This window comes from Typopeltis vanoorti, chromosome 4 (genome assembly GCF_054136105.1).
Source record: "Typopeltis vanoorti isolate ZY-2024b chromosome 4, IOZ_Tvanoo_1.0, whole genome shotgun sequence".
Taxonomy (NCBI): domain Eukaryota; kingdom Metazoa; phylum Arthropoda; class Arachnida; order Uropygi; family Thelyphonidae; genus Typopeltis; species Typopeltis vanoorti.
Window position 1 is genome coordinate 101,093,512 of NC_143552.1, and position 144,179 is coordinate 101,237,690.

The 144,179-nt window shown below is 34.9% G+C and overlaps 1 protein-coding gene across 8 annotated transcripts; it reads right to left on the reverse strand.

Annotated features, from left to right (window-relative positions):
- Window positions 1-17,282: 17,282 nt before the first annotated feature.
- Window positions 17,283-120,748, reverse strand: LOC150107553 (serine/arginine-rich splicing factor 12-like). 8 transcript variants are annotated; one of them, XM_090391952.1, is made up of 7 exons: window positions 120,584-120,722; window positions 101,760-101,867; window positions 86,333-86,693; window positions 71,572-71,667; window positions 49,278-49,422; window positions 33,216-33,311; window positions 17,283-17,581 (listed from the first exon to the last, which is right to left on the reverse strand). In XM_090391952.1, the coding sequence occupies exons 3-7, from the start codon at window positions 86,358-86,360 to the stop codon at window positions 17,566-17,568; spliced, it is 381 nt and encodes a 126-aa protein (XP_090248078.1). In that variant the 5' UTR covers window positions 86,361-86,693; window positions 101,760-101,867; window positions 120,584-120,722; the 3' UTR covers window positions 17,283-17,565. The 8 variants fall into 8 exon arrangements, 7 of the variants coding, with proteins under 7 accessions (XP_090248078.1, XP_090248073.1, XP_090248074.1 ...); XM_090391947.1 differs by lacking the exons at window positions 86,333-86,693; window positions 101,760-101,867 and adding an exon at window positions 101,047-101,153 and having other exon boundaries at window positions 71,572-71,673; window positions 120,584-120,748; XM_090391948.1 differs by lacking the exons at window positions 86,333-86,693; window positions 101,760-101,867 and adding an exon at window positions 101,047-101,153 and having other exon boundaries at window positions 33,204-33,311; window positions 71,572-71,673; window positions 120,584-120,748.
- Between the last annotated feature and the right edge of the window lie 23,431 nt (window positions 120,749-144,179).

Here is a 144,179-nt window from a genome sequence, read left to right on the forward strand (position 1 = left end):
TTTTGCAAGCAAAAGCAGTTTGTGTTTGTAAGATATGCAATGACAAAATCACCATGTAGTTGGAAAGAATTACCTGAAAGAGTTAAAAGAAGAATTTAAAAAAATAATATATAAACGTTAATTGTACTAGAGATGCGAATTTTCGGGTCTCGGGAGGGAGGATATAAGTCATGAAAAGACCCATTGAGTTTTGCGCTCACCTAAACATATCACTACAGTCTAAAGTTTTAAATGTTTGGAACTTTGTAACATAGAAATTAACAAAGTTTACTACAGAGCTAATATTCATTTGAAATATTAAGAAATAATTATTTATTTCTGCTGGCAAAAGAATTTTCTAATAACAAATCGCTAACTGAGAGTTTCAAACCCAAACAAAGGAAGTCACACATACCCATGACAAAAACACGTAGCAACCATGGGAAAGCATCCACAATGTGAGAAATCATCCCCTTTGAACAGCAGCACAAATTTAACAATAAGAAGATTAAGGAACATAAAAATAGAGTGTATTTTTCGCTTGATTTATTTTCTGTATGTTAGATTCAGTAAATACAATATTGTAAATAATGTCACTCAAATAAAATGTGTAAATTTAAATGAACAACTTGGTGTGTCCTTGATATATATATATATATATATATATATATATATATATATGTGGGTTTTTTTTTTTTTTTTTTTGAAGTCACTGTGAATTCACACACAATTTATTTATTTATTTTGCTCAGTTATTCTGGTTAGAATATGTAGTTAAACTGAATTTTAAAAGTAAAATTGAGAAAAACAACCAATCAGCTTGAAAAAAAAAAAAAAAAATATATATATATATATATATATATATATTATGCAAATTTTTTTACGTAAAATCGAAGTTACGCGAATTGGGATATCAAAAATATTTTTTAAAGCAATTTTTATTCACTTTTATGCGACCGACCTAAAGTCTAAGTTAGAAAAAAATCCGTAATTCAAGAAAATTCTGAGAATTTTGTAGATTTGCATTCTCGTTTCAATTAAGAAAATTCTAGAAGTTGAAAGTTTATTTTTCACTTGGTTAGAGTATAATAAATTTAGTTTAATCCTTTATCCAAGTGTGAGCACTTGGATAGTATCTGAAATAGCGCCTGAAAGTATCTTCAGGACTGGGGTAAGGTGGTACAACACCAGGCAACTCGTTGCAAAGGTGGAGCAAGCTACCAAAACTCCTATCTCAGTATCTCCTATAATGCAAAACACATCTCCTTGCGGATATGTCTAATGTTATGCATTAAGGGAAGGGTGGCCCTTCCTTTAATACTTTCAGGCGCAAACTTTGTTTGCTCACACTTGGATAAAGGATTAAACTAATTTTATTATAAGAAAATTCTAAATTCTTGCGAATTTCATTTATTGGGAATTCCCCGAATTACATAACTGACTGCGTATAAAAAAGCAGTTCTTAGCAGTTTGAATTTGATGTTTGAGTAGACAACACAGTTACTGCATTTTTTGTATTTGCAATTTTTAAGTGAAATCAAAATAAAAATCGCGTTATAAAATTAATAATTTTGCCAAGAAATAATAAATGGTAAGCTATATGTAATTTTCAAACTTTCATTTCATTAACCGAAGATTTTAATCTAGTCCTCACATGATGTTGTCGATAACCAAAAAAAAAAAAAAAAAAGGAAAGCCATTTCCTTGGATATAAAAATTCAAAGTTTAGATCGTCTTCAAACTGGGAACGGTACGACTGCTGTGGGTAAGCATTTTGGAGTCCGTGAATCAACTGTCAGATCTATAAAGAAAAATGAAGAGGCTATTAGAAAAGCGGTATGTTCTGGTACAAAATCGAATGCGAAATTATCATCATACACAAGAGATGTTGTTCTAGAAACGGCCGGAAAAGCTTTAGTGATGTGGATAGAAGATAATGTACAAAAAACAATGCCAGTTGACGGAAATTCCATCAAGCAATCAGCATTGAGATTTTATGAACAGATTAAAAAATTGCAGCCAGATACTCCATCTCAATCGAGGAAAAAATATGAATTTCATGCAAGCAATGGTTGGTGGCTAAGTTTATTAAAAGACATGCTCTTCATAATATAAAAATTAAAGGTGAAACGGCTTCTGCTGATGAAACAGCTGCTAAAGCATTTCCACAAAAACTTGCTAAAATAATTGAAGATGGAGGTTACACTCGTGAACAAGTTTGGAATATGGATGAAACCGGCCTTTTCTTGAAAAAAAAAAAAAAGCCAAACAGAACTTACGTATCAAAAATGCAAAAAACTGTTGGTGGGTTCAAAGCAGCAAAGGATTGCATAATACTCCTATTTGTTCGAACACTTTAGGAGAGTGGATGTTAAAACCACTGCTCATAGATCAATCATTAAGACCACGGCCAATGAAAGGCATAGATTTTCAAAAATTGCCAGTTCATTGGCTGGCCAACAAAAAAGCTTGGGTGACCATTGATATTTTCACTGAATGGTTCCACAAACATTTTGTGCCAGAAGTTAGACGCTATTTGAATGACAAGGGTTTCGAATTTAAAGTGCTTTTGATTCTTGATAATGCACCCGGTCATCCTGCCATATAGAACACCCAAATGTTCAATTTTTTTTCTGCCGCCCAATACCACATCATTGCTACAACCTCTAGATCAGGCTATAATTGCGACTTTTAAAACATATTATGTCAGACGAACATTTCAGTATGTTTTGAACAAGCTAAATGATGATGAAACACTATCAGTTATGGATGTGTGGAAAAAATTTTCAAGTATGGATTGTATTGATCAGGTTCGATTATCGTTATCTGAATTGAGACCAGAAACTATGAATGCATGCTGGAAAGCTATTTGGCCCGCATTTGTTAAAAAGAGAATGCTCCTGTTCCGTTCAATCATACCGCAGAATTCCCAAATATAATAAGTTTGGCATGTGAAATTGGCAGAGAAAGATTCGATGATCTTACGTCGGCAGATATCGAAGAATTGTTAATTGATAAACTTCTTAGCGAAGACGAAATAGTGGAGATTGTTTCTGAGACTCCTGAAAGCGAAAAAGTTAATGATAATGATCAAAATAATCCTACTTTTACTGCTGATATAATTAAAGGTCTTAAACTGGCGAGTAATTTAGGCAATTATTTTGCCCAACATGATCCAAATGAAGAACGTGCTGGGCAATTTTCATGTGAGCTTAAGTTGTTAATGTCTTCATGCAGAGAATTATATCGCGACTTATCTAAAGCATCAATACAGCGATTAATAACTGAGTTCATGCCTAAAACTACTGAAACAACCAGTGGTCCTTTTGTTCAAGACATGACAAGAAGAATTCCACAAGTTGAGGCGGAAGTCGATGACGATACCATTATTAGTCTCACGAAAACGAAAGCTGTCGCGTTTATTGTCAGAAACTAATAGCGAATAACATAATTTTTTTATAGAATCCTTAGCAAACAACTGAAATGAATGTTTTTTTTTAAAGTTATTAAAATTCATTATATGTATGGGTGTTCTCCATGAAATGTAAATAAAAATCTTATGATCCTAATGAATTTAATGTTTGTTTTTTTCATTATTTTGCTTATATTTCAGGTTTGGAACCAATCTTCACTTTTTCTATGGAGACAGTAGTTCTTTTTACGCGTAAATTTTAGGAACGTATCAATCGCGTAAAAAGAGGTTTAGGTGTGTGTGTGTGTGTGTGTGTGTGTGTATATATATATATATATATATATATATAGAACCATATCAAAAGTACGCATCAAGAGTAGCGAATTTTCGGCTCGTGGGAGGGAGGATATTAGTCATGAAAAGACACATTTTTATGAGTTTTACGCTCATCTAAACATATCACTATAGTCTAAAGTTTTAAATGTTTGGAACTTTGTAACATAGAAATTTACAAAGTATACTACAGAGCTAATATTCATTTGAAATAATAAGAAATAACTGTTTATTTGTGCTGGCAAAAGAATTTTCTAATAAGAAATCGCTATCAGAGAGTTCCAAACCCAAACACAGTAAGTCACACATAATCACGACAAAAACGCGTTTCCAATTACCGTGGGAAGAAAACATAGCCATTAGCCACAGTGCGAATGAAATTAACGAACGGACAGAAACCTAAAGGAACAAGAGTCAACTACATTTTCAGGTTATTTATTTACAGCAATTTCGCTCTTTCTGCCGCTGTGTTTGGGTGTGTTGTGCTGTGAATATATGGTTATAATTCAATCATTTTGGAATATCTATTTGCATTCAGAACTTCATAGTTCCAAGAAGAGCCATTCTGGAGAGAAAGTAAGTTAATCTAAATTATCATTAGAATTTTTTCTAGACAACATACAAAAGTTCTTGTAATTCATTTTTATCTATTTTTATTTAAAAAACAACAACTGCCATTTAGTTTTTCATTCCAAAAAGAACTAATTTTAATCTCTAAACGCTGATGCCATCTCTTGACTAAACTAAAAATTCCAATGGCCAAAAATTTTATAATAAAGATAATATTAATTAGAAAAAGTAATGAACTCTAAGATCTTAAAATTTTAGGATGAATTATGTATATGGGGAAAAAATGTGTGTGTTTGAGGGGGACAGCAATGATACTCTATCATCAATTATTCAGAAAAGGTCTAAATGCTGCTGTCATCTCTTGACTCTAAACTAAAAATTTCCATATGCAATAACAGGTATGAAATACCACAAACCCATATTTATTGGAAAAATCGTGCTGGTAAATATAGAAAACCGAAACCACAACGTGACGTCAATGACAGATGGGGGACCCCAGCGATATTCCAATCATTCCATACTCCATCTTATCTCTAACCATCGCCCACAATTCCATACACAAACCGTTCACTTATCTACATCTCATAACAACAGACACACCCATGACACTGACGTCACTTCCCCTAACACTATTTGGTTTAAAGTGTCCCACCAATCATGACACGAATCCTTATCCACTACTATAACTTTCTTTTCCATTCAAATCCATGACGTCACTTATCTACATCTGATAATATATATCCAAGACACTGACGTCGCTTTCCCCATTCACCCTACCCCTATTTGGTTTAAAGTGTCCCACCAATCACGATACGATTTCTTATCTCTAACCATCACCGACAATTCCATATGCAAACCAAAACAGATGTGTCATTGACGATGTGACGTCATGACACTCTTCCCCCCCAGGGAAATTCCAAACTCATGACGTCAAGCACACAATCAGACACAATGACATCATGATCTTATCATCCAATCACGTCACGATTCCCTATCTTGATCTGGTTTAAAGTGACCGGTATATTACTGGCAACATTTCACGTGAGTGGAGTAATCAACAGACACAATGCAAGGGTCTGGGAATCTGAAAACCCATATGCCATAAGAGAACACATTCGAGCTAGTTCAAAATTCAATGTGTGGTGTGGACTAATGCATGATCGAGTGATTGGTCCTTTTTTCTTTCTTGAAAAAGAAATTAATGGAAATGTGCACTTAGACATGCTCAATAATTATGCCATTCTCCAGCTACAGGAGATGCAACCAAATGTTATCTTTCAACAGAATGGAGCTCCTCTCCCCCATTGGTCTCGTGATGTTCGATATCGTCTTAATCGAGAATTCCCGAATCGCTGGATTGGCAGAGATTGTCCAATCCATTGGTCCCCGAGGTCACCGGACATTACACCCCTAGATTTTTCTTTGGGGTTATGTTACAGATCTTGTTTACGCAACACCAGTTCCAGCCTTTGTGACAGTGCATCAGAAATGCAGTTGGAGTCACACAACAAATGTTGGAGAATGTGTGGCTTGCTATTAATTACCAGTTGGATATTTTACGTGTTACCAGCAGTGCACATGTTGAAGGTGTTCATTGACTTTTTTTCTATATTATGCATTGAAATCTAATTTTGTGTTCCATTTCAAGTATCCACTGAGGTTATATTATAATCAGGTTAAACATATGTGGACACCTTGCATGTGTGTGTGTGTGTATATATATATATATATATATATTCTACATAAGCTTTGCCGCTTTGTTGTTCAATTGGCTTCGTGAAACACCCTTGGGATTTACACTCAATGGAAAAAAACATTGGATACCTAACAGTATGTTAGTCATCCTCTAGAGCAGCATTTCCCAAACTTTTCCCATAATGGAACACTTCACAAATCCTGAAATTTTAACAGAACACCTTGGTCAGAGTTGAGTATCATCAGTCTTGTATTCAATGTAAAGCTAAGCGCACATGTATTGCATCACAAAAATGCAACAGCGCAGACTCCAGGCATGCTGCATCGCATCGACCTTGCTTGTGACCACACGTTTCCTAGAATAGATACCTCTGTAGCTCACTCGTGCTTGGAGGTGTCGACAACTGCGGGTGGCCGAGTCAAGGCCAGTACACGTGGCCCTTAATAGCACAATCCACTCGCAGAGTGAGGAGCTCCTAATTTCCAAACATGTTTGAACTTTTCACAGCATTTAAAACCATTCCAGGGAACACTTATTCACTTTCTGTAGAACATAGTTTGGGAAACCTGCTCCAGAGCAAATAACAGCATGTGCTTGCTGAGACATTGACTCCACCAGATGCCATAAGTAATTCCAGCAATGCCTGTTGTAGTTGTCCACAAATGTACATGTTGGTCCTGGATCACGTCTCACTCTATGGCATCCCAGAGAGAATCAGACTTAAATCCAGGGACCTTGGAGTCACTGGATGTCCCAAACACAGATGAGTCTCTTGAGCCATGTCTGGGTGGATGCAACCCAGTGGTGGCAGCACATCATCCTGCTGAAACAGATCGCTGATTGCAGGATGTGCAAAGGCCATGAAAGTGTATAGGTAATCACCCAGTTGTGTAGTTGTCCACAACTGTACATGTTGGTCCTGGATCACGTCTCACTCTATGGCATCCCAGAAAGAGAGAATCAGATTTAAATCCAGGGACCTTGGAGTCACTGGATGTCCCAAACACAGATGAGTCTCTTGAGCCATGTCTGGGTGGATGCAACCCAGTGGTGGCAGCACATCATCCTACTGAAACAGATCGCTGGTTGCAGGATGTGCAAAGGCCATGAAAGTGTATAGGTAATCACCCAGCATATTCTGGTAGCTCACAGCATTTAAGAACCTCTCTAGACACACACCAAGGGACACAATGTGTCACGTTGGGACCCTTAGCGAAGTATGGAGTGTATAATTCCAGTGCATGCTATTTCAAGGTAGAAACAATATCATAAAGCCAGGAACCCATACTGCTTGGTCACAATAACGAAACATGGATGGGAAATGGTGTGGAATATGCTAACATCATGTATTATCCCATCAGATAATGTTATCTTATTCAGATAAACTGAGGAGAATCAGCAAAGTATTCATTCTCTTGCACAATATATTCAGATAAACTGAGGAGAATCAGCAAAGTATTCATTCTCTTGCACAATATAAGAACAGCTGCACTATCTCGGCATCCCAACTCTCACTCTAATATGAAAGGTATTAATATGGAGTCTATGCAACCTTTGCTGTTACATTAATCCCTCTGCCCTTTTCTGCAGTCAACCCTGGTCCAAAAATATTAAATGGAAAATTCCAGAAATAAACTGTTCTGAGTAGCATGATAAAATCTTGCAGGGTTCCATCCATTATCCCTTTGTTCAGTGTATCCACCCATTAGTCACTTAGTAGCTGTCTTGGTTATGGGATCGACTGTCGCTGTATTGGTGTTTGTGTTCAATTAACTCTTACAGTATTTTACTTTTATTCCAGTACATTGGTATAGTTGTTCTACTTTATTATGTGACACCCCCAGGGTGTGTCCAAGTACTCACCACGTAAGAGGACACTCTACTTCGCTCATCTCACTTTCTCTACTACTACCATCAACACCAACATTATTTTTTGCATGTAAATTGAGTATTCTGAAGGCTGATTTGTCTGCATGCAGGATGAAAGACTCTTTTCTTCTGGAAAACTCGTGTTTTCCGTATGAGAACACATGGAAACCTACGAGAATTGTTATTGTTGTTAATCTCTTATTGTGCATAATTTATAAATTAAACTTTATCAGAGGTATGTATGTAGGTATAGGGAAAAAACAGTATATCTAGGGTTCGGTACTATCGATGGGAGGGGGGGGGGGGAATCTTGGAATGTAATCCCAGATAAGGAGGGGGACTACTGTATAAGAGCCTTCAATCTTACACTGCTACTGTAATTCCCTTTCCACCCTTCTATAAGTGCATTACTGAGGTCGGGCACTGATGTAGGATTTGGTCCAACTCACAATTGGCATTTCAATTTATTCCACAGGAGTCTGATAGGGATCAGGGCAGTCAAGTTTTTAAACACTCAAAGCATTCCTGCACAGACTTCACTTTGTCTTATTGATACAAGGGGCCTTTACCAAACTGTTGCCATTAAGATTGAAGCAGAGAATTGTCTAGTCATTAGAGACCAGTGTTGATTCCCAGTCAAACCAGGGGTGGGGTGGGGTGTATGTGTGTGGGGGGGGGGGGAGCCAAAATCACAAAAAAAACAGCACCAGACCAGAATGTCCACTCTATCAAACTTTCCAATTGGCACAATACATTTGGGAAGGTAATATTCTCCTGGCAATCTACCAAACTTTAGACTCATCCACTGGATTGCCAGTTGGTGAAGCATGATTCACCCTGGAGTCCAATGGTGGCAAGCTTTACACCACTTCACCTGATGTTTTGCACTGCCCTTACTGATTGTAGGATTATTTGCAACAGCATGGCAATAGAAATCCACGGTCTTCAGCTTCCGATGAAGTCGTGGTGCTGGTGTTGCTTGTGGGGGCATTTCAGAACTCCAAAGTGAATGTTTCAACTAAGAAGCAATTTTTTGTGCTATGCACTTCGGTATCTTACAGTTACACTCAGTGATTTCGTGAGGCTTGCCAGGTTGCTACTGCAAGGTAGAAATTTCCCAAACTGAGCTGTTGCAAACTGTCACTAATCCATGATACCACATTGAAAGTCACTGAGATCTTCAGTATGGCACACTTTACTTTTAATTTAATATTTATCAATGAAGACTGCAAGACCATGTGCTTTCTTTTATACCTGTATATGAGCCAGGATTGTGATGTCAACCACTACAAATGGATGTCTGAATATTTTTGATCAGATAATGTATCTGAACTGTCCTATTCTGGACAGCATTCTAAAGTTTAAAGTATGCAGTAATTAATTGCAGTTCATGTTATTTCAAGCAGATGGAAGGGCAAGGATATGGCAACAACACAAGCACAAAATGAACTATTCACAAGTCACACTTGGTCCCAGCAAATGCAATGGATATTTGCAGTATGCCTTGACAGCATATTGTCTAACAAAATAACTTGCTATGTCATGACATGTCATCAAAGCAGGGATGAAACTTTAAAGAAAATCATTGACAAAGCAAAGAATTTAGCTCATTATACTTAAATTTATAGATTTTGCCAAAGCATTTCACAGTATTGACAGCGAGAGAAACATTACAGATAATTATTAGAAGCTATGGAATTCCTGACAAATATGGGAAAATAATAAAATAAATAAATGTATAAAGGAAGTAAAAGTTATGTTATCACATAGTAAACATCAGAATAGTGTGAGAATGGGTTATGTAATCTGGTCAGCTGTTTAACTGTCTGATCAGATCAGAAGAAAAGATACAGGTGTAAGAGGAATTATATGGAATGCTATGTCACAGTTTGAAGACCTAGTTATGCATGTGACATAGTTTGATATCAAATATACTGGTGTACAAGCAATTAAAATCAGAGGGATTGTATAAATCAGCTGATCTTAAAATAAATATGGCTAAAATAAAATTAAATTGAATAGCAAATGCCACAAAGAAATTAAAATTGATCAACATACAGTAGAAGTTACGAATTTTGCACTTAGGAGGTAATGTTAATACTGAAAATATAATACAAAGATTGACAAAAGCACATTTCAGAAAACTGAACATATGGAAATCATTGAAATATTTATTAACCAAAATAGTAATATTAAAGCTCTATTATATGGATCAGAGAGATGGAAATTAATATATATACAGGGCTGCGTCAACCCAAAGGTGCAAGGGACTGCACCCAGGCGACAACATTGATAGGGCGGCATTTTATGTAGCTAATATCAATTTGGATTATATAATGCAATATTGGGGCAACCGATAAATTTAAAAAAATATAAATTACCAAAGGTATTTGCCGGGCTGCAAATACCCTTGGCGTGCCCCTGTATGTATATGTGTGTGTGTGTGTATATATAAAACAGGGAGCTAAATTAGTTTTCAAACAAATTATATAAGCTGAGTAAAACATAACACCAGTGGAGAAGGAAAAAAAAAAAAAAAAAAAAAAAAAAAAAAAAAAAACAGTCTGAAATGTACTGAAACCGAACAGCAGACATTCAAAGAGTAGCTCTGAAATGCATTCCAGAAGGGAAAAAAAAAAAGGAAAGGTCTAAATTAACCTAGCAGAGAATGACAGAAAAAGAAAGAATTGCTGGTTGTAGAAAGCTGGAGAGAGAGAGAATTAGTGCCACAAGATAGAGATATATCTGGAAGAAATGGAACTCAGCCTTATGTGCCATGAAGCAAGAAGAGGATAAGTAAGGGTTCCAACTGCATAATAGCAGTGACCTTCCTTATCTTACTGGTTGAATGCAAATTTATTAACCATTTTGCCTTTCTTCCCCACCCCTTTAACATTTTACAATATAATATATTGTAAAATGTTAAAATGTGTCTTCTGAAGTAAAAGATTCTGTTATATAAGTCTATGCTAACCAAATGGCTGAGTGAACAGAATACCCATACGAATACAGAATACGAGTTGAAATCCTGCTGTGGGCACTGATATCTTGGAATGTCATGAGATGGGAAACTACCTATGTATGAGATAACCACCTCACTTACTCAAGGAATGAAGTGGCTTGAAAAAGATCTAAGCAGGGTTTCAAATTTTGTAAAAAAAAGTTAAATTAAGACTATCACACTCACAATACCTACATACTATAAGTTTACAACCTTTCATAGTGGGAGTCGCAAAAAAAATATTCACCTAGATCATGGTCTTTCTCACACCATCTTGGCATTGAATAGGTTTTGCAAATATTCCTTTTTTTTTTTTTTCCTGCATAAATATCCCTAAGAGTAACTCTGCTCACATGTTCCAGAATGATAATAGCTACTGTCCTAGTCTGGCAATGTGTCAAGAAGAGTCGATTCGTGCTGAAAGGGACAAAGAAATAAAGGCTGTACGAATTGGTCACCAACATGCGAAATCATGTGCTTTATGTGTGAACTTTTCCAACTGTCATACAAGCAAAATAATTACCACTTTAAAAACTACAATGGTCATAAAAGAAAAGTTAATTTTCCAACATGTAATAATAAACAACTCATCCCACAAGATGTAAGATGTATTGATTTCCCTATTATCGGAATGGATTCTCCTTCTGACATGTGCAAAAGTGTCGAAGGGTCTCGCATCTGTGGGCGTACAGTAGTACCTTTCCGATATCATTTTTAATACAATTCTGTCAGTGATGCAGGCATAACAAAATTATTAATCATAAATTTTTCACCCTAGTATCTAGCTTGGTTTCATCAGTATGACCTTCAAATTATACAAGTACAACAGATGGAAGACTCAACAATGAAAACGAGCTACGTGTACATGATGTGACAGAATGGCGCAGTCTAAAATACACTTAGATAGTAACTGCATACACCGTTTCATCATCATAATCAAATTCCTGACACGTACCCTTGAGGGATATACAGGATATGACAGTACAACATGAAAATTTTACATCATTACTAACCTGCTATCTACAATTTTCTTCCAAATCAGTCTGTTACCTGTTAAGATTCCAACATTATCAGAATTTATACATTTCTATCTTCTAAGACACTCTTTACCGTACCAATCCACCTATATCTCAGTCTTCCTCTGGGTCTTTTTCCTGCCAACCTGGCAGAGAACACTTGTTTCGCTAATTTTTCCTCTCATTCTGTTTAAGTGACCAATACCACCTGAAATTAGCTCTGCTAACACATTCCTGGATGCTAACAATGTCAAGTTCTTTCTTAATATCGTCGTTTTTAATATACTGCCATTGATGCCATCTGTTCACGCCCCTAATCTTTCTCAGGACTCTCATATCAGCAGTCTCTAGTCTCTGGTCAAGTATTTTACTTCTAACCCAGCTCTCAGATCCATAAGTTAAAATTGGTTTGAACACTTGTGTTATATATACAGGGTGTTCGGGATAAATTTGACAGTTTCGTAAGGAAAAAGAAAATCTTCTTTGTATCTATTAAATTTAATGAATTGACAAAAAAACATTACAGGCAGAGTTAATTACAATACTATCAACAAGATTTACTCAAAATAACCACCATTAGCATCGATCACAGCTTCAATTCTGCTTCGGAACCTCGAACAAGCTGATGCTACAGTCTCCCTGGGAAGGGCCGCAAAAACTGTTTTAATTTTATCCATTAACTGGGCTTTTGTATTACTGGAAGTGCGATTGGTGTCTTTTTCAACTGCGCCCCATACAAAATAATCCATGGGGTTAAGGTCTGGGGAGTTTGGAGGCCAAACATTTGGACTGGTGAAGTCGTAGAAATTTTCAGACAACCATTTTTGACTTTTCCCAGAGGTGTGGCAAGGGGCCGAATCCTGCTGCCATACATACGGCCTACCATTGGCTACCCTTGTTATCCAGGGCTTGACTACAGTTAGCAACTCCACGAACAAAGCCCGAATTCCAATGCCAGGGTTCTTCAACACCTGTTCCTGCAGATTTGCGAGGAATTCTGCTGTACGAACGCAATCAGATCGTCTGCTAGGGATCTTTCTTCTTGCTACATCCTCGTAGTCACCATTGCAAGTCTCTAGTTCATGCCTGATTGTTTTTACTGTATTCAGGGAGCATTGGGCAGCAGTCGTAATATCCTTATTTTGATGGCGGGCACGAATCATCATGATACAAGTTATTCTCTTCCATGATTCAGGTGGGTTCCAGCTATCCATCCTTTCTGACATCTTGTATATGAATGAAGAAGGGTCCAAACTTTTAAATGAAGAGAAGTGTGTGTTAATGCATGTAACTTACGGAAAAATATAATTAATTATAAATATGTCAAATTTATCCCGAACACCCTGTATATATATATAGCTAATTTAGTGTTTTGACTAATTTCTCTCATTCCATATAAATTTATTCAGTTGACTTCCTAAAATATCAGGCTTTGATGATTCTGTTGTCTATTTCCATATTTAATTTATCATCTTCACTAAAAATTGTACCTAAGCAGTTGAAATGTTTTACTTGTTCTAGAGGTTCTCCACAATTCAGATGATATTTTCAATGCTTCTGCCTATTTTCATTGTCTTTGTTATTGCCTAAATGTAACAAGATAAATTAAACCTCTTGACTATGGAATGTGTAGGAAATAACTATTTCCCACAGGAGGGGTAACTTCAGACCATTATTTCTGTTCAGATTTGGATGAAGCATTTCATGAGATAGCTGCTTTTGAGTAGGACCTTGGTGGAGGTGGTGTGTTCTATTAGTCTGTACTGTTATGGCTCATGGAATTTAATGTAATATATGTCTTCATAATGAATAGCTTGCTCATTTATCTGTTTGGCCAAATTTCTTACATTCAATGACCTTCCCATCCTTTCATTCTATTAAAATATATGTATTTTTTTTTTAATCTGCAAAGGATATACTTCCACCTTTAGCCCACCATGGAGTCTATCAAATACAGTTCCAGTATGTGCTATCATACTTTAACCAAACAGGTAGATCAGCAATTGTTTGTCTTTAACATATTAAATTCTAGTCTGGAGTAGCAGAAAATGTCATTCTCCACTAAATGTTTTCTGGAGAGAGAGGGGGGGAGGTAAAAAAAAAAAAAATAAAATAAAATATATATATATATATATATAGTCGATTCTATTTAATTAGGGTAGCCGCTTTTTTGGGCCAAATCTCAAAGAACGGAAACCAAACCAACATATTAATACATAATTTAAATGCTTAATTGGGACAGTAGCTGAAAAGGAATTTAGGCAATTTTTGATATATTTTATGGATTTTTCGAAAATATGGCAACACTACGTACACTAATATTTGGCAACACTAGCGTGATGCGAATCAGTTATCTTTCGTCGTGTGTCTGGCAAGTACGCGTCTGCTTAAGAATCTACCCCTACTATATACTGTACCTAGCGATATCAATTTATTGTGTCAATTTTATTTAAAATTTTTAAATCTTTGCCAAGATGCCAAGAAATGATTTTACACTTCCAAGTAAAATTGCTTTGCTGGATAAAATTAAAAGCCAGTCATTAAATACAAGCCATCGTAGGCTTGCTGATATAACTGGTGTACCAAAATCTAACGGCTCCCTGTGTTATAAGCACATTGCACTGTCAGGGTATAAAAAGGCAATGGACCGCATTACTGTGTTATGCTGTGCAAATATGTTGGGTACGGACAAACGAAAACTACTAATTGTAGGAAAAAATGCTAAGCCTTGATGCTTTAAGGGGTTAAGAATAGAGAGTTTACCTGTAGAGTACCACGCCAATAGTAATGCGTGGATGACTTCTGAAAATTTTCGGAATTGGCTTACGAGTTGGGACGTAGAATTACAACATAAGCGGAGGAAAATTTTGTTGCTTCTCGATAATTGTGCTGCACACCCTCATTTAGATAATCTAAAAAATATAAGGCTGGAATATCTTCCTCCTAATACAACATCCTTAGTGCAACCAATGGACATGGGGATAATAAAAAATTTAAAGACGTATCAAGGAAAATTGGTTAATTACATACTGGAATCCATTGATGAAAACCTATTAACAAGTTCATCAACAGCCAGAGAGATCAGTGCAAAAATTTTCATTTTGCAAGCAATAGTTTGTCTCTGACAGTTGGCGAGCTATAAAAATCAGCACAATACAAAACTGCTTTGTTATTTGCAGTTTAAAACCTTTGGAGGTTCTTGAAATTTTGAGTAGTGATGAAAATGAAAACATACTGTACTGCAAGCTCCTATCATGAATAATTTTCAACAATAGATGACAATTTACCATGTTACGATGAAAATGAAAACTTTGAAGATGCAATTGTTGAAGTCATTAAATCCAAAAGTCAAAAATTTGACGAAGAACGCAATGATGACCCACCTGTGCTTGTAACTAATCGTGAGGCAAAAAATTTATAGTCGGGTTACAGCGTTATTTTATGCAGGAAGCCCTACATCGGCACTGAATATCTGTGCTGATTTTGTAGAACTGCAAAATTTCAAAAGCAAAAGACAGACTACATGCATTTTTGCAGAATTAAAATTTGAAAATGTAAAAGTTATGTATGCATTATTTTTTCTGCGCAATTTGTAGTACAAATATTTTCTGTATTTTGTTCAATAAACCATTAAAATAGGTACCTAATTATTATTTTAGAATTTATTATTAGTTTGTTTAATTGAGGCCAAAATGGATTAGTCGCAACGTGTCCCATTTAAGCAGAATCGACTGTATATATAATAAAAACAATAATTAAGGTCCTTCCCAAAAGCAATTACCCATGAAATGTTTAAACAAAAAAATGCTGTAAAACATTGCTTTACTGCCTAAATATGAACAAAAATGGTTTGAAGCTATCCCTACTATGGCAAATAGTTCTGCAACACATTCCATAAATTTTTTTTTTTTTTTTTAAATCGCTCTCTAATTTCAATTTATGCAATTAGGACCTTAGCGTATTTTAGACCATGCCATGTACATGTAGCTTGTGTTATTACTGTTAGCTCTTCTGGTTATCTAATTTGAGTCATACTGAAGATGCTGTAGATACCACAGCAAAACTTTTAAATAAAATGCTTTACTTTGTATATATTATCTGTAGTTAATCATTTAGTCTGTATTTTCAATTCATTTTCAGATCCACAAGTTAAATTTGGGTTGAAAACATAAAACACACATATATACTGGTAATTTGATCACCATACCAGCTTTGCTTATCTATTATCTACATCCATATTTGTCATCTTCACTAAAAATACCTAAACATTTTACTTGTTCTGACATGTACCCACTGAAAAGGCAGCTAACGCATTACACATTTCTGCCCGTCTGCAGGTTTTTCTTGATGTTAATTCTCACACCAAATTTGTATGAACTTGATAACAATCACCATATCTACTATGTTCTGAAAAGCCACAGTACATTTATTTAGAAGTATATAAACATGAACACATAGCTCTTATGTGAATCATGTTACATTTCATGTCGTAAACAATGCAGTTTCTGCAGTTATCTCTAACTAAAAAAGAAAACTTAGTTGTAGCATTTTGACAAACTTCTCTCGTGGCACCATATTAAATTACATTCAGATTCTTTACATATATCTAATACTGCAAGTAAAATAAAAAATGAATATGCAAAAATCGCTTTACCGAACGCAAGCAGTATACTGCGAGGGACGTCCAGAAAGTAGTTCTGTTTTTAAATATTTTTCACTGCAGTGCTGCGATCGCAATGGTACGCATGCATGCTGAGTTTGATTCCATAGCAAGGCATTGGTGCCATTTTCAGACATTCTCCCAGTGCATGCACTGCGAGAATGAATTTATGTCTCTGCCCCATGTGAAATGAGGTCAGTTATCCATTTTTTGAATGCAAGGAATGTTAAAGCATAATCCCTGATTCTAATCAATGTTTGTGAATGTCTTTCAATTGGAGATCTCACATAAAGTGACTTATGTAAGACCACCACACTGCTTAGTAAAAGTCTGAAGTGACTTGAAAATTTCATGTTTATTATCTATAGCAGGGTTCCATAGCATTGATATTAATTCCACCCACATACCATGATACATTGGTATCATGCATGATACCAATGTATCATGGTATGTGGGTGGAATTTATGAAGTTAGCAGTACAAAAATACTGCTAACTTCAGTCGACATGATGTGGTTTCAGTATTATCTGGTCAGATACCCACTATAACAAGATACAACTGAGAGCAAGCAAGGATGCAGGAGTCAAAAGTTTATTTTTCACATTCCTTACAGGCTACGTGGGGTCACTTCCTAGTTAGAGCCTTGACCCTTAAGCAGCCCTTATTAGGAAAGAAAATATTTTTCTTTTTTCTAGCTATGTATAATCAAAGGTAAGATTTCAGTGATTTCAAAAGACCACAGCATACTTTGGATAAGGTTAATGTTTATTTCCAAATGTATAACAAAAGACTACATAACATGAACAGTGCAGAAGTAATGGCTACAGTAATGTGTAATGGTTAATTTACAGTTTGGCAAAAGATTACTAAAAACTGCTACTTTGGTTTAAAAATAAATTTTTGCACCTAAACAAAAAAAATATTCTTAATTACTAATACCATCCATATTTGATTTTTTTGGAGAATAGTAATATATCTTTCCTGAATGATTCTTATTGTGTTTAAAATGTTGGGACGAACTACATGAATGTCATCTGGAATATGACCTGCAAGAAAAATATATTACTTAGAGAAACCAAAGTCGGTGAACTATAATACATTAGAGTAAACTGTACTTTAAAAAATAGGAACACTGCTGAAGTAATGAACATTTCTATTGTTTTTGATAACATTAAAACCTTGATTCCATACTGATTTATTTCTAGTTCCATTCACAGATCATAAATAAAAATCTTAAATTAGAATAAATTAATTTCAATCTTTCTAACTAAATTAGACTACAATTTTCCTTTGTGAGCTGGCTGTACTGAATTAAAAAAAAAAAAAAAGCTGAGAACTTAGTTTTATGCACATCACACTATATAGTCCATAGATTATTTCCAATGTTTAAAAATTGAGTTTGTGCAACAGACTAACCAGAAGAGATTCAACAAATGAGATTGTGAAGTATTTTCAGCAAAGGCGGAGTATAATGCACAGTAAAAAGACAGTTATATGCAACTAAAGAACATAATTATCCTGTCTTTATAAAGCCAATTTTCCCACTTACATGAGTTTATAATCTAATAACCTTTATTATTAACCCTTGTGACCAAAGTTATACACAGAACTATGTGTTTGTGCATTGACTGCCTATTTTACAGGAGTTAAAAAAAAACCTCTAGCACTAACCAAGTGCTAAAGGTTTTTAAAAAGGCCCAATAAAGTCCTCCCTCCCCCCTTCATCTCACTACAGATCAAACTTGAACAGTAGGTTTCTTTCCTGGGTAAGTGTATTGAAAAATTGCTATGCCTCAGAGAGATTTAAAATGACTTATAATTCACCAGTTATGTCGATCATTTGTGAAGGAAATTTAATTGTTACATTTCTCCTTCAGAATAGTGAAAATTATCCTATATTCCAATTTCAAAAAAATCAGGTTTATCTTTGTGGACAATTTCATGCTGAAGAATTTATAAGAGAAAGTTTGCATTAATCTTTATGCTGGATTCACAAACTGAAAGCAAAGTATCAAGAGATCCTACACTAATTTTGAAAGGGCTAACAGCAAGAAACTTGAATCATGACCAAATAGAAATCATGCTTTCTCATTTCAAATAGAAATCATGCCCCCCTTCCTCAGGACTGCTCCTTTAATTTATCGTGTCCATCACGGTGTTCTTAGTCTGTATCCTGAGCAGAAATCCAGCAGACACTTATTATTGTCCTACCCTTTTCACTAATTTCCCAAAACATTTCTGTATGCCTGGTGAAATTAATTTTTTACTTTGCTGTTTAAATCACAATTCCTCTACTTCTTCCTTAGGGAGAATCATCTGTGGAGCTATAGGCACAAATAAGTTCCATTGTCCATTTCTTAATTTTAAAGTTTGCATAACTACTTGAAACTGCATTCCAACCAAGAAGTTTATCTTCATGTTTGGTGTTGAATGCTATTGCTACTCCTTCCTTTCCCTGATCATTACATTCTATAATTTAGTAAGATGCACCTGTTTTTGCCTTCTTTATGCCATATGTCTGTGTGATACTTTTTCCAGTTCTTTTGCAACATACTGATGTTTCTTACCTATCATTTCTTCTGATGCTGGGTTTGTTCTTCCTCTAGATGCTAAGTTGGAGTTCTAGTAGCTGATGTTTCACTGGGTCATGCCCCAGCCAGCATGAAATCTCATGTTGATTATGTATTTCTGGTTTAAGTCAATATGAAAATACAATTTGGTCAGCTAAGTTGCTTAGTTCCAAATTGCCAACCTACCCTTGTTTTTTCAGTACTCAGTAGATATCTACTAACCAGACATACCATGTGAAGATAAGGATTAGACATTAGATAATAAGTAATGATCATGGGATACTAATTATCTGAACAAATTACCTAGTGATGAAATCTCACAAGATGTTGAATTTACTGAACTACTGTGCAGCAACTTCCTCAAGCAGCACAGAACAGAGAAATGAAGATCAGTATTAAACCTGATTATTGTCAAAGGGGGTTTTTCAAGTTAGAGATGTGACTGCTCTACCACCAGTTAAGTATACGGATATCTTGTTCAGAAAAGGTTACAAGCAAAATTACAAAGCAGGAAATCATGACTAGCTGAAGAGAATACTTGGTTTAGTCTTATGGTATCAGCTGTCAGATGGAAACTTACTGGAAGTGCATGGGAAGTATTAAAAAACAGCTGAATGCTGCAGTGTCAGAATGTGTTCCTAAAGTTCAATTCCCCCCCCCCCCCATGGTGTTATTACACCAGATCACAGAGGTCAAATTCATGTATTTTATACAACACCATTTCTGGGTTGTTATATTCAAAAACTAAATAGGGTCATTGTGAAATGGATTTGCAATCTTGCAAAGGAAGCAAAAGATTCTTAAGAAGAGATGTGGAAGGATATGGGTATAATGATGACATCAGTTATGAAATATTGCAAAGCTCAGGCCAAGAAACTTATACATATCATATAGCAGTGGTATTCAACCTGTCGATCCTGATCGACAGGACGATCACGGAGAGATTTTTGGTCGATCTCTTGTTTATTTCTCCTTACTTACAAATTTAATTAAAACTGAAACATAGCATTTTATTTATCATTATTTTGTGTTATTTTTAAATTCTCTTTAAGTGTATTGCTATTGTTTATTTATTTTTTCTTAAAATTGTCAAATCAGTAATTTTCTTATAAGTCCAGGTAAATGAATTAATTTGGATCAGTGGAAGTCAAACAGCAAGCTGAGTGAATACGATCATAAGCAAAGCACATCGTATGCTTTTCATTTATAATCGTGTTTACTCGTAACTACATCACACACTTCCCACTGTTAGAATTTCGGTTGAGTTTCAGTTGCTCTAAATTTATCGTTGGATTTACCATTATTTTGTTTGCTAACTGATAAGTTATAAACATTTTTTATTTTAATAAAATATTTAAAAGTTATTTTATTAATGAGGATAATCATGAGTGTATCAAAGACATATCATTTTCACAAGGAATGAGAAATGGATTATTTCTTTACAATGGTAAATGGAAAGTGTTGTTGTTTGATTTGTAATTCATCTGTAGCAATTCCAAAAAAAGATAATATTGAGACATTTTCGATCGCTACATGCAAAATATGATGAAGATTTTCCCCAAAATTCCGAAATACGTGAATCAAAAATTATAAAATTAAAAGCAGAACTTTCTGGACAACAAAATATGATTTCGAAAGTAATAAATAAACCAATATCAGCCACTATTGCATCTTTGAAAGTGTGTCATTTAGTAGCAAAAGCAAAAAAGGCTTTTACTGATGGAGAGTTAATAAAAGATTCGTAGTATTTCGATTTCTTGCAGTAGCAAAATCTTTAATTTCTGATTTTAAAAATAAAAATGAAATCATTTTGAATATTAAAGATTTACAACTTTCAAGAACAATGGTTATGAGAAGAGTTGAAATTTTAAGTGCCAATCTGAATACTCAGTTAAGGTCAGACATTCACCAGTGTGTTGCGTTTTCATTACAATTTGATGAATCAAACGACTTCACTGATTCTGCTCAGTTAATGGTATTTATTCGCATGGTATTTCAAGATTATTCAAGTAAAGAAAAAAATAATGGTACAATTTTGAGAATTGTACCATTATTCGGAAGGACTAGGGGAGAAGACTTTTTTTGGCATTTGATGAATTTGTGAAACAACACAAACTTCCGCTTTTTAAACTTGTGTATTATTACTGATGGTTCTCCTGCAATGATAGGTAATAAATCAGGCTTCATTTCATTATGTAAAAACCATGACAAATATCCAGATATTTTAACCTACTTGTATTATCCACCAACAAGTACTGTGTAGTAAAAGATGTTTTGGATATTACATTTAAAATTGTAAATTCTGTTCGAGGAAAAGCCCTGCATGGCGGTTATTTAAATTACAAGCAGATGATGATAGGGAACTTCTGTCGTACAATAATGTTCGCTAGCTAGCAGAAGTAAATTGTTACAAAGATTTCTTGTATTAATTAATGATATAAAAATTTTTCTTGATGAAAAAGGAGATATTTATCCACAATTGAGTGATAAAAGATGGTTGTTACACTTATCATTTTTAGTAGATTTCTGTACAAAATTAAGCAATTTAAATTTAGAGTTACAAGGTACAGATAAAAATTTAATTGACATGTTAAGTTCAATAAAAACTTTCCGACAATACTTACTTTTATTAAAGAAAAATAGAAATGACCACGAATTTAGACATCTCCCATATTTATTAAAATTTTTTGAACAAAATCAAGAAATGCTTCACTGTAATTTAAAAGAATTTTTATTCGTGAAATAGAATAAGTTGAGGAAGAAATAAATTCAGCATTTAAAGATTTTAATAAAACTGAAATGATTGTATCTTTTATCAATAACCCATTTCAAGAAAACTTGAACATCACAGAAATTTCAAATAAAATTAGTGCCTTGTTTGATATGAACTAAGCTGAAGTAGAACTTGAGATAATAAACATTCAGAATAGTTGACATTTAAAATCAATAAACAATGAAGTCATTTGGAAGTATACACATGAAAAATTTCTAATATTAACTGATATTGCGCGAGAAATTCTGTCGTGTTTCGGATCGACATACTTGTAAGAATCCGCTTTTTCAAATATAAACGTCATAAAAAATAAATTAAGAAACCAAATACAAATGATCATTTGGATGATTGTCTGCGATTGGCCACTTCTTCATATCAACCTGACTATATTGCGAGGTCTAAAGAATGCCAAATTTCACATTAACTTTTTTTTTTTTTTTAATCAACCAGCATTTCCTGTAACTTATGAGTTTGTAATCAATATGTTGTTTTTTCTAAGTTTGGTTTTCCAAAATAGAGAAATAAATATTTTATTCCAATATATTTGTTTTATAAGGTTTTAGGCCTCCGAAGTGAGTGAGTGCATTTAACTACATAGTTGTGCGTAATCAGATATCATGTTAGGGGAATGTGATCTATATAAGAGAGTAGATCGCCGAATAATAACCTAGTATAGAAAAGAAGCTCACATAGTAAAAAAGGTTGAACACCACTGTCATATAGGATGGCAAAGATACCCCCCCCCAAAAAAAAAATGTTGCAAGTAAAAGATAATTACTGTGAAAGAATAACTTTACTGAATGCAGATGGTAGATTTAGAAGAGAATTTCTGGCTAATGAGTGCCCACTTTAGCAATAATTATTTACCTAGAGTAAGTCATATTGAGCTCAATGCTACAACTACACTGAACAATGTGACTGAAATATATGAGACAGTGGTAGTACAGCTGTTGCATTTGGATTTAGGGGTGTTATGGGATTTTAGTAGGGACGGTATGGGAGCGAATGCAGATGGTAGATTTAGAAGAGAATTTCTGGCTAATGAGTGCCCACTTTAGCAATAATTATTTACCTAGAGTAAGTCATATTGAGTTCAATGCTACAACTACACTGAACAATGTGACTGAAATATATGAGACAGTGGTAGTACAGCTGTTGCATTTGGATTTAGGGGTGGGATGGGATTTTAGTAGGGACGGTATGGGAGCGTTCAGAAGAACTGGCTGTACACTCAATCTGTTTTCTAAACTTAGTCTCATCCAAGGGAAACTCCACAACCCCATTACACAAGGGAGCAAAAACTGATATAACTATTGACCTATTGGTATCTCCGGGGTGGTAATGAACAGGGGCTCAACAAATTATGCAAAACCTCACTTGCACATAAAAAATTTACTCATCTCATACAACATGTCCCAATAAGTCAATAGGAGTTCTATAAAGTGATTAGTCATGTTACATCTACTTATTCTTAAAAAGTTTTTGTTTTGAAAGTTATTTTTCTAAATAAAAATATTCTATGTTGTGCAGCGACTCAACATGGCCAAGAGTATTTATCAAGTCCTGGTAACAAAGATACTGGAAAAGTTGGTAAGATCTTGCATACAGTAATAGATTAACAGAGAATCTATACTTTGCAATGAACAGCAGAGGTTTATTAAGGTAAGGACATTTTTAATGTTATGATTGAATTAAATGAGGAAATAGATTCATATTACTGCAGTCTGCTAAGGCTACTGACAGATACAGCAAGGAAGGCTGCTGCATAAGTTGGAGGAAATGGGATTGGATTCTAAGTTATTAGCGTGGATAAGAAAATGACGACTGATATCAGAAAAGTGGTACATGGGGATGGCGAGTATGCAAGATTTGACCAGTGATGTAGCCAAAGTATAGGTTCTAGTCCATTACAACAATGGGAGGATTTGACAAGAGACAGTATGGCATGTTTAGTCACCAACTGTAAAAGACTACTTATTAAAAAAGACAAAGTTTTCAGAACAATAAAATTTAAATAACAAATGCTAGTTTCATATATCAATGTTTTGAACAATGATTTTCCCACTCTATCTACTTTACTGAATTTTAATAAAAAAGGAAAAAGTACAGAATAGAAAATATATAAACCCTGATAATACAATTATACATATGTTTAGTTTCAATTAAATTGCACTGTATTCACAGATAGGTCAAATATGGGAAACAATGTTGTTTGGAATTACGGCGAAACCAAATATGAAGCTGGTGTATGTAAATTGCATGTTCTTCAATCAGCAATAAAAATAAAAAAAATTTTTTTAAAAATTGAGTTTTGGGAAGGAAAAACTCACCTGCAGATGACAAAAAAAAAAAAACCTTTACGAATGCTTGCAACCCAGATAAAATTCAAATGTAGGTGAGTGCTACAATCATTTAACACTGAAATTATTAATAGTTAAAGGGTCAAAGCTGTATAACTGAGAGGAGACCTCCACATAACCTTTAAAGGAATGCAGAGAACCGACCAGGGCTTCTTACCTAATGTCCAATTCTCACCTTCTCGTGGTGCACCCAGTTGGGTATCTACCTGGATACTGAATGAACGAGGATGGACTGGCAATTTCGGATTTCGCCGACCAAATTGTATTCTTATTGGCTTAAACCAATATCCAAAATGATGGTACAATATGACAAAATTTCATGCTGGTTGTGGCGTTGCCCGGTTACACAAGGCCCCTGTTGTTTTCGCCAGGGAACCAGTGCGAACAGCGAAAAGTCAACTACTGGAACAAATCTGAAAACACACCCCAACTCAACATCACCAGATTTAAAGATCAGTACTATCAACATAAGAAGCCTGAATGGCAAAGAAATGGAGCTAGCTGAGGAATTAGATAAGTACCAAATCAACATAACAGGGGTGAAACAAAAACTGATGAGATCTTTCTGAGCAATAAATACAAAATGTTATATTCAGGCAATGACAGTCAAGAAAAAGAAGGAGTAGCTAAATATGAGGCTAATTTTCTTGAATGGCAGGCGGTCTCAAGTAGAGCGATGTGGGCAAATATCAGAATGGGGAATCGGACATTACTTATTTGTGCCTATGGTCCCACAGAAGGTTCCACTAAGGTAGAAATGTAGGAATTTTTGATGCTTTAGAAAAAGCAACTGACACAATGAAAAAGGAAAAGTTGGTCCTTGTTGGGGATCTAAATAGCAGAGTAGGAAATGACTGTGAGACATACAAAAATATTTTGGGAAAATTTGGAGAAAAGAGCGAAGATAATAATAATGACAAATACCTGTTGGATTTCTGCTCAGGACATGGACTGGTTATTACTAACACCATGTTCAAACATAAAAATGTTGCACAAATTCACATGGAGAGAAAAGAGGCAGGGAATAAGAAAAGTCTCATTGACTATGTTATTGTTGATAGTGATGTTTTCTCCCTGGTGCAGGACACCAGAGTGTACAGAGGATTTGAAAATGGAAATAATCACTATTTAGTCTTGACCAGGATAAAACTGAATTTCATATTGAAAAGAATAACACGTAAGAAAGTTTTAAAGCAAATAAAAGATGAGCAACTCTCAGATGTGAACTGTAGACTAAAATACACAAAGCTTATTGAAGAAAAAATGAAGGAGTTTGAGAACAGGAACCAAATCTTGGAGATTCAGTAGCAAGCCTTGAAGAAAACCCTGATTGATTCAGCCAGAGAGGCATGTGGGAAGGTTGTCTGCAAGGATAGAAAAATCAGAACTCCATCGTGGACACAGGAAGTTAAAAAGGCAGTGAAGGAAAAGAAGAAAGCATATCAAAAGTTCCTGGCAAATAAGTCAGCTTGTGCTCTTAGAAAATACAGAGACAAATGTAAGAAAGCTAAACACTGTGTAAAACTAGCTAAATAAAAGTCATGGGGAGGACTTTGGCAAGAACATAGAAAATAAACATCAAGAAGGTGGCAAAATATTCTGGAGGTTGTTGAAGAAGGCTTAGAATGGAGGAAAGAGTGCTGTAAAAGGAGTTAGAGATGATAAAGGTGACATGAAAACTGGAGAAAATGATATCCTTGAAGTATGGAGTAACTACTTCGAAAAATTGCTAATGAAAAAAGCAGTGATATAGCACAGTGGTAAAAAAACACTCAACAGGCACACACATCCATACTTGAAGTAGAAAAAGCCATCAAAGGCAGCAGGAGTAGATGATATTCGACCAGAAATGCTTAAATATAGTGGCATAAAAGTCTTACAGTAGCTGCACTGCATAGTTCAAAAGGCCTGGACAGAGGAGCAAATTTCTGATGATTGGAGTAGAGCTCTCATAGTACCCATATATAAAAAGGGAAATAAAACTGAATGTGAGAATTACAGAGGTATTTCCCTACTGAGTGTTCCTGGTAAGATTTATGCAAGTATACTTGAGAAACGGTTGAGAAGAATTGTGGAAGAAAAGCTTGGTGAAGAACAAGCTGGATTCAGAACAAATAGAGGCTGTCAGGATCAGATCTTCACTTTATGACAAATAGTTGAGAAAGCATGGGAATATAACAAAAGATCTGTATTTAAGTTTTGTCAATCTGGAAGAGGCATATGACAATATGCCAAGAGAGAAGCTATTCAATACTCTACATTTAAATGGTGTCAATGCGACATTATATCAAGCAATACTTAGTCTTTATTTGAGTTGTAAGTCAGCAGTTAGAATTGAAGCAGGAAGATGGTTTAATGTTAAATCTGGTGTGAGACAAGGATGTACATTATCCCCTCTGTTATTCATTATCTATATGGATCACATTATAAAGGAAAGTGGCATTAAAAATGATATCAGAATTGGAGATGTTAATGTCAGTTCTTTGCTTTATGCGGATGATGTTATACTTCTAAATAAATCCGCTACAAGTTTGCAAGATTCTTTGACTAAATTGAATAACTGTTGTAATAGATATGGTATGAAGGTCAGCAATAAAAACACAAAGACAACTGTTGTGAACGGAGAACCTGTGGAACAAGTAAAACATTTTAGCTACTTAGGCACGATTTTTAGTGAAGATGGTAAATTAAATATGGAAATAGATAACAGAATCAAAGCTGGTATGGTAGGAAATCAATTGAATAAATTCATATGGAATAAGAGAGAAATTAGTCAGAACACTATAGCTGTATACAAGACAGTGTTCAAGCCAGTTTTAACTTATGGATCTGAGAGCTGGGTCAGAAGTAAAACACTTGACCAAAGACTAGAGACCACAGACATGAGAGTCCTGAGAAAGATTAGAGGCATGAATAGATGGCATCAATGGCAATATCATATAAAAAACGAGGATATTAGGAAAGAACTTGACATTGTCAGCATTCAGGAATGCGTTAGCAGAGCTAATCTCAGGTGGTATGGTCACTTAAACAGAATGGGCAAGGAAAGATTAACAAAACAAGTGTTCTCTGCCGGGTTGGCAGGAAAACGACCCAGAGGAAGACCAAGATATAGGTGGATCGATGCAGTACAAAGTGCCTTAGACGACAGAAATATAAGATCTGATAATGTTGGAGTCCTGATAAGTAACAGACTGATTTGGAGAAAAATTGTAGATAGGAAGTTAGTAATGATGTAAATTTTTCATGTAGTACTATCACATCCTGTACCCCCCTTGAGGGTACCTGTCAGGAATTTGATGATGATGAGTTATAATTTAAAACTTCCCCAGAAAAAAGATAGAAAAATTGCAATCTGAAACCTTAATTGAAAGTCAAACAGGTAATCAGTAAAGAACACAAGAGTTTTCAAGAAAATCAGGAATAAACAGATGGTATCAATGGCAGAATCTTATTAAAAATGAAGATAGAAGAAATGATGTCAGCATTCTTTTCTAATAGCTTCATTATGAGAGGACAGTGTAAGAATGTGTGAGTAGCACCGATTGGCATGGTGACTTAACAGGATGAGATGGGACAGCTTAGCAAAACAAGCATTCAGTGTCAAGATGAGAGAAACAAGACCCAGAGATCAGTGGGATCTTGATGGACTGATACAGTAATGTAACACTTCAGATCAAAATGTATAATCTAGAAGAAAACTGGTGATGTCACAGGATGGCCCATAAGTCACAAAAGGTTTAAACATTTAATAGCTTTTCTTTATTATTTTCATTCTCCTCTGCTATAATGAGATTTTTTTTATTTATTAGTTATGAAAAACCACACCAAAGACAGGGCCCTTTTCACGGCATGTTCCATGACATGCTGTTAATGTTATAAGTTAGATGTCAAGAAATATTCTTCGTTTCATCCTTTATCCAAGTGTAAGCAAACAAAATTTGCCCATCTATACTATTTGTATATATAGCTAATGACTTTACATCAATTTGAATACTAAGGCAGTCGATGTGAAGTCATTAGCCTCTATATACTAGTAGTCCAGTCGTAAAGTTACTTCATGTGTAAACTTTGTTTGCTTACTTGGATAAAGGATGAAACCACAAATATAATTTCTTGGCATCTTTAATTTATGGTATGGAAACCAAGTGCAAAAACTTGCAACACCTGTTAATATTTCTGGCAGCAGCACCCTAATTTCTGCATTAATGTTCTCCTTCAGTTCTTGGATTGTCTGGGGGGGGGGGGGGTGTTCATATATACATTTTCCTTCAGGTAACTCCACAAGAAGAAATCAGGAACAGTCAGATCTGGAGAATGTGATGGCCAATTAATTATAGATCTTTGCAAAACTTGTGCTAGAATAATCAAATAGATTCACAATGTCATGGGTAAATACATCGAATATGGTAAGGGAATAATATTAGATATAAGCTGATTGAGCAAATTCAGAAAAAAAAAAAAAAGCCAATGAAGAAAAAAATTTAGGTACTTTGGTTAACCATCTTCCCAACCACTATGTATAGGTAACCCTCGTATAACGCAGTACTTATACAACGCGGTCTACAAATTGTGGTAACCTTGTTGAACGCGGTTTCGATATAAGAGGTCTACAAACTGTAGTAACCCTTTATCTTTTCATATATTTTTCAACGCACAACTTAAAATCAAATTTTATCTTCGTTAAATTTGCATCTGCCTGTATCGTGCATGCAGTTATAAGTAGCGAATTTATATTAGGGGAAATACCCTTTAGCAAGCATGTACGTCAACTGTTTACTGTATAAAGTATTTATTGTTGAAAATTGTCTTCATTTTCTGCCAGGAAAGTGCATTAAAAATCATAAGTGTGTTAATCTCAAGCTGAGCACCTTATTTTATGGTGAGTTACATATAATATGTAATGCTTCTTTTTACGTAAATTTTTTTTTTTATAGTAATGGCCACTTAGAGTGCTTTTGCTATATACGTGTTTGTTAATAGGGATAAACCACCCCCTGTAAACTGCCAAGGTAACAACTGAACAAGACTTAAGATACATTTGGTATCGATCGGCAGATGAGACAACCTTCATAAGCTTCTTCATAAGTGCTCCAATTTCTTCAATATGAAATTAATTGATGGGGAAATAGATTTAAATGAGAAGGAACTGGTACAATTAATATATGACGTCAAACCAAATGGCAAGGAAAGTTCTGCTGAAGATTCTGATTATGATGAATCCATTAAAGAAATTAGCAAGGACTGGACTTGGCAAGAAAGTTATTTTATGGATAATGATCTCTCAATGGAGCGCTCTGGAAAATTAATAAGGCAATTGGCTATTTGTTAAGCTCCGTATTATGAATTTAATAAAAAAATTACAGCATAGTGGTAAGCAAGGTCTTATTTCTTGATAACTAAACCAGCCGAAGAATGCAATGAGAATTATACTAATGATGTTCAAGAGATTTCAAGTGATGACGACTTCTGGCCACTTGTAAATAAAGAACATCTACGAAATGTTAGTTTTGAAGAGAGTGATGACGATTAAAATATACACTTTATTTTATTTTGCCTAAAACATTTATGTATTATGTGCAATGAATTTACGTACAATTTATAATTTTATACTATCTATATGTTTTCTTAGCTTACATGAATTACCTGAATTAAATAAAAATGTATTTTTGTTGGATATGTAATTGTTTATATAATCTTTAAAAAAAAAAAAAAAATTTCGGAACCTAACCCTACTTTTTCTATGTGATCCGAGTCTCGCATAACTCGATTTATATAACGCGGCATTTTTGTAGAACCTAACATCCGCGTTATACGAGAGTTATCTGTATTTTCATACACAATAAAATGGAGTTTTATCTTTGTAACGGGGGGGGGGGGGGGGGTAGTGATGTGTACAGAAGTGGCTGTATTTACTGATTTACTGCACATAAATCTTGTATCAGTTTGAAAGAGCAATTTCTAATTTTTTTAGATTAACTTTGCCCAGCTATGCTTAATGACCATGCTTTTGTTATCAAATAACTTTTATGAAACAGTTGTGAAAAAGTTTGCTGTTTGTTCAAAATTCAGTATTCTTTTATTCATGATCCTAGTTAGAGATCACTTCACAGAATGTTTACCATTTCCACACTTCTGCAGTTTTACTTGTTCATGGGGCCAGTTTGTTTGTTTTGGGGGGGATGAAAAACCAGTTTCTGGGTGAAAAACCCCTACCTCCATATGAGATCAGATAAAAGTTCCTCGCGTCACTGACAGGAATCGAACCCGGGTCTTTCTGACTGAAAGGCTTCGTCTATACCGAATGAGCTACAGTGGCTCATAATATCATTTTTAAATTTTGAAAATAATTATGACGACAAAATAGTAAGAAAATAAGCTTGTGCAATTTGTCTTGAAAAAAATCCTATTGAAGATAATATTGCATACCCAAAAATATATGTTTATGATAGCCATATTTTTACCACTGTTTCACATGAAAAATGTAATACATTTTTAATTCTCCTGTGAACAATTATAATTTAATTTTTGGTAATGATCTTGAGGTTATTAGGAAAATTATTTTTGACAAAAATACAATATCATTGTATTTTTACAATATTGAATAAACAGTAAGGAAATCCCTCAAATTCCCAATTGCTTTTTTCCTTTAGTATCATGAAGGCTGTATTCCAATCATCCGGAATTTGAGCTTCTGAATTATGAAATGAATTGAATTGCTGCATAAATTGGAAAAAATGGGTTTGGGGTTATAGAATATTAGCATGGATAAGAGGATGGCTGACTGACACACATCAAAAAGTGGTATATGGGGGATATAATCTGCAAGATTTAAAGTAACTAGTGGTGTACCATAAGGATCAGTGTTTGATCCACTGTTATTCAAACTGTACATTAATGATATTTGGAAGGATTTGACAAGCGATATACAGCTATTTGCTGATGATGCAAAGATAAGGTACGGTAATCAGGAATGCTGCTGATATGTAGTACTTGCAGAATGATATGAATAGGCTGCAACTGTGGGCATGGGAAAATGGATGTCAGTTCAATATCAGTAAATGTAAAGTCATTCACTTTGGCATGATTAGATATCCAATGTTGTATTATATTGGTGGGATTAGGCTAGGGATCTTGGAGTGTTAATTGATAGGAAGTTGTTCAGGGGCCATGTGGCAAAGATTGCAAATACAACTCAAAAGATAATTGCAATGCTGAAATAAACATTCACATGTAAAGATAAGGATGTTATTTTGGCTCTTTACAAGGCCTTGATAAGACCTCACTTGGACTATTGTGCACGGGTCTGGTCTCCTGGTTTCCACTGTGATTCTGATATTGGAGAGAGAGAGAGAGTATAAAGGAGTGTGTTAAAAATGATATCAGGAGATTGTGGGATTATGAAGACGTAGACTGCAGACACTAGCAAACAAGAGAAAGAGGGGAGATATGATTGAGATTTACAAACTTCTGAAAGGGTCACAGGATTTCAATTGATGGAATTTTTCAATTTATGAAGAGTAGAAAAAGGATGAGAGGGCATCCGTGGAAGCCGAGAATGAAGGCCACTAAAGGGGGGGGGGGGGCTAGATTTTTATCTCAGAGGGTGGTGAGTGAATGGAATGGATTGCCATTGGATGTTGTGAGTGCAAGCAGTGTGAATGAATTCAAGAATAAGTATGATAGCTGGTGTGTGTAGTATGTGGCCTCCCTCAATGAGTCTGACTCCCTGGAGGTATCTCTTAATAATAATAACATTCTTACTGAAGTCTTCCCATTACTTCTGTTTATAGAGATTTATGATTCAGATTAACTCTCTTACATTTTTCATGTATTCTCTTAGAACACTGCCAACTAACTAATAACTTGGAATTTTCAATATGCTTTATTCTCCAGAACTGCCTAAAACTGCCCATGTACCTAAAACTAAGCATAATGGCAATCCATATAATAGAATTTTGAAAGGAAAGAAAATATGTTGAAATCCTATTAATAAATTAATTTTGAACATGAGTATTCAAAACTAGCACCAAAATAATTCCTACAGAATTTTCATAAAATGGCAAACTTGACATTGTGTCAGGAATGTGTCAGCAGAGCTAATCTCAGGTAATATTGCCCTTTAAACAGAATAGGCAAGAAAAGATTAGTAAGAAAAAAGATCCAGAGGAAGACCAAGATGTAGATGGATTGATACAGTAAAGAGTGCCTTAGAAGACAGAAATATAAGATCTGATAATATTAGTTGTTGATGTATAACAGGCTAATCTGAAGGAAAATTGTTGATAGGAAGTTAATAATGATGTATCTTTTCATATAGTATACTATCATAAGATCCTGTACATCCTCCCTTCCCCCTAAGGTATATGTCAGGAATTTGATGAAAAAAACTTTTACTGCACCAATTTGGAAAATAAGATGGCAAATATTACATTAGTAAATAAATTTACTGCAAAGATATCCTGTAATATTTGAAAACAGATGCAATTTTTCACATGTGAAATTCAATTTATCTCTTGAAAAAAAATTATAAAGTAAAATGCTAAATTACTGAGAATTACAATTTATAATAGAAATTTCAAGCAGAACAATGGGAGCCAGACCTAGCAGAGAAGACCTTCAGTATGTTCCTGGAGACTATTGGAAACAGGAAAGAGTATTGTAAAGGACTGCAAATATAAAGATACAAGAAAACTGAAGATATAGATATTTGGAGTAATTACTCTTGAATAATTGTGGTCTCTAGTCTTTAATCAAGTGTTTTTATTTCTAACCTAGCTCTCAGTTCAATAAGTTAAGATTGGTTTGAACATTCTTGTATACTAGTTTAGTGTGTTGACTAATTTCTTTTATTCCATATAAATTTATTCAGGGAAAGGATTATATCAATTTTAAATTGTGCCAAAACATACAGCTCAGAGAAATATGAATAAAACTAAGAAAGAAAGAAAAATAATTTCGTTACCCAGACATTCACCTCCTTGGAGAAATGCTGTGATGGTATCTCTCTCTGGAATGAGATGTTGATCTTGGTGTATGAGATCTTGATCTGCTGTAAGAATATCGGCTCCTTCTAATAATGAAAAAATCATACATATTAAAATTCGCATTTCTGTACTACCATGCATTTTTTTTTTATATATCAATCCCACTCACGAATGCTTAGTCAATGACCTATAGTACCAGCATTTTTCATATGGGTGTGATATGGATAAGATAATTTGGAATGCTGTGCTAGAGACCAAAGGATGAAACTTTAATCCAATTTAGACATCCAAGTAAGAAAAGTGATAGTTAATCAACTGCAGCAACTACCATGCCTTGACAGATTACTTGCAGCATATAGGTTGAAGAGCAGGGACTAGCAACTTGGTGATGAAATGTTCAAGTGTGTAGTGTACATACACGACCTGTAAATTTGTGTTCTTCCTATTACATAACATGCTAGTTGTTAAACAAAAAACACATTCTGACTCACAAACAGAAGTTAGCTCACTCAGTGCATCAATCCATAATATTAGCACTGCATTTAAGGATCTAAATTAATTTAGACATTTTTGCAACAATTTCTAGTGATTAACATCACAGTAATTATTAAACTTAAATATGTTTTGATGCTAAAGTCCCAACAGCATTAATGCTACTTTTAAAAGAACTTACTATATTTAAGTATTACATTACTAAGTTCATTATAGTGAGAGTTCACTGCATCTTTAGCATGTTTATTCAAGTTGAATTTTATTAAAATATGTTGAAGATTAGATTTTAACAAATCATGGTCATTATTACATTAAAAAGCAAATTTATCTGAAAACGACTTATGGCATTAGTTAAAAGATATCAGTATAATTATAAAACTTGATGCATGGTTAATAATTACAGGTGTAAATTAAAAATTCACTTTTTTTTTTTTTTTTTTTAACAATAAGACTGAGCTTTTGGTTTTATAGACTTAGACCTCCAAAATGCAATAAAAGGGAATAATAATCAATTTTAATATTAAAATTTATGGCATTAAGTTTTAACAGACTGAGTTAAAGTACTACAGTGGGAATGAAATCAAAATTATATGATAAATGTTAAAAAAGTAAAATGACAAAAATAATTGCATCTTTTAATTTTTAAGATTAAAACTTTCTTCGGCAGATTGTTTTTAAACATTTCTTTTGACAAACTGGTATCTAAAAACACCAACATTAACATCCTGGAACTATAATACATTTTCTAAGGATGAAAATCATCTAATGCCATTAAGAAATGATCTGGCAAGATCTGTTAGAAGTAAATGAAACTTCCGTTTTGAAAAATTGATTTAAGAAATCCCATGAAGTCTTATCCAACTTTCCAAATTTCAATAAAACTGCATGCAAATTTCTGGGTCACAAAAAATTATCTTTTAGTATTTCCCAATAACCTCAAATTTATAATTTATTCTCAATGTACAAGCTATTCCAGTAGATGCTTATCACTAATAATTATCTACCGAAAAACAATTAACTCGATAATGAATTAAATTGGATGTAAAAAAAAGTAAAATGGCAAAAATAATTGCATCATAATTTTTTCTTTTTTAATTTAGCTGTTCTTTCAGTTTAGTTACATGCTCTTAACTAATGACCAAAAATACTTATTGAGCCTAGCAATTCCGACCACTGTAAATGAAAAATTAACCGAGCAAATCATTCAGTTGCCAAACAGTCTACACAGTAAAATTTTGAAGACTATTTTTCTGATGTTGAAAGTTGTAAGGGATAAGTTGAAACTGGGGTAAGGTGTTGTACCACCTTACCCCAGTCCTGAAGATACTTTCAGGTGTAAACTTTGTTTGCTCACACTTGGATAAAGGATTAAACTAAATTTATTATACTATTTTTCTGAACTTTTACTTCTGCATTTTTTTTTGCCAAAAAATTTAAAAAAAATAAAACTTTATATTTCTCACTTTTTTTTTTTTTTTTGCCTAGAGTACAAAACATCTGTGCTTTTAAAAGATTTACCAATTTCTGTTACATTGCTGGCCAGGTAAATACCATATTGTCATTAATCTTTGCTGTTTCAGTGAAGTATGTAGCAAGTTTCAACAACTAGCTATGACTTATGTATATTTCAATATCATAGTGGAAAGATCAATATATATTGTCTAGGATCAAATTTTTTTTCTTTTGAGCTCAACTTATCTTTGTATTTATACTTCAACTACTCAATTTTATTCTAGTAATTGTTTCAATGTAAGATTTATAAAGTTTAAAATCATACTGCACAGTATGACATTCCTCAATGAATACTGTGAAATATTACACATGAATTATCTTGTTTTTGTTCCTCACAAATGCTGTTTCTCAGAATACAACTGACAATTTATTCTTCAATCAGGATGTAGAAAACTGACTTATATGAAAGCAGATTTGTAGCAGCAAATAATTTATTATTTTTGGATATAGCATTGGATGCACGTCAAGGATACCTAGATGATACATATAAAAATTGTGCGAGAGATTAAAATCATACGCAATCTGCTTGCATCAAATCTACCAACAGCCATTGGCAGATGTACAAATACCAAGCACCATTAACTGTTTGCTAGCAACACAATTATCAATAAATGTTCTTTATGTAGATGTTTGGTAATAGGCTATGTACACTAAGGCATAGTTAATGCAAACATAGCACTGTAAGATTGCACTGAATAGTATAACAAATGTATTATTATGAAGTGAGACTGATTAACAAAAGACTAGGGTCCTAACTAGGTAGAAACCATCTGTGAGTGCTCATTGGAGGTCTTGGTTATAATCTGAGATCTCTAAGGATTCAAGTTACTCATATTTTGGGAAATTTTATGCATCCAAATTTATTCAGACCAGCTGAAGATTCTAAAAAATTCTTGCACTTTTATATTACTGTGATGAAGCATTGTGGGATTTCATCCACTTGATTCTGTGTGTAATGTATCCAAAGAGTAGTGGTTACCAACCAACATAACTTCGAGCCATTAAGTGTATATTCTGACACTGAATAATAGTTCTGAATGTTTATTATAAAATATTTCCAGTACTACATTTTTATAAGCAATACTGCCAAATAATATGAAATGGTTATCAAGTATCTACACAATGATTTCTGAGAATGAAAAAATAGTATGGAAAACACAATATCAACTAATTATAAGCAATAAAGCCATTAAACAATATTAATTATGTAGTTATAAATTTAATGTGATCGAAGGGTTTGTTTAGCTGAATAAAGTGTAGCGTCAACTTAAGCAGAACCTGAGATCTAGTTCTGCATCAAGTTGAAAAAGCTCTTTTGCACTATATAGGTAGAAGAAAATGGCAGAATTTTCAGATTTTTCACTATGGAATGGATATTGTTTTTAATCCAAGCTAAAATTTATAAGATTTTCAGTGAATAACATTGCAGGCATGGATAGTCCTCATCTCCAAAATATATACCAATGTAAATCAAAGTGATGACAAATTTTACTACAAACCACTGGAGGCTTTGCAAATGGGGGAAAAAAAATATATATATATATATATCTGTGTTTCCTCTTTAATATTCATTTTCGTGCCAGTATTTTAAACAGCTCTATGAAGTATCTGTAATTTTTGAGAAGCTGAATGAATTTTATGGGTTGATTTTTTTTTTTTTAAGGACATCTTAAACGATGACTTCTAAGGCCGGAACAGGCCATGCTAAATCCTTGATACGCATAATGATCTTGAGATGAATTTGTTTTCATGCTCCTTGTTATACTTCAACATTGTTTTTTTATGCTTCCAGTCCTATGAATTCATATTGAAAGCAATGTAACTATATAACATTCAAATCTAATAGTGCAGTGAAGCTACTAGCAACATATAGGAGGTTAACATGTGATGATACACTGGCAATCATTTCTCCCCCCCCACACACACTAAAATCATGGCATGTATGCTTATTTATGTAGCACCACAACCTAATATAAATTTCAACTGAACCACAAAGTATTAAACTCTTGTAATTTACAAAAAATATGCCAATGTAAATCCAAGAAGTAACTACAGAAATTTTACTACAAATACCCTTGGTTGCAATCGCTGGTTGGGAATATGCATTGTCTACTAGCTCTGATTTAGTCATGATTGCACATGTATTTATGTTCTTCTGGATGGATGATCTTCCTGTATGTCCACAGCAGACCAATTTGCAGAAACAAGGAACTCTATACACTTCACGAAAAGAAAGAGAGAAGATGAAGTTGGTCGTTACAGGAATGGATAAAAAGTGGACAGTTTCAAGTGAGACTTTTGCTCTTTTTTTTTATTTTTAACTCTGGCTATTTTTTTAATCCCCTTATGTGTTGGGGAATGATAATAGCACTCACTACTAAAATCTCTAAAGAGAAGGTTGTGGAAAAAAAAGAAATTTTTTTTTTTGATTCTGTCTGTAGGAATCAGACATTGGATGTCCGTGCAATTAGCCTAGTGGCCGTGCGCTTCGCAACCATATGACTGGGGAGGAGTATCCCAGGTTCACTTCCTGTCGAAGATGTGAGGAATTTGAGGATCTTCCTCAGCCATAGCCAAGTTAGCCGGTCTTGGACACAGGCAGTAGGTTTTTTTCCGCCAGTTTATCTGGCGTTTTTCATCCCGCAAGCAGGCAAACCGGCCTCATGAACACACACACACACGGATCTACAGCCATAAATACCTAACCCCCCATGAGGGGGCTCAACTCGTCCCAATAGGGACAGGGGAGGAAACTCCATACAAATAAATAAGACAGATGGGAAAGTGTGACATATGGATGAGTTCTAATGCAGGGGGGGGGGTCATTAGAACCCAAAATATGGGAAACAATCCTCCAAAATCCCAGATTACAACTGGGTGCATCCACACAGGATGTAACACCTAGTAAGTCTTGTCCGTATGTTTCACTTAGTTTTGTGTTGCCAGTATGGATTACAAGTTCATACTATACTCTCTGAAGATACCACTGTGAATATTTCGATCAGAAACTGCTCATCAGCATAATTACAAGGTGAAGCTAGAACAATTAGGATTAACATTCATTGTCCTAGCTTCACCTTGTGATTACTGATGACCAGTCAGTTTCTGGTCAAAATATTTACAGTAATTCTTGTGAATACATGTCATCTAATAAACATTATTCCACAGGTGCCATTTAAAAAATGGCCTTTCTCAGTGCTGTTTTACTCCATTAAGCTTCCAACATGAGTTCCACCCAGCATTAACACATTAATATTTTCTGAAAATTCTCATGGTGGTTCAAAAATTCACACCCACAGTATATATTAATGTAAGGCATTTGATAGGATACCACTTGAAATGCTGTTGCATGAACTAGAGAATGTGGAATCAGAACAAACTATTGGACTGAGGCAACTCATGGTAAAGGTGGACCAAGCTCTTATCACTCGTCTCAGTATCTCCCACAAGCACATCTCCTTGTGGACATGCATAATGCTAAGCATTAAGAGAAGGGCCACTACCCAGACCAGTTTAGACTTTTATTGAGGTCTTGTCAGTGGGAGCCAGACCCAAAAGTGGTGTCCACACTTATAGCCTATTCAAATCACCCTGTAAATGTGTATATCAACAGCATCTGATTGCCCTGCCTATCTTTCATCATCAGCAAACAACTTATCTGCCAGCACCTTTCCAATATCATTAACGTATAGCTTAAACAACAATGGTCCAAGGACTGATTCCTGTCCCAGGAATCAGTCCTTGGACCATTGTTGTCTTGTCACTATTTCTGGGTCTGGCTCCCACTGACGAGACCTCAATAAAGGTCAAACCCGGTCTGGGTAACGGCCCTTCCCTTAATGCTTAGCATCATATATCCACAAGGAGATGAGTTTTGCATTATGGGAGATACTGAGACAAGGAGTGATGAGAGCTTGGTTCACCTCAGTCCTGAGGATACTTCAGGTGCAAACTTTGTACACTTGGATAAAAGATTAAACTAAATTTATTATAGTCTAACCAAGTGGGGAAAAAAAAAAACTCTTCCAATAAACTACTGGCTTGGATTAGTGGATAGGTATCGAAAGTGGTTATATGGGGGATGTGAATCTACCAAATTGAAGTCAACAAGTGGTGTGTCCCAGGAATCAGTCCTTCGACCATTGTTGTTTAATCTATACATTAATGATATTGGAAAGGTGCTGACAGATAAGTTGTTTGCTGAAGTAGTGGACAAACAACAATGGCTGTCAATTCAATGATAATAAGTGTAAAGTTGTGCACTTTGGCATGATGCAATATCCAACAGCATAGTATATCGGTGGAATTATGCTTGGAGTAAACTGACAAGGCTACAGGTATTTGAGTTATGGTGGATAGGAAAGTTGAAGTTCAAAGGCTACACAAAAAAAAACCTTTATAAACCAACAAAAATTGTAAATACAACTCAGAGGATATGGAAGTCCTGTTTACAAGGTCCTAATATGACTGCATTTGAACTGTGTGCCGATTGTATCCTAGGTTTCAGAGATAAAGAAACTGTGGGAAGGCTGCAAACAAATCTACATTCCATATCCCAAAGATATTGGGATATGGAATGTAGATTGAGTAGATTGAGAGTATGTGGACACTACAGATTCAAGTAAACAAAAGGGTGAAATAGGTCTAAAAACGTTTGAAAGGGCATTATAAGATGTTGGCTGATAAAATTTCATTATATGAAAGGTGAAGAGAGGACAAGAGGGCATCAGTGGAAGTTGGTATGCAGTTAAAGAAAGGGGTAAGAGCTAGATTTTTCTCTTAGAACCATGGGTGACTGGAACAGTTTTTTGAAATAGTCAGTGCATCTAGTGTAAATGAATTTACAAAAAGGTATAACAGCTGGTGTGGGTGATGCATAGCTTCCCTCAATGAGCGACTCCCAGGAGGTCAAATAACATGTTAATACAAATGAATAAATGCACTTTTCTTCACTTTGGGTTTCAAATTATTGTATTCCATGCTATCAGTCATTTTCTCTTGAGTACCTCAGATCTTTTACTGCATACTTAACTAGTTCTTTGTTCCTTTAACCTTTCTTATTTAATTATCTTTCACCCAAATCATTTTCTAGTAGTTTCACTTGTGATCATATGCATTCAGAAAATTTTCTATGATGAAATCATTGTTTTATCATTTAAAATTAGATTGATTGTCACAATGAAACAGGACTTCATCCACATGCAAACAGAACTTAACAGACTTCATGAGTGGTCTGTTAAGTTTGCTTACAAACTTAACTGTTTCAGTTGGAAACAGTTAAACTTCAACTTTCCTAACTGTGCACTCTTAACATAAGTTTTTAGCAAACTTATCTGTTAAGAGTGCACAGTGAAATTTGAATGTATTGCATTCATATTAGAAATTCAAGTTTCATACATGCCAAATTATTTGCTTGAGTAGAAAAAGTTATCACAAAAAACCATTTGCAGTCTACTGGATGTTATTTTCATTCACCACTTCAAAATCCAATGTTTTCTGTGAAATCAATTCATAGAATTATGTTCATGCATTGTTTTGATTGATGTTTAGAATATCAATACTTCACATTAATCATGCAAAAAGCCTCTTTCAAAAATACTTAATAAAAACACAAGCCACCCCTAAGAACTACAGAAAAGTGATTACTTACTCATGTAAAAATATCATTTCATTTCAGATATTTTGACCTATGTTTAGAAGTAACTATATGCACAAATTAGATATGATTTTCTGGCACTTATTCAAAAGCAATGCACCAGATATCACATATAGGCCAACAATATTTCATGACAATGATGCATCCTATCCATGAAAGATCATCTCCCCCCCCCCCTACATCATCACACTAGGCTTATTGCTGTGGGTGAACCTTTTCAAGCCATTTCAGGATTCCAATAAGCAATGTATATCTATACCAAAAATTAGACCAGTGTGGGAAGAGGTTCGAGAAAGTACAAGACAGTTGGCAGTGATCAGATGAATTTCAACCACAGCCTCTATTTCCTCTCCAAATAATGTGCTTTCTTTGGTCAGATAGTGTGCACTAGACATTGCAAGCTAGAGAATTGTAAGCACAGTACAAAAGTGCAGAATGAGAATATGTGAACTGTCATTAGACCAAAGAAAATTCAAGGGAATATTTCTGCTACATGACAAGAAAGAATTATGAAAGGACAATACAGTGTGGTAGGGTGAGTAGCAAAGGATGTAGTGGAATAATTTAATGAGCACTATCAGTATATATTGGTTTCATTGATAATACACAAACCTCAAAAGGAGGGAAATGAGAGGGAGAAGAGGTATCAAGTACTTATTGGGTTAGATACTAAAACTGTCAGAATGGATGATATTTACCAGTTTTTTTTTAGTGAATGTGCAAGAGTTGCCTATGCTCCTGACCTAATTGTTTATGAGTCTTCAGTAAGAATTGGTTCCTAAGGCATGGAGAGAAGGCAAAAATAGTGCCACTGCATAAGTATGGTTGTAGGACAGAACTTCTCAATCACAAAATATTCTTTATTTGTTTGAAAGATTGTTAGGAATAGAATGCAAAATGATACAAGCTCATATCACAATATGGCATACTATATTTAAGAATGTCATTAGGTGAATCATTGTATCCACCCAGCATTAGACAGCCACTTAGGTCTTGCGAGTTAAGCTTTCAAGATTATAGGTACCATAGGTCTGCATCCTTTCATGAGCAAAATTAAAAAAAAAAAAAATAATGTGCCTGGTAGTACAATTAACCTATGGAAAGTTGCATAGATTCGTCTTTTTATTACAGATATTAGTAGGCAATTAATTTTAAGCTTCTTAATGGTGTCATTTTTTTGAAGTAATGACAGTCTAGTCAACTTGCACCGTAACTAACAAATGGACTTTCTCAACCAGTCCAATAGGTAACTGCTATTCTAAAGCAATTCACTATAACAAATTCCTGGGTTCCCTCAAGGTTTGCTATAATGACAGCTGACTGTATAGTCACACAATTTCATTTTTAACTAATTTTGCTGATACTGTGATCTCCTCCAGAAACCAACTATAAAATTGAGTTGACATTTTGTAAGTACAAGTGTATAAATTTAACACAAAGAACTACTGTTAACTGGTTTAGTTATTAAATCAATATGCACCATGTGTGAGATTTCAACTGTCAGTTTTAGCTAGAAGTTCATCATAAAGATTAATCGCATACAGCTGAGAATTATACTGTGGGTCTCCACACCGAGTGATATAATTATGCTATTCAAATGGTAGTTCTTCGAACTTTCAACCATAGCCTCTATTGTATGGCATGTTCCTCTCCAAATGTGCTTTTCTTTGGTGGGATAGTGTGCCAGATATTATCTTCTTTATTTTTGTCTAATGTGACTAACAATTATGCATGAAAGGATTTTTTTTTTTTTTTTTTTTTTTGGCACTTAATTTAAGCGATGCACATGATGCTTGTGATTTCACTGTTCATAAGGATAGGATTTGATTTGATTTAGTGGAAAGTGAATTTTATACTGGTTAGTTTTCAAGATTTGTTCTATTCTTTATAGATATATATATAAAATATTCCATGTGAATTTATCATAATTATAAATGAATACATTAGGTATAGAAGAGATCTGTCTACTTTTAAGTATTAAGAATATACTTCAACAATTAAATTCACTTCAGTAGTCATATATATATATATATATATATATATATTAGGGTTACCAAGTAATTTTATACTTAGTTATTTTACACCCAATCCCAAATAATCAAACAGTTAAGTTTGTGCCTGAAATGTAGTTCAAGTCTAAAGGTGGTGCAACACCAGGGCAACTCATTATAAAGGTGGGTAAAGCTCTGATCACTATTCTTAGTATTTTCCATAATGTAAAGCACATCTCACTAAGAGATGTATACTGCAATACATTATGGGTGGGGTCACTACCCAGACCGGTTTCAACCTTTTTTGAGGTCTCCTCAATGAGTAGCCAGACCCTAAATACTAAGGTTTTAGTAATACAGAGCCTTATCAACTTTACCTATACAAGTTGCTATAAGGTGTTTTTATTTTGAATAATCTCTTGAGGAGATACAGATGTAAATAAGTTTTTACCTTGTGAATAATGTATATTAGGGTTACCAAGTAATTTTATAAACTTGGTTATTTTACTCCTAATCCCAAGTAAGCAAACAGTTAAGTTTGCACCTGAAACGTAGTTCCAGTCTAAAGATGGTGCAACACCAGGGCAACTCATTATAAAGGTGGATAAAGTTCTGATCAATATTCTTAGTATTATCTGTATCTTTCCAGTGATTATTCAAAATAAAAACACTTTGTAGCAACTTGTATAGGTAAAGTTGATAAGGCTCTGTATTACTAAAACCTTGGTATTTAGAGTCTAGCTACTCACTGAGGAGACCTCAAAAAAGGTTGAAACTGGTCCGAGTAGTGACCCCACTCATAATGTATTGCAGTATACATCTTAGTGAGATGTGCTTTACATTATGGAAAATACTAAGAATAGTGATCAGAGCTTTACCCACCTTTAGACTTGAACTACGTTTCAGGTGCAAACTTAACTGTTTGCTTACTTGGGATTAGGAGTAAAATAACCAAGTTTATAAAATTATTTGGTAACCCTAATATACATTATTCCCAAGGTAAAAAAACTTATTTACACACACAAAACCACTTTTCTAAACCCTTTCATTAATCTTATGCCGGTTTCTAGCTTAATTCCTCGTATACCGTATTCATCATGCTGTTCCTACGCATCACTCCATGTGTCTTATATTGCTTGAGATAGATAAGGCCAGTCAGAGAATTCCAATGATTTCTGTTTTTAGGATGGTGGTGGTGTGATGTAGTAGCATGTAGCTATAACTCTGTGTCCTTTCTATGTAAATTTATCATGATTATAAATTAATATACCTAAGTATGGAAGAGATCTATTTACTTTTAATTTAATGTTCAAAATATATTTGGACAATTAAATACTGCAGTAGTCTAAATGTAAGTAGCTGAAGGTAATTTAATCCTTGGTTCGCCCACAGAACTGTAATTTGTCAGTTGAATGAACCTCCCACAATGAGTCTATCAACTCCATGGTGGGTGTAATAATAATATAGGCTTACAACTTTCATGAGTGGGACTCATTAAAAATTACCATACTATGAAGAACACCCCTATATCCTATCTTTTCATGATTTCAAAAGCAAATACTGTTCTAAATGGTTTAAGAATAATAAACTGGAAAGTTGGAGTAAGAGTGAGGAGCCCTTGGCTAGACTAATTTTCTGTTCATATATTCATTTTTTTGAAACTGAAAAGATTCTGTAGGTTATTTTCTCATCTGTGAATATGTTTAGGAGTAAATTTACTACAACAAGAGTAACAATTAATTGATTAAATTAACTAGAAAACTAATGGGTATTCTGTTTATTTAATGAAATTCAAAAACGAATTTTGCATCATACAGTAACATCTAATCACCGTCTCCAAATGGACACTATAATTTGTAGAAAAGGCTTGGCAAAGTGGTATACTTATATAGATGAATGGTATACAAATCTATGCAAAACTGTTCTAAAAGGTGTACTAATCTATGCAATGTGCATTATTACAGCAAAAAGTGGAAAACATGGATAACTTAAGGGAAAAACCCCAATAAGGCTCTGTATGCAAATAGTTGAGCCTTGCATAACTATAGCAAACTCATGAATAGTTTATAGTGACCACCTTGTCAAAATGGTGTTTGCCTGTTGTTTTTTTTAACAGAAAAAAAGACAAACAGCATTCTAGAACCTCTGGACATGAGCAATTACATAATGCACACCCATGGTACTGATCTAATTTTGAAATCCTTTGTGGGTGGGCTCCATATAAAAAAATACAGTGTAATAAGAGATCTGCAGATTAGTCTAAAGATATAAATTATTATTTCCAAAGCATTTACTCCTACCAAAAGTTTCTACAACTGTTGTACAAATTGAAGGTCCTATTTTCAGCTGTGCTGGATTCCCAGCCACACTGGAATTAAGGGAAATGAGACTGTAGATGCAGCTCCTAGATTAGCTCATATTTTTCATGTACTGTTGACTATTCACATATACTGACTACAGACTGTATATAAGATTGAAACTGAAGATGCATAAAAATACAAGTACAAATGAATCTGGTAATGAGTACCAAAATTCAATTAACTGTCCAAGTAGACTAAACTACTTGTACACATCATTCTTTATTAGAGTTTGTGAAAGTTTATAACAAAAGCCATTGATATGACTGTTAGTCTGAATGTGGCAAGTTTATATATTCAGCATTGACTTCTCATCCCAAAGCTTTTTTTTTTTTTTACTGGACTTAAGCAAATGAGCACTAGCATTTTACAAATTCAAAAATAAATATATAAATAGAAACAGGTCCAACTATATAGCCCTCATTTCTCAACTTGAAAATTGCACAGTGAGCATCTATAATTAAATTAGGTTTAATGCAATGAATACAGCATAGAAATAATTAAATACAAATTTAATAGTTATTTCTTCAGATTTTATTCATTCCATTAAACATAATTATCAGTGTAAACCAGCAGCTAAGCCTATATACTTGTACACTGAGCATTTTGAACACCCAACTAAGTACACTTGGATATGCTTATAATATATAATATGTTCTGTGCTACAACAGAAGAACTATAACACATTTTATATGAACTCAATGAATTTGAGCATTCAAAGATGTGCTTTACCTTCAAATTAGAAGTAGATGGATTGCTCCTATACTTGGATGTGTTATAAATTTTTTTACCATAATATATATTCACATATGAAGTTTACAGAAAGAAGGATAACTGGAGTTAAATGCATGCTACATCACATCACCCTACTCTCAAAGGAAATAACTCTCAGAGAGAGCTCACACCATTGGCCAACATAAAAAAAGAAAAATACTTTCATAAATAATGGTCATAATTCAAGATCAGTATAATAATTTCTAGTGATGTCCATCCAAAATGATTAGTAAAAAAGTTACTGTTAAGATTTTTCAAAAACAGTAATTGTAAGCATTCCTAATCTCTTGTCACGTTATTTAAGCAAAAGATTTCACATTTATCACATCACACAAACTCAATAATACTTTGTTGAGAATTATGTTTCCACCTTTAAAAAGAAACCTGAAAATTTAAGGACTGACTTTTGTGTTTAATCTATTTAATTCTTGAATGTTTCCTGAGAGAATCAAGCAGATGCACTGCTGATGGGATATTCATAATGTTATTTCCTTAACAGAGTGCAAAACATTAAAACTGCCAAATACAGAATGCAGTTAGTAGTTTAAAATATGGTCATATGGATAATGTTCTGATACGTAATTATTGAAGCTCTTAGAAATTTTGAAATCTACTCTATAGATTTATCACTAAAAGAAAAAAAAATTCCTTTTGATGTGGGAATGCAGGTGGATATTTGAATACTAAGCTCAAGTATGACTAAACATTGCTGATTAAATATTCAGTGATGAAATATGAACTATACTGCTGATACACTGAACTATGAGTATTCATGTTGAGTCTGTGAAAGAAACTAATTACATATGAAAATTGGAATTATATAAAACCAGATTTGAGGCAGCAAAATCTAGTTAAGTTTGTGCATTATTAGAAGGCCTAAAGTCTCATGTTAATACTTATTTCTATTTGATACTTGTTGAGCATTTCAGTAGGTGCAATATTAGAAATAAACAATTATGCTAAATAACTTTAGCATAATTGTTATTTCGTTATTTTTAAGAGGCACTACAAGGAGTATTTATAGACAAATACAATTTTAAGTAGCATTTTGTGTGTGTGTGTTGGGGGGGATGACGGAGATAATTTTACAACTGTATTTTCTGATGAAAAGAAAACATTTAGCCAATAAACTTGTTTAACTAATACTAAATAATTTCCTGAAGATAAACTTTAGGCCTAGTAACAATGCACAAACTGAACTGAATTTTTCTACCTCAAATCTGTTTTCATAATTCCAAGTTTTATATGTAATAAGTTTCATTTGAATAAAACTAAATGTTGTAACCAGCCATCAAGAGTGATATAATTAAGAGCATGTTGCTATCATTATTCCTTACAATGAACTGCACATGGAGAGTCAAATACAATTAAGATCAAAATTTCATTACTAATTTTCTATTAAATTTTTCTACAAATGGTTATCTTTTGTACTCTTTTGTCATCTATTCAACTCAAATGGCACTATTCACCAATCTTGATCTTTTTCAGGATCTGATTCTTTATATTTCAAAATACCTGTTCTGTTAATTTTTATTTCAGTTTGTTTTAACCTCCCTACCGGCCGAGTGAATGAAATAGTGAGACCAAATTGCACTTCTTATCCATGTTATTCACGGGTGTAACAGAATCGTATCCAGATTTAGCTTAACTTCTATAGACGTCATGGCTGGCTGGGGGGTTAAATGACCACACTAGCACCACAGGTGAGTCTGCTTACATTGCTGAAATAATGAAATGCAGTTCTTACATACTCATTTCTGATGTGGTTCTACTGGTGAAACCTTCACCAGCAGAACAACGCTAAAATTTAACAATTGTGGTATTTAAATGCAATTTTTAAGATGGAAGATAAATTAAGTCAAAGACTTTTCATATTTTATTTATACATCAAATTACTAATGAAATTATTGTTTATGCATTGTGTGGTATATTTATGTATCTGTAATTCTCAACTTAATTACCAGTTAGCCAGTTGATTGAGAAGGTTTTAAAATCCTTAGGATTTCACCCTTTCTGTATATGAATTCTTATCTAAGATGCTGCTGCCATACAATTAGCTTAATTCTGGAATGTCAAATATCTAAACCTATGAGGTGACAGGCAGCTTTTGATTAAGTAGTCTTTGTGTTTAAGTGTTAAATGTCATTGCATCAGTTTTAGATGGGGAGAACAATCATGCACTTGTCATTAATAAAGCTTCCATCACGTCCTACAGTTATGTATTTACTGTAAGAACTCAAGAGTTCGAAAATCATGCTTTGTTCATCCCATGCTTCATATGTTATGTGTCCATAATGGTTTAAGGGAGGGGAGACATAGTAAAGTATGAATTATACTTGAAATATAACTCAAGACGTCTTCACACTATTAACCCAGATATTACACATTCAAGTGTGTATACTATTTAGGGTTAAAAGTACAAACACCCATGCTTAATAAGCACAACAATTTTCTGAGTAAGATTCAGTAGTCTCTTAAGACTGTATATGAAAATTAGGACAATACTGTTCAACTTTTGCTAGACTGAAATAACCATATTTCTAAAGACTTACTGAGCTCGCTACTAATCTTAATCCTTCCAGCCAATCAATGTGTAGTCTATAAATACTTCAAAACTACTGATTGTTTAATACTTTATTTGGCTCCTATGATGAACAGTTTGTTTCTGAAACAAATTACCACAATGAGTGGTAGTGCCTAAATAGATTATATTCAAATTTTCAGCACAAATTACATACAAGTTACCAAAAGCACAAGTCTTTTAATGTTCAGCACAGATGAAATAGCTCTTGATATTTTTTCCCTCCAAGAGAAATCAGTTATAGTTGCGTCTACAAAGCAAACAAAACAAAGCATGAGAAAGCTAAATATGCTTCTAAAGAAACTTGGAATTACTGTTTCTTCTTTTTATTTATGTATTTCAATTATCACACAGCCAGTAAATAGAATATCAAAATATAATGAAAAAATATACAAAAATTACATAATTAAATTAACATTAAATAATAACAGATTTAAATCAATTTCATAACAGAAGAATTCAGAAACCAGTTAAGCTGGCAATCACTTGTAAGTGGTTGGTTGTACACTATACAAGCTACTTACAAGTTTTTTTTTCTTGTGGAGATTCATAAGTTGATATTAATAAAAAAAAGTCTTAAATGCTAAATAATTTAGAAGGCTTAAAATATCATTTTAGAAGTTGCAAAAAATATACTAAAGAAGTTTAAACAGATATTAATGCAAACCATGAAATAAGCATTTTCTTACCGAACATAGCCAGGACTTCTATCTCTGTAGTATGGAGATCGACTACGAGATCGTCTACGGCTGCTTCTATAGTCATCATATCTTCCCCCATAGTATGGAGAACGTGGTCGACGAGTTCGCTCCTTTGACCTCATTTCTGAAGGTGCTAAAAATAAGAATAAAAAGGCATTCATTATAAACATTTGCAGATAAAAATTATCTGCAAATGTTTACAGAGGCCATTCAGGCTAAGTCACATTTATCATAACCAAAACTGATAGATTATTAACAAGCTATCTGAAAGTGGTACTTCAGGTGGGGCTTTCTCCATTGGTGGATATGTCCAAAATTATGACATTTGATGACTACCTGGATTAGTTTCTTTTAAACTCAGTCCATTTATGGACGTGCACTCCCCCCCCCATCTATCTATCTACAGATACCGGCCACTGAATTAGAAACTTATTTAATACCATGTTTCTGTATAGGCATGCAAAATTCATGTTAGTCTGCAGTGACAGTGTTAGAAGTCATACTGTAACACTATCACTGCAGTTAAAAATGAACTGTATTCAGTCTTGCTTCCTTGAAAGACCTCAATGTAACATGGCATGAATAGCCTTGATGTTCTTTCCCAATCTTTGGCACATAAGCTACATACAAGTTCTCAAATGTGCACTGAATCTTGTAGGCTCCTAGATATAGATTTATCCAATAGCTAGGAAAATTTCAGGGATCAGATTAGTAATGTCAGGTCAGCTTTCCCCAAATCACCAGTTATGTAAATAAGAAATGGGTAATTGAGGTATATAGATAGAACACATAAGAGATATTTTCTCCTGAAAATGATTCATTATCACTTTAAACTTACTTCCACTGGATCTCTTTAGTGTTGAATGAAGATGAGTTGTATTATGACTGAAAAAAACAATTACCCAACAAACATACATATAAAAACATCTGACTGTTTTGGTAATTTTGGTAACAATAAAACACTTGCCATCCTTAACAAAGATAGCTGTGTCAAGCTATCCAGTGGCCAGGATCCTAGATGACTAATTCAACAAAATTTGTGTTTCTAAGTTTTGTTGTGGTGCTAATACTTAAGCAACTCAATCTGTGCTCACAAAGATGAAAGAATGATGATACCAGCAAGACTTTACATACTTTTTCTAAACTATAGTTTTGTCAATAATCCACTCATAAGCTCTCAATGCAAAGTATTACTCATGCTGCTGAGGGGAAATCAATGCATGAAAAAACTTTCTGTGAACCTGCTCAATGATGCCTCTGTACATGCCTGTTACTGTAATGTTAACATATCTTATATGTTAGGGAGATACATAAAAGAAGCAACAATTCTTATTGCATTTGTGCAGTTATATCAGCTGAACAGGCTGATATAACTGCACAAATGTTGGGTTTAATTATTACAGTCCATATTTTTTTGTTTAAGGAATCTCTCTTATTATCCTGAATATTATAGTTGTAGCATTTCATGAGAGACTATTCTATTCTTATAAAGCATGGAATTTAACACAGCAATGCTTCTTTGCTTGCTGAATTGTAACATAAGGTATAAGACAGAAAAGTGAAAGGAGATATGTAAACAAAGAATGAAAATAAAGGCACTAAAAAGGATTTATGCATATACATTATATCCTGAGCAAACAAATTGTCCACGTGACTATCAGTGGGAATAAGCAAATTTCTTCTCAGCTGTCATAATTTGAAGTTAATAACATACATTTTTAAAATGGCAGTAGCATAAGAAAAGAAAACCAAAGATTAACAAATGAATAAGCATATGTTCAATATGCTAATGCAAACACAAACTAGAACCAAAAAGCAGTTGATGACCTATGCATAGAAATCTCAAACTCTAGCAATAGGATACTATGGCCAGACTGCTTTGCACATATCACTCCTCAATCTCTGAGAGTGGTTTCAATATGCATCAAACTAGTGAAAGAATGATGTAAAATTATGTCTACCTACTAAGTAGACAGTGCAAAAATATATTGACCATACTGTTAGCAACATGCAAGGAATCTTGCATCTAATTGAATGTTGCTTCTATTTTTCTGCACTTTGTTTATATGTAAATAATTCCTTTGCATAACAGAAGTTCTAAGAGTGCAGTAGTAAATTAGAGCAATCAGCATCTGGTGGTAAAAGTACTGGAAAAATCAGTCAAAAAGAAAATCCATGAATGGCTGGATAAGAATATGATACTCTAAATAGCAGAAACATGGCTTTGTGAAGGGTGAGTCATGCCTCAGTAATTTAATAACTTTTTATAATAGTAACAGCTGAAGTTGGATAAAAGGAATGGCTACACAAAAGATTCTGCTGGATTTTGCAAATGCATTTGACAGAATACCAAAGGAACTGTTGTGCAAATTAAAACAAATGGGGGGTATGGATATGACACTGGTTATATGGATGAGGGTGACTGAAGGACAGATAGCAAAAAGTGGCATATGGAGAAGCAGATTCTAGAAAAAGAAGGTGACTAGAGGTGTGCTGCAATGTTCTTTGCTAGAACCACTGTTTAATTCATGCATAACTGATATAGAAAATAATCTGAAGGGAAATATTCAGTTGTTTGCTGATGTTGCAAAATTAGATGGGGTAATAGTAATCAAAACAATGTGCAGAGCTTGCAGAATGATTTAAATAGGCTATCAGTATGGACAAAAGATAATGGGTATCAGTTTAATGTGGAGGTATATAGTTATGCATTTTGGGACAATTAGAAAAATAAGTTGTGTACCCCACTGATGGAACTGTAATCCAGGAATTAAAAATGCCAACAACTTATGCTGTTGGCATTTTTTTTCTTTTATTCAAATGTAAGCAAGAAATAGATGAAGCTATGAATTTAAGGGTCGTAGTAGATAAAGCCAAAGTTCAGAGGGCATATTACCAAGGTTGCAAATATATCTACCTGGTTTCTTGGGATGAGGAAGTAGTGAAGAGGATCCAGAGGCAAATGACTATGGTGAGTGGTCTCTAGAATGCTCTCTGAAGACTGAGGGTGGCAGAAGTTGGTTGATAGATGAAGAGAGGATATGATAGAAACGTTCAAGTTACTTAAATGAATTTAGAGGATTGATGCGGGATGTTTCAACACTTGGCTAGAAGGGACAGAATAAGAGATCATGTCTGGAAGTTGAGCAAGAGTGCGATTAGTAGTGGTGTGGATTAATTTTTCTTGGAGAATGGTGAATGAACGCATGGGTTGACAGAGGTATGACAGATATTGCATGGATAGTTTGGGTCTCTGGCAATGAGTCTTCAGATTCCATGGAGGTGCTCGTACAATAATATTACTTTAGCATCTGTATCCCTTAGTTTATAATAAATTTAGTTTAATCCTTTATCCAAGTGTGAGCAAACAAAGTTTGCGCCTGAAAGTATCATCAGGACTGGGGTAAGGTGGTGCAATAAATTGGTATAATAAACTAAATTTATTATACTCTAACCAAGTGAAAAATAAACTTTCAACCCTTAGTTTAACATATTTCATTTATATAATTATACAAACTCTAATGCACCTACAATACCTGTGTGCAATCAGAAGTCTATAAAGCCATTATGGATTATAAGAGAGATTACTGGAGTGATAACTAAGACAAAACACTAATGTTATGATCTTCACATGGAAGTCATCATCTGGAATATATGTACACATATACAAGTGGACACAAGTTAAACTACATAGCACCGAGCAGGACAAACTATGGCATCATTAATTTGCCCTGGCCAGGCAATTAAGCCTAGCCAGTCCTCTAAAGAAGGAAAAAATATAAATTACAGTGATAGCTAACTGACAGATTAACTGAAATTAATTAGTTAGATGTGTTATTTTTAGGTGGCTGGAGAACATCCTGACTAGGAGGTACTGGAATTTTATTATAAATTAGTTCTGGTTTTGAAATATTCTCATTTAGTAATAACTGAATTTAATAGTTATGACCCATAGTCTATTTGGTATGATTATGAACTACACGAACTAGAGAACTACTGGCAACCCCCCCCTCCATAGACTGGTAACTGCTGTTTGAAGTCTTATTAAAGTTGTCTGTTCACATCTTTGTTAAGAAACTAATATTACAAATCAGGGATTGAAGATGGATGTCTAGTTGGAGTTAATAAGGTCAAATAAGCAGCTTATACCTAAAAACAGGAAACTAAGTCATTACAGCGGAACCTCGGTTGTCGAACGCCTCTGTTCTCGACCAATTCGGTTCTTCTTCTGCAGCTTCTCTCACTTAAGTGGGGTAACTGTTGATAAGTCTCCTCCACATCCTCCTGTCTTGGGCTGTCACCACATTTAAGTTCTTCATCCTCAAGTACTCTTCTACCAGCTCCCTCCATCTCTTCTTTGGCTGCCCATGCTTCCTCCTTCCTTGCACATCCATCTGCATGACCCTTCTTCCCACATATTAGTCCTCCCACATCATCACGTGACCAAACCATCTCAAACATGCCTCCTGTATCTTCGCTACTAAGTTTGTAACTTTCACTGTTCCCCTCACATAGTCATTTCTCAGACGATCCTTTCTGGTCACACCGCACATCCACCTAAGCATTCTTGTCTCTGCTGCTTCTATCTTGCCGATGTTATTTTTCCTCAGGGCCACAGTTTTCATAGCATACGTCATAGCTGGCCTCACTACTGTCCTATAGATTTTGCCTTTCGGATTAATCGGCACCCTCTTATCGCATAACACTCCAGCCATCTCCCTCCAACCTGCTTGTATCCTGCATCCACTTCCTTCTCAGCTCCATCGTCTTCTTCCACTGTTGAACCTAAGTATCTAAAGTCCCTCACCTTCCTGATGACATTTCCTTCCAGCACCAGATCTGTCTCCTGGCTGCCACCCACTGTGCAACACATACTCTGTCTTACTTCTGCTCAGTCTCATACCTCTCTCTTCCAGTACTTTTCTCCATCTTTCCAGTTTAGTTCCTGCTTCTTCTCTTGAATCTGCACACAGCAAGATATCATCTGCATACAACATTGTTCAAGGTGCATCTTCTCTCACCTCCTCCATCACAATATTAAACAGAAATGGACTTAATGCCGACCCTTGATGCAAGCTAACTGTTACTTGAAAACTTTCTGTCTGTCTCAGGCAGGTCCAAACTCCTCTTCACTTTCTGTACATCTCCCGCATCAACCTGACATATTTCTCCGGAATCTTCTTCTCCCTCAGACACCTCCAGACTTCTTGCCTTGGCACTCTATCATATGCTTTCTCCAGATCAATAAATGCCAGATGCAGCTCCCATTGTTTCTCTCGAAACTTTTCCATCATCTGCCGTAACCCAAAGATAGCATCTGTTTGTTCCTTTGCAATCTCCACATCCTTCCTCAATCTTCCATCAAGAACCCTTTCTAGGATTTTCATTGTGTGTGACGTTAACTTTATTCCTCTATAATTCTTAGTCTTGTGCATCCCCTTTACCCTTGTGGATGGGGACAAGAGTACTCTCCCTCCATTCCTCGGGTATATTTTCCTGTTGGCAAACTTTCATGAACAGGTCCCACAGCAGATCAATTCCCTCTTCCCCCAGTGCCTTCCATGCCTCCACTGGAATCCTGTCAGGGCCCACCGATTTTCCATTCCTCATCCTCTTCATGGCCTCCGTCACTTCCACTCTACTGATGTTCTGCACCATCCCTTCAGAAGGCTGCCCATCTTCTCTGTGAGTCCTTGGCATTTTCCTCATTCAAAAGTCAATTGTTCGTGTTGTCTCGAACAATTCGGTTCCCGAACAAAAAATGGTCCAGTTTCCAAAGAGAATTTCGGTTCCTGAACAGGCAAACAGCAACCACGTACTGAGCTGTAAGGCGGAAAAGCGTCAGTTATGCGGCAGCCTTCGTTCAGTGCGGACACCTGCTCGAATTTGCAGCGAGTTTTCTTGATTTTCTTTGCGTTTTTTTTTTTCATAAATTATTATTAAGCCACCATGGGGCCGCAGAAGAATAGTGATAGCAGCAGAGCGAAAAGAAAAGAAAAGTTGTTAGAACCATGGAAGAGATGAAAAAAAAAAATCATATCCAAACATGAAAATGGCGTTCATGTCTCGAATCTTGCTATGCAGTTCGGTATGGCGAAATCAACGATATGTACAATACTCAAAAATAAAGAGGCGATCAAGAGAGCTGATGTTGCAAGAGGAGTGAAAGTTCTTACTAAACAAAGATCACAGACGATTGAAGTGGAAAAATTGTTGCTGATAGTGTTTCTAAGACTATAATTTGTGAAAAAGCGAGGCAATTACATGATGACCTGTTAAAGAAAAACTCTGGTACGAGTACGTGTAGATAGGCTTATGTGTTCAGACATGTTGTAATAGGTTTCACGGTATAATAAGAACACAGATGGTTAAGAAAATAACTATTTATTAACTTGAAGCTAATATTTCGCTGGTATTATATCCAGCATCTTCAGAGCACACAACAAAGTTTGTTACAAATGTAAGACAACCACAATCCGGTACTAAAGTCCTAATATGGCGCCATCTAGGTTAAAAAAAAAAAAAAAAACTTTCGCTATGGTAAGTCGGGTCTGGCAGACCATGCTTTGGATACCCCTACACACAGGATCAATTGGAAAGAAACAAAAGTAATGCACAGAAGCTTCTACAAGTCAGAGCGGTTGTTCCTGGAATCAACAGAAGCCTTAAAACATACTCCAAACCTTAACAAGTATGGCTGTATAAATCTACTAAAGATTTGGGAGACAGTCATCCTAAGACCAAATTAATATTTTTTAATTTATATTTTTTCAATTTGAATTTTTTTTTTTTTTTTTTTTTTTTTAATACCTAGATGGTGCCATATTAGGACTTTAGTCTTGTGTTGCATGCTGCAATCACTTATACTAGCCTCCATTGTTACACCGGATTGTGGTTGTCTTACATTTGTAACAAACTTTGTGTTGTGTGCTCTGAAGATGTTGGATATAATACCAGCGAAATATTAGCTCTAAGTTAATAGTTATTTTCTTAATCATCTGTGGTCTTATTATACCATGAAACCTATTACAACATATCTGGTACGAGTGCTGATACTGATGTGTTCAAAGCTAGTAGAGGGTGGTTCGAGAAATTTAAGAAAAGCAGCATACATAGTGTGGTTAGGCATGGGGAGGCTGAGAGTTTGACCTGAGAAATATGTGCAAGAATTTAGTGACTATGTAAAGGCTGAGGGTTTTCTTACCCAACAAGTGTTCAACTGTGATGAAACAGGCCTATTTTGGAAAAAATTGCCAAAGAGGACCTACATCACTCAGGAGGAAAAAGCATTGCCAGGACACAAGCCAATGAAGGCTGACTCATTTGCTATGTGGAAACGCAAGTGGGAGACTTGAGGGTTTAGCCATTGCTTGTGTACCACTCTGAGAATCCAAGTGTGTTTAAGAAAAATAACCTGATGAAAAGTAAATTGCCTGTCATGTGGAGGGCTAATAGTAGGGCTTGGATAACCAGGCAATTGTTTATTGAGTGGATCCATGAAGTCTTTGCCCTAAGTGTGAGAAAATACCTTCAAGAAAAAAATTTGCCAATTAGATGCCTTCTTGTGATGGACAATGCTCCTGCTCACACTCCAGGCTTGGAGGACAAGTTAGTGGAGGAGTCTGATTTTATTACAGTGAAGTTCCTGCCCCCTAACACAACTTCTCTAATTTAGCCCATGGACCAGCAGGTCATTTCGAACTTTAAGAAACTACACCAAAGCACTATTTCAAAGGTATTTTGAAGTTACCTCTGACACAGAATTAACACTCAGAGAATTCTGGAAAAATCACTTTAACATCCTCCATTGCATAAGTATCCTTGACAAAGCCTGGGCGCAAGTGACTTACAAGACGATGAACTCGGCCTGGAGGAAATTGTGGCCAGAATGTGTAGCAGACAGAGACATTGAGGCTGAGCATGTTGCTCCTGTCGATGATATTGTGTCTCTGGACAAAAGCATGTGCTTGGAAGTTGACAATGCTGATGGAGGATCACAGGAATGAGCTCACACTAGAAGAACTGGAACAGAAGTTTTCAACAAATGTGCAATGTCTCACTTCAGAAACATTTTAAAACGCTGGCAAAAACAGATGTCATTGGACAGGTTTTTAGTGAGACAGAGGCCCAGTGTCTCAAGCAGAGTCGAGTGGTGCCAAGAGACAGAAAAGAGAAAGAGAAAAAACCCTAGAAGGACAGTAACCTGATGTTTTTGTGGAAGGAGACTCCCCTTACCTCCTTCCACTTATGCAAGATCGGTGAACCAGGGTAAATTACCCCAAGTGGGATAAAAATGAAATTCTTGGGGGTAATGAGGACTCAATAGAACATAAATAAAATTATATAAAAAGAGAGTTTCTTGTTACGACAAATTTTTCTTCTGCCAACACTGCATCTGGCCAATGTAATATACGTGTTTAGGAGATGTCACGTCATATTGAACACCAAACAATTTGGTTGCTAAGGTGATGTTAAGTGGCTAAACAGATATTATTTGTCAGTTGTCTATCACCCACCTTAACCTTATTTTTTGACACGTGTTTTTGCTTTGTTTAAGTCGATTTAAGTACTTATTTAATTTATTTCAATAGTTCTATTTTAAGTGTAAGATGTTCATTTATTAACCATATTTTAGTGTTATGTTAGTTCGATAATTGGATTAATATATTTTCTCCTTGCTCGATTAATTTTCAATGGTCAATAAAATAATTAATTAAATTAAATAATTAAATACTGCCTTCACCTTGAGGACATGTCTTAGTGCCACATTTACCAATTAAATTATTGTAAATTTAAATGAACTTTAAAAAACTTAAATTCAATCACTGTCTTTTTTACCTTTCAGATGAAATCAACTAGAAAAAGAATATACCAGGAAGAGTTCCTCAATTATGGGTTTACACAAATAGAAGACAAAGGAATAATGGAACCACAGTGTGTTGTATGTTTGAAAGTACTGACTGCAAATCTTTCAAAAAGAGTCAATTGAAGAAACACTTGGATAATTTGCACCCACAATCTGTCTTCCAAACCGCAGGAATACTTTTGTAAATTTGGAAATGTCTGTCAAAAGACAAAGACTGGACAGCAACTCGAGAGGTACATTCGATCAACGTTCAGCATCAAAGGCTAGCTTTGAAGTGGCCTAGTTGATTGCCCGAAACAAGAAATCATATACTATTGGTGAGGAATTAGTTAAACCAGCAGCTTTGAAAATGGCAGAGATTATGTGTGGTCAGAAAGAAGCCATGAAACTAAATTCAGTGCCCTTGTCTGCAAAAGTTGTGAAAGAAAGAATTATTATTTTAGCAGAAAATGTGAGGGAACAAGTTATTTCTTCAATAAAAGAGAGTAAATGCTTTGCTATTCAGCTTGATGAGACTACAGATGTCAGTAGTAATTCGCAGCTGATGGTGTATGTTCGCTACAAAGGTTTACATGCAATTGAAGAGGAATTGTTTTGTTCTCCTCTCAGGTTGCGATCTCGTGGAATTGATGTCTTCAATAAAGTTAATGAATACTTTAATAACGTTCATTTAAAGTGGGAAGACTGCATTGCTGTGTCTGTTGATGGAGCTCCAGCTATGTTGGGTCATGTAAGTGGTTTTTCGGCTTTGGTGAGAGAGAATAATCCAAAAATTGAAGTTAACCACTGTATGCTCCATCACCAGGCACTGCTTGTGAAACATTTGGAATCTGCACTGGAAGCTGTCATGCATGATGTTATCAAGGTTGTCAATGGACATGCACTAAACACGTGACTATTTCGTGAATTATGTAAAGATGGAGGCGGCTCTCACGTGGAAATGTTCTGAACCAAGTGTGGGCTCTCAAAACTGAACTTGAAATTTTTATGGTTGATCAAAAGCATGTTCTCGCAGATAAGTTTACAAACTCCTCATGGGTTGCACATCTCGCATATTTAGATGATATTTTTGAGTATGTGAATGCATTGAACAAGGAATTACAAGGAAAAAACATCAATATAATTTCAGCGTTTGGATCAAAGCTTTTATATTGGAGACAGAAAGCAGAACAAAACAAAATAGCTGCTTTTTCAAAGTTAGCTGTTTTTGGAAGATTGTGAAAATGTTACTTTTGATAACATCAAGGATACAGTTATAAGGCATCTTACCAAACTCAAAGAGCGGTTCTCTGATTACTTTCCAGATATTGATTCATATACTATCAGTTGGGTTGCAGATCCCTTTAAATGTGAAATTGCTGATGTACCAGAAGAGCCTCAAGGGTTGGCAGAGGCACTTCTTGAACTTCGATCCAATAGTGAAGCACGTATTGAATTTGAAAACGAAGCACATATTTTTGGATGTTAATAGCTGCAAAGGCTTTCAAAATTGCACATGAGGAGTCAGTCAAAAAGTTGCTGCCTTTGCGAACAAGGATTTTCCACTCTAATGAACATGAAAACAAAGCAGAAAAATCGATTTGACCCCGGAGACAGTATCCAAATTGCTCTGACATCAAAATGCCACGATTTTGATGTTATTGTATCAAAAATCCTTTTGTTTCACAATGACGATATTAATTTATTTTATTGCATTTATTTTATACTTTTTATATTTATAATTGTATTCTCCGTATAAATAGATTCAATAAACCTTTTGAATTTAAATAACCTATGATTTTCTCCCTTTCAAATCAAGGGGGGTAACTTCGGCGTAAATAAATATATTTTGGGGTAATAGGTAAAAAAAATTTCCCCAACCCCTGACTTACGACATCAACTCTCCTCTGTATGTATGTATAAAGCGAAATTAAATTTTCGTTTTTATTTTTTTATCTATTATTGTGTTTATTCTTTTTATGTAAGATTTTATGCATTTTCATTATGTTTGTATACGATCTTATGCATGAAGTACTGTTGTAAAGGTTTAGATCAGTGTTAAACCTTTTTTACTACGCAAGCTACTTTTCTATAATAAGTTATTCGGCGATCTACTTTCTTATATAGATCACGTTCCCCCAACCTGATATCTGATTATGCAACTAAAAAAAAATACACAACTAAAAACTTTATTCGTGTATTTAAAAATTTATCACTTAATGTATTTTAATAAAACATTTTAATACAAATATGTATATATATTGGAATAAAATATTTCTCTATTTTGGAAAACCAAACTTAGAAAAAACAGATTGATTAAAAAAAAAAGTTAATGTGAAATTTGGCATTGTTTGGACCTCACAATATTTTCATAGTCAAGTTGATACGAAGAAGTGGCCAACCGCAGACAATCATCCAAATGATCATTTGTAATTTGGTTTCTTAATTGATTTTTTATGACTGTCATATTTGAAAAAGCGGATTCTGACAAGTGTGTCGATCCGAAACACAACAGAATTTTTCACACAATATCAGTTAATATTGGGAATTTTTCAGGCAAAGCAGAAGTGGGATGAGTCAAGAGTGGAAGAGGACAGAGAGGTGTACAAAGAGAGAAAGCAAGAAGCCAAGAGAGTTGTGGCACAGGCGAAGGCCATGGCATATCAAGATCTATATGATCAATTAGAAACAAAGGAAGGACAGAGGAAAATTTACCAACTAGCGAAATGTAGAAATAAAGCAGCTAAGGACATCTGACATGTGAGGCAGATCAAAGATGCTGAAGGAAGAGTATTATGGAGGGATGTGGACATAAGAAACAGATGGAAAATATACTTTGAGGGACTTTTGAATGAGGAAAATGCAAGGACTCACAGAGGAGATGGGCAGCCTTCTGAGGGGATGGTGCAGAACATCAGCAGAATGGAAGTGATGGAGGCCATGAAGAGGATGAGGAATGGAAAAGTGGTGGGCCCTGACAGAATTCCAGTGGAGGCATGGAAGGCACTGGGGGAAGAGGGAATTGACCTGCTGTGGGACCTGTTCATGAAAGTTTGCCAACAGGAAAATATACTCGAGGAATGGAGGGAGAGTACTCTTGTTCCCATCTACAAGGGTAAAGAGGATGCACAAGACTGTAAAAATTACAGAGGAATAAAGTTGATGTCCCACACAATGAAGATCCTAGAAAGGGTTCCTTGATGGTAGATTGAGGGAGAAGGTGGAGATTGCAAAGGAACAATTTGGCTTCATGCCTGGTAGATCAACAACAGATGCTATCTTTGGGTTACGACAGATGACGGAAAAATATCGAGAGAAACAAAGGGAGCTACATCTGGTATTTATTGATCTGGAGAAAGCATACGATAGAGTGCCAAGGCAAGAAGTCTGGAGGTGTCTGAGAGAGAAGAAGGTGCCGGAGAAATGTCAGGTTGGTGCTGGAAATGTACAGAAATGTGAAGACAAGTGTTCGGACCTGTTTGGGACAGACAAAGTTTTCAAGTAACAGTTGGCTTGCATCAAGGGTCAGCATTAAGTCAGTTTCTGTTTAATATTGTGATGGAGGTGGTAACAGAGGAGGTGAGAGAAGATGCACCTTGGACAATGTTGTATGCAGATGACATCTTGCTGTGTGTAGATTCAAGAGAAGAAGCGGAAACTAAACTGGAACGATGGAGAAAAGTACTGGAAGAGAGAGGTATGAGACTGAGCAGAAGTAAGACAGAGTATATGTGTTGTGCAGTGGGCAGTGGCCAAGAGACAGATCTGGAGCTGAAAGGAAATGTCATCAGGAAGGTGAGAGACTTTAGATACTTAGGTTCAACAGTGGAAGAAGATGGAGGAGCTGAGAAGGAAGTGGGATGCAGGATTCAAGCGGGTTGGAGGAACTGGAGGGAGATGGCTGGAGTGTTATGCAATAAGAAGGTGCCGATCAATCTGAAAGGCAAAATTTATAGGACAGTAGTGAGGCCAGCTATGACATATGCTATAGAAACTGTGGCCCTGAGGAAAAATAACATCAGCAGGATGGAAGTAGCAGAGATGAGAATGCTTAGGTGGATGTGCGGTGTGACCAGAAAGGATCATCTGAGAAATGACTGTGTCAGGGGAACAGTGAAAGTTACGAACTTAGGAGCGAAAATACAAGAGGCAAGGTTGAGATGGTTTGGTCATGTGATGAGGAGGGAGGACGAATGTGTGGGAAGAAGGGTCGTGCAGATGGATGTGCAAGGAAGGCGGAAGCGTGGGCGGCCAAAGAAGAGATGGAGGGAGCTGGTAGAAGAGGACTTGAAGATGAAGAACTTGGATGTGGTGACAGCCCAAGACAGGAAGGTGTGGAGGAGACTCATACCAAACAGTGACCCCACTTAAGTGGGAGAAGCTGTAGAAGAAGAAGAATTGGGGATTTTTCACGTGCATACTTCCAAATGACTTCAATTTAAATGTAAACTATTCTGAATGTTTATTATCTCAAGTTCTACTTCAGCTTGGTTTATATCAAATAGCCCACTAATTTTATTTGAAATTTCTGTGATGTTCAAGTTTTCTTGAAATGGATTATTGATAAAAGATACAATCATTTCAGTTTTATTAAAATCTTTAAATGCTGAATTTATTTTTTCCTCAACTAATTCTATTTCACGAATAAAAATTCTTTTAAATTACAGCGAAGATTTTTTCTTGATTTTGTTCAAAAAATTTTAATAAATATGGGAGATGTCTAAATTCGTGGTCATTTATATTTTTCTTTAATAAAAGTAAGTATTGTTGGAAAGTTTTTATTGAACTTAACATGTCAATTAAATTTTTATCTCTACCTTGTAACTCTAAATTTAAATTGCTTAATTTTGTACAGAAATCTACTAAAAATGATAAGTGTAACAACCATCTTTTATCACTCAATTGTGGATAAATATCTCCTTTTTCATCAAGAAAAATTTTTATATCGTCATTTAATAAAAGAAACATTTGTAAAAATTGACTTCTGCTGAGCCAGCGAACATTATTGTATAACAGAAGTTCCCTATCATCATCTGCCTGTAATTTAAATAACTGCCATTGCAGGACGTTTCCTCGAACAGAATTTACAATTTTAAATGTAAATTTTAATCTTTTACTACACAGTACTTGTTGGTGAATAATACAGTGGTACGTTAAAACATCTGGATATTTGTCATCGTTTTTACATAATGAAATGAAGTCTGATTTATTACCTATCATTGCAGGAGCACCATCAGTAGTAATAGACACTAGTTTAAAAAGCAGAAGTTTGTGTTATTTCACAAATTCATCAAATGCTGAAAAAATGTCTTCTCCCCCTAGTCCTTCTCAATAATGGTATAATTTTCAAAAGTTCTTCTTTACTTGAATAATCTTGAAATACCGTGCGAATAAATACCATTAACTGAGCAATATCAGTGAAGTCGTTTGATTCATCAAATTGTAATGAAAATGCAACACACTGGTGAATGTCTGACATTAACCTGGCCTGGAAACTTTTCTCCAGCAATTGGAACTCTTCCTTTCAGCAATTTGAAACCTTGTTTGCGGCCTTGAAGTAGCGACGTCTCGAACCGAGAAGCTCCTTTCTGGAAGTGGGAAACTACTCTCTCAAGCAACGTGGATCTGGGCAGTCTCTGACGGCAACTCTGGACTGGGTGGCCTCCTCTCTGACAGCAATTTTGGAACCAGGATCCCTTCTGCTTGCTTCAGTCCCTTTTTATTAGGCCTCCTCTAAGACCTCGCATGAAGTTTGGCAACCCCCGAAGAATCGGTATGAGTCTTTCATCTTAAGTATCAAGTTCGACACACCTTTTGTTCTCCTCCGCTTTCTTTTGATTGTAAGTTGCTGGCCATCGGAAAGTTGTTTGAACTCTTTCTGACTGACTTCAGAGATGTTTACACTTAGAGCCTGCAAGCCTTTCTCATACATACAAGTTTCAATAACAATCTTTCTAATGCTGCCATATACAGCTTCGGCGACAAAAACATTGCCTTTGTTTTTAACACTAACATATTCTTATTAAAGCTATATACAGTTAGCTTCAAAAGAGTTATTTACAAAAATATCTAATACAAACTATACCGAGATAAACAAAGGTTATTTCTTTTACAATATTCACATGGGACTTAACCCAAGCAAAAAAATCGATGTAATGTGCTTTGGAATATTTAACATTTAAGCTACATCGAGTTTTTACACATTTCTTATAACCGTATTCACTCGGCTCACTGTGTGACTTCCACTGATCCAAATTAATTAATTTACCCAGACTTATAAAAAAATTACTGATTTGATAATTTTAACGAAAAATAAACAATAGCAATACACTTAAAGCGAATTAAAAATAATACAAAATAATGATAAATAAAATATTATGTTTCCAGTTTTAATTAAATTTGTAAGTAAGGAGGAATACACAAGAGATCGACCAAAAATCGCTCCACAATCAACCGGTCGATCGCAATTGACAGGTTGAACACTCTTGGTTTAGATAAACAATCATCTGGGGTTCGGGAACAGATTAATCCATTTTACATTAACTCTTATGGGAAAATGGTTTCAGTTTTTGAACAGCCTTCGGGAAAGAATTAAGTTCTACAACCAAGGTTCTACTGCAATTTCAAGAAACCACAGCCAATTTAGATAATGTGATGCAGTTTTTTTTTTCTTTTTTTTTTCCCACCATAGCTCAAAGTTTGGATTAAGACTGGCCAAATTAGTAGTGCTGCATTCTACAGCTTGTGTGTGTGTGTGTGTGTGTGTGTGCGCGCGCGCGCGCGCGCATGTATGTATGTATGTATGCATGCATGCCTTCCAGATGATATTTTGACATTCTCATTAAGGTTAGGAGATAAAAGATTTTAACTATTTCTCTAATGCAATAACAGCCTCCACATAATGAATGCTAAACACCACTAACAATGAATGAAATGATAAGCTTATTAAAACATTGTGGTGCTGATTTCTAATTTATATTAGATTAATGAACTGAATAAAATTTTGGATACTATATGATGAGTGAAGGGAGCTACTGCCAATGCATATAAGTTGCAGTTGCATCCATACATAGGCACTGCTGTAATGAGAAGTTTTTTTTAAAAAAATTTAACTTTTATGGGTGATTTTTTAAATTGCTAATTAATATGAATATTTTAGGTGTGTGCATAGCACAATTGTTTTTTTTTTTATATTTGCATATAAAGGGCTATGAGGAAGTAGTCAGCAAATGTGATATGAAAATTTTGTAAAATGTAGCATGTATAGAAAATGCATGTGTTAGAAATATCCAATGAAGGAATAAATGAGATGACATGACAAGTAGTAATGTGTAAAGTGGAATGAGCAAGAACAAAGATGCTAAAATGCAAGATGATGATGGCAGTGTAAGGCAATATGAAGAAAATAAACTGAAGGGAGCATGAGCTGCATTCTACAGTTTTTTTCCCTTGATTCTGAAAGCAAGATGTTGCCTAATGAGGCTTTGACATAGTACCTTCAAAATGCTTTAACTTGGCAATTTCAAAATGGAAATTGCCAAGTTAAAGGTAAAGAAGAGATAGATACCAAAGGAAGCAAAACACAATGACAGAGGAAGGCTTAAGAAAAGAGAAATGGATTAAAAAAAAAAAAAAAAAAAAACACAACATAAGTGATTCCATGATTGGAATGGAAAAGCAAGTTTCTCTAGCACGAAGTACCATGACATGACTGCAGCAATATGTAAGCAAGAAGATGAGGGTGATATGATCGTGGATCAGAATGATTTGAAAGGAGAAAGTATCCAGTAGGAGAAAAAGATATGAGAGTTGAATTGGGAGAGGTCAAGATTGTGAGTTTTGCCATATGGCAAGAGTGACTGAGGAAAGAGGTGTAATTAAAAGTCAATAAGTAGATTATGTAGGAGAAAAGCTAAGTATGTATGGAGTGACTGATGGTTTAAGCATTTATGCTTGAAAGACAGATTACATCTGAATGGTTCTGACTGTTCAGGTGCTTGGAGAAATCTGTTGGGTGAAAGAGTGAATGTCAGACGATAGATATGTTTGAGTGGTTGCATGAAAGCAGATGTGTGCATTAAAGTAATGATCCTACAAAATGCAAGGTTAGGTTTATTAAGGAATCAAGTGTAAATGTTGAAATAGGAAAGGGAAATTGGTTGAAGAGTCAACTCCAGATACCTCTTTTAAGCAGACATTTGAGAATTTATCCAAACACGGATCAGCCAAGTGATCATCTTTCATGTATATACACTAATGCCACAAGAATTAGGAATAAAGGTGACGAGTGCTTTGCATTGGTAGATGAAGTGAGACCTGACAAGGACATTATTAGATTAATAAAATGCAACAGGTTAGTGTATTCAGGGAGGACAGATATATGGGAAGTTTAAGCTAATGATTATAGAAGACTTAAATCAAACCAGGGGTAGAAACCAGCAAAACAAAATACACACACAAATGAGCTTATATGAAGATGATTAAACTCCACAGAGAAATCTTATGGATACAATAAGAACTATTATGGACAAATTCAACACTAGGGATACAGACTGCAGGGAGGAGAAAAGTATCTAAATCAGGGAAGAAATTTTATAAAATCGCTTGTGTGGATAACAGAAACACTAGCCAGCAAGGAAGGAAAGCTGAAATAAAAAAAAACTACCAAGTGATAATGTGTGATCTCTTAAGTTTTTATATGCCAGCCTGGTTGGCCGAGTGGTTAGCATATCTGCTCTCCAGCCAAAAGGCTGCAAATTCAAATCCTGCCATGGGCATGGATGTTTGCGATTGTCTGTGAAAATACTAGTGGTGGAGACAGTTGTAGAGTAGGTGTCCTCCCTCGATGAGTCTTTGGAGGTGTCATGTAATAATAATCTTTACTATCCAATGAGGACCTGTGAAGTTCATATTGAAGGAAAATATAATGTATCGGGCATTCAATATTAGAGAATATTGTGCTTAATAAGAACCAAATAGTACATATTCTATGAAGTGAGATGGAATCTGCAGTGAATGTCTTTTCCTTGGAAGTGCTTCTGGAACTGCTCATTTAAAGGCATTCTTATTTCCAGAGATTATTCTTCATGCCTACTTCAGCACAATGAAAGAAAGATGTGTTATAAGGAAACCTGCTTACTAGAAGATGACACATAAGTATATTAGTCAAGCAAGATTAACTTTTTTTTTTTATTGTATTCTAAAGGAGCTGAGAGATAAGACAGAATAAATGTGTAAAAACAATAAAATAGAAAAATAAAGGCAGACAAATACATGAAGTTTCCATATAGTCAAGGGAAATTACACATTTGAGCTGTATTCTTCAGAATTCACATTGATCTTTGAAGTTTTGCACCATCATGGGTGCAAATCTGAAACATTCTAATCAACCAAAATAAAATAAAATATAAATATAGTTAAATTTACTCTCCACAACTGACTAATGTAAAAAGGTTAGATAACATAAAAAGTTTGTCTAAATGGTAGATGTGATCATGCAGTCTTGACTTGAGGCAGCAATGCATGCGAGCTTCAACTAGGTATACATGGAATTATAAGGCTGGCCTGGTTGGTCAAGTGGTTCGAGTATCTGCTCTCCAGCCATCCAGTCAAAAGCTGCAGGTTCAAATCCCACCAAGGCATGGATGTTTGTGATTGTCTTCCACCTTCATACAAGTGAATGAACTCTCCCCAGATAAAGTGGGTCACCATAAGAGAAATAGATCCAATCCTCCCACAATGGGAGAGGCCTTTATCCCAGCAGTGAGGAAAAGTTACAGGTTGAAAAAAAAAAAAAAAAAAAAGCAGATGATTATAATAAACTGAGAAAGCAGACTGAAATGGTACCTGAGATAAGAAACTACACAGTAAAGGAATCAACACAGCATCTGAAATAGTCAAAGGATTTTTGAAGAAAGTAATATCTAACTTTATTCTCAGATTTAAAAGAACAAATCACATGGAATTTAAATGGTGGGGGAAGTTTGTGAATCCAATACTGTGAAAAGAATGACATGAGAAGTATGAGCAGGCCAGAAGAAGAGGATCAAACTAGATTATTAAAATAAGTTAACCAGACCACAAGCAATTGAGAATTTTCTTGCATTGTAGGAGAATGAGCATGAAAGAACATCCTGGATGTTGAAGGGAAAGTGAATAACAACAGTGAGGTACAAAAGATAGAAGTATTGAAGTTATTAAAATAGCTTGATATGATATTTGAATTAGAAGAAATACTGGCAAAGGTGCTGAAGGAGTGTTCAAGAAAGTTAATGATCCTGAACTGGTTGTTTAACTTCAGTCAACAAAATACATGTACAATCCATAAGTGGAAAGAGAGCAAGATAATTCAAATTAAACTTGCCAAGAAATTATATTCTTGTTTAGTCCTTTACCCAAGTGTAAGCAAACGAAGTCAGCATATGAAGTATCTTCACATAAATTGCTGAGTATCCCATAATGCAAAGCACACATCCTTTAGGATGTGTATAACTATGAATTATACAAAGGGCCATTACACAAACTGGTTTTGACCTTTGAGATTGAAACCAGTTTGAGTGGGAGCCAGAGATAAGGTTGAAGTAATGCAGAAGTCATATGATTTGGTGTGAAAATCAATATTAACAAAGCTGTTAGAATGCAGAAAGGTGAAAAAAGTGATTGTTTTGGCTAGAGCCAATGATCTCAAAGGTAAGAAGCATTGTATGAAGGAGGATGTGAAAGTTACTGGTAGAAGCACAAACTCACTTCACCTTCAACATTCTAGTACTGTGTAAACCTTAGAGGTAGGTTTACACAGTACTAGGATTGTTTATCAAGGATTGCACAAGTTTGTTAAAAGTAGGTCTTGTTTAGAATAGCATAGAAACCAGCTCAAGTTCTGTAATAGTGACAGCAATTAGATAATGGAAATGGATATACCATGATACTTCTCGATCTTACCAAAGTGCCCGAAATAATTCCACATACAAAGTTGTTACATAAAATAAATTGTGATATAGATGGGAGAATGGCTAACAGGTATCAGAAAGTGACTTATAGTTATTTAAATATAAAGAGCCAATAGGCTTCATTTTGGCAATATAAACATTATTTAAATTAAGGGGATATTAAATCCCACATTGTTTTAAAACCGAATAAGAAACTCAAAGATTGGAATCAGAGAGTTTCATGCCAAATATAGCAAACTATAAAGTATCGGCGAATTACTAGCGTGAGCTAATGAAAGTAGTCCTAGTATGTAGTACAATCTCAGGCAACTCGTTGCAAAGGTGGGGAAAGTTCAGATGCTATTCTTAGGTATTTTCCATAATGTAAAAACACATTTCCTAGGAAATGTATGCTGTTATTACATTATGGTGGGAGGTCACTACCCAGACTGGTTTCAGCTTTTTTTGAGGCTTCATCAGCGAGTAGCTAGACCAAAAGATAAAGTGTATAGCGAAAATAACTTACATACTTTGCTATACGAGTTGTCAACCAGGTGCAACCATTAAGTTATTTAAATATAAAGCACCAATAGGCTTCATTTTAGCGATATAAACATTATTTAAATTAAGGGGATATTAAATCCCATTGTTTTATAGTACATATATTGCATTTATATATTACATAAAAGTTTCTATACTTGGGCCATTGCTATAAATGATACTGGAGATGTGGGCTAGAAAGATCTAGTTGTTCAATAATAATGCTAAGTTGGGAAAATTGATAAGGGATGTATCTGATACAAAATCCCTGCACTCTAACCTGAACTAATATTAATAAGTCTGTTTAATATTTCTAAATGTAAGGTTATACATTATGGATGAAGGATATCAAAGGCAGACTATCATATTAATGGGAATTTACCACAAACCAGTCAATGAGGCTAGACTTAGGGGAGTTATTATGGATAATGAGCTAAGTTTAGAAGCTACATTACAAAGGGTTAGTAAGTCATCACATCTGAATAACTGCACCACTGAGGAACATAGCATGTAAGAAAAAAGGAAATTATTTTCTCAGCTAGAGTTTAAAAGATCCAAAAGCAAATGATTACACATACCAAAACAGACTGAGGGAATGTGTTCTTCAAAGTTGGAGAAATAAAAATATAAAAATTACTAGCGTGAGCTAATGCAAGTAGTCCTAGTACGTAGTACAATCTCGGGCAACTCGTTGCAAAGGTGGGGAAAGTTCAGATGCTATTCTTAGGTATTTTCCATAATGTAAAAACACATTTCCTAGGAAATGTATGCTCACTTCCTACATTTGTGTACACATTTCCTAGGAAATATGCTCACTAAATATACAAGTTAGTGAAGGCTACTACTTGTAGTAGAGATTTTGCATCTTAGAAGTGGAGTAATAAGAGGTATTCAAATAATTCATAATTCAAAGAGGTATGATAGCCATTTAAGAATGAGCAACTAAAATGGCACTCTTGTAATCACATCCTTAAACACATAGGAAGGCTGTGTAAAAATTCTTTCTTTCTCCTCTGTATAAAAATAAAAAACAATGTTGGTTTAAGTGACAAAAAAAAAAAAAAAAATCACCATTTATCTAATTAATAGAGTGAATCTCATTTTAAAGAAACCAGAGCAGAATTTATCTTGCCACTATTTATAAACAGTGAATCAGAGAACCTTTAACAGGAAGAGTTAACTAATGAAATTATATGGTATCTACATGGAAATGGTTTGCACAATTCTTTGTCTAATAAAGAACTAGATTCAAATCTTATCTGTGAGAAAATAATTTTCTATTACTGAGTTTTTTTAAGCATTTAATAAGTTGGCCTGATTTAGATGGTGGTTATAAGATACTTTTTTTTATGCAAACCAGACATAATACACTGATGTCTCATGTAGCCATACTGAAAATAACCAAGAAATCAGCAGAATGAGATGTTTACTAAGAAACAGCTACTACTGGACAATTAAGTGTTAGAAATCTGCAAGCAAGATAAAATTCTTAGTTACAGGAGTAAACAGTATTTCCACTGTGGAATTAAAAGAATATGTAGACTGCAAGAAATCTTTCATTGATAGAGTAATAACTCTCCAATTTTCATATGTTTATTCAAAAGAACACAACTGTGTAATAAATTATTTAGGTAGTGATGTGCTAAAAATCTGTCATTAACCAGTTGTAAATTATAATCACATCATAGAATGTGAATCTTGTTCCTAAAAGCTAATATTAGAATGATTAGGATCAGGTTGTGTCTTTATAACCAATTCTTGAAATACTTTTATAATACTTTTACCAATATAAAATTGCAATCTAGCCGACAAAGCAGGCCGAGTTATAGTATTACTGTTCAGGCCAGATTACATCTGGCCTGTACAGTAATACTAATTTTCTCTGTTGCCTGAAAGATTCACCTCAATACTAAGTGTTTATGCATGATTACAAAATAAACAAACAAGAAGAATAAAATTATGAACTTACTCTTCCGATCTCCTTGGGCAAATTCAATTTCTAGTTCTCTTCCAAAAAACCGTGTACGATCCAAGGCATATAATGCATCTTCTGCATCTCTAATATCTTCAAATGTGAAGAGAAGTTAAGGTACAAGAGAGTAATTTATATTACCCAATCATTCACATCTCTCATGCTCTCTCACACATACTTTTGAATCATTTTGATAATATATACTTTATTTTAATCTTTTAAAATGATAAAACTACAAGTCTCAATCAAGCTTGAAATATAAAAAATTATCCATAATCATTTTTTTTTAAACAGCACTATTCACTGCATATTCTCAAAGACTGATTCCCTTCTTTGCCAAATACAGATGTGGAATTATTCTAATCGCTTCTAAACCCAACAGATAATACAAAAAAGGCAGTATCGATAACTTCTGAAGTGGTTTTCAAATTATGTTAAAATAATTAGACAAAGATTCAAATTAAATAAAGACAACAGGAAAATTTTTTTGTGGTTTAGGCAAGTCACTGAAAAAGTTCATAAAAAGTGTAATATGGTTTTAAGAGTAGAAATGAAATGAATTACTATAATTTAATTTAATAACTGTAGCTAGTTTTTTGGTGAAAAAATGCTCTGAATCGAAATTCAAAAAATTAGAAAACATGTACTGAATAATAAACTTATAAAAAGCATACAAATAAATATCTATGGAATTGACTTCAGAAGAAAAAGGAAAAATATGTTATTAAAATATTCAGAAGCCACTCAAAACTTGAGTTCTCAATAGTTTTAGTGGCCAGCTCTATAAATACCTCATTACATTAGCATTTCCTTTATCCTCAAAACAGCCTCAATCTCTGTCAGGACAGTGGCTCAAAGTGCTGCAACAATTTCTTACGGTTCCCAGTCCATGCAGACTACTGTACCCCATCTGTGAGATGGGTGCATTTCATATTCTATAGACTGGCAAAATGGCAGCATGACTATATTTGCCTTGTCACGATCTGGTAACGGTTGCATTACAGTAGGATTTGCCACAGTCCAATTTAATATGGGTGCAGGATATCAAACTGGACCGTGGCAAATCTTTTGCAAAAATGCTTTACTACATGAGTTATTCTTAGAATCATTCTTGAATGGTTTGTACTTCATGACATGATACAATTGATGTTGTGTCGTGTGTGTGTGTGTGTGTGTGTGTGTGTGTGTGTGTGTGTAATGGTTACCAGATCGTAACAAAGTAACTGTGGTCATGCTGCCATTTGCCAGTCTATAGAATATGAAATGCACCATCTCACAGATGGGATACAGCAGTCTCATTTGTTCTCTCATCAAAAATAATGCAGTGATAGATAACGCACATTTGGATTAGATTTTTGAAAAAAGGAAAAGAACTTGATGAGATTGCTATACCTCATATGCTCTACAGACCAATTACATTATGTACCAATTTAAATGACTATGATCCCTTTTTATTTTTAGAGGTACCTGTGGTATAGTATAATTATTAAAGAACACGTAAGTCCACAGTAATAAGGTACAGATATTTCATACTAAAACTAATAGTACATCTTCACTGTTACAAACAGATGGGAATGGAATACAAGTAACAAACATTCGGTGGATCACCTATAAAAATACATTGTTGTCGTGAGCTAAGAAATGAAAGAAATTAATAAATAATTAATATTTAAGATAATTAGGTTTTTTAATGATTACATAAAATAAGTCTCCCAGATCTTCGAGAGAGATCATTTCGATTTAAATTTGGTCAGTGTAAAATAACTTCACAACTTTCAGAGGCATTCATATTTGAACCTGCATCTATGAATGAGAAAAGCTTTATCCCACTGGATATTATGGGTAGTGTTAATACTGTGTTGTGCTAGGCCAGACTTCTGAGGTTTGTTGTAATGAATATAATATTGATGTTCTTTAATTCTTTTTTCCCACAGAACGGCCAGTTTGTCCAAAATAAGAAACATTGCATTCACATGGTATTTGGTAAATGCCAGCCAAAGATAGAGATGACAATTTATCTTTTGTAGAAGGCAATAAGGAAGAAATTTTGTTGATAGGAATATACGTGGGAATCAATTGGTACTTTTTTAAAATTCTACCTATAGGTTCTGAGATTCCTGAAATGTAGGGGATTGGAACTCTGCAGACTTGTTGAAAGAAACCTTAGGTACTGAAACATAAGATTCAATTATCTGTTGGATTTGATTAGGGTGGTAATTATTAGATTCCATTAACTGCTTAATGATGGAAAGTTCTTGTTGTAAGATTTCTGGAGAAGAGCAAACTTTATGTGTTATATTAATTAGAGATTTAAGAATGCCAAATTTTTGAGATGTGTGGTGAGCAGACTTTTTATGAATATATCTGCAAAAGGCTATCCAGTACGACCAATCTTGAATTGCATTGATTCTCCTACTTATCGAATCAAAAGTCTTGTCTTGTTCTTTAAGTGCTCTCACTGGACATTTCAGATTCTACATAAAAAATCCAACAGATTTCCTTGAAAAAATCAAAGATTTAAAAATTAAAGAGTCTAAGTTGCTAGTCAGTTTTGACATTGAATCTCTGTTTACCAATATTCCATTAGTCAACAGTCAAATTATTACATGAAGATTATCCTCCAGATATTGCAAAGATTTTTGAATTTGTTATCCATTCAGGTTATTTCAGTTGGAAAAACAAGTTCTACAAACAAGTTGAGGGTACTGCCATGGATATCCCTTTGTCTCCACCTTTGGCTAACTATTTTTTGAAACAATTCGAAGAAACTATGTTTTCATCCATTCACCCTCAACCATCTCTTTGGTATTGTTATGTCGATGATGCTTTTGCCATTTGGTCACATACTGAAGATGAGCTTTCTACAACAGATAAATAGCCCTCACCCTCGTATCCAATTCACCATGGAAAAGGAAAATTCTGGTACTTTACCATTTTTGGACATCTTTTGGTACCTTATCTACAAGTCTTTTGAAAGCCCACATTTACTGGCAGATATATTCATAAAAAGTCTGCCCACCACACATCTCAAAAATTTGGCATTCTTAAATCTCTAATTAATAGAGCACATAAAGTTTGCTCTTCTCCAGAAATCTTACAATAAGAACTTTCCATCATTAAAAAGTTAATGGAATCTAATAATTACCACCCTAATCAAATCCAACAGATAATTGAATCTTATGTTTCAATACCTAAGGTTTCTTTCAACAAGTCTGCAGAGTTCCAATCCCCTACATTTCAGGAATCTCAGAACCTATAGGTAGAATTTTAAAAATCTTTTAAAAGTCTGGTCTAGCACAACACAGTATTAATACTACCCATAATATCCAGTGGGATAAAGCTATTCTCCTTCATAGATAAAGTTGTGAAGTTATTTTACACCGACCAAATTTAAATCTAAATGATTGTCTCTCTCTCTCTCTCTCTCTCGAAGATCTGGGAGTCTTATTTTATATAATCATTAAAAAACCCAATTATCTTAAATATTAATTATTAATTTCTTAGCTCGCGACAACAATGTATTTTAATAGGTGATCCACCGAATGTTCGTTACTTGTATTCCATTCCTATCTGTTCGTAACATTGAAGATGTACTATTAGTTTTAGTATGAAATATCCTTATTTATCAATTAAAAGTTACTGTGGACTTATGTGTTCTTTAATAATTATGATCCCTTTGTTAGAAATGCGTGATTCTCAAAACCATCAGCAGGCATCTCACATTCAAGCTTTCTGCAGTCATTAAATCTGTTGTGCATGAACATTTTAAGCAGTGGTTTTCATTATACTTGCAATGACACAATTATTACTGTTTTGCATCACCTTTGGTTCACTGATGCAGAACAGTGATAATAACTGAACTGAAAAGTTGTTAATTTCCCATATGTGCTTTTTTATAATAGAATATCTGAAAAAGCAGTGGTTTTTATGGGGTACCTAATTCACTGAAGAATACTAGAGCTTGTTTTTTTTCTCACATATTAGGCTCAATGGACTATCATAGTCAAGTAAGTTTCATAGAAATCTAATTATTAAAATAAGGCTATGCAAAATAGAATTGCTCTAATTGTATGCATGATAAACACAAGCTTCAATTAAGCAAAATTCTGTCACTTCAAGACTAGTGCATCGCCATAGTTGAAAAGCTATTATAAAGAGATTGATATCTAGACCCCAAGTGACCAGCAAAGGGGCATCACCACTTAACAATCTGATACAGAACTTGTGATGTGCTAATGAACCAAAAAAAGCAGAATATACAAACTCAAGACATATATTCAAATTTAAACCAAAGGAAATAGCGCAGGAGAATGGAAAATTCTTCCTCCTGATATCTTCTTTGTGGAAGAGTTGGCAACAGCCCAATTGAGAATGGGCTGCTGTCAAACATGATTAAAGCTAATCATGGCTGATGTAAATGTTCAATGCAGAGATGGGGACTTAAGACTTCATGATGTGATTGCAGAAGCCATAACCAAATGGCTTCCATACAAAAATCTGTAAGTGGAGCAGACCACACACCAGGCAATGAGGATGAACATTAGTTGATCAGTTTAGATATTAATCTATAACCTATTTGAACAGTAAAATTATACATTATTACCAAACAACTGCAATTCTTCGATGTTAAAATATCAGTACATTTTTAGTTGTAAAAATGTCACAGGCTTTAATCCAAAATGTTTTGAGAAAATTATTTCTTCAAAGTTTTAACTTGCTATTAGTTAATTCATTTTACTGGAAAATATCCAAAGATGTCCCATAAAAAAAATGACTGCTCAATTCCTGATAATAATGCTAATCTGGCTTATTTTAAAAATAACAAAAGGACCTTAAAAACAGGTAACATTCCAATGTGTTGGGTCACAATCAAGAAAGTTTACTGAATTGTCAATGAGTTACAACAGAATGTCAAACAGTTTTACTTCATAACAGTATAAGAAAGAAAGATTAAACCAGGAAATTAAAAACAATTTTATAATAAATTGTGAACCAGTTCAACAGGCATAATGTAATTCTAAAGGAAATTCAATATAACAAATTATTACTGAGGTCCTTACAAATCTTCTAACACAAAACTGCTTGATTTATGATATGCACATCCATTCTATTCTAATTAATAGGCATCAAAGATAAGTTCAACTGAATGTGAAGTATGTTTTATGATTTTACTAACTTGTATTTCCTTCTTGATACCTAAGCAATTTTATCTGCACACAGTAATCCAGATGTTCTCTAGCAAAGCCTTGTAAACGTGGGAGAATAAATTTCTTATCCCTACAAGTTAGTGTTCCCTTCAGCAGCACTATTATCTAATGTGATGACTTAAAACCATATTGGCAATTTGACTCCAACTCACTATTCGCAATAACTCGTCTCCAAGTTACCTGACTACTGATACATTCCTAATAATACTTGGCCTAAAATGTCTTCCATCTAGAATTAATACAAATCCTTATTTTCATAAATAACTTAACGTAATATAAATGAAAGGAAGACAAGACGCTGATAATCATTGGGCACATATGCAAATCATTTTTGCAATCTATGTATGCTAGGCATCAAAGTACTCATGAACTTTTCATCCCACCCCCCCACCCCCACTCCCAAACCTTTTACACTTTAAACTGTAATTTCACAAAATCTATTTTATTTTTACACCCTTTTTCAAAAATATTTTAATCTAAATATCAGCATTCTTTTGAAGAAATACAATTTTTTAAATTGCCTTTTAAGCTTGGATGGACTTTTAACTTGACTGGCATCCTTAATGAACCACATGAATGAATTCCTCCTACAGCTTTGTGATATAACAGTAATGGGTAGTGAGTGACAAAAGGTCATGAGAGCAAGCTTTAATTGTGCAAATGAATTTCCATTATTTCAGAATATCTGGTTAGCAAACTGTTAGTTTTGCTATGGAAATGATTTTGGAAATAAAAGTATTAAGAAAACTTGAAGATGAATTTAAATTTTTCCAATGTTATTTGGTGTGCTGGCACCAACAGGTTGGTTGGTTAGTTAGTTCATTTAGCATGATGTATTTTGGTGCAAAACCATAACAAAGATAAAGGTAACATCAAAATATTTATAGCATTATACCCAAAGGAAAAGGTGGAAAGCTATAATGCATTTAGTAAATCAGGTGATCACGTAACCCAGAAATCATGATCTAGCATGATACTTTTCAAGCCATTTCATGCTTTCAATAAATGGAGTGAATTGAACAATGAAAACCATCATCTGTGACCAGAAGGCCTTTACAAACATACATGCCAGTCAGATTCTAACTTAAAGGTTAATTATAAAACAAATGCTATGAGTAATGAATTCACATTGAGTGTTTTACTAATGCATTATTGTTTAGTGTGGATGGCTTCATCACAATTTCTATGATGTACAGTTGCATAAGAAAGACTACAGATTTGATTCTCGTCAATTATTGCTAATGCCTGAAATAAATTTCAGTGAATGAGAAAGTATTAATAATTATTAAATTGACATTTCTAGAACAGTTATGTTACTTTATCATAATTTCTTTCCAATAATTTTAATGCTAAGTTTCATAGGGTTCCAATGAAGAAAAAAATTTTTAGAGTTCCACAGTTTCTTAAACTGGGGAAAAGAGATATGGAAGTGTAGAAGCAAAGTAATTAAAAAAATACTTAAGAACAGAACAGAAATTTAGCTATTATTAAGCATGGATAAAAAAAGCAATAAAATCAGGGAAGGTTGAACCAAAGGACTGGATTGGAGGATATAGTTAAGTGTGCTGTCACATGAGGTGGTGTTGGATTATAAAGAATTATAAAAGCATTAGGGAAGAACATGAGTTGTATTTGTAAGTAGTACACAATGATTATAGAATTAAAGCAAATGGATTGGTTGCCCAAATGGAGAGCATTGTTGCTCTCCAAATAACAGGTAGGTTAAAGTTTCATTAAAGATATGGTATTGGTAAATTTGTTTAGAAAAAATGAATTTCACCTAAAAAAACTTCAAATAAGAAGTCTGGTGATGCTACAGCCAAACTCTCTTAAACGTACATGCTGTTGTGAAGAAGGGTAGTCATTAGAATGAAGTTTGAATGTGAAAAATGCCTTTTTCTTGATGTTCTAATCCAAATTGGATGCTATTTTCATCCATCCCAAAAGTTACACCTTAAAAAAAAAAAAAAAAAAAAAAAAAAGCAGTCAATTTCGAAAGATAAAGAGAAGCTAAAAGAACTTCAGTCTCTTCTCTGCCAGTCTTACCAATGAATATTCCAAGAACAGGCTTCCAAGATACTAGTTTCTGATACTCTTCATTGGTTAACTTGAATTGGCCACAGATGCATTAGTGAGAAAATGAGAAAGGAAGAAATTCTTATGGAATCAGAGAGAACAGGACTGAAAGAAAGGAAGTTAGTGACAGCAGAAGAGCAACCAACAAAAGTAGAAGTTCGAAGAAAGGTAGAGTTAATAGATGTAATGTAATTTTTTATTCTAAACCAGATGAAGCTATCTGGTTTAGGATAAAAGCTAACATACCACATATACAGTTGAATGCAGCTATAGGCCAAGGGAGCTAAAGGAGATACATAGTGAAAATTACTGAATGAATAAAAGGCAACTAATCATTATTATGCACACAGAAAATGGAAGAAGGAACAAAAGAAAACAAATTTACACAGCTAATATAAGACAATTATCTAAAGCAACATGTGATAGAGATATCCATGGTTTGAGTACTGGATCTGATAAGAGCACCAGAGAAAGTATCCATAACTAAAGTAATCACTTTGCCTTCAATTAAGAAAAACAATTCATGAAATCTTAATTTGGGAAGTAGCTAAGCATATAGATTCAATTAAGAAATTATACGTGGAACTACAAATCTGATTATTATAAAACTAGGGCAGCACAAAGTAGTGTCATGACATAAGAAACTACTGAGGTAGGTTGTCAGTAGTGCACGAAAAATAATTCATTATGTGAAAAAAGAATGTTGTGAATGACAAGGAGAAAGTATCAGCAAACCCACGAGCAGTATCAAGCACAGGAAGAAAGGCAAAGCAGCACTGTGAGGAAGGCAAAAATCAGATGAGGAGCCAAGCAAGTCAAAGGAAATTCCAGCTTTATCTATGCAGCAAGTAAAAGGAAGGAGGATTATGAAGGATAACTTTAATGAATGCCAAGTAGAGAGAGATTGCAGCAAAAAACTGAATTATCAACTGATTACTATGTGTTTAATCCAGGCAAAGATAATGTATGATTGATGATAAAGATCAATATAAAAACAGAGCTGGATGAACTAGATATTTAAGATATCAATATGAGTACATCAGATATCAGCCTATGTTTCATAGGCGAGCACAAGAGAAATGGTATTATCCCTAAGTAGGCTGTTGAAGTCTTAGCACTGACAGTGTCCCAAAGGAATAGGACAAGATAAATCAATCACAAACAAGGTTCTAAGATAGAGTAACAAATTATAGATAATTTAGTAGCTCAGGAGTGGTAGTGTTAAGGATATGAAAATGTTGGTTAAGATTTCAAGAATTATGAAGAGGAATATGATACTCTATAGGGAAGGCTTATGAAAGGTAGATCTCGTCATAGAAACTCTTTCTTCAATAAAGTAACAGTTGAGCTGGATAAGGGAAATGGCTACACCAAGATACTAGACTCGAGTCAGTTGACAGGATGCCATATGGAATGACATAACACTAAGGGAGATGTTTGGGCAAAAGATAATGGTTGCCAATGTGACAAATGTAAAGTTATGCACTTTGAGATGGAAAAAAAAAATAAATAAAATAAAATACAGGCCATGTATCACAAATGGAACTGCACTGCAAGCAATTGATGAGGCTTGCAATTTAGAGGTAATGGTGTGTCACTTGGATGCTAAGAAATATAATGAACAAGCAAGAATAAGGAAGTTATTATCCCTCTTTATAAGGACTTGACACAACCATATCTAGACTACTGTGTACAGATTTTATTGTTCAAGTTTCTTGAGGATGAGGAATACGAGGTGACTCACCGGAAATTGTGACTGGTCTGTGGAATGTCCCTTTGATGATAAACATTTGTAGTTTACAAAGTTTACCACACGTGAAAAGCAAGAGATGTGACATTAAAGGTGATAGTATAGAGTATATGCTAAAGAAATATTTCAATACACGGCTGAATGGGCAAGAACAAAGTGTCATTTAAGGCCACTGGCAAAGGTAAGGACTAGACCTCTTGCTTTGAGTAGAACTGCCTGCCAGAAGCAATGCTTTGCCAGTGAAAAGGTTGAAAGAGAACTGTGATAGGCAGTGTGTGAATCATAGTGTGGGGCTCTCACAATGAATCTTTAGACTCCATGAAAATGCCCATGTAAAAATGTGTGTGTTTACAGTGATCGATTGATAATATAATTAGCACTGTAGAATGTAAATACTTTTGATTTTATAAACATTAAAAAAAAAATGCAAAGGAGGCATGATGAAAGGATGTGCCTACTATCTTATTAAGATTGATACGTTTCTGGTGTTTTTCACGCAGTGATATATATCAGCTCAAATACATAATTTAATGATATTACAACACTAGTGAACTAAATTATAAAAAGATTTTTTTTTTTATTAACTAGCTGAATTTCAAATCAGCATCTTCAGAGCAAAACAGCATGTCACAGTTCATATGTGACAATGAGTAAGCAAAATAATTCAAATTATAATGGACAAAAGATATAAAGTCCTGATTTGGTGTCCCCTAATGTAAAAAAGAAACATTACAGTTGTGGTGAAATTGATCTTAGGATAACAGTCTCCCAAATTTTTGGCAAAGTAATGCAGCCAGCCATACTTCTTAAGGTTAAGAGAATACTTCACAGCCATTACTGATTTTAAAAAAATAATCTTTCTCACCTATAATGACGTCTATATAGCACACTGATTTTCTTCCATCTAATCTTGTATGAAAGTCTGTCCAAAACATTAACCGCTAGTCAAGACTTGCCATAATAGTAGAAAATGAAATAAATTTGAGGATTTCTAAAATAAAATCCACAAATTTATGTCCATATTATAGTAAAATTATAATAAATTGTAAAGTTCAAATGCATTATAAATTTCATAATTATTCCTGGGCAAAGAGAGGGATTTCTGCTAGAACAAGGTTCACTATTGTTTTCTTAAAAATAAATTAATCTCGCATACTCTTTATTGAGTAATCAATATACATAATGTTAGGTTTTCCCATTTTTAATTCAATGCTTGAAACAGTTTTAGAGGAACATCTACATAAGCTAGTAATACCTTTTTTAGTGGAAATGGTGGCCAAAATACACTGTACATAGGTCCATAAATTAAAGACCACTATTTCAGCTAATGAATGGGTGATTTTGTTTCTGACATTTCACATTAAATCACTTTCACAAGTATGAAAGTGATTTAATGTTGCATCTTATAATGATTTTATTTTATCATTTCGTAGTTTTTCCCATTAATGTTTCCAGTATTAGAAGAATTAAATACTATTTTTAATCATGCCATTAGTACTGTTTTCACTCCATTAAAGTTATATAATGAGTTTTTCCTGGCGCTTAAACCTTAACACACATAACTACACCAACATATTCATCTAAACATAACAATCATATATATAGTTGATTTATTTTATCAGAGAATTATGTTCCGCAGAATTTAAATTCATGATAATATAACTAATCACCAAAAACATGACAATATGATACGAGAGTAACTCCCACATTCCAGCTAAGTATATAACATTTACTTTTTTTTTTTTTTATTGGAAGACTAGGCACTAAATAAAATAAGCAACCAAAGAGATTCATTCATCTTTACTATTATTTTTTGCATAGTATGATAAAGCATAGTTGCTTTAATCAACATATACAGTGCATTAATCCCATTAGAACTACGACAATGCTTACTAGCCCCAAGTGTAGTAATGAACACAAAATAAGTAAAAAATTACACACTTCCAATAGATAACCAATTGACAATCTCTAGCAAAATAACATGAGAAAATGGCAGGCTATGTGCTGACCTCTTGTGACATAAAGATGGTTCGGGTGCATTATTTTAAATTTGTATAATTTAAACGTGTAAATGAAGGCCAATATATGTACAAAAACAAACAAAAAGGATAGAACAAAGCAATGTTAATGACTACTTAACGATTTATGCGATTGTTTAAGTTGTAAATAGCACTGCTTTATAATAAGCAATCAACAATGCCCATTTTAGTTATTATAAAATAACTTATTTCATAACTGATTTAAACATACATAAGAGGGAGGGGGGGTACACATACTGTTCTGTTCACCACATATCAGGTCTTGATATGAAAATTCGGAACAAAACTTTCTGAATGGCTCTTGAAAAATATATTGAATATTTTCTTGTGGGATTTTGAAAAAAATTCATTTAACTCACATGTGATGTGACAAAAATCAAATATGTAGAGACACATAGGAGTATTACCTTAATCCCCTTTTCTTGGCACATAACTTCACATGTAAAATTTTTCTAAATAAGAAGTTTTTCAATAAGATAATTAACTTACTGAAAAAATGCTATTGAACTAGAGTGTTCCATATGAACATGAATTAAACTTAGCTCAGATAATTTATGGACTCCCTGTATGCATAAAATACCACACTTTTTGTTTTGAATCAAGAAGAGCAGATTAGACTTAATAGGCAAGCAAAAACTTATTTACCATTAAATATGCAAAAATAGTAATAAGGATAGACCCTTCATTGCAAGAAGCAATGATGGGTCTATCTTTTTTTCTTTCAGAAAAAAATATTTTTTTTTTCCAGACCTATAGCGATTTTTATTTTAAGAGAAAATGGTAACTTATTTAAAGCATATGCTGATCTTTTATTTTTTTTTTCTCCCTTTTGTGTTAGCAATGAAGTAATGACATCAAAAAAATGAATCTTTGCGATTGTCTGTAAAAATACTAGTGGTGGTAATTGGCAGTAGATGGCGGTGTAAATGAGGGTAGTTGTGGTTAGTGGATTTAATGTTAATTTGCTGGTTTGAATGAACAAACAGAACTTTCATGTAAATAATTTGCAAAATTGGTGGAGTGGTGGAGACAAAGTTGTAAAATAGGTGCCCCTCCCTCAATGAGTTTCTGGACTCCCTGGAGGTGTTGCGTAATAATAATAAAGCAGACGCTTCCCATCCTGTAAGATGATAATATTTGTCCTCATATTCAAGATATAGGTGTACCTCATCATACAACACATTTGGTTCCAAGACCACCAACATACAGCAAATTTCATTGTGTGTGTGTGTGTGTGTGTAGAGAGAGAGAGAATTATTGCACCTCCCTTCCTCCACATCCACCCACAGATGCAATGCACATAATGGTGTAATAATATCTTTAAGCAGTTACATGCATGTAACTGATGTAAATAAATGCTACATCAGTAATGCAAAATAAAAAAAAATTAAATAATTTTTGCAACAGCTAAAGTTAGATATGTTGAATGGAAGTTCTCTTCTCCATATCAGGTATAGTAAGCTAAAATGTCTTGTCACTAAATTTAAATTTTAATCTTAGTATTTGATATGTTTACAAGTCTTCCTTCTCTTTTACAGGAAACAAGCGTATTCTTTGATTTTTTTTTTTTGATCTGCCATTATTAGCAACAATATGAAGTAGTTATAAACAGTTCATAATTCACAGTGAAATGAAAAGATGCAATAGGCAATAGCATCATAAACAAACCAATCGTTAAAACCTGCACACTGGTTGACTCACAATAGTACAATGTTGCTAACACTGTTATGCAAGCAAATGTAGCATTGTATAAATGGGAATAAGTCATAACTGAAAATCTTTGTAAAGCAAAACGTCAAAAGGTGGAGATTTACTGTAGTTTATGTACTACTACTTGACTATATCCATTGCTGGTTAATTCAATTTCAGTATTTATCCTTCCTAACCACAAGCTCTTTTTTGAGTAGCAATGATATATTACACCATTACATAACCACTAAACTAACATCCATATACAGTCAAACTCTCACAACAGCAAATTTCCAGGAACCAAAGGAATTGTTTGTTAAAGTGGATAACTTTGTAAAATAAATTTCCTTTAGCATGGCATTAATACTATGAGGCTTGAGCTGGGATTATTTGTCCTTTGTTACAGTGAGTGAGCTACTGTGCAAATTGACATTTGGTGATGGGAATATTTGTGAGCCATTAGATAGCAAATGAATGTTGCCACCTGGTGAGAAAAGCAACCACCTTACTTATTGGAGACTTGAAGTGGCTTAAGAAGAGATATTATATAAAACTAGCTATGATATAATACAATAAAGATCATTAAAATCCAACAGTGTTATAAATTTAACATCATATTATCCAAGTAATATTAACGACATAGCAAGCACAAACAAATTAAGGTCTTCAGAAAATAAAAGATCAGTACATCTTTAAAAAAAAAGGCAATAACTGAGATCCACGCAATACATAAACCATAAGTCAGCTCAGTGCAATGCTACTTATAGCATGTACTAGTTGTGGTAATGTTTATAAAATACAGTATTTAAAAAATATTTCCTTCTGCTTTCAAAAGAAGCACAAAATGAACAGTCCTAAATAATATTATAAACAATTTTAAGTGTCACAAAACTATGCCTGATTGCCAAATTAATATTATTGGCTTCATCAGCATTACTTTAATTATAATTTATATGTGCAATCAGATTCTAAATGCACCTGAGAAGTATTTAAAATTTCAGTGTACAAAAACTAGTGATATTTGAATAAGAAATAATCGGCAAAACTATTTTAAAGAGGATATAAAATATGCTCCTCTTGCCTAAGTCTTAATTTTTTTTTTTTTTTGCTATAAATGTTAAAAATTAAAATTTTCTAACTCTTAATTCAGAATTCAGTGCATAGCTTAAGAAAAACAAATATTGAACATATTTGAATCTTGTCTTTATATCATCATACCAACCAATTATAAATAAGCATACTTAGTTTCTTTACCTTAAAGAATGACTTTTGCAGGTGTAAAGTTAGCAGTAAACTCAACTAAACAATTCTAATGAGAATTATTTGAATGAATACTTTTTCAGATACCAGACTAAGCAAATAATGTCAAGGATAATCTTTTTGTGATATTTCAGCATAATACAGTATGCTAAAGCAATTTCAGGAACATAAATTCAAGGGGAAAAAAAAAGCTAATCAATGAAATAGAGCACTAAATGGAAAAGGTAGTGCAGAAGTATCAAAGTATAGACTGCAAAATCACATTTATATAATTCTTTTTAAAGATTATATCCTATTCTTTATACAGAAAATCAGCAAAAAACAGTGTTGAGCACATGTTGCATATTGTTTATCAAAACTGATAGCAATATTCAATGTATTTCACTGTGCTAAAATTGGAAATTAGCAATTTTTCTAATAGCAACACAATGCCCCAACCATGTCACAAACCCAGAGAAATAGCAAGCTACCTATATGGCATTCGAAACAACTTCACTCTTATTTTTAAATTATAAAATAAGAATAGTGTTAAGGATAAAGAAATGGTAAAAACATGACCGCGAAAAATTAGATTATTCTCGTTTGTTTTTCTAAAGGAATCCATAGCAAAAATGAAACTTAACATGGTTGTAAAGATAGGAGGGGAGGTTCAATTTCTTTAGTGTTCAATATTGTATTTGATGTGTAAACTATATTTTAGTCATTTCTATGGTTCATGTAATGTTTTTGAACGATACCTGAATACTTTCTGGTCTGTTCTGTCATCCAGCAGGATGCTTGATTACTTGACAACCATGTTTCATTTGAATGAAGCTGTGTCTTGACTTGTCTATTTTTACTCTGTATTAGGGACTTGGACACAAAAAAATATGCTTTAGCTGACAACTTGATACGAAAGATGTATAATCAAACTGTACTATACTCTAGGTGTACTTGACCGGTCCCTTTAACATGGAACTGGCACTTGCTTGAAAATCTATAGAAGTTCGAAGGACTTGTATACGACTTCTATTGCTTGCCCTCTTTGCTTGGACCTTTAACTTTTTGATTACTGTATATCCACTATTAACTTGCCACTTGTAATCTTGGCTCTCAAGTCTAACAAAATTAGAAATAACACTGTTAATATTATTTATTACTTAGCACTTAGAAAATAGAAAAAGAATGTGCACTATGATCACTACCAGTTACTGACAATAAGTACTGCACTACTTGTTTCGAAGACACATTGGAATCTTAATTTCTGCTTCTCAAATTATTTCAAGAAAAAAACCCTTAGTTCATTTTGAAATTTTGCTGCCTACAGATAATATAGCCCTTAAAACACCAAAGATCTTATACCATCTATCCTATAAGCTAAAAAATTAAAAATAAAGAAAAGATAAAGAAATAAATGAAACAAAATGAAATGTTGAGTGCTTCTTTTAAATAATAATTTTCTCCTCCATATAAAGTTCACCATGGGTTATTTATTTAATGTATGATGATACAAAATGCTACAAGGTCCAATGGGCAGCTATGGATCATGGGTGTACAAGCTTTTACTCTGGAGGGGCAGGGATAACTTTTTTAGAATCAATTTTATTTAAAGGCCAGTTAACTTTTATAGAAATACTACATAGGTACACTTTAAAACCTAGTAAGTTTTAATTTCTTAACAGAAAGAATGTCTGTGTGTGTGTAACAATAAATGTGCTATTAATATCAATTTTAAATATTTTGCAAACAATACTGATAACAAATTTCTCATGTTTTGAATATCGGTAGTGGAGCAAAATGAGTGGACCAAAACTAAACCCATTTTTCATTGCCAGCTATCTGAATATCTTATTCTACAGACTTACTTTTTATTTTAAATAAAAGTATTCCAAACCAAGATTCCAATTGCCAAAATGCTAAGTCAGATATTTGGTATCAGATACATAAAATCTAAATTAATATACCAAATATTTTCAATTTTACTAGGTATACTTTCCATTAATTCTCTGAGAAACAGAATTTTCAAACAGGTTAGATTATTATTTTTTTTAATGGTACTCCCACACAAGTATTGTAAATATCTGAAGTTAATAAAAAAAAAAAGGCAGCAGTTTATGCCCCACTAAACCTTGCATGACTACTAATTTGAAAGATTTAACTTTTAGATGTGCTTTGAAGCTTAATTAAATACACTTACAACCAGTTTGCAAATCTACAATAGTTATTCTGTCTGCAATTCACTGCAGAAAAAACACTTAAAATGAGAGAAAGTGTATTGTAAAAGGAATCAAAGATAAGTAGCAGCAAAAAAATGGTAAAAACACTTTTATGTATCATATGCTTATTAAAGACTTGAAAAGTTCCATGTTCGATCTCTAGAGCAGTTTCTTTCGGAATGTCTAACCCTAAGCCCATCTAGAGTGGTGGTGCATTGTAGGTTTATAGTCTTTCTTGGAATTGATTCACATTATTAAAATTTTGTAACAATCAGCTGTCACCATAGGCCTGTGCAATCTAGATAGATGAATTATTAAGGATTGCAAAATATTAAAAAATAATAATTTAAATCAGTGATTTAAGTTCAATAACTACTAGATTCTGTTCACATTCTGACAGTAGCAAAGCAAACAGCTTTGAAACTATCCTTAAACATTTAGATTTAAAGAATATCCTAGACAAAATGTGTGCATAGTGCAGGTGTAAAGTATGTTGGCAACTATTAGAAATTTTTTTGCCAATAGTTTTCCCACATGAAAGAACCAAATGGGATAGAATAATTTACTGACTACTCTACTAGTTTCATGAAAATTGTTTCGCATCACAATATGTGAAAATAGAATAAATAAATAAAAGGGATAACATACATAATGAAATATTTGAACAATGAAAAGAGTGTATATGACATTGTTTGCTGGTTCATGATCTGCAACAAACTACTGGTAACCGTGTATGTATCATTTGAATTAGAGAAAGGACATGATGTAAAATCAACCCTTATTTTCCGTTGCACTTTGAGGATGTTTCATAGTTTCAGCTAATTCCTTGAATGTTCATGAAAAAATAACAATGTATGGAATATTTTGGTTTGCTGCCATAATATTCAATGTTTGATTTCAGTTGAATGTGCTGCCAGTCCTATTCTGTGTATCCTTTTGTACTCTACATCCTCTAATTCACCATAACATACACATGGTTACCTAGATGTTTGCAGCAGACCATGAACCAGCAAACAATGTCATAGCAAATGCACACTTTTTTTTTTCCATTGCTATTCCTGTTCAAATATTTCATTATGTCACTTGTTATACTTTTTTTTAATTTAGTTTATTCACAATTTTGCTTGATGTGAAACAAGAATTTTTACAAAACTAGTACAGACAAATTATTCTATCCCATCTCATTCTTTCATGTGGAATAATATGGGCAAAAACATTTTATATGTCTTGTCTCCAAAGAAGCAGATGGAATATGTTGATAACTTCTTTTGCATTTCTTTACACACACACACACACACACACAAAAAAAAAAAAAATAATAATAATAAAAATAAATAAACACCTAGGTAGGTAAGTGCAATCATCTACATATCCCCCTCTTTCCCTGGCCCACTATCTGAAACATCCAAGAGCAATACTATAAAAGCTAAAATGTGCCTGTCATTTGGCTTACTGGAGCAATAAAAATTACTATTTCTGTAACTAACATCTCCATATGATAAAATAATTTCACCTTATGGAAGGCTCAAATGTTTGGTATATTTCAAACAGCTTCATTGAGTTCTATAAACAATGACATCCTCTCAAAGAAAGCAAAGTTTTATCAACATCTCCTCTTTGAAATCTTGCAATAAATAAAATAAAATACAATGAAAAGATGATTAAAGAATGACCTGCTAGAAATTTGAAGTTGAAAGGTATAACCAATCTAATGAGAAGAGCAATCCCATCTCACATTAAAGGGCTATCCAATCAGATTTCCAAAATTCTTAAACATTTAATTGTGAATTCCCTATAAACCAGTCAGCAAATTATTTCTCCTTTTCAGATAGATTCCTGAGAAAAACTTCAAAGTACATAAAAGTGAAATAGCAGAAGAATGATCCTTAGGTAGCAAGGTTAACAGAAACTCAAAAATATAGTAACAATAAGATGTGACCAAGTATTGATGATTTCTGCATACTTGACAATTCAACTGGAGTGTGTCACAACCAACTAAACCTGACCTCCAATGTTCAAAATCAAAACTGGGCACATGCCTAGTTGATGGTACTTATTATCAAAAATACCTTCAAATATACATACAAAATTTACTGGTCCTGATGGCATTTCTTGAAAATTTTTCTGAAGGTTCGTGAATCAGTTGATTCCTGTTTCATGTTGCCTTCTTCTCTCCCATTCCAATGGTATCCATTTTGTGGCTAGGAAATTTAGTCCATGTTCAACCTATTAAGGGTAAAGAACTTGTGTACCAAACACATTACCTAAGCCATACTATTCTTGCTTCAGCATTCTTTCTAAGAGTAAACTTAATGCTAATTATATGAAGAGCCAAAGGCTTCAATTCGGCGACATGAAATTATTTAAATTAAGGGATATTACATTCCATATTGTTTCATAGCCGAATAAGAAACCCAAAGAGTTTTATGCTGAATATAGAAACTATATAAAGTTTGGCGAGTCCAAGCTTAAGCAAATACCTGGAAGTCCATATGGTAGTGCAACATGGGGCAACTCATAGTGGAGTAAGCTCCGATCACTGTTCTTGGTATTTACTCAATGTAAAACCCAGCTCCTAGGAGCTTGTATTACTGTTCTACATTATAAGAGAAGGTCACTACCCAGACCGGTTTTAACCTTTATTGAGGTCTCATCAGTGAGTAGGTAGACCTAGTTAATACCAAGTTGTAGCGAACAGAACTTACATACCCTACTATAAGAATTGCCAAGAAGATGTCCTAATAAATTACTAATTATGAGTTGCCCCATGTTGCACTACCATATGGATTATCCATTCTAGTAGTAAGACTTATACGTTGGTTAGACATAACTGGTAATTAATTTACGGAATTGACAACGCATATAAAGTAAATAAATTAAAGATAACTTTAATAAATCACTTCTATATTTCGGCAATGTCACATTGCCATCTTCGGGAACATAAAGATATGGTAGGTGCACTAAGGAACTAACAAAGCAAATGAGGAAGAAAATAAGAACTAATTTTGTTCCTAAAGTCCTAATGGTGCCCTCTTGCAGGCTAATTTGGTAGTCTTGGCAGTTGGGCTGAAGTTCTCAAAATGAAAGTCTCCCAAATTTGGGGCAGTTTCATGCACCCAAATTTGTTGAGGTTAGGAACGTTTTTTAGAGCTGCTGAAGATTCTTTGAATAGTCTTTCGTATTTAAACTTGCTGCGATGGATTATTTTTGTCTTCTTCCAACGAATTTTATGGTGGGTATCTAAGGCATGGTCTGCCAGTCCAGAGCGGCTGTACTGGTTAGCCAATGGCTACAACCCCAAAAAAATCCAAAAAATACTAAAACCTGTAAACCACAACCCCCCTCCCCCCCTCCACAATAAAGACTACACCAAGTCTATCACTATCCCCTACATCCAGGGCACCTCTGAAAAAATAACTAATATCCTCAAAAAATATGACCTTACTTCCTGTTACAGACCATATAAAAAGTTGGCATCCCTTATCCGCTCTACCAAAGACCAACCACTTCCCCTAGATCTACCTGGTGTATACCAGGTCCCTTGCAGCTGCAAATTGTCCTACTTTGGCCAAACAGGCAGAACAACAAATATCAGGATTTCAGAACACCAAGACTACATCCGTTTTCACCAGTACAGCCGCTCTGGACTGGCAGACCATGCCTTAGATACCCATCATAAAATTCGTTGGAAGAAGACAAAAATAATCCATCGCAGCAAGTTTAAATACGAAAGACTATTCAAAGAATCTTCAGCAGCTCTAAAAAACGTTCCTAACCTCAACAAATTTGGGTGCATGAAACTGCCCCAAATTTGGGAGACTTTCATTTTGAGAACTTCAGCCCAACTGCCAAGACTACCAAATTAGCCAGCAAGAGGGCACCATTAGGACTTTAGGAACAAAATTAGTTCTTATTTTCTTCCTCATTTGCTTTGTTAGTTCCTTAGTGCACATACCATATCTTTATGTTCCCGAAGATGGCAATGTGACATTGCCGAAATATAGAAGTGATTTATTAAAGTTATCTTTAATTTATTTACTTTATATGCGTTGTCAATTCCGTAAATTAATTACCAGTTATGGACTATCCAGGTATTTGCTTATGCTTGGACTTGCCGAACTTTATATAGTTTCTATATTCAGCATGAAACTCTGAGTTTCTTATTCGGCTATGAAATAATATGGGATATAATATTCCTTAACTTAAGTAAACTTAATGGTTTACTTCTATCTGGAACTTCTTAACTAATAAACAATTTCCAATATGGATTTTGCTATCACCTGCCTTTCAATAAATGCCAGGGGGAAAATGTTATATTGTTCTTATACTCCTAAAGCAGGTGAAGAGGTATGGCTTATTAAGTAAGCTCCTATCTTACTATCTGACTTCTCCACCCAGGTTGCTTGTTTTCTCTCATGTGTGCTTGCTGTTTATCCTCAAACTCTAATGCTACAGTTCTAGGATCCAGTGTTGCACCTACTCTCTTCTTACAAGATCACCAAAGTACCAATCAACAGGTCCTGGTAACCTTGTTAATTTGCTAGCAAAACGATCTATTTCTCAAAAATAGAATTTTTTCAGTTTGGCAACACTACTGAAATCTGAACATGAGATTTCTCTTGAAATAAGTGAAATATCATCTTCTTTAGACTAACCTCCAATCTTTCTTGGCATAAATATAATATTACAGCATTCAAGAAATAGGTTCTGTCTTTTGGTCAAGATCTACATCTGAACAACTCAACCCCAAACAATAAGCAGTTGCACTTTGGGTGTAGTTCCGAGAGCTCCATAAAGATCACTGACGACTATCAACATGTTCATTCTTTCAAAACAGAGATCATTTACTTTCATTTTTTACAAATATTTTCACATATGGTCACTGTTCACCAGTAGTGCTACTGGTAATTCTTCAACTGTCACAATTCAACTCCAAGCTCAAAGAATATAATTCCTTTTGTTTGTTCATTCCCTCTTTTTTATAACAGACTCCTAAGTATTTCCTGAATAATCATTCACAGATGTGTGATGGTAACATGTTTCTTCTCAACTTTGTCCATTCATAATACTAATGTACAGTAAAACCCCCAAAGTTACATGGTAGGTAGGACCAACAAAAAAGGCATAAGTCGAATTCGCGTAACTCGGGGTATAATTTTGCATAATTTATATATACAAATATACAATTGGGACCAAAGGTTTACAAAAACACCTATATTTTTTAAGACATATAATCATAATTGTAGTTTTTCGTACATAAAAAAAACAGAAAATTATTTCGATGTTGATGGTTTCATAAAATCTAATAGATTCATCTGACAGCATAATGTCTTTTTCTTGTCATGCAAAATTTCTTCATAGCAAGCTAATGATTTTTTTTTATTCCTTGCCTTGTGACTACAATTCGTTCCTCATTAGAATCTATGTCCTTCAAAATCTGTAAGCCTTTCTTTTATTTTTTATTTCTTACTGTGGATTCCTGTAGATCGAACTTCTTTGCTAGCTCACAAATTTTCATCCCACCTTCCAAATCCTTAATAATGTTGAGTGTTGTTTCCAAAGTCAATGTTTTTCTTTTCTTGCTAGCTGTAGAAGAATCTGACTTTCTTCTTTTGGACGGCATTATTATTTTTTATGTGATAAAATTTTTATCAAGAACATAACATTAAACAATCGCAAGGTTTGTAGACTATAAAAATCTTGTATGAATGAAGACCGCACGAAACATGTCAGTACTTGTTCACAGCATGTGCAACACTGGCGAATGCGGCCAGCGCCGGAAAGATATGACTAGTAATGAGGCATGAAGTGGGATGGGAATAGGTACATATAAGAAACGATGTAACTCCGGATTTGCGTAAGTCGGGGTATGATTGTACTATAAAGTTTAACAACCTGTTATGTATGAGATTACCATAAAAAGATTGTTTCAGGAGATAGATGAGATTTGGAATTGGATGAAATGGGGAAAGATGGCTGACAGAAATTGAAGACCAGAAAGTACATTTCAAGCAATGCAATGAAATGCAGTACTGGTATGTAAAAGATGACTGACAAGCAATGTTAAAGAGATGGTTGTACCACTGTACAAGGCCTTGATAAGACCACACATGTACAACTGTGTGCTGTTTAGTCACCTGACTTGTCATATGAGGAGGAAACTAGAGGGATTGAGAGATAAGTGACTAAGATGATAATCAGGACTCAAATGCTAGTTATGAGAAGAGGTTGAAGGAATGAAAACTGCAGTGTTTAGATATGGGAAGAAGAGGCAACAGGGTAATGTTTAACAACTAGAAGAAAAGAGACTATCTCTGCAAATTTTATAAAAGAGTGTCTAAGAAAGAAGGAGTGAGTGGATTTGTACTTAGAGAAGGGGAGGGTGACAGAAGTGTCTTATAGTGTGATGAATGTAAGGAGTGCAGAAGCTCCATATGATGGGTGTGTGGCTGAGGGAATTATAAAACTCCATTCACATTTATGAGCATTACTGTAAGATGTCATTTCACAAGCCAGATTAATACATTAGACTATTAATGTCACAATAACTAATAAATCCTACTAAAATTTCAACTGAAAACAATATATTGAGCTCAAAGATATTCCAAGAATTTTAATGCAATATTTTTCTCTTACTGCACAGAGGGCAACCATGCATGTGCATGTCAGGCCCATGCTTGCACAAATATTAAGTACGAAGCATAATGCTGCTGCTGAAACAGATAAAAAAATTAACTGTCAAGTTTATAAACATGCACTTGAAACAAATATTGAAATTTTAAGCCTTTTAATATACTGAAAACAAGTGTTTTGCTGTTAATGTGTGTAGATATATAAAGCATGCCCATGCTTGAGTTCATGATCAGTGTTAGTGGTTCATAACTCATTTTAACGTTATTGGAAAACCAAACCAACTAAATTTAAAAAAATAAAAATAAAAAAATTGTTTTGTCCATTACAGTTCAAATTGTAACAGACAAAAAAAGATCAGGTCCTATTTTGGCAACCTCTAATGTTGTAAAAAAAAAAAAAAAAAAAAAATTTACAGCCATATACTTAAGATAAGTCTCCCAAATTTTTGGCAAATTAATGCAACCATACTTGTTCAAGGTTAGGAGAATGCTTCATGGGCATGGCTGACTCTAAAAATTATTTTTCTGACCTGTACTGACTTCTATAAGGTCCATTCCATTGGTTTTCTTCCATCTAATCATGTGAAGAGGTGTTCAAAGAGTGGTCTGCCAGTCCAGACTTGCCAAAATAATGGCAGCAGACATATTTATGTCCTGGGCACCCTCTTAACACAGAATTAAATGGAAGAAAACCAATGTGCTTTCGAGAAGTCATTACAGGTCAGAAAGATTGGTATACTGCTATAGTCATTATGCATATCACACCAACATAAAGTAGGCCTAATCCAAAAAGTAAATACTGAATAAAATCACTTATTTCTAATAAGGCCAAAAAAAAAGCTGACTACTTTTGCAGCATTTTAAAATTCCACTAGCTATTTAATGGATATACTTTTTTACCTTAAATACAAACCACCTCTGCTAGGTGCAACTGTAATTCAACGCTTGGGTTGGAAAGACAGGAGAAACTTCAGTTCCCCCCCCCCCCAAAAAAAATAAGGGTGAGTTAGCTAACCTCATATGGAAGTGAGAACATTCTCATCCTGAAAAAGAGGCAACCAAGCTAGAACATGCAAACATAATACAATTGCCTCAGAGCCTTAGATGCTGTGGTCAGTTCAAAACAGCCCAACATAGCTGTAATCCCAAGTCAGGTAGACAAGCACAGACTGAGTTTATGAATATTGCATAAATTACATGCAAGTGAGTGGCAGAAGTTCACTGCTATGCTAATATAATGATCCACAGCTATCTGAAAAAAAAAAAAAAATTCTAGTCTATAGATACAAGGTCTGAAATTCTTATGTCCACTAAGATTGGACAATTCCCAGAGATCAGTGAAGATGAACATACGAAGTAAAACAACTGAATAGATAGGACAAGATCAGACAGTTCAGAATAACAAGTATGCCTCATTGAGTAACAACTAGTATGGGTCTTCAAAGAATCAAAAGATGAAATTTTCTCACACACAGAATTATCATCGGAACCATAAAACAGAGACCACTGAAACTGACATTCAGAAATCCCTCATTAAATATCAGATCAAGGATACACAAAACAGAAGATATATTTCAAATTAGCAAACATGTTGCCAACACAGAAATTGTACACTGACTTCTGGAAACACACACACTCGATTTGCTATTATTTCTTATATCCTGTGTTTGTCCTGACAAAGCCAACATGAAGAAAAATAAATGACATTAAAAAGTTTCAATGTGTATAAGCTATACTGAAATATTAATAAAGCAGAGAGCAAAAATGGCTGATGGTTTAAAAAAAAAAAAATCCTTTAAAACCAGTTTTTAATATGAAATCTTTAGAGATATATTTCAAATTACTTCCAGCTATCTTCAAGGGTTCAGCCCTCCACTGATAATATCACTAATCAGTGTGGTACATGCTTCCCATTGCAATGCTCAGAATCAAATACTTTCAGTATGTAAAATCATAATCATGAATATAATTTCATAGGAAAAGTGTGTATCTAATACAGATGAATTTGTCTTCTCTTGTAAATATAGTATTAACAGAAATGACTTAACTATGTTACTAACAACATAAACCAATAATACTTCAATGCAGGCATTAAAATTATAATTTAATAAAACTCACAAGAAATTGTTACATATGAAAGTCAACAAAATTTATTTAGAATTTTGAATTTTTAGAAGATATATATTCAAAGTCCAAATACAACCATTTCTGTCAAATACAGAGGTAGTTATTTTGTCTAATTTTGATATTTTTCTATTACTTTCAAATTCAGCTTTAATTTTTTTTTTATCTCCTCTCTCTCTTCAAGCAATCTTCTTCAGGCTCATCAAAAAAAAAACAGTCTTATCTGTTCTACTCACAAAAAAGTTGGAAGACCCATAAGCTCATTGGTATGTGGGCAAGATGACAAAGGAGGAATATGTGTTGACATCTTTTTTGAAAAGCTGAAGGTTGTAGTCTTTGAAGAAAACAGAGAGAGGCTGTTCCAAACAACAGATGGATAGAATGAAAGAGGCAGAAGTTAGTTTGGAGCTGGACTGTAAATAGGTGTTGACCACCAGTTTACAGTTTTAGAGGAAAATGATTGATAGCAGTCAGTATTAGCAAAGCACTGTTCATGAAAATACTTTTAAAACAAATAAAGTACAAACTGTGTGTGAGAGAGAGAGGTTGGAGTGGATCTGTGAAGTTAATTTGAGGCCAGTGCATTATGTCTATTAATTGAGTTTTCTAATGGTGGGTCCTGTTTTGTGGAGTGAAAATCCTGAGTTTACAAAAGGAAAAACGTCACTTCCATATGAGACCAGATAATCCACCTTCAGCTGAAAACCCCGATAAAGGTTCTTTACATCCAAACAAGATTTGAACCCAGGTTTTTTCCAACTAAAGGGTAGTTGGAAAAAACTACCCTTAGCTGGAAATGTTCCATGGTAAGGCAGATAGGAATTTATACAGGTAAGAAGGTAGTGCCTTAGTGGAAAAATAGTTTTTTTGACATATGCAGAAGCTATGGCAGAGATATGTTAGCTGCCACAAAACCCTGATAAGTGAATTGTATTTTCATAAGTGAACTCTTGGTAGATGCATAATTTTCAATCTTGAAAATTTCAAGAAGAATGAAGATACGTGCTGAGATACTGCATTTCTTTTGGGATGTGAATTGTAACAAATTTTGTCTGACAGTACACTGATGAACCAAAGGATGTACTAAAAACTAAAATACAATGTAATATATATTGAAGATTTAAATAAGAATCAAAGAATTAATTTTGAATTTTTTTTTCCACTATGAAAGCAAATAGAAAATGAAAATATAGCTAATATTATTAAAGATGCCTTCATATACAGTATATAATGAAGCAAGTATGTATAATATATCACCAGATAATTCCACCTCCAGATTATTTAGTTTATTCCTAGATCCATAATAGTACATTATAAAATAGTTCTAGAAAAACTAAGTTTTTCTGTGACTAATGCATTTTGTGCCACTGATTGGTAATGATTTTAAATGAATATATTCCATAGATGGCTCAAGAGAAAACATTTTGTTTTCATTAAATGAAAATTTTATATTACACATATTCAATTTCTCTTATATTCCCTCCAGTTCCAAAACAGGAAGACAGTATAAATTAAATTACTGCTAAGAAATATTAAAAAAAAAAGTGAAACTAAAAAACAGATATGGCGAAAGTTCTTGAATAAAAAGTTAATCCGAAAACTATAAATTAGAATGTCAGTACTGCTGTAAATTCTAAAAATAAAAAACTTTTCTAGAGTAAAAAAAATAAACTAAATGAAACATGATATACTGTTTCAATCATTATCTTCCATAATACAAGCATTAAAATACCAAAAATACAATTGGTATTTTGATGAGAAATTGCTCTAATTATAAAAATATTTCAAGTAAATTAATCAAATAATTGCTGAACTAAAAGGATATTTTGAATTATTGGATATACAATGGCTAGTTACTGTACTTCATAATCGCTTTTTTTTTTTTTTTTTTTTTTAAATATTACTCTAATGTCCGGATTTTCTTTTCGAAAATAGTTACTTTAAGTGAAGCAATTGTTTCACACAAATTAAGATTCCAGTGAAAATGGGATGTGATGGCCAATTGTTTTGAAGATGCTAACAAAATATTACTTTAAATTTCAGTTGTAGCCTAATTACAAATCCTAAAACACATGCACCTAGTCTGAATAAGGGAAAAAAAAATCCTAGTTCCATATAAATTTGAAGTTAACTTTTATGAATGACACTATATTTTAAAAATATTTGGCCACACCTCTGACAGCAGTAAGATGATGTAAAGTGAGACTTCACATGGTTGGACTGAGACCAATGTTAACAGTACACAGAACATCTAGGCATTACAGTACACTGCACAGTTCTGATACCAATACTGGTAATTCTGTAGATGAGCATATACATGTGCCAACAGTAAATATGCAAGACAATGGCTGATGCTATAAATAAGATATATAAAAAAGTTGATCCTAAGCCTATAAAATAATTAGCTTGCCTGAGATAAACACTGTACTGTTTATCAGTGTGCTTAACCTCAACCCTGCAGAAAACCTATACTTAAGGAAGTGGAATGAAATATTCACTGGATGCTTACAAATCACAATTCCATGGACATTGCTGATTCTGAAATACCAGAATGTGTACTGTGCATAGTTTTTTTTTTTTTTCAAAATTAAAGGTAATTTCATATTGAATAGTTTAAATAAATTTCTTACATGCACACTCACCATCCTGCAATATAAATATTGCTTTACTACACATGCACTACCAAGATTATATAACAAAACCCTGAAAATTGTTAGACACTTTATGTCCCCATCTTGACGTATAGACAAGTGAATTTTAATAAGCAGCAAGTAGTATAGTTTATTATAGTACCTGAGTTTAAGACATAACCTAGGCTTACCTAATATATATTTCCCTCACAATTTTAGTAGTGAGAAAAGGCAACTTCTAGTGAAATTCAATACATTCTAATCTGAAGAGAACAAAGAACAAAATCAAGACAGTTTATTATCAGGTAACCAAAAAGGTTTTTACGGTTTTTGATAGAGTTCGCTGCAATGATCTGTTTTGTAGTGGTTTGCATAGGAGTGTAATTTTTTATGTGCATCATAAGGCACAGATATGAATCAATCAGTGCACTATAACTTGGTGTGCATACTCTTTTTCTATGACTTTTTAAGAGATCAGTTGAACCTTGTGTTATTCAGGGTTTGTTTGCTTTACAAATTTAAACTCAGTTCGAAGGCTTCAGAATGTCCCATTAAATATGTGCAGCCTTTGGAAAAGATGTGACAGCAGAACAGACTGTGCAGAAATAGCTTAAAAAATTGTTTCTGGTGATAAATCACTTGAAATGCACCACATTCAGGAAGACCCTCCATTATTGATAATGAAGAATTACACGGCACTGTTGAAAATAATTCTACATTAACATATCAAGAACTTTCACAAATGTTTAACATGTGTAAATGAATTCTTTCACCACTCTTGCATCAAATGGGAAAAATCATGAAAGTTAAGCAAATAAGTCCCACATGCATTAGCAGATGACAAACTACAGAGGCTATCAATTTTTTCTTCACTTCTTTCACAAAGAAGTCATAAAAACAAGACATTTTTGGATTACTTATCATTAGTTTTCACCAAACAATCCAACATTGCACAAAGCAGTCCCCAGAAGACTGCTTTGTGCATGGTGGAATGAAGCCAGTACTGTCCACTATGAGTTTCTCACTGCAGGCTACACAGTTATGGCAAAGATGCAAACGCGAGTGTGTGCAGAATACATTACTTCAGAAACAGCTAGGACTAGTTAATCGAAAGAAAGTGCTATTCTTACAGGACAAAGCAACAACTCATACTGCAAAACTTACTGGTGAGAAGATTTGTGCTTTTGAGATGGGGGGGATACTCCCTTTCTCCAAGCGATTATCTTTTTTTGATGCTAGACAATCACACGTGAAATACAGTTCCGCAGTAAAACAGAGATTGAAGAAGAAGAAGTTTCTGGATTTATTACTTCTAAAGACAATGTTTTCTAAAAGAAGAATTGACAAACTTGTATCTCAGTGGGAGAGTTGTAGATTGTGAAGGTACTTATTTTAATGAATAAAACATTTCATGAAAATTTCTGCAGTTGTTTAATTTTTATTATGAAACATCGAACAAACTTTTTCTGGTTACCTGACAAACTTTTTCTGAAAGGCATTGCATATACGACTATACTAAGTATAGTAGTACCAGTTAACATTTTTAGCAGTAATTTCACCAATAATTTCAAATATGATTCTGCAAAATCTATCTATATTTTGTTCTGTTTCTAATATTATTTCCCTTCTGGAATTCACAACTTAATCTGCATAATATTATATATACTCTGAATACCTAACATGAAAAATGTGCACTAAAAATCCAAATTAAATAAAAATTTTAACTTAAAAAATTCAAAAATGTAAAAATACAGTTTCATATCAATGTTTAAATTATTTTTGCGCAAAAGCATGATTGAAAACTAATATCATTTTGTGTAACTTAATAAACTTCGAAGTATAAAATATCATTAACAAAAAAAAAAAGGATATTGAACATAAGCAAAACCTCGTGGCCTACGGGTATAGTAGTCCATTGGTATGTAGACATCACTTAAAGGGCCATATTTACCAAATAGGCTTCTCATTTCCTCGGGTCTAAACCAAATACAACACCTATGTTATACAATATACTCACTATTTCGGCACACCACACTATCAATCCTTTTAGTAGCTCAACATTAAGATTAATATACTGTTCCTAATAGTGATGCTAGAACATTTTATGAACACTGAATTTCTTCAAATACTGAAGAAAATATGTATATTCATCAATTCAAAATAGATTGTGCATTCCAGTCATCACCAATAATTATAGTATAACCACATCTAGGGAAAAACTTCAATTATAAATTTGAAAATTTTGAACTAAGTGTAAAATATGAAGTTGACTTTACAATAATTTCAGTAATTCTTCATAAGCCTTTGACTTGATCTTAACTTAGTAAGGATAAATGTTGATGGAAACTCATGGATTGTGGATGAAAACACTTGTTATAAATAAAAGTTAATTGATGCTAATATAACATTAATACCATTTAAATTCTTGCAATTAAGTAGAAAGCATCTAAAAGATAACTGAGCTATGGTTTCTGAAGAAATTGCAATGGCTACTGAAAGGTTTACACATGCATAGTTTTAAAGCCAATACCTTAAATTATTGTTTAATATTCAAGGATCAGTAATAACTTGATTACAACAAACCTTCATGGAGTCACTCATGGGAGATCTCACTCAATGAGTAGTGACGGTAATTTCCAAATTACGCAATCAGTGGTAAAGCAATTTGCTGGTCACAGAATTGACGGGTAACTGAAAGCATAATTACATGGTGTTATACTTGGAAGTCTGTTGACAAACTAACCCATTCAAAGGTTGGTTATTTGATTTGGAGATTTGTTCATTTGAAGATTGGATAATTGAGACTGTATATTAAGAAAACTTAAAATCACACTCTGAATATATTGTCAGAATATATTCTGACAATATATTCAGCTGAACCACCACCCTCTATGTAAAAATTCTCTCCTCATTCCTCTTCATACTCTTACATACTACTTCCTCTCTTTCTTATTCCTCTACCTTCCACTCTGCATTCTTTTCAGCATAAATTAAGTAAAAGCTGCTCACTATCAATATCACCGATTTTTAACACTTGTCCAATAAAATAATGGAAACAAAGGGCAACAGTTTCATTATTTGGAGCTTCAGTATTCATTAATATTTATTTTGCCACTTATTCCCCAGCAAACCTCACTTACCTTTGGATACAGGACATGGAAAAGCTCAAATGTTTACTCTTAATATTTCTAAGACATAATCAAGCCAGGCATCATGGCCTTCTTACCAAGCAACCATATATGGTATTCTTCCTTCCTTCAGCCAGCTTCCTTTTCAGTTACCTGTTGGTAATGATGGATAGCTTCCTTTCATCATATTTTTCAAATCGCCGCTAGTGTACAAAAGGACTCTGTTTTCACCTACACTCTTCCTCCTATACATCAACAATTTCTCTCTCTGATGTCCTGTCCTATTCATCATTTTTGCTGATGATATATATTCGCCACTCCTCATCTTCAAAACCTTGTAGAACTCAAGTAATTTCTGCTTCAAAAGCTTTCTTGTTCACTAGGATAACCTGGTGAATTTTAATGCCATCATAGGGCAATTCCATTTCATTTCTTAGAAGAAAAACCATTCTTCAACTTCCCCTCACATTTGAAGATCATTTGTCTCATTTGGTTGACTTTCACATTTAGCCTATCCTGGCATAAGTACATCAGGTCCATAGCCACTTCAGCCTCCAAAAAAGATTGGTATTTTTTACTCTGAACAATACTCCTCTTTTTCAACTCCTGACACTTCATAAACTTAATTCCATCTGATCTTAGAATACTGTTCCCACCTATGAGATGGTGAAACTATAAATTTCTTTAGAATGCTTGACTGTGTTCAGAAGAGAGCAGTTCACTTAACTGATGACCCCCCCCCTCTGAATCTCTCTGGTCACTTTTCCAAAGGCATCGTCTTTCTATAGGTATTTCCATGGACACTGCTCCAATGAACTGCCGACTATGATTCCTCCATTTCTTCTAATCATAAAGCGGCTAATGGTCAACACCAATATATGGTTTAGCTCCAAACATCGAACCAACTTCCTCCTCCTCCTGTATTCCCTATATCCCTGCTCTTTAAGTCTTCCCAATACTGTTTTTCCGATAACGATAACCAACAGGTCTTCAAGAACACAAATTCCTTTCTTCTAACCTTTTGCCCACTCATAGTACTGACGTGTCAGAGGATTTTATTTTAAAAACTATAAAAAAAAAGGATAAAAAAAAATGTAAACTGCAGGAATATAAATTTCTGCAATCTACATTCTCTCAACTTTTCCCCATTACAAACAATGTCTCCACATTGAAACAGAACACCACAGTGAAAGAAGTCCATATGGGCTGATCCTTTATACAGTGGCACAACTAATACTACTACCTTATTCCTCATGGCCCCATGAACACACCCTTCTACAGACATAAAATACCTTTCTCCCCAACGTCAGGCTGTGCAACAAGTCGATTGGGAATGCACACATAAAGTCACATCATGTAAAAGGCTGACCCCAAATACCATCTTGTGCTATTAAGATTAAAACTACAATCCCACTTATTTGCCCAAGCCAAAAGTTACTTGTATTCTATTCCTAACCAACCTGTAATATCTTAACTACAACGGTAGATATACAGACTGGTGTATAAACAGACTGAGAACTTCTGTCCAAGACAAAAGTTCAAAATAGTGCCAATGTACAAATGCTAATACAATGGCATTATGTTGCCTTCTTTCTAAACGTCAAGAACCCTTTCTGATGCAACTCAGATCACCAGGTATTTTTAGAGAATATGCAAAATATTATTACAAAGAAGAAATTTTATTGTTTAATCAAAGTTTGTGTGTGAAGTATTTTCACAACTGGGTTATTTGCATAGAAAAGTTGTTGCCTCAGTATCCCATAATACAAAAACATTACAAGATTACTACCCAGATCAGTTTCAACCTTACTTAGGTTGTCCTCAGTGATAGCTAGTCCAGCTTCCACTGAGGATACCCAAACAAAAAACTTGAATGTCATCCATTCCTACTGCCTTATTAACATCAAGCCCAATCAACACTTGATACATGATTCACCTCTAATCCCTGATTTGCTTCCTTCATAGGTCACATAGCATTTACATCAGTATGATTTATACTGATGAAGTGCTCATTAAATCATTGCATTGCAATGGTAACCTCATCATTATAACCACCTACGAATATCACTTTCTAATTTTTTTTAACCTGATTAGCCAATATGGTCAAAACAATTATGAATTCTTATTGCATAATTCACTCCTCTAGCCTGCACATTTTATATTCGCATCTGATTATTACATTACCACCTCTTCCATATCTTTTTACATGATATGCCTGATTTTATCACAATATATTCAACTTAACTCTTGGTATACCCAGGTTGTATACCTAAACAATTCCCGTATTTTTGTTAACTTTTTTCACTACAGCTGGTATTGATGTCAGTTGACTAAAGCACCTCTTTAATCACCAGACTTATAATTTCACTTATAACCCCTCTTGACAGTAATGCTCCCTGCCTAAACCAAAACCTTGTGATCACTCGCCTACCAAACATTGTTGACAACTCATTTAGCACCCCATTCTGAGAATATCACCAAATTCACATTACTAATCCTCAGTCAAACAAATGAAGCTTCTGAACATGGAACAAAGTAACCATGACCTTTCCAAGTATACTTGAACACTGCAGTAACTCAAGGATAAGGTGGTTAGCCCTATGCCTCCCAGTGTGTCCTGTCTGTAGATGCATGTGTTCATGGGACTAGTTTGCCTGTCCCGGGGGAAGAAAAACTTGTTATTCTTTCCCCGGGAAACTACCCCATATTAATAATAATTTCATTATTAACATGGGGGGGGGGCAGTTTTGTTCCGTCTGCGCAACAAGCTAAAACTACAGTGTAGCAAGTTTTTTTGTGACCTGTTGTTCTGATTACTATTGATTTGAAGGAATATCAAAAGTTAGAGGCACTTCATCCATGTTCGCAATTTGATAATTTCCTTCTCACTGATATGACAAATCTATGGAATTCTTAATTTTAGCTTCATAGTCAGCTGGCATTTTTTGGGCTAGAGTGGTTTTTGTACGCATGCATAACCCATGTCTTTACATAAATCTAAAGCACCAAGACGGTGATCCGGTAAAATCTAAAATTCCGTTAGCAGTTGCCCATCGTTTCGCTTCAAAAATTATAATTTTTGTAGAAACAGTTATTCTCATGTTTCGATGATTTTGTTACCCAACATTTCATTTGTACTTCTAATTCTGGCCATTTTTCTAGGTGCGAAAGGAATGTTTTCTTGTTAATATAATTAACGGCTATTTTAGCCTGTTTTTGTTTAGGAGCGTCCCTTATATTTAATACATTGGCTAACATAACTCAAAAGGGGTATATATATATATTTTAGGGCATTATGGGCGAGTATAGAAGGCAATTATGGCAGAATAAAAAATGTGGAAAGATTATGTACATACCTTGATTTTGGTTTAAAGATGCATTCTAAATCCAAGCTCTTGTTGAAGGGGGGGGGGGAAGAGAGGGAAAGAACATGGGGATGTACTTGAGACACGGGAAATAAGTTTGGGAACCCGGGTTACTATTAATAATATATATATATATATATATATATATATATATATTATTTTGTTGTAAGGAGAGGGGGGGGAAGAAGGGGAAGGGCATCCTTATGTGGAAACTGGGGCAAGGGTTTACGGGGTGTGGACCGTTTCGGTCATCGTCTGACCATCGTCGGAACTTTGTGGGAATGACTGTAGGGCTATGTCAAGGCTGCAAAATGTATCTGCCAAATTTGGGCATTTGTTGTCGCTAAATGGCCAGAGGCGTGGCTTAATTTGTAAGTTTTAGAACGTCCAACATTCGGAAATTAGGTAGGGGCGGTGGACGTTGATAGAATTACATCGCATTTTATGGCAATAGTTTCGGATATTCTAAGCATCGTTTCGTTTTCTTGTTTGTCAATGATTATGGCTTTGTCAATTTGGGGAATGTGTTTTAGTTCAAGGGCATGAGCTACAATTTCAGTCTTCCTATTTTGTGATTTGTTTTTCTTTTTGATACTACTAACAACGTCTATCTGTATGATGAAAAATACAGATGACCTATTCTGGAAATTAAGCAACACTACTCCATCCCAGGATGACATCCTCTCCTCACTAGATGCAACTTCATTATACACCAACGTGGATGTTCCCAGAACTTTAGACATCGTACACACACTACTCTCCAAGGACCACACCCTACACACACGCACAAAATTAACACCAAATGACATCATAAGTTTGATTAAACTCACAATATCCGCCAACTTCTTTAAATTCAACAACTCCTTATATGTTCAAATTTCGGTCTCCCAATGGGCCAAAACATCAGTGGACAATTAGCGGAGTTATTCCTGGCACACACTGAATCACTTCTACTCCACCCTTCCCTCCCCCCCCGGCATCACCTTCTATGGCAGATACATAGACGATATTCTATGCATTGGCAAACCCTCACACATCTCCGCCTTACAAACATCCCTCAACGATTTTAGCAACAGACAATTCACCACGAAAACAGAACAGAACAAATCCATCAATTTCTTAAATCTTACATTAATCAGAAGCCATAACAGAATTGCCACGAAGATATTTCACAAACCCACACATGTCGGAAACTACCTCCATTTCAATTCATACCACCCATATTCCGTTAAAAAATCAGTCATCCTATCGCAATTTATCAATGCTTACAAATTCTCCACCAACAGCAATTTTCTTAACACTGAACTCAAGTATTTAACACAGGTTTTCAAAAATCGCAACTACCCCACGCATCTAATAAATTACGCGAACTATACGGCAAAATCCCGTCTTAACAATAATACAACAAAAGCAGACTTCCCGACACGTATGGTCATCAAATTGCCATACATCCAAAACACATACAAGGCTTACAAATACATTTTCAAAAACACGGACTATAAGCTAGTATTCACCACAAACCATAAATTAGCAACTCTCCTAAAACCTACTAAATCTCTCACTCATAAAGAATTATTCGAACACCACAACGTAGTCTACAATTTTCCTTGTCAAAAAGACTGTGACGTCACCTACACGGGCTCTACAATTAGGTCGTTATGGACTAGACTACAAGAGCACTTCAGGGATTGCAATATTCCCATTCCAGAATATCTGAACATGAAAAAACATGGCAACATCAAAAAGAAAAACAAACCACAAAATACAGGGAAGACTGAAATTGCAGCTCACGCCCTTGAACTAAAACACATCCCCCAAATTGACAAAGCCATAATCATTGACAAACAAGAAAACGAAACGATGCTTAGAATATCCGAAACTAGTGCCATAAAATGCGATGGTAATTCTATCAACGTCCACCGCCCCTACCTAATTTCCGAATGTTGGACGTTCCAAAACTTACAAATTAAGCCACGCCTCCGGCCATTTAGCGACAACAAATGCCCAAATTTGGCAGATACATCTTGCAGCCTTGACATAGCCCTACAGTCATTCCCACAAAGTTCCGACGATGGTCAGACGATGACCGAAACGGTCCACACCCCGTAAACCCTTGCCCCAGTTCCACATAAGGATACCCTTCCCCTTCTTTCCCCCCCCCCTCTCCTTACAACAAAATAATATATATATATTATTAATAGTAACCCGGGTTCCCAAACTTATTTCCCGTGTCTCAAGTACATCCCCATGTTCTTTCCCTCTCTTCCCCCCCCCTTCAACAAGAGCTTGGATTTAGAAGGCATCTTTAAACCAAAATCAAGCTATGTACATAATCTTTCCACATTTTTTATTCTGCCATAATTGCCTTCTATACTAGCCCATAATGCCCTAAAATATATATATACCCATTTTGAGTTATGTTAGCCAATGTATTAAATATAAGGGACACTCCTAAACAAAAACAGGCTAAAATAGCCGTTAATTATATTAATAGTGTTTAAGAGGAGTAGCATGGGAATTTTCCAGAAATTATACTTAATGTTTTCTTGTGTTTACATAGAAATTTTAATTGTTCCTCTTGTTTTCTCCACTCAAACCATTTTTCTGTTGGTGGTGGACCAAAATGTCTTCCTGCTGCTCTGTTTCCATATTGTTTTGCATAATTTATCACATTTAATTTATAATTCACATTATATGAAAGTCTTTTGGTTTTACACTCATTTTTTCTAATTTTAAGATAAAAATTTTAACGACTTATTAAAAATAATTCAAACAAACCGTACAAAAGTGCACGTTTGCACACTAATGACTATTGATGCTCTAAATCGGTGATTCACCCACATGCAGCGAGATAACTTAGGTACCTGACGTCAGTGGCGTACTTACTAATTCTATTAACATACTGTGCCAGTAATTGAACTTCGGTACAGTGTAAAGATTCGTACTTGAATGTTACCTTCAGACCATAAGACGCACCCCAATTTTAAGTCGATTTTTCTATGTAAAAAGGTGCGTCTTATGGTCCGAAAAATATGGTAATCAAGAAACATTAGATTTAGATCTTGAAAAAAAATTTCATAATGTCAAGAAAATACCATATCACAAAAAATATAAAATTAAACATTGTAAGAGCTATTTTACACGTGAAGACAAAGAAATACAGATACGCCTGAACCTGAAAAGAAAACAAGGAGTAAGACAGGTATGTTCCTATCTCCAACACTCTATCACACATATATATATTTAAAAGATAAACAAAATGGAATAAAAAGAATGAACGTGTTGATACTTTTCATTCACTGATTCTGAAGATTAAGTTAATATTTTTTTTTTTTTTTAGGTGCAGAATGCCTCAAGAAAAGAGACAAAAATTTCTGAAAGATGATCAACAGAAAAAAAAAATCAAAAAAGATGTTTTAAAAGATTGTGGACCAACTAGAGAAAAAAAAATTCTAACGAGAAATAAGATGCTCAATTTACTCCTCCCCCCCACCCCATTTTGATATTCAAATCTCCAGAAAAGATCCAATTTTTCTTTTGAGTGGACTTGCAGCTCTAATCTTTACTGGCACAAATGCATTAGATCCATAACCTATTCAGCATCCAAAACAAAAACACAAGGGCCTCTTCTGTTCAAGACCTGCCTGTACAACTAACTATATACATCTCAAATACTGTTCTCACATTTGGGATGGTGAACCAAAAGACTCACCAAGGGCTTTTATTTCACCACCACCTTTCTCTTCTTTCACTTTACCAGAAAAGGGAAATATATACTTAATGACACCTCTAAGATTTCATCCAACCATTCTCTCTAAGACGGAATTATTCAATTTCTCATGAACACTGATGCATCCAAACAACTACTACACTACTCTTCCCATGCTTCCTCTCAACATGGGGAAAACATAAGCAGCTGCTGGTCAGCATCAATACAGTTCAGTTGTAAATTTATCAAACTCCTCATTCTCCTAGTTCATTTTTCCAATAAAATAAAATACAAAATTCCAATATAAAATAAAACCATTTTCAATTATTTCAATAATTGTATTTTATTCAGCCATTCGATAACTGAATTATTCTGTGATGAAACAATAAAATATGACCCCTCTATGCATCTCATCAAGCATGTATGGCATGGCTAGAAGAATGATGGAACATGAAGCAGTTATTCTTTCATCCCTGCTACAACAGACTAAAATTCAGAACAGTTGGTATGCTAATTTTAACTGTCACGTTTATTTTTTTTTTTTTTGATGTACAGATGAAGTCTTGGTCAAGTGAGATATTCAATAAGCAGATAGGCTAGATTCCACATTCTTTCACAGTATCTTAACCCGCTGTGATGATTAGATGCTTTGTATATATTGTGAAGTACAAGTTTATATGGTAGTATATGAAATGACTTGCTTAGTGCAGAATTTTGCTGTCATTTCAGATTTTTACCCTGCCAAGATATAAAATAAAACCAGTTTGAACTACATGGACATGTGGTACTCTTGACATTTCTGAAGCATTTGATTTTTGACTTGCCAAGACAAGAGAAAGATTTATATACTTTTTTTTTTCCAACTGAAGTGAGTTAGCCAATCTCACACCAAGTAAGCAGTGTTCTCTCTTGGAAACTGGTTTTGTTCTGCAAAAAAAGACAACTGGCCAGAAAACACATGTAATTAGCAGAGAAAATGTTATGTAATGGTAAATGTTTATAGTGCAGATGACATGTATTGCATTGGCAGATTCTGTAATGTTATATAACAATTTGGGTGATGTATTGCATACATTTTTAATTATAGATCTTTTGGAAAGCTAAATGTTAGTGATATCAAAATAATGATTTAAAAAATTATCAATGATCAAAAATTCAACTCGCTGTAAACAAGCAATTAGAAGAGCCTACTAATGTGATATATATGGAATGCAATGCCTGATAGTGGTGAGAGAACAAACGGTCAACGAGTGGTATAGACTGTTTTCTAGTTAGGGCCTCCCACGATGAGTCATTTGACTCCATGGAGACCTGAAACATTATTATAATATATTTGGTAATATGCAATACATTGTACAGTGCTTCAGTTTGGTTCAAGATTGATTATTCTTCATATCCCTCCAACTACAATTGGACTGCCTTTACTAGAAAAATGATTAGTGAAATTGCCAATATGTCTAATAAGCCATATTGGCCTGCATTAAAAACTTATCAAATAGCAATGCAGGTAGTATTTCTGTAAAAATCAGCATTTAATTAATTTGTCTTGAAAACAAACTTATACAAACACTGGTTCGATTCACCAAGTAGATAGCAACATGACTTACTTTCCACCAACTAAAATTCAACTTGATAGCAACATACAATTGCAGGCAAATGCCACTATTGCTCAGATGTTTGTGAATATGTTTAAGTGGAAGATGATTATCATTGCTGAATGTAAGAAAGCCACTATCCTGCATACATGGAGTCTTGAAGTGGGTTGAAGGAGTACTATGTTTGATGAGTAAAACAAGGCTTTTGGATTGTACCATTAGCTCATTCAAGATACTAATGTAAAACATTTAACATGCTTATTTGTTTGTTGGATTTCTCATTATTTATTCAACTTCCATGGATGACCTCTTCTCTCTCCAACTAAGTGCTAAAACATTTTCTCTGCATTGATCCTATAAAATCCTTTAAGTAACTTAAATGTTTCTTTATATCCCCTCTTTTTTTTATTTTGCTTATCAACCAACTTCTGCAGCCCATACTCCCTCATAGGTAACATTCCAGAGACCACTTACCTCTGAATCCACTCCACCACTAAGAAACCCAGGACACCAGACACAAACACAGTAATCCAGATGTGGGCATAAGCTATATAAAGAGGAATAATAACTTCCTTATTTCTACTTGTTAGTGTTCTTCAATGTCAAGTAATCTTACGAGCTACTTTAGCAATATTCCTCTAAACTTCAACTGTCTACCACTACCCCTAAATCCCCAGCTTCATTATTTCCTATACTTCAGGAAATAATGAATCATTCTGAAAGCTCTCCAAAGTGAATTGCATTGATTCACTATTACTCTAATTTTTCATGGTCAGCAAACAAGTGAATGTTTTCTTTCAGATTATTTCCTATATCATTTATGTAGAAATTACAAATTGGTGGTCCAAGGACTGAAACTTGCAACACCATTAGTCACCAACTTTTGCCTAGATACTGCTCTATATACCACTTTTTGATAGCTGTCCAGTAGCCACCCTCTTATCCACATAAGTGTCATATCCAACTCCATTTGTTTTAATTGGCATAACAGTTCCAAGTAGTATTTGGTCAAATGCCTTTGCAAAATTCAGCAGAATCACCATGTAGCCATTTCCCTTATCCCACTCAGCTGTCACTCCATTATAAAAAGTTAGTAAATTAAGGAATGACCAACCCTCACATGCTACACCTCAGAGTATCATATTCCTACCCACCCATTCCTAATTCTCTTTTTGCCCATTTTTTCCAGTAATTTTACCACCAGTCCTATAATTTGCTACTGCAATCTTAGAGCCTCTCTTATTAAAGGGAATTATTTTGCCCTCTTCCCAATCCCTTAGAACTCTGCCAGAGCTGGGACTTAAATTAAAGAGCCAAGATCCCATCTAATCCTACAACTGTATTCACATTGAGATTCTGCAAAATCTCATGAACCTCCAAGTCATCCACCTCTGTTCCCCCATGTCAGTCACATGTCCTAACATTATCCTTACTTGTGTGATATATCCTTGCAAAGTGGTCACTTAGTAACTATTTTATTTGCTTCTGTCACCTCGTGTTCATTAGTACCCATTAAGGTTATTCTTCCATAGTCATTCTTCCTCCGACTTGGCACATAGTGAAAGAACTATTTGGGATCTCCCTTGGCCTGCTCGACTGTAATCTGAATTCGTATTCCTTACCATACTGGTCACCCTTCTTGTCTGATCCTTGTACTGTTCATCTTTCTCCTTATATATTCTCCATAGCATTTTTTTTTCTGAAGTTCACGCTTAATGATATTACTCATCCATCTAACTCCTACCTGATTAACCTTCCTTACCTTAGGTATACAATTTAATATAGTTAAGGGACATCTAGAGAAAGCTATCTCCTATGCACTAGTAACATCCTTCCCTTGCAGGATTTTATGTCATTGCACAGCTTCAAGCTTCCTCCTCAACTTGTCATAATCGCCTTGTAATTCCACATTTATCCCCCCCCGACATAATATTACTAATTTTTTACAATCTCCAAAATCAAGACTGCATGGTCACTTTTCCCCAATTGGAGACAATGTGACCACTGTAGTTACAGATAATCCTTCTGATCATATGACCAGGTCCAATATTCTTGCACCTCGAGTCACCTCCATTATATGCTGCCTACAGTAATTATCTCTCAGGTGTATAAATTCCATTTCCTTCCTATTATATGATGCTTCCTCCTTCCAATCTATATCTTCATAACTGAAGTCCCCATGATAATCACTCAACTTGCACTTATACAAATTTTCTGATGCATGTCTTCATCATCCCTAGGACTCCCTCGCCTATAGCAGCAACCAACCATATCTTGTTTTACTGACCTTGATCTTCAATTAGAACAGATTGCATGCTGAACTACAGAGCTAGAAACATGATCAACTTAGGAGCATACCAACTTTGGACCCATGGTATCAGTTAGTGAATGGAAAATATATCATCAATGCACTGAGATCTTTGAAAAAGTGCTTAAATGAGGCAGTATCTGAATGTATTCCTAGAGTTAAAAGGATAAATAGGGTGGGAGTGCAATGGATGCACAACCTTATTAGGCAAGAGATATATAAGATTCTGTGGCAGGAATATTGTGAAAATAAGAATGAGAAGTCATGAGATATATAAAATGCAAGCCAGAAAAGTAATGAGTATTGTGCAAAAAGAAACTGCTTATCAAACTAATGGCAATCTATGCCATGCCACAAGTAAAAGAAAGAATGAATATGGAAGAATAACTTTACTTAATGTAGATGATAATCCAGTGTCAGAAGCTAATGAGATTGTTCAATTAATGAATGCTCACTTTGCTAAAATATATTAACCAAATGAATGTAAAATGTAACATAATTCACTACATTGGTTGAACAGGTACAACTACATAAGAATGAGGCAGAAGAGCTATTGATAACCTGTATAAGAATTCGGCAATAGGAAGAGATGAAATATCAGCATGTATGCTAGAGGTATGTTCAGTCAAATTAGCTTTGACATGTTTGTATAACTTAGTCTTACAGTTCAGAAATGGATGATAGTTCTGTTGTACAAGAGTAGTGCAAAAACCAATGTCTACTAACCTATCACTATCTCTGTTGTGGTGAAGATTTCAGAGTTGATAAGACAAAGAAATGGATAGACAGACAGGCTATCTTCTGCGAGAAATAGCATGGGTTTACTACAGGAAGGTCATGTTTTAGCAATTTATTCCTTTTACAACTATGTTATGGCCGAGTTGGATAACAGGAATGGATAACTAATACTGTTGGGTTTTGAAAAGACATTTGATAGGATACCACATGAAAGGCTATTGCATAAATTGGAGAATATGGGTTTGAAATATAAACTCTTGACTTGGATAAGTGGATGGTTGGCAGACAGATCAAAAACGTGGTACACAGTGGTTGGGTGTGAATCTGCCAGATTTAAGGTGACCAGTGGTGTACCCTAGGATTCAGTCCTCGGGCAATTGTTCAATCTATACATTAATAACATTAGGAACAGGAGATGTGCAATTGTTAATCATGCAAAGATAGGCAGGGCAATCACAGATGGTACTGCTATACATCACTTACAGAATGATTTGAAGAGGCTGGAAAATTGGGCAAATGAAAATTGCTGTCAGATTAATATTAAAAAAAAAAAAAAATCAGCTAACGCCTTTTTATTCCCGTATATACGGGAGTAGGCGAAGCCATTTAGCCCTATCTAACTTTTGGAGACTGAGTGGGCAATTCAATCTCCACTGGTACCCAATCAGAGACAGATGGCCCAAGGCTATCACTAATTAAGCGATACGCAGTGAAGAGAGACGGCTCAAATGTGCCGCCATTTCGTGGTCTCTAACCCTAACACAATATATTTAATGTCTGAAATAATGTGGGTTCTACGGTCGATTTTCTTGAGTTTACAGGACGAAAAACCCGAGTTTCCGGGAGGAAAAACCTGCTTGCCCGTGCCAGAGATCGACTAACTCGGGAACCGGTCGAAAAAAGGCTTAGAAAAATTTCCTCTAGTCGCCGACTAGACTCGAAACCAAGACTTCCTTCGTGCGGCCTAGCGCGGTGGTGTGCAAATGCCACATCCACTGAGCTACACAGGCTCGTAGTAATTGTAAATTTATGCGCTTTGGCATGAAGAGATTCCAATGGTATATTATATTAGCAGGGTTATGCTACAAAAACTAATGAGGCTAGGGATCTTGAAGTAATGATGGATAGGAATTTGAAGTTCAAAGGTCACATAGCAAAAATTGCAACTACAAGTCACAGGATAATTGATATGTTGAAGCAAACCTTGACATGTAAGGATAAAGAAATAATTTTGTCCCTTTACAAGGCCTTGATAAGACCACATCTGGACTAATGTATAAAGATTTCATCTTCTGGTTCCAAGGGGATAAAACTGGAAAGGGTGCAAAAACAGCTACAAAAATTATATTGGGATTATTTAATTCAGATTATGGGGACAGAGTGTGAGATGACTATAGATTAGTTAAGAGGAGAAAGAAGGTTGATATGATAGAGGTCTAGAAACTTCTAGATGGGTTATAAACACATTAACACAAGAATATTTTAATGTTTGCCAAATATTTCAGTCTGAAACTAACAGACTATATTAGTTTCAGGCTTGATAAGAACTGTTTTTACAAGGTGGAATACAAACAATTGATCATTCAAAAGTAGAACGAGCTGCATGATGTTACATTGCTAAGCATTAAAGAGAGGTAAATTTCAGAATGATGAATAAATTATAGGTATTAATTCACAATTTCATATAACAATCTTAATTTATAAATTCAATTAAAGATAACATTAGACTAATTTAAGAATTAAAGGTCTCAAAAAAAAATTTTTTTAGTGTGTTATTCAGATTAAACTTTCCCATATTTTTGACAAGGATATACAATCATTTCAATTCAAGTTAGGGCATTGAAGTAAGGCCTCATCACTCCCTTTGAATAGGCGTTTGAATTTATAGCAACATCTGTGTAGAAGGAGATGTCTTGGACCAGAGAATGTGGTGGCTTGTCTCTTTCCCGTGCTGCACCAATCCAGACTTATCGATTTGTTGTGAAAAGAGAGTGCTGAGGCCTTACTTCAATGCCCTAACTTGAATCGAAATGATTGTATATCCTTGTCCAAAATATGGGAAGGTTTAATCTGGATAACACAAAAAAAAAAAAAAAAAAATTTTTTTTTTAAATTGAAACCATTAATTCTTACATTAGTCTAATGTTATCATTAACTGAATTTATAAATTAAGATTGTTATATGAAATTGTGAATTAACAACTATAATTTTTTCATCACTGATGAAATTTACCTATCTTTAATGCTTAGCAATGTAACATCACGTGGCTCGTTCTACTTTTGAATGATCAATTGTTTGTATTCCACCTTGTAAAAACTGTTCCTATCAAGACACTAAGGATAGTTTGTTAGTTTCAGACTGAAATTTTTGACACACATTAAAATATTCTTGTGTTAACATGTTTATAATTCTTAATTTAATGTCACAAGTGTCTCTCAAGAATAGAGAGAGACATGTTCTCTCTCTCTCTCTCTCTCTGCCTTCCACATAATGAAAATTTATCATCTGATGAAAATTTCCATTATATGGAAGGCAGAGAGAGAGAGAGAGAACATGGGGCATCCATGGAAGAAGTTTGTATATGGTTAAGAAAGGGGTAAGAGTGAGATTTTTCTCTCACACATCAGAGTGAAATAGTTTGCCTGAGGAAGTGAGGAAATTAGTGCAAATAAGGAGTGATGTATAGCCTCCCTGACTTCCTGGAGGAGTTGGATAATAATAACATATAACAGTAATACATTCCATTCACTGACAATCATGTAAAAAATCTATTCCCTGCACCACCTTTCACCACACTCTTACACGACTTCCAGGGATGGCCTCTGGTTCTTCTCCTCTCACCTTCTGCTCTTTATAATCCAATAAAAATTTCCTCACTAACTTAAACAGATCTATAAGATATTATATATTGATAAGATGATTATAATTAATATATCTGACCCTCATATGAAAGGTCACAAGAACTATAGCAGATCAGTGCTATATGTGGGCAAGAAGATATGAGAAATGGAAGAATCTGATGGTACACCTCTTTTTTTTCCAGGGATGTACTTATCCACAGCCAGGTAAGGAACCTCAGCTCCCATTTTCTTATTCCATACATCTTATAAACTGAAAGACATAGGAATAAAATAAAAAAATAAAAAATAAATAAAAACTGAAGGTACAGTAGAGGAGGCTGTTCCAAAGAACAGAAGTAGATGTAATGAAAGAGGAGGCAGTGAAGTTGGTTAGAATTAGCTCTCATTCTAATGAATTTAGAGGAAAGTGGAAGAATAATAGTGGCCAGTTTAGCAGAGCACTGTATGTGACATTTCTGTAAAAGGGGCACAAGGCAGAAGCTGAACATCTATCAGTGGGGATCATTAACTGGATTGTCCTCTGGACAGAAGAGGGTAATCCAGTTAATAATCTGGCATAAGCACTTCCATGAGGAGTTTACTTGTGGGATCATGAGTAGTCTTCATGGGAGTAGTTACTCATAATTCCTCCAAAACATCAAAGGCCAAATGGATTATACAGGATAAATCCAGCCAGCCAAAATATCAGCATGTATTTTGTATATGTTTGATATTTCTCTATTTTAAAAAGGTGTTAATGATTTATAGAAAATCATTGTGAAATAATTTCTTATAAAAAGAAAAAATTATTAACATTATGTTAACATCTTGCTTGTCAATTTTGAAATCCTATATCAAGTTCCCTAGCCATCACTGAATGAAAAAACAGCAATGACCTTCAACTGGTCATCGATGGTATGTAAAGAGAGTTAACCAAGGATAACTGATGCTAAATTTGCACGAAATAGCAACAAGTGGTGTATATTATTTGTACCTATACTGCTTATTCAATAGATTCTGATTTGTCCTCGTATCCTAAACTGTGTATACAGGGCGATTCAGAGCTCTTGGACCAAACTTTAAGGTGTGATAGAACACACCTAAATAAGCACTTTTCGTCATACAATGCATGGTCTGAACTCAAGCGGTGAAGCGCTAGGGTTAGCAACTACTGTGTCAGGAAATGAAGAAACACAAGAATGACAGAGGAGATTTGAAACAATTACAGAACATAAATTAAAGAATTTTACTGAACAAATTACAGAAACTGCTCAAAAGAGCGACCACCAACATTAATGCAGGCTTCACACCTTTGACGTAGTGACTGGCGTACATTGGTGAAAACACCAGGCATTTCTCGTAAGCCGGCAGCAACAATAGAAATCCTGGCAATAAGGTCCTCATTGGAATCTATGGGGCTATCATAGATCAGAGTTTTCATATGGTCCCATAGGAAAAAGTCCAGACATGAGAGATCGGGCGATCGTGGTGGCCAAGCGATGGGACCACCCAGACCAATCCATTGTCCTGGAAAGGTTGCATCCAAGGCATTTCACACAACCACGCTGAAATGGGGTGGTGCTCCGTTGTGTTGGAACCACATGTGTTTGAATGTTTGCTGGACCTCTTGTAAAAATACGAGGTACGTTCTCCCATTCAGTCGTGCTGGCAGAAGGTATGGGCCAATCAAATGGTCATGTAGGATTCCAGCCCAAACATTTATAGAGAATACGGCATTAGTATGAATGTGGACGTGTGGTGTGCAGATTTCTGCTCGCCCATACATGATAATTGTGGGTATTAAAAATGCCCTCATGTGTAAAGATGCATTCGTCAGTGAATAAGACATGTGCATCAAAGTCCGGCTGCACTGCAGTCTGCTGCAGGAACCACTGTGCAAAATCCACACAAGGTCAGTAATCTGCAGGTGTCAAGGCGTGCACCCTCTGTGCATGGTAGCAGTGTAATCGTTCGTCTCATAGAACTCGCCACACCATCAATTGGGGCACACATACAGCATGGGAAATTGCTCGCATGCTACATTCGAGACAATCTGCAACCCTACATAGAATTTCCTCTGCAACATGTGGCGTTCTCACACTCCTTGCACATCCTGTATGCCGCCGACAAAGAAGCCCATTTCGCACAGATACCAGTGCAATCACTTAAAGGTTTTACGATCAGGCACATGTCTGGTCAGAAAGCGCTTTTGGTAGTCTTCGGGCTTCCCTCATACCATCATGAGATGATATGAGGATGAGATGGTACCAGGGCTTCCCTGGTACCATCTCATCCGCAGCTCCATAAATGAAATGCATGTCAGCCTTCTCCTGATTTGTGAAAGAATCCATCCTTTTTGCACTCCACGGTAGAAATAACGATGACTACAAAAACCACTGCTTATAAGTGTTCACTGGAAAGTACCCTCTAGCGCTTCACCGCTTCAGTTTGGACCATGCATTGTATGACGAAAAGTGCTTGTTTAGGTGTGTTCTATCATCCCTTAATGTTTGGCCCAAGAGTTCTGAATCACCCTGTATAAGACTCATTTGATACAATATGGTCTGTAACATAAATGTTTACTATTCGACATTAAGTTTGCTCAATTGCATCTAAGTATTACATCTAAAACCAACTGCGTGAAATTTAAACAAATGAATCCATTACACACACATGAAACTACAGAGCAAGCAGGAAAGTAACTACTACATTGAGTTCATTGAGTGTTCCAAAAGTCCTGAAACCAGTGCTGTTATTAATATAACCATGGGGGGGGGGAGGAGTCTGAGAAGACCAAAGTATATGGTCTCAAAACAGCTTCTCCATATTACAAAAAAAACTGTTGTTTACAATCATTCTGCATAGCAATTTTTGTGATATTTCATCTGTTACATATATTGACACTTGTAATCCAAGTACCAGGCCAAAATCGATTTAATTGAGAAATCTTACAATATGCTACAAAATAATTAAAAAAAAAAACTTAATTCTAAACCGCACATCTTACTAAATTCACAAGCTAAAGAAATCTTAATTACATGCAGTTCACATCAACTGACATAACATGTTTCCTATAAGTGGAAAAGTATTAACACTTTTTTCTCTCCTCCCTCCATTAAAGTTAGTTTTGAGAGAAAAAAATAGTAACTGCGTCAAAAAATAATATAGTAAAATGTTTTTTTCTTTGTAATTATATATCTTCGTTTGCCATTTCAACAACTGCCACAAAAACTTTTGCCCTTTTACGTAACTTTTTTTTCAATATTCCAATTATGGTGACTTTCAAACATCACGTGAGTAATTAAGCCCGCGGTTAACGCTTAACTTGCCAGAAAATATTTAGAATAGGGTAGTTTAGGTGGACGATTCGGCTTCCGACGAATATAAGGACTATCTGGAAGTGTGTACAGCATTTTCCTGTTCTTTCTGTACAGAAGAAAGTTATTCCTAGGATGGGGGGGGGGGGGAATATCGAATTGATTTGCAACTGAACACTGCAACAATAAAGCACAAATTTTGACAAAAAAAAAAAGGAGGGGGAGAATAAGGCCGTTTTAAAATTCTACTAAGCAGCTAAACTATCGTACAATTTATCCACAATTCAATGTATGTTTCCGGAATTATTTTCCAATGCCAAAAACAACAACTAAACCTCGCCATGCACGCAATAGCTGTACAAAGTCTAATGAGAACATGTTTCAATAAGGTCACTATCTTACATTACCTAGTACCATCAGGCACATTCCGTACGAATAGTGAAGAATTTGGTGGTCTTGAATAACGAGACATCTCATCTAAAAAATTTTAATACAATATTTTCTTACAACGCAACAGCGTTCGATAAAATAATGGAACGAGATACACGCTCCACACAAAGAACTGACGCGAAAACGGCTAGTTACTAGAATGACTACTAGTTGGTAGCGATTGGTATACTTAACTAAAGGAATAAATATTTAATCCAGGATTGCTAGAATATATTTTTTATTTAATATATATATATAATATTTATAAATTTTAAAATATTAGCGTCTCAGAAAAAATTTCGAAGAGTGAATGACGCATATTATTTAAAAACACGGATTTAAAATAAAGGTTAATATTATTAATGGACAACAACAACGTAAGGTAATCTAACATTACAGAACTCAAGGAATTAACCATAATAGTTTTTTAAAGCAAAAATATTGCTTAAAAAAACTGCAGTTTTTTCTATTATTAGAGAATTGTGGTGAATAATAGTTTCTGAACCAAATATATAATATCAACAATATTCATATATTTCATTTTTTTCACTATTTAAATATGAGACATTTGTTGTTTCTAGAGATACAAATTGCTATTCACTGTTTGTTTGAGCATATGTATTAACATGAAGTATGCATAAAAAGGAATACATTTCCATTATTATTATTAGTAGTAGTAGTGGTGGTGGTGGTGGTGGTGGTGGTGGTGGTGGTATCATCATCATTATCTTCATCAGAAACCCCAGAGATCCAAGAATGGCCTCCAACGACGTACAAGGACACATTGAGGGAGGCCATAGACACCTATAACAGATACACTATGTTGACATAAGTATTTTGACACCTTATGTGCCATGCAAATTTTGGATCCTACCACACAAATATTCAGGGAGTGTTTGCGTAAATCTGGTAATTAAAAGAGGCATGTGCTGCATGCTTTACCTCAATCCCAATGAACATTTGAGACGAATCAGAATGCCGAATTCACTCTAGATCAAAGCAGTTGTCATCAGCATGAGGAATGAGAGATGAGCGATGAACAGAAAAATATTCATTTTGTGACACATCAGAAATTGGTTGAAAACATGCTCTGGAGAGTAGTAACTGTCTTTCAGGCCAAACCTGGGCCCACTCAGTACTAGAAATGTAATGAAAATGCATTTTTCCCACAATTTGGGTTCTACCAAACCCCACCTACTCTTTTTGGCAGAAACTCAAATCTCACTTGCCAGAGAGCACCCAGCCTAGAATCGTCCAACTATGACCTTCTTTGGATGAAAATGTCCCTACCCAACTCAGTCAAATTCATATGCTGTCTCTACTGCTCCCCTAATGCAACCAACCACTCTAAGCTCTTTAATTTCCTCTCCTTAAATTTTGACTTTCTCCAGTCCCACTTTCCCAACAGCTTTCTTCCTCCAGCTGCACAGATCTTGCAGTCAGAGATGCTGAAACATTCGCCATTAGTAATGACCTTACACAACTAGTTCAGATGCCAAACAGCATATCTGATAACCTGAACCACTCCCCAAATACCCTAGATCTTTTCCTGACCAATGGCCCTTCCAAATACACCGTGAATGTAGAGGCCTCCCCCAAGTAATTCTGACCACAACATCTCCTCCCCTCCTCCAACAGCGCTTACACAGCCACTCCCATACAAGAGCAGTTTGGCATTACAAGAGTGCCAAGTGGGACAGCCTCTTGCTTCCGACCTTCCAACCCAAACACATGCACCAAATTCATAACAAAGTAATCCTCACTGGAAACATACATTTTTCGCAGTACTCTGACCTGCCATTCCCTAACTAAACCCTGGTTTTCCAAAAGATGCGCTAAGGCTGTACAATTGAAAAACCAAACATGCAATTATTGCTTCAAATCAAGAACGCCATACTCCTTTAGAGCTTATACCCAAGCCCAAAATAAATGCAAAAAAAAAAATCAATGCTCCCAAAACAGAGTTTGAAAAAGAGCAAAAAGCAGGAAATTAGCAGTCTTTCCAAACGGCAGCCGAGCCTTTTGGTCTATCGCCAAAGTAATTGGTCCTAACTTCAGCCCAACACTGTTCCCACCTCTATCATACCCAGATAGCTCCAATGCATCATCACCTAGAGAAAAGGACAATCTCCTGGCCTCACACTTTGTTTCCAATGCATGCATAATTGACAATGGCAAATTCCCCCAACTCTTCCAAATGCCTAACATACAATGCCCATAATATCCTTTTACCAGAAAGAGATCAGTCCAAATTAGTCCTAAAAATACTGTCCAAATTAGACATAAAAAAGTCTCCTGGTCCTGACGGAATTCCTCCAATTGTCCTGAAGGTTTGTGTACCTGAACTGACTCCTGTCCTATGTTGCCTATATATACTGCCTTACTCCACTGGTATCAAACATCCTGTGGGATACCAGTCGAGTAAGACAGAATATATAGGCGACACATATATTTCGACAGTATATATATTTCGCCTTTATTGTAGTCTCTTCAGTGGGAGCCTGACCCAGAGGTCATACCAATTTTAAAGTAATGCAGAAGTCATATTTTCATATATTAGTTGCCAAAAGGTATCACAGATTTTATTAAAATACTCTGGATTAGAGATAGTTATGACTTCTGCACCACTTCAACCTTGGTATTACCTCTGAGTCTGGCTCCCACTAAAGAGACCTCAATAAAGGCCGAAACTGGTCTGGGTAGTCCCTTCCCATAATGCATAGCATTATACATGTCTGCAAGGAGATATGTTTTGCACTATGGGATACTAAGGCAAGTGATGTGAAGTCATACCACCTTTACCACGAATTGCCCACAGTCCTGAAAATACTTCAGGTGCAAACTCTGTTTGCTTACATTTGGATAAAGGATTAAACGATGTATATAATTTCTTGGTGTCTTTAATTTATAGTATAACCAAGTGGAAAAACATTCAACAAATCCCCTAAAAAATTCACCGAAGGCAGCTTATTTTATTTAATCAATATACATCAGGAATAAACCAGACTTCCCATTCATCCTAACAAAACCTTTTATTAGCTTTCAGGGATGACCTGAGTTCTACACATCTTCCATGACCTGCTAAATTTCCACTGTATCTATATTTTAAAAACCAATTACTAGCTGATATGCTAGAAAGCAGTTCTTATAGAATAGATATCACACCTACTCTCTCCCTCTATTTCTCAAACTTTGGAAGGCACTTCTATGGTCTGTCTTTATATACAAAGTTCTGCAAACCAGATATGATTTCCGTTAGGCAGTTCTGTTTCTTTTCGATTGTTTTTGATCTCCATTAGACTAACCTAACTATATTTAAACATATTACTCCGGATGTAGACTTATCAAAGTCTTGCAAATTGAAAGTACATCAACCTTATTCATATAAGTTAGTATTGTTTTCACAACTGCAGATACAGAATGTGATGTCTTAACCATCAAGTCATCCCAAAATGCATAATCTTCACTTATCAACATTAAACTGACATTGCTTATTGTATACCAACATTTCAGAGTTGTTCAAGTCAACCTGCAAGAATTCTGTATCAGAAATGTCCCTTATCACCAGACCTAACTTTATGTCATCCACAAATAATGAATATTTCCCTCCACGCCATCCCCCTGAAGTTACTAATATACAAGATAAACAGCAATAGAGGCCTGTGTAGCTCAGTGGAAGTGGTGCTTCCGTCCTCTGCGCTTGGTCGCTCGAAGTTAGACCTGGGTTCAAGTCTAATCGCTGACTGGAGGAACTTTTTTTAAGCCTATCTTTGACCGGTTCCCGAGTTAGTCGATCTCTGGGAGGGGTAAGCGGGTTTTTCCTCCCGGAAACTCGGGTGTGTCTTCCCGTAAACTCAAGAAAATCGACCGTACTACCTAAATTATTTCAGACAATAACATATCCTGTTAGGGTTAGCCACCAAGAGATGGCAGCACTTGTTTGCTGGTCTCTTCATCAATTACCAGCTATAATTAGTGATAGCCATGGGACAACTATCTCTGATTGCCTACAGGTGGAGAGTGAACTACCCACTCAGTCTCCAAAAGATAGATAGGTTATAAAGGCCTCGCCTACTCCCGATTAGGGAATAAAAGACATTAGATGATTTATTTTTTTATTACAGCAGTACCCAAAGGACAAAACTCTGTAATATCCTTAGTGACTTTCATTCTCTTATATTCAGTTTCTCCACATACATCATTCTTTTTCACCAGTCAGGTAACCACAGTCCAAACCATGCAACACACAAATTATGTATATTCATCCTTTTAATTTTGTATCATAATCTGTCATGTATAACTGAGTCAAATGTTTGATGAAATCTAAAAAATTTTTGTGTAGGTTTATATTCCATTATCAAAATCTGTTTTTATTCTATTGTAAAATATGAATAGCAGGATGAAACAAGACCTGCATTTAACAAATGCATGCTGTTCACTTTAAAAGGTCAAAGTGTTATCACCGATCTCTACAAGCAATCTCTCACTATTTCTAATACGTTAATAAATACTTCAGAGATACAGATTAGTGTAGTAGAAAGCTTGTAAGAAGTGATGGTCTGTGGGATTCTGTGCTTGGGCCACTACTATATAATTTGTACATTTACCATAGAGGAAATGACTTGAGAGAAACTATTCGGTTGTTTGCCAATGATGCAAAATTGGGTAGTGCAATAGTCAATAAAGATAATGTTAAATATATGCAGGATGATTTAAATAGAAAAGTTAACTACATGCTAAGGCCTTTTATTTCGTTACAGGGAGTGGACGAAGCCTTTAAATCCTATCTAGTTTTTGAAGACTGAGTGGGCAATTAAACCTCCACAGGTAGCCAATCAGTGATATCTGGCCCATATCACTAATTATAGGCAGCCACCGATGAAGAGACCGGCAAACAAGTGCAACCATCTCTTGATACTTAACCCTAACAGAATGTTACTGTCTAAAATAATGCGGGCTCCATGGTCGATTTTCTTGAGTTTAAGGGATGAAAAACCCCGCTTGTCTGTGTTAGTGATCGACTAACTCAGGAACCGGTCGAAGAAAGGTCTAGAAAAAGTTCCTCCAATCGTCGACTAGATTCGAACTATAAGTCTATCTTCGTGGAGTCTAGCGATCAAGTGACCGAAAGAATTCATTGGCATGTATGCAAAATATATGGCTTTCCTATTTCTGATAACTGATGGTAGCATAAAATAAAGACAATAGTGGAAAACGAAACAGCAAAAATTCTCTGAGACTTCAGAACACAAACTGATAGCATTTGGAACACAATAGACCTGACATCAAAATTATCGAACATCGACGGGTTTGGATTATTGATATCGCAGTACTAATGTACCAGTGATAACAACAATAACAACAAAAACTGGAAAATATTAGTATATATCGAGATCTGGCAATCAAAGTTGGCCGGCTATGATTTAAACACACCAAATTCATTCCAATAGCTATCGTTGCACTAGGTGCAGTTTCAAGAAATCTATCCAACTATTTACAAGAATTAAACATCAAGGAAGTGACCCCATATGATCTACAAAAAAACGCCATTAGTTGAAACAGCCCATATTTTACGACGCTACCTGACAGACTATTCTTAGATTCTTGAGCAAAATCTTAATGGCTTTGTATCACCAGTCAAATTGGTGTTTGAAAGATATCTTGTTTTGACTGTGTATCAGTTATGTGAATAAAATAATAATAATAATCTATATTTTGTTGCACAGCATCTAGATCCAGCCTCGTATAATTCCATTATATAAGCTGAAGCCATCTTTTAAATCATTAGGAATCGCGTGAATGATGGGTTTGAGGTAAAACAACCAAATTAAGAGCTACCTTTAATATGTGTTTTGAAATCTAATCGAAAAAAAAGTTAAAAATATTAAAAAGCGTGAAGCATTTGTAATCTTTATGCCTATGCTACTTCACTTCGGTCTTTACACCCTTTACTTCTTTATATCATCCTTTGTGTCTTTACATCTTGATCCATCTCAACTTTGCAAATAAATTGAACTTGTATATTATAGGAATGTATATTATTATTATTATTATTATTATTATTATTATTATTATTATTATTATTATTATTATTATTATTATTATTTGACACCTCCAGGGAGTCCAAAGACTCATCGAGGGAGGCATTAAACATCATATCAAGATTAACTATTTGGCATTCGCACAGTATCTATCATACTTTGCTTTGAACTCATTTACAGTCATGGCACCCACAGCAAACTCTGGCAGCTTATTCCACTCATTCACCACTCTCCAAGTAAAAAACCTACTTCTAACACCCTTGCTAACTATACTCTTGCTCAGTTTCCATGGATGGCCCCTAGTTCTCCCATCACCAGACCTGTTCTGAAAAATTTCCTCTGAATTAATCTTGTAAATTCGCTTCAGTAATTTGAATGTCTCAATCATATCACCCATTTTCCGCACACAACCAATTTCTGTAACCCACAGATCTTCAACATGTTCTCCTAAGATTCATTCCATAGACCAGCTATCATCTTGGTCACTTGCCTCTGGATCGTCTCTACCTACTCGCCATCAAGAAGAAATCCAGGGGCCCAGAGCTGGGCATAGTAGTCAAGATGGGGCCTTATCAAGGCTCGATAATGAGGAACAATAACTTGCTTATCTCTGCTCGTCAAAGTAATCTTCAGTAACCAAGTGATCGGATGAGATGATTTAGCCACTTTTGCTATGTGCCCCTAAACTTCAATTCCCTATCCACTAACATACACAAATCTCTGTCTTCGTGAACCTCCTGGAGTACAGTTCCACCAATGTGATATACTGTTGCTAATTTTTCACTCCAAAATGCATAACCTTACACCTTGCTACGTTAAACTGACATCCATTCTCATTAGCCCAGACTTCCAATCTATCCAAGAAATCCTGCAAAATTTTGACATCATGTGCATTCACTATTGCACTACCCAACTTTGCATCATCAGCAAATAAATGAACAGTTCCTCTCAGATGCTTCCCCATATCATTAATGAACAAATTAAACGGCAGTGGTCCAAGAACAGAACCCTCGTGCACACCACTAGTAAAGCCTTCTTTTGACTCCACTACTGAATAAACTACTCTCTGATATCCCTCCATCAACTACCCTCCTATCCATCTCACCAATCCTATACCCATCCCCATGTGCTGCAGTTTACTGATTAGAATTCCATGTGTTATCCTGTTAAAGGCCTTAGCAAAGTTGAATGGGATGAAGTCTTGTAGTATTCCTTGAAAACCTCCGTGACCACTTTACATTCACTAATAATATCTCTGCTATGGTATAAGAAACTACTCTGTAATGTTTTTATATTTGATTATTTAGTTATATTGTTTTATGTGTATAATGTTTCTTTTGTCTTCAATGTATTTCCGCCTCTTACATTGTTATTTTCGTGTCTGCTTGAGTTTGTGTAAAATGTCTATATGCTCTAACTTCAAACTCACGTATAATATTATTATCCGACTTCAATCCTTTCGTAATATAATAAAATATACTTATCTTACCCCCCCCCCCTTATCAATGCTATAAAGCACATATGGGCAACCCGCAGACCGGATCCCGATCTCTATTTCTTTTGATCTGGCACTAATCTATTTCCGCGAAGTTTGTCTGATTCATGGTGGGAGAAAACATGGTTTGTTCTATTAACTCACATTAAGCTGACGTCATATGACTTGTGCAAAACACACTATGTTTTCTCCAACCAAGGTCTCTTTCTCACATTGACTAGCGGCGTGTGTGAACGTGTTACAACGTGTCAGTTCGGTACTTGCGTTGGTGTTGTGCTTTGTTCAGTGCTTGTGGTGTAGGAGACAGTTTTGTTTGACAGTTCTGAATATCGCTTATAAATTTGGGACAATGTCAGGGGTTATTGCAAAAAAAAAAATGAAAAAAGAAAAGTAGATGCAGAGAATCGTCAATTTCAAGACAACTGGACGGAGTATTATTATTTTATTCTGAATAAAGGTTTGCCTGTATGTTTTCTGTGCAGCGAATCCGTATCTGTCAACAAAGAATACAACTTGAAGAGACACTTTACTTGGAGACATGCGGATCACCCAAAAAATGGGACAACTACGAAAATATGAAATACAGAAGTTGAAGAAGAACTAGGATACCCAGCAGCAAATATTCAACAAGCAAAGAATGCAGCACCACAGCATTGTCAAAGCCAGCTTTGTGGTAAGCAAAAAATCGCTAAGCATTCTAAGTCATTTAGTGAAGGAGAATTGATCAAAGAATGTCGGCTGAATGTTGCAAGTATAATATGCCCTGAAAAGAAAAAAGACTTCGAGAATATTCGTTTGTCGAGACGTACTGTTGTCCGACGGTTAGAAATTATGGCTGCTGATATCAAAAAAGTTTAAAAGAGAAGATTGCTAGATTGGAAGCATTTTCAATTGCTTTGGATGACAGCACCGATGCCTCCGATACAGCACAACTAGCAATATTTATTCGAGGAGTTGATGCGGATTTCATCATCACAGAAGAATTATTGGCGTTTCGGCCGTTAAAAGGAACAACTACCGGTGAAGATATATTTGAAACAGTCAACACAGTCTTTGAGAGATTTGGGCTTAAATGGAGTTCACTATCTGGCATATGCACTGATGGAGTACCTGTAATGTTTGGTGCAGAGATGGGATTTATTGGAATAGTTCATGAAAGAGCAATAGAACTACTACAGATCCATGCAGAAAATTTAACAAAATTTCTCTGCATTATCTACCAACAAAATCTGTGTGCAAAATCGATTAAATTCACAAATGTTATGGAAGTTGTAGTAACCAGTATTAACTTTATTAAGTCACGTGCACCTAACCACCGCCAATTTAAGGAGTATTTGGCAGACCTATTTTCGGATTATGAAGATGTATCTTATTGTTGTGAAGTGAGGTGATTGAGTAAAGGTAAAATGTTAAAACGATGGAAATGAACTGAAGGCACTAATAGAGCAATTTGATACAAAGTTTGCCGACTTCAAAAACAAAGACCCCACATTCGCTATATTTGCTTGTCCGATGGATGCTGATGTAAATAATGTGCCAGAAGACATACAGATGGATTTAGTGCTAAAATCACAATTTAACAACATTGCTTTGCCGATTATTTTTAATTTTATTTCGTGGAAGAAAAATATACAAATTTACGCGCCTTTTCAAGAAAAATCATTTGTCTTTTCGGCAGCACATATATGTGTGAATAGCTTTTTCGAGGATGAAATACAATAAATCAAAAATTCGGAGAAGAATAACGGACGAAAACCTCGAATATTCTCTGCGATTATCCTTAATTAATATTAACGTCAATATTGATAGTCTCGTAGTTGAAATACAAGGCCAATCTTCACATCAAATTTTATAATTTTGATGTGAATTATAATGAACGACATAACAAAAAATTTTTACGTCGTTCATTATATTATAAAATTTATGTAGAGCTTTATACCAAAGCATTATATTATAAATAAATGAAGTATGAAGTAGCAACTTGTTTTAATTTATTTAATATTAATTTATTTTATTTAATAATTTGGTCCGGCCCTTGACTCGGAGACAGAATGATAATTTGGCCCCCGAACTAGGAAAGGTTGCCCATGCCTGCTGTAAAGTATACTGTATCACGTGCTAGTACTGTAGACTAACGAATGACCTCCAGCTGGGACAAAATCCTCAATACAGGTTGTTATAATTCAAGTGTATTAATCCTTAAGAATTTATTTTTGTTAACGACTGCGCCATTAAGGATTGCGTAAAAGATTTTTTTTCCCCTTTACATACATGAGAATAATTTAGCTAAGCAACTCCGTATTACTCAGTTGTGGCAGTTACTTCACTTTGGTCACACAGGTCCGATTATTTTTTTTTTTTTTTTTTTTTTTGTGAGACAGTGTATTGGCTAACAAAAATCAGGCGAGCCATTAACAAAACCAAACATATTTATTTTAACTAAGACAATTAATATGCAAAAGGAATGGGATATATCACGTGCCTGAATCTCCACATATTCAGTAAGACAACTCACCTAAAGCACTAGACGAAGAATTTTTTTCACTCAACTTATTAGACATGTGGATGGAATTTAGCATACATAACCTTACTCTCAATCCTATTAATATAAGGCAAAATTAAACATAACACGTTCTAAGCATTAGGTAACACAAGCAATATTCATGTTTACAGTATTCGTTTATGCACATTCAGACTAACGTTCGCCTTTCTGACCTCTTCAATACATTACACCATTAATTAAAAAGAACGAACATCGATCATTTACACACAATATCTTGGACATTAACAGAGAGCAATCTACTTAGTAGCTCACAATATATTGTAAAGTCCTGGGTCCTCAAGGGGGTAAGGGTGAATTCCGCTGGTTCCCTTCTCATTCTTGCGAGATGGCTGTGATCGGGCACTTTCCAACGGTTGTTGTCTTGCAAATTTCTTCCTTAGAAAGTAATGTATTTCTTCGGCGATGTTAGTAACTACTTCGGCTGTAACAAATCAGCATGCACGTGGATCGGTACATTCGAAGAAGAATATCTCGTAAAGATATCTTGAAATACGACCTCTCCTGATTGCCTTGGCACTGGAAAATATCTGCCAGCGAACTCCCCACGATCTCCCGGACGACTCGCTCACGGGACTCCGACTCTTCTCCTCCTCGAAAAGCTTTCCACAGGAAACAAAAAAAAAGTTCTCTTCCCAATCTCTGCTTTTTATATCATTGGAGTCTCTTGACTTGCCTTCCAAACGTCCAAACATCCCATCAGGGTGCTTTTCCGGAAGCGTCCTGACGTCATCCAAGCTTTCCCCATGTCTTGATGGCAAAACTCCTAAAATTCAGTGACCTTTGAGATTATTGTTGACTTTCAGTTTAGTAACATAATCCTGTCTGATCCTTTCAGTTACAAATGCTTGTGTTTCTACATTCAATTATTCTCATAATATATTACAAATTTTATTACATTAAAGCATGCTAATTATAATTACAAGCACTTCTAATTATAAGTGTTTTATGGCCCATGTAAAATTGATATAGGTGAAAAATGTTTCTATATTTCACCCCAAGAGATTTTACAACTCATCGATAAATCTGCCACGTACTTCAAAATTTACCCTGTATCTATACTAAATGACGCTAACTTGTATGTTTCTATAATATCTCCTCTGACTTATATTTCTTGGTTTGAAAAATAGAAACTGTATGTTGTCATAATATAGTCAAGTTTCAAGCTGCCTACACAGTGTATCACAATCATCTGCTTTATAGGTCCAGATATGTCCTTTCTTAGTGAAAGCTTCTATATGCATTGCCACTTCCCCCAAACAAACCTGCATGATACCTTTCACGAGTTGGTGAAAGGTATCATAATATCCCGGGACATAATATTCTTGCACCCCGAGTCATTTTTGCATAACTTGCTACATAAGGAAGTTTCCCTTCTATATTCCCTTTCCTTTCTGATGAATAGTTTCTTCTGCATCCATTCTATATACTCATAGTTAAATTTATTATTATTAAATATAAATCAATAAATAAGCCAACGCCTTTTATTCCCTTATAAGGAGGAGGCGAGGCCTTTATACCCTATCTAGCTTTTGGAGACTGAATAGACAGTTCCATCTCTACTGGTAGCCAATCAGAGATAGCTGGCCCATGTCTATCAATAATTATAGGCAGCCACCGATAAAGAGGCTAACAAATTATTATTATTATTATTACATGACACCTGCAGGGAGTCCAAGGACTCATCGTGTGAGGGTACACTACTCTACTTCGCTAATACATCTCATCCTGTCCATACTAATTAATTCTCCAACTACAACACTACTACCATCAACGCCATCTATCGCCCATCATCACCAACAACAGTATTTTTTTTGTTTGTAAATTGCATGCATTCAGAAGGCCGATTTGTCTGTATGCAGGATGAAAAACCCGGTTTCTGGGAGGAAAACCCTACTACCACCTTATGAGATCTGCTAACTCATCTTCAATTGAAAAAGTCCATATAAGGATTCCCTCGTCACGACGAGAATCAAACCAATCAAAGGGTGCATTGTTCCGCTATTCTTCCAATTGCATTATGGCAGCTACTAAAATATACTCATAGTTAAACGGTGCTAGTTCTTCCAGTATTCAAAAGGTTAATTTACGTATGCGGTTCCGAGATTTATTTAACTAAGCCTGGTATAACAACATCAGCTATACATTTTGTCACGAAAACATTTATTTCACGCCAAAGTTTTGGTTAAGCTAATTCACATTATTGCTCCAATCCCAATCTCTACTCTAGTTAACATCAATTCATCCATGCAGATGGATATTGTTATTGATCCCTACCCAATACTGTACAAATCTCATTCTATCTCTGCAAGAATATTCAATTCTGTTAAATATTTTTCACTAATGTCAATAATGTTTGCTCATTTGCATTTTCTAATGCTAAGATTTCCCTTCAATTAGTCCTGATGCTTTTGGTATTCATGAACATACTGTACATCCAACACCAACCACATGATGAGAATTCAAACGATTCTTAAAACTCGTTATCATCCATCTAAACAGGCACACGAAGGTATTCAGTCATCCTTTCATCCTATCAAAGTCCTCATCTTCTTATAGATCTGGATTCTTAACTTCATCATTCAAAACCTGTGGGACCATCCACTAGACGCCTGTCCTGATAGCATACATATTGGTAGATCTTTTTCACCTTTGCTAGTCAATTTTTTCCTTTAATCAACAGAAATCTGGAGAAATCCTCACTATCAATCTCATTCAAATGCAAATCACTCTCAGCAAGCAGCTTTCTTTTACCCTGAAATTTATCCCATAAATTAAAATTTCTTATACGGGGTCTTAAAGTTCTGTAAAAACGTGTACGGATTCCCAAGAACATACTGGCATTTATAGTAAGTTGGATTATATGTAATTTCTGAGAGAGAGAGAGAGAGAGAGAGAGAGAGAGAGAGAGAGAGAGAGAGAGAGAGAGAGAGACAAACAGACAGAGAGAGAGAAAGAAAAAGAGAAAGAGAGAGCATCAGTGAATGTGGAAATACAATATGGCAGAACTGAGTATGTCCCGACTGTCGCTATTTCTGCTAGCGAGCGTTATTCACCAGCTACAATAGTGCAGTGTGGTCATTTATTTTACTATGATTATTTATTAAAACCATTTTATGATATGACTAACCATGACTAACCACATACAGGGTGTTCGGGATAAATTTGACAGTTTCGTAAGGAAAAAGAAAATCTTCTTTGTATCTATTAAATTTATTGAATTGACAAAAAAACATTACAGGCAGAGATAATTACAATACTATCAACAAGATTTACTCAAAATAACCACCATTAGCATCGATCACAGCTTCAATTCTGCTTCGGAACCTCGAACAAGCTGATGCTACAGTCTCCCTGGGAAGGGCCGCAAAAACTGTTTTAATTTTATCCATTAACTGGGCTTTTGTATTACTGGAAGTGCGATTGGTGTCTTTTTCAACTGCGCCCCATACAAAATAATCCATGGGGTTAAGGTCTGGGGAGTTTGGAGGCCAAACATTTGGACTGGTGAAGTCGTAGAAATTTTCAGACAACCATTTTTGACTTTTCCCAGAGGTGTGGCAAGGGGCCGAATCCTGCTGCCATACATACGGCCTACCATTGGCTACCCTTGTTATCCAGGGCTTGACTACAGTTAGCAACTCCACGAACAAAGCCCGAATTCCAATGCCAGGGTTCTTCAACACCTGTTCCTGCAGATTTGCGAGGAATTCTGCTGTACGAACGCAATCAGATCGTCTGCTAGGGATCTTTCTTCTTGCTACATCCTCGTAGTCACCATTGCAAGTCTCTAGTTCATGCCTGATTGTTTTTACTGTATTCAGGGAGCATTGGGCAGCAGTCGTAATATCCTTATTTTGATGGCGGGCACGAATCATCATGATACAAGTTATTCTCTTCCATGATTCAGGTGGGTTCCAGCTATCCATCCTTTCTGACATCTTGTATATGAATGAAGAAGGGTCCAAACTTTTAAATGAAGAGAAGTGTGTGTTAATACATGTAACTTACGGAAAAATATAATTAATTATAAATATGTCAAATTTATCCCGAACACCCTGTAAAATCAGGTTTAAATGGATGGAGTAAAGAAGAGGTTTTTTTGAAGATTTTATCTCTTCATTTTTGGTAGTAACACAAATATTCTGAATGAGGTAGAAAGATATTTTGGAAGATCTTTCCTCAGCCACACATTAAAAATAATGTAGAAATTTATTAATTGATAAATTTTAGTTAGGAGCCTCTTTAGCCATTTTTTTTTGCGACCGGTTCCCGAGTTAGTCGATCTCTGGCATGAGCAAGCTGGTTTTGTCTCTCAGAAACTTGGGTATTTCGTCCCATAAACTCAAGAAAATCTACTGTAAAACCACACTATTTTCAGACAATAAACATAGTGTTAGGATTAGGTACTCGTACTACGTACACTTCTCAACCGTCTCTCTTCACCGTATGCAAGATATAAATAGTGATATTTGTGATTAGCTACAGGTGGAGATTGAACTATTCCCCCCCCCCACCTTCGGTGTCCAAAAGTTAGATAGGGCTAAAACAGCCTCGTCTACTCCCAATAGGGGAATAAAAGGCGTTACTGAGTTTGATTATTTTTTTAAATTTTAGTTAAAAATTCATAGCATATATATATATATATATATATATATATATATTGATTTTTCTAAATTAACTGACTTAAAACCCGAGAATTATAACACAATGACATTTATTTGAAAAAAAAAAAAATGAAACATGTTTCGTCAAGAATGACTTCATCAGGCAATAAGAACATAGAAAGATATTAAAAGACACGAAATTAACATTGACACAATCTAAAGCTATACAATTATAAAGCCATAATATTCGACTGTAAATTACAGTTATTATGAGCTTGAACTACAGTCCGAGTTAAAGTTCTATTGTTGTACACCTGTGCGTGTGTGGAATCACGCGATCTCCAGTATCTAATAGTAGAGTTGAAAGAGTCAGCCAAATTATAGCTAAGATTGTTATTCATGTGAAAAGGGTCCAAGGTGATTTCTTTTGACTCGACAATGCGGCGCTCTACTTCATCATGGGAGATGTGCAGGTTTGAAGTTGATGGCCAGTTTATTTCATGTTGGTGGCTTTCGTTGTTCGTGTTTATTGAAAACAGGACATGGCTTGACAGAGCAGTTGCTCTGGTTCTCTTATAAGCAATCTCACGCTGGTGCTCTTCGAGACGTAGTAAGATAGATTTCTCTGTCTGCCCATAGTAAGGCTTTCCGCATTCACAAGTGACCTTGTATACACCTGGGAATTGTAGAAGGTTGTGAGGTTGTTTATAGTTGTTGAAGCATGATCTTATTTTTGGCATAGTCGAGAAGCACGTTTTTATGTTAAACTTCTTTAGAATTCTACTCAGCTTTTTGGATAGTGTGCTGAATTCGAAGGTAATTGAATTCTAAGGTAAACTATACAAACAGGCCAAAGGATTAGCTATGGGAAGCCCCCTCTCTCCTGTGTTAGCCAACATTTTTTTCGAGGAATTTGAACAAAAAGCAATCTCCTCTTTTACTTTAAAACCGAAAATATGGCTTAGATACGTGGATGATATATTCCTCATATGGGAGCATGGTACTGAAAATCTTCACAAGTTTCTCGACCACTTAAACAACCGCCATCAAGATATAAAATTGACTATGGAGATTGAAGAAAATAGTTCCATCTGTTTCCTAGATGTTAAACTCACTAAGACGCCTGAATCAATTAAAGTCTCTATATTTCGAAAGCCAACTCATACAGACAGATATTTGCATGCGTCATCCCATCACCATCCAGCGCAAAAGTTGGGTATTATATCAACTCTAGCGAATCGTGCAAGATCTGTACTCTCAGATGAAGAAGAACTGAAAAAGGAACTACAACATCTTAAATGGACCTTTAAAAACAATGGCTACTCTCTAAAAAATATTAACAACCAATTATCCCACCGTCAACGTAGCAACGTAGAGACACAGGACGACTCCAAAGGTCATATCGTCTTGCCATATATCAGCACACTATCCAAAAAGCTGAGTAGAATTCTAAAGAAGTTTAACATAAAAACGTGCTTCTCGACTATGCCAAAAATAAGATCATGCTTCAACAACTATAAACAACCTCACAACCTTCTACAATTCCCAGGTGTATACAAGGTCACTTGTGAATGCGGAAAGCCTTACTATGGGCAGACAGAGAAATCTATCTTACTACGTCTCGAAGAGCACCAGCGTGAGATTGCTTATAAGAGAACCAGAGCAACTGCTCTGTCAAGCCATGTCCTGTTTTCAATAAACACGAACAACGAAAGCCACCAACATGAAATAAACTGGCCATCAACTTCAAACCTGCACATCTCCCATGATGAAGTAGAGCGCCGCATTGTCGAGTCAAAAGAAATCACCTTGGACCCTTTTCACATGAATAACAATCTTAGCTATAATTTGGCTGACTCTTTCAACTCTACTATTAGATACTGGAGATCGCATGATTCCACACACGCACAGGTGTACAACAATAGAACTTTAACTCGGACTGTAGTTCAAGCTCATAATAACTGTAATTTACAGTCGAATATTATGGCTTTATAATTGTATAGCTTTAGATTGTGTCAATGTTAATTTCGTGTCTTTTAATATCTTTCTATGTTCTTATTGCCTGATGAAGTCACTCTTGACGAAACATGTTGCATTTTTTTTTTTTTTTCAAATAAATGTCATTGTGTTATAATTCTCTGGTTTTAAGTCAGTTAATTTAGAAAAATGAACATATCCCAACCCCGAGTTAATAGTACTAATCATATATATATATATATATATATATATTTTTTTTTTTTTTTTTCAAAATTCATTTTTACTCGGTTGGAATATTATAAAAAAAGGTTTAATGACTATTACCGAGAGAAAAGATGACAAGATATATTTAACAAGATACTACTAGTTTACTAGTTTCGTTACATGAACATCCTCAGGTATCATAATCAAAGAAGTATATAAAAAATTTCAGAGACTTAAAATTGTACTAACAGAACAAGTATAAAAAACAGTAGCGTGTTTGGAAAAAATGCAAGTATGAGTTCCAAACAAACGAATACTACGCGCTGTCGCGAGTGTGCCAGTACTGAACAGAAGCAACGTGTGCGTCAGAGAGATTGTAACTCAGGCTGTTGTTTATATGAGAGGAATCTAGAGAAATTTCCCTAGATTGAACAATCTTTCTTTCGAGTTCATCGTAGCACACATGGATGTTAGCTGTTTGAGTCCAGTTTACAATGTGCTGGCGGCCTTCGTCTGAGTTAGCTGAAAAGAGAACGTGGCTAGAGAGAGCGCTAGCTCTAGTCCTGTTACAGGAGATATCTCTACGGTGTTCATCCAAACGTAGAAGGATGGATTTAGCAGTCTGTCCATTTAAAAGAAATTAGCACTCTTAAAGCTTCTAAAATACAGAATTTAAATAAAATAAAACTCATTAGAAAATATGATTCTCTTAAATATAATCAGGATAGCAAAACTTCTCATTTTGACTCTACCTATCTGAAAAAAGTTGTCATCAATAAGTCTTCCCATCAATTATCTTTGGCAGAAGAAAGCATACTTGCTAAAGGTCTCAACTTTGTCACTGCTCCTACATCCATCCCTAGAGAACATCTCTTAACAAAGATAGAAAAGGCAGCTTCCTTATTACCAAACAAAGACGCTAACCTCCTCCGTATGGAAGCAATTTTCTGTATAAATAAAGCTAGACCTCCACCTGACAACATTTCTTACTCTGAAAGGAAAGCTATCAAGTCCTTAAAAGATAATAGTAACATAGTTATTATTCCGGCAGACAAAGGGAATGCAACTGTCATCTTAAACAAGTCTGATTATCATAATAAAATCTTGGAACTTTTAAATAGTGATACCTACTCAGAAATTGCTAATGACCCTACGATGGAACTACACAATAGAACTAATAATGTATTAAAAACCAGCTTAAAGTTACAAAGAAACATTCGGCTTTCTCTTCGGTCACTTCATCCCTTGATACCTCGACTGTATGGTCTCGCCAAGATTCACAAAAATAACTGCCCACTCAGACCTATAGTTGAGGGCATACACTCTCCCACTTATAATCTCTCCAAATTTCTAGCGAGTTTTCTAAGAAATCTTTCTGGAATTTCTTCTTCACATATTAAAAACTCTGCAGATTTTGTTTCTAAAATCAAGGACATCAAACTTAAAAAAACAGATTTAATGGCCAGTTTTGATATTGTTTCTCTCTTTACAAATGTTCCTGCTCAAGAAGTCCTCGATCTTCTCAAGAACAAATTATCAAAAAAACTCTTTGCTCTTCTCTCCCATTGCATAAAGTCAGGATACTTCAAATATGATAACAAGATCTACTTACAAAACTCAGGTCTGGCTATGGGCAGCCCACTCTCTCCGATTCTTGCGGATATATTTCTCAACGAATTTGAAGGAAAAGCTATTAACTCCTTTCACTTTAAACCAAAAGTCTGGTATCGCTATATTGATGATATTTTCTTCATCTGGGAAGACGGCGTCAATAACCTCTATTTATTTTTAGACCACCTAAACAAGTGCCATGAAAAAATCTCTTTCACCCTCGAACTGGAATCAGATGACTGCCTTCCCTTTTTAGACCTCAAACTTACCAGATGTGCTGAGAGCATTAAAATCTCAATTTTTAGAAAGCCTACTCATACTGACAGATACCTTCATGCTTCCTCCCATCATTATCCCCCACAAAAATGTGGTATTATTTCCATTTTAGCCCACCGAGCCAAATCATTACTTACAGAAGAAACAGAAATTGAAAATGAACTCCGTTTTCTTAAAAAAACGTTTATTAACAATGGTTTCTCTCCAAAGAAAATTGACAAATTTCTTTCTCCCAGACACTCAACTACTTCTGAAGATCCTTCTTCCCCAAGAGCCTTCATCTCCTTGCCTTACATCAGCTCTCTTTCACCAAAACTGGCAAGATTCTCAAGAAATTCAACTTCAAAACGTGCTTCACTACCCTTCCAAAACTTCGTTCATTACTTTGCAAACATAAACAGAAACATCTTCCTACTCAGTTTCCAGGAGTATACAAGATTTTGTGTGATTGCGGAAAGCCATACTATGGACAGACTGCTAAATCCATCATTCTACGTTTGGATGAACACCGTAGAGATATCTCTATTAACAGGACTAGAGCTAGCGCTCTCTCTAGCCACGTTCTCTTTTCAGCTAACTCAGACGAAGGCCGCCAGCACATTGTAAACTGGACTCAAACTGCTAACATCCATGTGTGCTACGATGAACTCGAAAGAAAGATTGTTGAATCTAGGGAAATTTCTCTAGATTCCTCTCATATCAACAACAGCCTGAGTTACAATCTCTCTGACGCACACGTTGCTTCTGTTCAGTACTGGCGCACTCGCGACAGCGCGTAGTATTCGTTTGTTTGGAACTCATACTTGCATTTTTTCCAAACACGCTACTGTTTTTTATACTCGTTCTGTTAGTACAATTTTAAGTCTCTGTAATTTTTTATATACTTCTTTGATTATGATACCTGAGGATGTTCATGTAACGAAACTAGTAAACTAGTAGTATCTTGTTAAATATATCTTGTCATAGACTATATATATATATATATATATATATATATATATATATATATATATATATATATATATATATATATATATATATATATATATATATATATATATATATATATATATATACAGGGTGTTCGGGATAAATTTGACATATTTATAATTAATTATATTTTTCCGTAAGTTACATGTATTAACACACACTTCTCTTCATTTAAAAGTTTGGACCCTTCTTCATTCATATACAAGATGTCAGAAAGGATGGATAGCTGGAACCCACCTGAATCATGGAAGAGAATAACTTGTATCATGATGATTCGTGCCCGCCATCAAAATAAGGATATTACGACTGCTGCCCAATGCTCCCTGAATACAGTAAAAACAATCAGGCATGAACTAGAGACTTGCAATGGTGACTACGAGGATGTAGCAAGAAGAAAGATCCCTAGCAGACGATCTGATTGCGTTCGTACAGCAGAATTCCTCGCAAATCTGTAGGAACAGGTGTTGAAGAACCCTGGCATTGGAATTCCGGCTTTGTTCGTGGAGTTGCTAACTGTAGTCAAGCCCTGGATAACAAGGGTAGCCAATGGTAGGCCGTATGTATGGCAGCAGGATTCGGCCCCTTGCCACACCTCTGGGAAAAGTCAAAAATGGTTGTCTGAAAATTTCTACGACTTCACCAGTCCAAATGTTTGGCTTCCAAACTCCCCAGACCTTAACCCCATGGATTATTTTGTATGGGGCGCAGTTGAAAAAGACACCAATCGCACTTCCAGTAATACAAAAGCCCAGTTAATGGATAAAATTAAAACAGTTTTTGCGGCCCTTCCCAGGGAGACTGTAGCATCAGCTTGTTCGAGGTTCCGAAGCAGAATTGAAGCTGTGATCGATGCTAATGGTGGTTATTTTGAGTAAATCTTGTTGATAGTATTGTAATTAACTCTGCCTGTAATGTTTTTTTGTCAATTCATTAAATTTAATAGATACAAAGAAGATTTTCTTTTTCCTTACGAAACTGTCAAATTTATCCCGAACACCCTGTATATATAGTCTATAAGTGAAGCAGCATTTAGTATCCTAATCCTTTGCAGTGATTGCTAAAAATTCACTTTCGCCTATGTAAATTCTCAACATCCATTGCAACTCTAATAAATATTGGAACAGATTAAAATCGAGCTACTTTAAGTCTCTCTCTTTCTCTTTCTCTCTCTCTCTCTCTCTCTCTCTCTCTCTGAAATAACTTTATATCAAACATTGACAACTGATGTTCGATGCAAGTGCATATTTCTCATTAAGATTTGTGCATTTAGAAAGACAGTCGTAAAACGTTATGCTTCTTTATTATTTGTAATAAAATAATAAGCCAACGCCTTTTATTCCCTTATACGGATTAGGCGAGGCCTTTTAACCCTATCTAGCTTTTGGAGACTGAGTGCACAGTTCAATCTGCACTGATAGCAAATCAGAGATAGTGGGCCATATCTATCACCAATTATAGGTGGATGAAGAGAAAGGCAAACAAGTGCCGCCCTTGCGTGGTACCTTATCCTAACACGATGTATTACTGTATGAAATAATGTGGGTTCTACGGTCGATTTTCTTAAGGTTACGGGAACAAAAACCCGAAGTTCTGGGAGAAAAAACCCATGGCCCTGCTAGAGCTCGACTAAGTCGGGAACCAGTAGAAGAAAGACTTAGAAAAAGTTCCTGCAGTCGGCGACTAGACTTGAACTATTAGTCCATCTTCAGGCGAGCGCAGAGGATGCAAGCGTTACTTCCACTTGGCCACACAGACTTTATTTGTAATATTATGTCTTTTTAGAGCCATTGAATGTGACGTTTGACCGAAAGAAGGAAGACTTCGTTTCGAATCTAGTCAGCGACTAGAGGAAATTTTTCTAAGCCTTTTTTCGACCGGTTTCCGAGTTATTTGATCTCTGGCACGGTCAAGCGGGTTTTTTATCCCGGAAACTCGGGTTTTTCGTCCTGTACACTCATGATAATCGACCCTAGAACTCACACTATTTTCAGACATTAAATATATTGTGTTAGGGTTAGGGACCAAGAGACGGCAGCATTTATTGAGCTGCCTCTTCACTGATTGGTGCTTAATTAGTGATACCCTTGGGCCAGTTATTTCTGATTGGCTACCAGTGTAGATTGAACTGCCCACTCAGTCTTCAAAAAAGTTAGATAGGGCTAAAATGGCCTTGCCTACCTACTCCCTATACGGGAATAAAAAGGCGTTAGCTAATTTTGTTTTATTTATTTTTTTAATATTTTGGACGTAACCGTTCATTCTTATAATTTACTTACCGATTATCGTTATGAAAGCCACGAAATTACAGTTAATAAAACGCCTACGACCTTCCAATTAATAAATTGGAAGGTCGTAGGCGTTTAAGTACTTCCTAGAACCACTGATAAAAAAAAGTGTGTTTTCCTTAATTGCCAAGGGAATGAGATGAATATAGGGTCTTTCTGTGATTAGGGTACCATGATCAGTCGCCATAGATTCGAAGCAACGTAATTAGGTTTCGTTTTCTTGGAAATCAATGATGTTAACTTTTCAGGGGTTTGTTTGGAGTGTAAAAATCCCACTATCGAAATGATATTTCAGTAGTGGGATTTTTTTATTGATATAATTAGTGTGCTTTTGTTTGAAATTTAGTTTTGGGTTGTAAATATTAGGGTATGCGAATATAGCAATCACAGTAAAGTTCACGAGAGACTTTAAATAACTAATGCTGAATCGAAGGTACGAGGTAATGCACCCTGATTGGTAGTGAAACTTGTAAACGACATTACGACATACTAGTTCATCGGCATGCGATATTGTGGTTTTGTATTTTAGTAAATTTTGTAGTTGTTACCTTTGGTGAAGACAAGTTTGTAATTAGAATGTTGATGTGGCTGATTGTTTTGTAGATATCGTGAATATACGAATTGTGGATTTTAGAATGGTGCAAGATTTAGTTTAGTTGCTTTGGGAGGGCAGCACATGATTTCCGGATTCGTAAATTGTCTAGAGCAAGGTTTCCCAAACTTTTTTTTTCCCTGGCCCGGTTAGTTTAATACTTCATCTTCGTGGTCCACTAAAATTTTTATGGTCAATAGTTAAATTAAAATAGATTCATTTATTATTATTATAATAAAGAAGCATTTACTCTTACAAAAATATAAAGAAATTAAAAAAGCCAAGTAATTTATTCATGAGAAGTGTGGTGCTGTTGTTTGTTAACTAGAAACTTCAGGTTTGGAGGAAAAGATGATAACTTTACTCGTAAATTCGGTTCGACTTCCAATCGGTTTCAACATTTATTTTTTTTAGAAAAACTAGTGTTGAAAAGCCTATTTCACACTTACAGGTTGTGACAAAAGGCATTAGAAATTTCATCGCTTTTTCTGCTAAAACTGGGTACTCCTGACGGTAAGACATCCAAAAATCCGTGAGTGGTAGTGTGTTGAAGACGTCTTTGAGTGCTGTATCATACGACACTTCAATTATAGATTCAATATCTGAATCCAGCAAATCTGTCTCAGATTCTGCGTTCACTGTAAAAGGTTTCCTTATTCATGCTTTGTTGTTGTTGATTGTGGGGGAAATATTCCTTGAGACTATCCTGCAGTCCTGGCATATGTTCCTTGATAACAGTTGAAATCTCATCCGGCATGGAATTCATATTATACTCTTTTTGTAATTCTGTTAGCTTTGTAAAAGATTTGTAATTCCCTGATTCCACACTACTGGACCACAAATTGAGTTCTTTTGTTGCAGCTTCCACCTTCTCTTGCACTTTAAATGCAGTTACCTTGCTACCTTGTAATGTCAGATTTAAATTATTCAAAAAAT

Bases quoted from the DNA above. Each gene is read 5' to 3' on its own strand.
- LOC150107553 (XM_090391947.1), bottom strand. From the start codon at position 120,648: ATGTCTCGTTATTCAAGACCACCAAATTCTTCACTATTCGTACGGAAT. The intron at 101,154-120,583 runs GTAATGTAAGAT...TATTTGGTTTAG, and splicing joins AATGTGCCTGATGGTACTAG to ACCCGAGGAAATGAGAAGCC. The intron at 49,423-71,571 runs GTAAGTTCATAA...TCTTATTTTTAG, and splicing joins TGCCCAAGGAGATCGGAAGA to CACCTTCAGAAATGAGGTCA.